The 143,870-nt window shown below is 42.9% G+C and overlaps 7 protein-coding genes across 15 annotated transcripts; 4 read left to right on the forward strand and 3 right to left on the reverse strand.

Moving 5' to 3' along the window:
- Positions 1 to 3,046: 3,046 nt before the first annotated feature.
- On the reverse strand, positions 3,047 to 24,030 carry LOC120020593 (CPD photolyase). The gene is made up of 10 exons (XM_038964295.1): positions 23,896 to 24,030; positions 23,340 to 23,704; positions 22,697 to 22,848; positions 21,004 to 21,186; positions 19,626 to 19,784; positions 18,996 to 19,194; positions 18,314 to 18,466; positions 12,630 to 12,751; positions 8,159 to 8,318; positions 3,047 to 5,054 (listed from the first exon to the last, which is right to left on the reverse strand). Exons 1-10 carry the CDS (start codon positions 23,904 to 23,906, stop codon positions 4,906 to 4,908), a joined length of 1,653 nt encoding a protein of 550 aa, XP_038820223.1. The 5' UTR covers positions 23,907 to 24,030; the 3' UTR covers positions 3,047 to 4,905.
- A 106-nt stretch (positions 24,031 to 24,136) lies between these two features.
- LOC120020594 (UAP56-interacting factor) lies at positions 24,137 to 32,178 on the forward strand. Its single transcript, XM_038964296.1, has 9 exons — positions 24,137 to 24,494; positions 24,990 to 25,127; positions 25,721 to 25,893; positions 26,119 to 26,282; positions 27,046 to 27,115; positions 27,233 to 27,297; positions 27,483 to 27,557; positions 29,227 to 29,365; positions 31,020 to 32,178. Exons 1-9 carry the CDS (start codon positions 24,422 to 24,424, stop codon positions 31,122 to 31,124), a joined length of 1,002 nt encoding a protein of 333 aa, XP_038820224.1. The 5' UTR covers positions 24,137 to 24,421; the 3' UTR covers positions 31,125 to 32,178.
- Positions 32,179 to 35,614: 3,436 nt separating this feature from the next.
- LOC120020597 (TSC22 domain family protein 2-like) lies at positions 35,615 to 61,592 on the reverse strand. Of its 4 annotated transcripts, none has more exons than XM_038964301.1 (4): positions 59,157 to 61,592; positions 38,746 to 38,797; positions 37,266 to 37,499; positions 35,615 to 37,235 (listed from the first exon to the last, which is right to left on the reverse strand). In XM_038964301.1, exons 1-4 carry the CDS (start codon positions 60,929 to 60,931, stop codon positions 36,975 to 36,977), a joined length of 2,322 nt encoding a protein of 773 aa, XP_038820229.1. In that variant the 5' UTR covers positions 60,932 to 61,592; the 3' UTR covers positions 35,615 to 36,974. The 4 variants fall into 4 exon arrangements, with proteins under 4 accessions (XP_038820229.1, XP_038820231.1, XP_038820228.1 ...); XM_038964303.1 differs by having other exon boundaries at positions 35,615 to 37,055; positions 37,116 to 37,499; positions 59,157 to 61,591; XM_038964300.1 differs by having other exon boundaries at positions 35,615 to 37,055; positions 37,086 to 37,499; positions 59,157 to 61,591.
- A 16,982-nt stretch (positions 61,593 to 78,574) lies between these two features.
- pfn2l (profilin 2 like) lies at positions 78,575 to 86,387 on the forward strand. 2 transcript variants are annotated; one of them, XM_038964306.1, is made up of 3 exons: positions 78,575 to 78,902; positions 80,851 to 81,043; positions 84,100 to 84,416. In XM_038964306.1, the coding sequence occupies exons 1-3, from the start codon at positions 78,774 to 78,776 to the stop codon at positions 84,195 to 84,197; spliced, it is 420 nt and encodes a 139-aa protein (XP_038820234.1). In that variant the 5' UTR covers positions 78,575 to 78,773; the 3' UTR covers positions 84,198 to 84,416. The 2 variants fall into 2 exon arrangements, with proteins under 2 accessions (XP_038820234.1, XP_038820233.1); XM_038964305.1 differs by lacking the exon at positions 84,100 to 84,416 and adding an exon at positions 84,425 to 86,387 and having other exon boundaries at positions 78,585 to 78,902.
- Positions 86,388 to 100,342: 13,955 nt separating this feature from the next.
- Positions 100,343 to 101,219, forward strand: LOC120019907 (extensin-like). The gene is made up of 2 exons (XM_038963317.1): positions 100,343 to 100,903; positions 101,157 to 101,219. Exons 1-2 carry the CDS (start codon positions 100,343 to 100,345, stop codon positions 101,217 to 101,219), a joined length of 624 nt encoding a protein of 207 aa, XP_038819245.1.
- Positions 101,220 to 112,910: 11,691 nt separating this feature from the next.
- Positions 112,911 to 117,401, reverse strand: ahsg2 (alpha-2-HS-glycoprotein 2). The gene is made up of 7 exons (XM_038964311.1): positions 117,102 to 117,401; positions 116,292 to 116,402; positions 116,122 to 116,203; positions 115,637 to 115,794; positions 114,991 to 115,098; positions 114,725 to 114,802; positions 112,911 to 113,646 (listed from the first exon to the last, which is right to left on the reverse strand). The coding sequence occupies exons 1-7, from the start codon at positions 117,387 to 117,389 to the stop codon at positions 113,257 to 113,259; spliced, it is 1,215 nt and encodes a 404-aa protein (XP_038820239.1). The 5' UTR covers positions 117,390 to 117,401; the 3' UTR covers positions 112,911 to 113,256.
- A 7,721-nt stretch (positions 117,402 to 125,122) lies between these two features.
- LOC120020607 lies at positions 125,123 to 135,751 on the forward strand. 5 transcript variants are annotated; one of them, XM_038964317.1, is made up of 11 exons: positions 125,124 to 125,761; positions 125,942 to 126,540; positions 126,713 to 126,935; positions 127,016 to 127,121; positions 127,940 to 128,087; positions 130,404 to 130,451; positions 130,693 to 130,770; positions 131,093 to 131,230; positions 133,723 to 133,806; positions 133,997 to 134,047; positions 134,192 to 135,751. In XM_038964317.1, exons 1-11 carry the CDS (start codon positions 125,578 to 125,580, stop codon positions 134,300 to 134,302), a joined length of 1,770 nt encoding a protein of 589 aa, XP_038820245.1. In that variant the 5' UTR covers positions 125,124 to 125,577; the 3' UTR covers positions 134,303 to 135,751. The 5 variants fall into 5 exon arrangements, with proteins under 5 accessions (XP_038820242.1, XP_038820243.1, XP_038820244.1 ...); XM_038964313.1 differs by having other exon boundaries at positions 125,124 to 126,540; XM_038964314.1 differs by lacking the exon at positions 133,997 to 134,047 and having other exon boundaries at positions 125,123 to 126,540.
- The last annotated feature ends 8,119 nt before the right edge of the window (positions 135,752 to 143,870 follow it).

Here is a 143,870-nt window from a genome sequence, read left to right on the forward strand (position 1 = left end):
AAAAAATAAACTTTTTCAAAAACATTTTTTTAAATAAATTAAAATAATTTGACAACCCTGTTTGTAAGTTAAAAAAATATATCAAACTCCACCATCTATATTTTCCAGTGATGAAGACATGGATGTCTCATGGTATGGTATGCAAAATAGCCAACTTTGAGCACCTCTATCTCCTTAATGTTTTGGCATTCAGGTCCAAAAAAAATCACTTTCTGACCACTTCTTCCATGGGTAAACATGTATGGAAAGTGTTGTTTAAAAGGGTTGTACCCTTTTCCCCCCATTTTTGCCTAAAATTACACCCAAATCTAACTGCCTGTAGCTCAGGACCTGAAGCAAGGATATGCATATTCTTGATACCATTTGAAAGGAAACACTGAAGTTTGTGGAAATGTGAAATGAATGTAGGAAAATAACACAAATCTGGTAAAAGATAATACAAACCAAAAAACATGCGTTTTTTTTCTTCCATCATCTTTGAAATGCAAGAGAAAGGCCATACTTTCAGATAGGAGTAGAGGTGTAATTTAGATGTTGCCACCCGATGGCAGCAGTGTGTGTGCAAAGTTTCAGACTGATCCAGTGAATAATTATTTGGGGATTTTGGGTAATTTCCTATGAGTCAGATGAACCTATGGATACAATTTTTGTGTGTCTGTGTGCAGTTTGAAGGAAGTTGAAGGTCATTCCAACATTTAAGAGGTTATACTTAACTTATTCCTCAAAGCCAACAGGGGTCCCTGTAAATGGACATAAATATTACCCAGAAATGACCTGATTGTACAGAAAGGGGCAGACCTAAAAAAACAACAACTCACAACTGAGTATGATAGATTCTGTCTGTGTTTAGGATTAGGGGGTACCATCACTGCCATAGTGGAAACCCCTGCAGTCCCCCATCTCACACCTGCCTACATTTTAAATAAATCATTTTGACAGTAACCCTCCTTTTAAATTTCAATGTGTAGCAAGTGAAGTGTTTGTGATATCCAATCTACTTGGGTAGTAGGTGAGGCAGACAGGCTAATTAGATGCATCGCAACTATATTGTTTATTTCCCAGCGGCAGGCTATAGGCCTACATGACAGTTGTATTTTTTTAATAATAATAAGTTACTGATTAGTATGCTGTTGCATCGAAAATCAATTTCACAATCTGCAATGTTTGAATTTCCCACTTTAATTACTGAACAAGTAAATACATTGCCAACAGCCAGCAGTCTAAATACAGTAGGGTAGATTGCCTAGCATAGGAAATTGATCCCATGTAAATACATAAAATCTTTGAACTATCCCTTAAGTGTTGATGTGTAGCCTAAATGTGGCAGTGTTTTGATTTACAATGGCCGTACCTGTACATTTCTGGGAAAATATAAAAATAACTGTCCTGATGTACAGAAAAGTAAGAGGATTGCATATTTCAAAATATTTCTCTCTGTGGGATACTTTGCAAAGTATACCTAGGCCAGTGCTAATGACTCACCACACAACACATGTCAAACTCAAGGCCTCATCTACTGTGTACAAAATATTAGGAACACCTGCTCTTTCCATGACAGACTGACCAGGTGAATCCAGGTGAAAGCTATGATCCCTTATTGATGTCACCTGTTAAATCCACTTCAAATCAGTGTAGATGAAGGGGTTAAAGGTTAAAGAAGGAATTTTAAGCCTTGAGACATGGATTGTGTGTGCGCCATTCAGATGCTGAATTGGCAAAACCCCAAAGTGTAAGTGCCTTTGAACGGGGTAAGTTAGTAGGTGCCAGGCGCACCAGTTTGAGTCAAGAACTGCAACACTGCTGGGGGGTTTCACGCACAACAGTTTCCCGTGTGTATCAAAAATGGTCCACCACCCAAAGGACATCCAGTCAACTTGGCACAACTGTGGGAAGCATTGGAGTCCACCATGGGCCAGCATCCCTGTGGAATGCTTTCGACACCTTGTACAGTCCATGCCCCAAACGAATTAAGGCTGTTCTGATAACAACCTTTATGAAACTTCTATTATCTCAAATAAGCCTCACGTATCAAAATACAAATGAATTGTTATCTTGACTAAATTCAACTCTCATTGCCCCACATACAAACACTCTTCACTTGCTTAATAATGAATTATCTGCTTAACGTGGACAGATTTAGCGTGGAGTGAACCCTCTCGCTTTGCCTCTTCATCTCTGGCACTAACCAGTGGAAGTGGGAATTTTTGTATGGAGGTCAATGGAAGTGTCAAAATTGGTCAATAGAATGAAGTTGCATATAAAATGTAAGTCTTATTTGATCGAAGTTTCTAAATGGTTAGGTTGTTACAAATGTACTAATAAAAATCAGGCACGTGGCATCCCGGAAACTTTGAGAAAACCAATGTTATCATAGTTGTGCCCGTTGTTCACATGCGAATGTTCCCGCCTGCTCCCACCTCCACCCGGTTTGCAGACATTAGTATTGTTAGAGCATTGAGTCCTGCATCTTGTCCTTATATAGATCATCTTTATTTTACTCAGCGATATGACGTTGCCACAAGCAGCACCACAGATGTTACAGATGAGTGCAATGCAAGATGATACACTCAAGGATTATCACAAAGTATCTGTGCATGTGCACGGGTTCGCTTCAATAGCTACACGATGGCTGCGGGACCGGAAACTGCGGAGAAGTTCAGTCTGGAAACGCTCTTAGTTGTTGTGGAAATCGACCCAATATTGCTGTTTACTTTGTGCATCGCTGACTGACTATCTTTAAACTTATTTTTTGTTGTCTATGCAACAGTAGGGCATGGTCAACAACGTCGAAAACTTTCAGTTAGTAAATTAAAAGTGATACGTAATGCTCTTTTTTTGTGCATCCTGAAGATCGCTGATCACCTTGGTTACAGCTGATTATACTATGTTTAGCTCTGAAATGAGACTGGCTTTGGGATATGACAATTATTGTAGAGAAAATCTTTCAGCTGTGAATTCATCAGGTTTTGAAGTTTTACAAATCTTATATAAGAGCTGATGTTGGGTTAACATTATAGAATAATAATTTATTGGACACAACACTATACTAAAAACAAATGACAACTTTATTCAAAAATACAACGCATAATGCTAATCTCTTTCTTTAGACAACTGTGACTCAAAAAAATAATGATAACACTTTACTTAACACCAAGCGCCATAACATGTTATGACACCGTCATAACACTGTCATGACCAATATATTTACACGTGTTGTGACATATATTGCGTTACTTTAAGGCTGGTTATGACACCTACATAAGTGTTACCACGTTGGGTGTCAAGGAAAGTGTTACCACGCTGGGTGTCAAGAAAAGTGTTACCAAAATAACACTAGGAAATACGTGAAATAAAACATCAGTGATGTTCTTGACATGCCAAAGAAAATCAATCACGCAAAACCATACTACATGTACATACACTAGCATAATTTGCATAGTCACTTAGATACCAGATACAAATAAAATTGAGTATTATTACCTTTGACCGCAGAAGAGTGTTTGACATCCTATTTGACATGTTTGATCTGCTTCCCAACCAACCACACATTGATATAGCTACAGTATGTTCCATTTAACAGATTATTTTAACCAAAGCGACTTACAGTTGTGTGTGTATACATTGCTTCTGCAGTCCATGTAGTTATATAAACCTGAAATAGCAGCATGCTGTGGCTGAAAACCCCCAGCTGTGCTCAGTAGGGGGAAAACGTTTTGAAACAGAGTGAAACGGGGAGGTACTACCTGGGCCCGTATCCACAAAGCGTCTCAGAGTAGAACATTGGTCGCAAGTGCTGAGAATGGAGACATTTTTCTCCTACTCTCATGGGTCAAAATAAAAGCTATGCGTGAAGCCTCTTTAGTCATAAGAGTCCCACCTAGTCGGCAGATATTTAGGAGACCTCATGAGCTGTCCTAACCAGTTACCAGAGAGTTACCAGCGGGTGTCTTGATAACAGTAAAGAGCAGTGAGTCAGTGGTTCCTGCGCCATAGACAAGCAATTCATCTGGAGTTGAAAGAATGGTTTGATATTTCTATACGATCAACCCATAAATAATCTAGACCTTCATGCAACAGTAGGTATCTCTTGCGCTTTTGACAATGATTTTACACGAGGCCTAATTCACATGATGATATGCCTAAATACTTATAACCACTAATCACATTTTTATTTTTGACTATTTCATTAACCTACATGTTATATCAAGATGTCCCTTTGGAGTGCAATATCCCTAAATTGGGCATGCCTATAAGTTTGGCAATTGACAGAGATGTGTTTGGTGATAGGCCTTTCAAAATGTTTTAGGCAACATTATCGGCAAGTGACTTGATGCCTACTGTGCTAAAAGAGATTCAGAGTCGTTGAAGGGGAGAGATGAGTGTGTTGATATAACAGTAATATTATAATCAAAATTCGGCTTTTAACAACCATCATACTGTATGATTCCGTGCAATGCCTTTCACATGAAAAATATCAGAATTTGTAAAAAAATATATATATAATAAATTATGCATGCCAACATATTAGGCAAGAATTAAGAGTAGTTTTTGTTTTTTAAAAACAAGTGAACAGGATTCCTAGGACCTTTTCTGAGATGCTTTGTGGATACGGGCCCTGAACAATAAGAACACAGATAAAAAGAAATGTGCTGTACTGAACTTGACCCCATCTTAAAGTCTGGAGCAGGCTCGAGAACAGGGTAGTATTCACTAGGCACCAAAACAAACAAAACAGAATGAAACGGAGGGACCACCTGAATGTGTAATAAGAAAGGATTATTTTCCTTATTGCATTGAACAACATTTTGATACGTTTTGCTCTTACGAATATGACCCAGGTATGGGATATTATGGCTCCCAGAGTCTATACACTCTTCCCCCAACTTGCCTCTGCTCCCATCCTCATTATAGGTCTTTGGGGCAGTACTTCCTCTCAAACTGTGCCACGTCAAACTTGCGGGTGCAGCCTTTGTAGTTCATGTACCGTATCTTTCCGAAGATGGGTCTCTCGGCCCAGCCCTGGTCATGGACCCCACATATGGACCACATACAACCTACAGAGAGATAGAGAGGGTTGGGGGGGAAAAAAACGTTGCAGTGTAAAACAGACATGGTAGCAGTCGTAAGAACAAAGATTCAGCACGAGGCAAGCAGGTAGAGGTGCAAATGGATGTTGGTTTAATTTACACAGTGCTGGTGATGACGGTGATAAACGTACAAGTTAATATATTTAAATAAAGGTAAAAAAAATATATATATTTTTTAATTAAAATAAGGTGAATGGGCAATACAAAAGATTTTAAGTGCCTTTGAACTAGGTATGGTAATAGGTTCCAGGCGCACCGGTTGTGTCGAGAACTGCAGTGCTGCTGGGTTTTTCACGCTCAATAGTTTCACGTGTGTCAAGAATGGTCCACCACACCAAGGACATCCTGCCAACTTGACACAACTGTGGGAAGCATTGGAGTCAACTTGAACCAGCATCCCTATAGAATGCTTTCGACACCTTGCCCCAACAAATTGAGGATGTTCTGTGGGCAAAGGAGGGTGAATTAGGAAGGTGTTCTTAATGTGTTGTACACTCTGTGTAGAGAACGTGGGCTTAAATGAAGAAGCAAAGTGGAAAGCTACGTCGTTCTTGTTTGGAAAAATCTGTTGACTGCATGCCGTTTGGTCAATGCATGCCGAGTAAATCTGGAACACAAGGAACTGCCTGCTTGAATGACAGGGGGCAGAGCTTGGTGTGTGTGGTATTGGGAAGCGGCCTAAAGAGGAGAGATGGAGAGGGATCTCCGGCCTAAAGAGGAGAGATGGAGAGGGATCTCCGTCAACTCAAGCAATAAATCAAAAGTAAAATAAACGGGCGTTAAAGATGGCTAACGGCTAAGTGGTGTTTCAAAAATATCGCAGATTTGCGATTATGGATATTGCGCATGTCTATCGCAATTTTGATTAATTGTGCAAATCTACCATTTGGGTATGTTCTTTTGATTTTGGTAACTTAAGTGGGGAGGCTGCATCTGAGCCTAGTAGACTCCACCTGGGCTTTCTGGTTAAGACAGGTTTTGCCTGATTTTAAGGGGTTATTATTTTTTTTGTCTTTTGAATGCTGACATTTGGAAAGCAAACCTTTTTCTAACTAGGCAAGTAAGTTAAGAACATATTCTTATTTTCAATGACGGCATATTTTTTCAATGACGGAACAGTGGGTTAACTGCCTTGTTCAGGGGCAGAACGACAGATTTTTACCGTCAGCTCTGGGATTCGATCTTGCAACCTTTCGGTTACTAGTCCAATGCTCTAACCATTAGGCTACCTGCCGCCCCCTTATGCATGGCACACATACATAATCCATTTCTCAATTGGCTCAAGGCTTAAAAATCCTTCTTTAACCGGTCTCCTCCCTTCTTCTACACTGATTGAAGTGGATTTAACAAGTGACATCAATAAGGGATCATAGCTTTCACCTGGATTCAACTGGTCAGTCTGTCATGGAAAGAGCAGGTGTTCTTAATGTTTTGTACACTTGTTTGTGTAACTTTCTCTCTGCAAAACACTAGTTGGTTTATCTTAGCATGCTGCAAAAGTGCCTACATTTTTGGGGGGTTAGCCCCCAATGCTTATCGCTAGCTAACTGGGTAGCTAAATCCACTGAGCTAGGGAAACTCTTGCTAGCAAACTCTTGCTAGCAAACTCTTGCTAGCAAACTCTTGCTAGCAAACTCTTGCTAGCAAACTCTTGCTAGCAAACTCTTGCTAGCAAACTCTTGCTAGCAAACTCTTGCTAGCAAACTCTTGCTAGCAAACTCTTGCTAGCAAACTCTTGCTAGCAAACTCTTGCTAGCAAACTCTTGCTCTAATATAGGCCGGTAACAGGGGTGGAGTAAATCAGCACTGTTTGTTGAATAGCTTCCTCTTAAAATCAGAGGAAAAGGTACAGAATATTCTAAAATCTATGTCGGAATGTATCCATCTATTTAAATCTAATTAGGGTCCCCTGGGAAACACTGACCAACACTTTGGTTCCTACCCTGACCTTTTCATTCGTTGTCATGCTAAACAAAACTGCATTCCAAGTTCCCATTGTACTCCAACCATTAAATTAGAATGATGATTCTATTCCTAGGATTCCAACAGTTTACCCCAATGTTTTGAGTTATAAATCGCAAGTAAAATCCCTATTTGGGACCAAATCGCAATGCAGGCCTACCAAACAGGCACCTAAATACAATAAACCACACCTATCCTGACGCGTCAGGCCAGATACTTCTGTGCACACGCGGTCACAAAACATTAACAAGACAGAGAAACTGGACACATGCTCTCCAAAAGAAGACAATGAAGATAGACACTAAACTGGTAAACAGAATGAAATAAACCCAAACTTCTTTCAAATGAGTGTATTGCAGTTTGTGAGCTCTACAAACATTTCCACTTCGGGAATGAGAATGGTATGAATGTATTAACATAACTTACCGTGTCCAAATATTCTAGATTACTGGCATTAACGGTCATTTTAGATACTGTATATTTAACAAGGAATTGACAAACAACTGACACAATGAATGCATATGAATGCATATGAATTGGCGGGAGACAGTGCGCATTAGTGGAGAGAACAGACCTTCCTATTTGGCACAGAACAAACGTACATTCTAAGTATACATCAGGTATTTGGAGTTGACAAAACATTACCTTGTAAGATGTATTGACATAGATGCGTCAACATTACCTTATAAGACTGTTAGACAAGTAGACGTCTCAGCATTATCAAACTTTACGATCCCCAGGGGGACATTTGGGTTTGCAGGCAGGGGTATTATTATTTATGACCTCCCAGATCCATCTATCTATATGCTACCTTGCTAGCTCCATTTCTATCCGGTCAAAAGGTCTCGTGGAGAAATGACAAATTAGACTTATTATAAGTAAAAAGCTGCACCTCCACCAGGTCAAGGCAAATTCAATGGGATGACGTGTTAGTTAGGTCTGCCCGTACACCTATCAATTAACCTTGCGTTCACCTACCCAGTTCTATCAGATCTAGGAACATTGAAGGGGTGTAGGAAGGGGCTAGGTGCAGAAATGGAACCTGGCCATACACCAAAATAATAGGTGCTTTGGGTAAGAATTGAACCAACCACCAGTGAGTCACTTACCTACGAATCCGTTAGGGTCCTGCCCGTCCAACTCATATCGGTCGTTGAGGTAGATGGCAATGGAGAGCGCTCCCTCTGGTGAGGAGGTCCACTCCAGGATCTTCTTGGCCCAGTACATCCTTAGGAAGCCATGCATCTTACCCTCAATCACCATCTGGTACTACAGGAGGAAGGATACAAGATGGAGAACTTATTTACAGTGATATAGGGCTGTCCCGGTCAAAAAAAATGATCTTTGTTGACCGAGAGTCATCTGTTCTTTCAACCAATCGATTAGTCTAAATGTAAAAACTTGTATTTTTTCATATACAGTGAATTCAGAAAGTATTCAGACCTTGACTTTCCAAATTTTGTTATGTTACAGACTTATTCTAAAATGGATTTAATTGTTTTTTCCCCCTCAATCTACATACAATAGCCCATAACGACCAAGCAAAAACAAGTTTTTCGAAATCTTAGCGAATTTATAAAAATATATAAAAAAACTGAAATATTACATTTACATAAGTACTCAGACCCTTTACTCAGTCCTTTGTTGAAGCGCCTTTAGCAGCGATTACAGCCTCAAGTCTTATTGGGTATGACGCTACAAGCTTGGCACACCTGTATTTGGAGAGTTTCTCACATTCTTCTCTGCAGATCCTCTCAAGCGCCGTCAGGTTGGATGGGGAGCGTCGCTGTGCAGCTATCTTCAGGTCTCTCCAGAGATGTTCGATCGGGTTCAAGTCCGGGCTCTGGCTGTGCTACTCAAGGACATTGAGATTTGTCCCGAAGCCACTCCTGTGTTGTCTTGGCTGATGGAGGGTGAACCGTCGCCCCAGTCTGAGTTCCTGAGCAGGTTTTTAATCAAGGATCTCTCTGTACTTTGCGCCGTTCATCTTTCCCTCAATCCTGATTAGTCTCCCAGTCCCTGCCGCTGAAACACATCCCCACAGCATGATGCTGTCATCACCATACTTCACCGTAGGGATGGTGCCAGGTTTCCTCCAGACGTGACGCTTGGCATTCAGGACAAAGACTTCAATCTTGGTTTCATCTGACCAGAGAATCTTGTTTCTCATCGTCAGAGTCCTTTAGGTGCCTTTTGGCAAACTCCAAGCGGGCTGTCATGTGCCTTTTACTGATGAGTGGCTTTTGTCTGGCCACTCTATCATAAAGGCCTGATTGGTTGAGTTCTGCAGAGATGGTTCTCCTTCTGGAAGGTTCTCCCATCTCCACAGAGGAACTCTGGAGCTCTGTCAGAGTGACCATCGGTATCTTGGTCATCTTCCTGACCAAGGCTCTTCTCCCCCGATTGCTCAGTTTGGCCGGGCGGCCAGCTCTATGAAGAGTCTTGGTGGTTCCAAATGTCTTCCATTTAAGAATGATGGAGGCCACTGTATTCTTGGGGACCTTCAATGCTGGAGACATTGTTTGGTACCCTTCCCCATATCTGTGCCTCAACACAATCCTGTCTCGGAGCTCTACGGACACTTCCTTCGACCTCATGTCTTGGTTTTTGCTCTGACATGCACTGTCAACTGTGGAACCTTATATAGACAGGTGTCTTTCCAAATCATGTCCAATCAATTGAATTTACCACAGGTGGACTCCAATCAAATTGTAGAAACATCAAGGATGATCAATGGAACCAGGATGCATCTGAGCTAAATTTTGAGTCTAATAGCAAACGGTCTGAATACTTATGTAAATAAGGTATTTCTGTTTATTTTGAACACATTTGCAAACATTTCTAAAAACTTGTTTTGTCATTATGGGGTATTGTGTGTAGATTGATGTTTTTTTCTTTTTTATCAATGTTAGAATAAGGCTGTAAAGTAACAAATCAATTATATGCACTGAGCTTGTCTGATGCTTTAACTGAACTGTTTTATGAAATAATTATGACAAACATTTGACTTGATTGCATTTAAAATCACGAATGACTCGTATGCTGTGTGATGACAATAACCAATGAATGACTGACACAGAAGCCTATATAAGTATTGAAATATAGGCCTCAGTAAGTTACGGTATTAAGACTAAACATGATGTGCTGTTAGGTCTACAGCTTGATGGTGGTTATACAAGGCTGCTATACTAACACTACTAATGATAATGACATCACTTATTATGCTGATCATAATAATAACATCAAGAAAAAGTTGGGCTATTATTATAAATATTTTTCTGAGATTTTGGAACAGTGTAAACACTAAATAAATAAGAGAGAGAGGCTGTTCTATTGAGAGAAAGAAAAGTGCAAAGCCTTTATTACAGCATAGCAAAGATTGAAAATAGCAGAATGTGAAATTGTTTATGCGACATGTGGTTGTGTGAGGCTTGGTGCTCACAGAATCAGTAGGCTATTAAACAAACATTCAAACTGGCAACAGAAGCAGGATCTGTCTTATTTCTGTAGATATAAACTATATATACAAAAGTATGTGGACACCCCTTCAAATATGTGGATTCGGCTTTTTCCGTTGATGACAGATGTATTAAAAAAAGCACACAGGGATGCACTCTCCATAGACAAACATTGGCAGTAGAATGGCCTAACTGAAGAGCTCAGTGACTTTCAACGCGGCACCGTCATAGGATGCCACATTTCCAACAAGTCAGTTCGTCAAATTTCTGCCTTGCTAGAGCTGCCCCGGTCAAGTGTAAGTGCTGTTATTGTGAAGTAGAAACATCTAGGAGCAACAACGGATCAGCCACAAGCTCACAGAATGGGACCACTGAGTGCTGAAGCACGTAAAAATAGTCTGTCCTCGGTTGCAACACTCCCTACAGAGTTCCAAACTGCCTCTGGAAGCAACGTCAGCACAAAAACTGTTTGTCGGGAGCTTCATGAAATGTGTTTCCATGGCTGAGCAGCCACACACAAGCCTAAGATCACCATTCGCAATGCCAAGCGTCAGTTGGAGTGGTGTAAAGCTCACCGTCATTAGACTCTGGAGCAGTGGAAATGCGTTCTCTGGAGTGATGACTCACGCTTCACTATCTGGAAGTCCAACGGACGAATCTGGGTTTGGCGGATGCCAGGAGAATACTACCTGCCCCAATGCATAGTGCCAACTGTATAGTTTGGTGGAGGAGGAATAATGGTCTGGGGCTGTTTTTCATGGATCGGGCTCCTTAGTTCCAGTGAAGGGAAATCTTACAGTATACAATGACATTCTAGACGATTCTACGCTTCCAACTTTGGGGAAGGCCCTTTCCTGTTTCAGCTTGACAATGCCCCCGTGCACAAAGCGAGGTCCATACAGAAGTGGCTTGTTGATCGGTGTAGAAGAACGTGACTGTCCTGCACAGAGCCCTGACCTCAGCCCCATCTAACACCCTTGGGATGAATTGAAATGCAGACTGCGAGCCAGGCCTAATCGCCCAACATCAGTGCCCGACCTCACTAATGCTCGTGGCTGAAGGGAAGCAAGTCCCTGCAGAAATGTTCCAACATCTAGTGGAAAGCCTTCCCAGAAGAGTGGAGGCTGTTAAAGCAGCAAAGTGGGGACCAACTCCATATTAATGCCCATGATATTGGAATGTCATGCTCGACAAGCAGGTGTCCACATACTTTTGGCCATGTGTATATGGATGATTTATAAAGCCAGGCACATTTAACAGTTAGGCTTTTGATTATAGACCTAATTAAAGTTGGGGTTCTCTCTCTCCTCACTTTTCTTAGACAATTAAGGCAAGGGCTGTTTTCTTCTCAACTTCACTGCTGCCTCCACCACATTGTTCTCAACACCAATATGCTGGGTAACTTTGCTACTATGCACATAGCAACATGGTCTAGGAAAACGTGCCAATTTAACAGCGCGTTTGTTTCAGAACCGTGGCCAGCGACCGCTATCCAACACGGAAGAAAGCGCATTTGTTAAAAAATACTATGTTTATTAGTGTTGCGCCATTGTTCTTATGTAATATAATCATGTACAAGTTCAGTAGTGCACGTCTTATCGTGATGGACTTTGCCATCCCCACGGCCTCCACAATGGATTAGTCCACTCAGACAGGTGTCTTGTACACTATGATTATTTTTGTTGATTTCTTCAGTCGAGCAGTAGCAATCTCAGTCGACCAAGAGCTTATCGACGAAACAATTGTAAATGGGGTCAGCCCGGCAGTGAGTTGACTTTATTGAAGACTGAGCTTCTTTTTGACTTCCCTAAGGTGTAGTTGTTTCTAGGCATTGCTAAACAGCAAACGGTTAGCAGGAAACGACACCAGAGGGAAGTCGAAAATTCCCTTTTATCCTTCGCAACTTACAGCAGTGAGTGCATTCATATGTGTCAAAGTGATTGGAGTGGTTTTCATGCACTCACGATATTATAAGTTGCTTTGGATAAAAGTGTAAACTGCAGATTTTATTACATGTTTTATGTTAAGAAATAAATACAAGTCTTGTTGTTGTTCTGAGAACTGCTGAATTGGCTGGTTTGCATGTTGATAGTCTATGGGCGGTCAGTACTGTACAGGATACCTGGGCTGCGTTCCAGAGCTTGTCGTGGGTCTGGGCTTTCTCCAGCTGCTCGCGGGTATAGACGTATGGCCTGGGGTCTTTGGCGTGATCTTTCAATGTTTTCTGGGCCCAGTCATTTGCACCTAGATCAAATACAAGGATCATTAATGTTAACTTAGCAAAACAGAACGGAAACATCACTTCCCCTTTAAAAATGTCACAATGGACTTTAAATTGTTGCAATGTCTAAGACCCTGCACATAATCTACCATGTAGATACTAATCAAATGTTATTTGAAATGCTTACGGGCCCTTCCCAACAAAACAGAGAGAAAGAAAATAGAGAAAGAAAAGTAATAACACGTAATAATAAAAACTCCATGAGTAAGGATAACTTGGCTTTATACACAGGGTACCAGTGCCGAGTCGCTGTGCAGGTTACGAGGTAATTGAGGTAGATATGAACATAGACAGTACCAGTCAAAAGTTTGGACACACCTACTCAATGCAGGGTTTTTCGTTATTTTTACTATTTTCTACACTCTGGAATAATAGTGAGGACATCAAAACTATGAAATAACACGTGGAATCATGAAGGAACCAAAAAAAAGTGTTAAACAAATCAAAATATTTTTTATATTTGAGATTCTAAAAAGTAGCAACCAAATTTTTTCCACACTATTGGCATTCTCTCAACCAGATTCACGGGGTAGTCACCTGGAATGCATTTCAATTAACAGGTGTGCCTTGTTAAAAGTAAATTAGTGGAATTTCTTAACCTTCTTAATGCGTTTGAGCCAATCAGTTGTGTTGTGACATTGTAGGCGTGGTATACAGAAGATAACCCTATTTGGTAAAAGACCAAGTCCATATCTGGCAGTCTCTATGGGGGTACCACAGGGTTCAATTCTCAGGCCGACTCTTTTCTCTGTATATATCAATGATGTCGCACTTGCTGCTGGTGATTCTCTGATCCACCTCTACGCAGACGACACCATTCTGTATACATCTGGCCCTTCTTTGGACACTGTTTTAACAAACCTCCAAACGAGCTTCAACGTCATACAACACTCCTTCAGTGGCCTCCAACTGCTTTTAAATGCTAGTAAAACTGTTCTTCAACCGATTGTTGCCCGCACCCTCCCCCCCGACTAGCATCACTACTCTGGACGGTTCTGACCTAGAATATGTGGACAACTACAAATACCTAGGTGTCTGGTTAGACTGTAAACTCTCCTTCCAGACTCACATTAAGCATCTCCAATCCAAAATTAAATCTAGAATCGGCTTCCTATTTCAAAACAAAGCCTCCTTCACTCATGCTGCCAAACATACCCTCGTAAAACTGACTATCCTACCGATCCTTGACTTCGGCGATGTCATTTACAAAATAGCCCCCAACACTCTACTCAGCAAATTGGATGCAGTCTATCACAGTGCCATCCGTTTTATCACCAAAGCCCCATATAATACCCACCACTGCAACCTGTATGCTCTCGTTGGCTGGCCTTCACTACATATTCATTGCCAAACCCACTGGCTCCAGGACATCTATAAGTCTTTGCTAGGTAAAGCCCCGCCTTAGCTCACTGGTCACCATAGCAACACCCACCCGTAGCACACGCTGCAGCAGGTATATTGCACTGGTCATCCCCAAAGCCAACACCTACTTTGGCTGCCTTTCGTTACAGTTCTCTACTGCCAATGACTAGAACGAATTACAAACATCTCTGAAGCTGGAGTCTTATATCTCCCTCTCTAACTTTAAGCATCAGCTGTCAGAGCAGCTTACCTGTACACAGCCAATCTGTAAATAGCACACCCGACTACCTCATCCCCATATTATTACTTACTCTCTTGCACCTCAGTATCTCCACTTGCACATCATCATCTGCACATCTATCACTCCAGTATTAATGCTAAATTGTAATTATTTTTGCCTATTTATTGCCTACCTCCCTACTCGTCTACATTTGCACACACTGTACATAGATTTTTCAATTTTTCTTTTCTATTGTGTTATTGAATGTATGTTTGTTTATGTGTAACTCTGTGTTATTATTTTTGTACCACTGCTTTGCTTCATCTTGGCCAGGACGCAATTGTAAATGAGAACTTGTTCTCAACTGGCCTACCTGGTTAAATAAATACAAATATATTATGGGAAGAACAGCTCAAACAAGCAGAGAGAAATGACAGTCCATCATTACTTTAAGACATGAAGGTCAGTCAATACAGAACATTTCAAGAACTTTGAAAGTTTCTTCAAGTGCAGTCGCAAAAACCATCAAGCGCTATGATGAAACTGGCTCTCATGAGGACCGCCACAGGAAAGGAAGACCCAGAATTACCTCTGCTGCAGTGGATAAGTTCATTAGAGTTGCCAGCCTCAGAAAATGCAGCCCAAATAAATGCTTCAGAGTTCAAGTAAGACATCTCAGCATCAACAGTTCAGAGGAGACTGCGTGAATCAGGCCTTCATGGTCAAATTGCTGCAAAGAAACTACTACTAAAGGACACCAAGAAGAAGAAGAAGAAGATGCTCACTTGGGCCAAGAAACACAAGCAATGGACATTAGACCGGTGGAAATCTGTCCTTTGGTTTGACAAGTCCAAATTTGAGATTTTTGTTTCCAACCGCCGTGTCGTTGTGAGACACAGAGTAGGTGAACGGATGATCTCCGCATGTGTAGTTCCCACCGTGAAGCATGGAAGAGTTGGTGTGATGGTGCTTTGCTGGTGACACTGTCTGGGATTTATTTTGGAAGTTGCACTTAACCAGCATGGCTACCACAGCATTCTGTAGCGATACGTGGGACTATGATTTGTTTTTCCAACAGGACAATGACCCAACACACCTGCAGGCTGTATAAGGGCTATTTGACCAAGAAGGAGAGTGATGGAGTGCTGCATCAGATGACCTGGCGTCCACAATCACCTGACCTCAACTCAATTGAGATGGTTTGGGATGAGTTGGACCGCAGAGTGAAGGAAAAGCAGCCAACAAGTGCTCAGCATATTCCTTCAAGGCGGCTAGAAAAGCATTCCAGGTGCAAAAAAAGGGGGAAAAAATAGCAGCAGTTCTGGCCTTTAGCTCAGCCCGAATGTTGCCTGTAATCCATGGCTTCTGGTTGGGATATGTACATACAGTCACTGTGGGGACGACGTCATCGATGCACTTGTTTACAAAGCCAGTGACTGATGTGGTAAACTCCTCAATGTCATTGGATGAACCCTAGAACATATTCCAGTCTGTGCTAGCGAAACAGTCCTGTAGTTTAGCATCTGCTTCATCTGACCACCTTCTCTGGTTGCACAGATTACATGCTGGTAGAAATTAGGTAGAACGCATCGGTTTCCCATTAAAATCACCGGTCATTAGGAGCACCGCCTCTGGATGAGCATTTTCTTGTTTGCTTATGGCCCTACACAGCTCGTTGAATGTAGTCTTAGTGCCAGCATTGATTTGTGGTGATAAATAGACAGCTATGAAAAATACATATATATATATATTTTTTTAAATCGGCAAAAAAAATAAACATCCCTTTTTCAGGACCCTGTCTTTCAAAGATAATTAGTAAAAATTAAAATAACTTCACAGATCTTCATTGTAAAGGGTTTAAACACCCATGCTTGTTCAATGAACCATAAACAATTAATGACCGTTCCAAAGGTGCATGTTCATTAAGACACTAACAGCTTACAGACGGTAGGCAATTAAGGTCACAGTTTTGAAAACTTAGGACACTACAGAGGCCTTTCTACTGACTCTAAAAAACACCAAAAGAAAGATGCCCAGGGTCCCTGCTCATCTGCGTGAACATGCCTTAGGCATGCTGCAAGGAGGCATGAGGACTGCAGATGTGGCCAGGGCAATAAATTGCAATGTTGGTACTGTGAGACGCTTAAGACAGCGCTACAGGGAGACAGGACGGACAGCTGATCGTCCTCGCAGTGGCAGGCCACGTGTAACAACACCTGCACAGGATCAGTACATCCGAACATCACACCTGCGGTACAGGTACAGGATGGCAACAACAACTGCCCGAGTTACACCAGGAACGCACAATCCTTTCATCAGTGCTCATACTGTCCGAGAGAGTCTGGACTGAGGGCTTGTAGGCCTGTTGTAAGGCAGGTCCTCACCAGACATCACTGGCAACAACGTCGCCTATGGGCACAAACCCACCGTTGCTGGAACAGAAAAGATTGGCAAAAAGTGCTCTTCGCTGACGAGTCGCGGTTTTGTCTCACCAGGGTAGATGATCGGATTCGCGTTTATCATCGAAGGAATGAGCGTTACACCGAGGCCTGTACTCTGAGCGGGATCGATTTGGAGGTGGAGGGTCCGTCATGGTCCGGAGCGGTGTGTCACAGCATCATCGGACTGAGCTTGTTGTCATTGCAGGCAAACTCAACGCTGTGCGTTACAGGGAAGACATCCTCCTCCCTCATGTGGTACCCTTCCCTCAGGCTCATCCTGACCTGACCCTCCAGCATGACAATGCCACCAGCCCTACTGCTTGTTCTGTGCGTGATTTCCTGCAAGACAGGAATGTCAGTGTTCTGCCATGGCCAGTGAAGAGCCCGGATCTCAATCCCATTGAGCACATCTGGGACCTGTTGGATCGGAGGGTGAGGGCTAGGGCATTCCCCCCAGAAATGTCCGGGAACTTGCAGGTGCCTTGGTGGAAGAGTGGGGTATCATCTCACAGCAAGAACTGGTAAATCTGGTGCAGTCCATGAGGAGATGCACTGTGGTACTTAATGCACCTGGTGGCCACACCAGATACTGACTGTTACTTTTGATTTTGACCCCCCCCTTTGTTCAGGGACACATTATTCCATTTCTGTTAGTCACATGTCTGTGGAACTTGTTCAGTTTATGTCTCAGTTGTTGAATCTTGTTATGTTCATAAAAATATTTACACATGTTAAGTTTGCTGAAAATAAACGCAGTTAACAGTGAGAGGACGTTTCTTTTTTTGCTGAGTTTAGATTAACTCTCTTCGTAAATAGTATGGTCTACAGCTTATCATGAGGTATTCTAGCTCAGGCACCAGCTGTTGTTAACAAAGAGAAACGCACCCCTCACTTCAGCTTACCTGGGGCTTCCGTTTGATCCTGCAGATGCATAGAAAACCCAGCTAGACATATATTATCCATGTCCTTGTTCAGCCACGACAGACTCTGAGAAACATAGGATATTATAGTTCTTCTGGTCCCGATGGGTTAGGATAGTCTCGAACGGAGTCATCCAGTTTGTTCTCCGGTGATTGTACGTTCGCCAAAGAACAGAGGGTAAAGGCGGACTATTTATTCGTCAGGGTGCTCGCATGTCGGCCTCCCTTATGCCGTCTCTTCCTTTTCCGAGTCACTGGGATTAGGGCCTGGTCCAGGGTGAGCAGTATGCCCTGTTCCGTAGATTCGTTGAAGTAGAAATCTTAATCCAAATCGAGGTTAGTGATTGCTGTTCTGGTGTCCAGAAGCTCTTTTCGGTAATAGTAAACTATGATCAGCCCAAAAAAACAAAACAGCAGAACTGGTCATGAGCCTGTAGAACGGCAGCTATCCATCGCAGCGCCATTCTAATCAGGTATTTGCTTGGGACTCTGGTCAAAAGTAGTGCACTACATAGAGAATAGGGTGCCATTTGGGATGCAGTTCATGTCTTAACTCAAGAGAACTCGGTCCTCCTCACTCACCCTTTACGCTGTCATAGCTGGGGTTGTAGAAACAGAAGTTATCGGTCAACTCTCTGCGCACCACCAGTTCTTCTGTGAAGGAGGAAACGGACTCGCCGGCACTCTTCCCACAGCACTTTACCTGCAGCACCACGCGCTGGGCAGACAAGTGACCTGGAGATAGGGAGGGAGAGAGGTAGGGATGGAGAGAGGGTAGAAAGGGGAGAAGGAAAGGGATGGAGGGATAGAGAGCGGGAGGAAGAGAAGGAGGGACAGTCAGTGGATTCCACCTTGAGCTTCAGAAATAAGTTTGAAAAACATTTGTATACAAATAACATTGGATACGAGCAGGCCTGCAACGCCTGTGTTTCTTTAGGTGGGAGTGGGGCTTCACACCGGGTGGGTGGGAGTGGGGCTTCACACCGGGTGGGTGGGAGTGGGGCTTCACACCGGGTGGGTGGGAGTGGGGCTTCACACCGGGTGGGCGCTAGGTGTATAAGGTCATAAGAGGTGTGTGTGTTTGTAGGCTGGTATCAGGTGAACACTGTTTTGAGTTGGCATGTTGAATTTAATTCAACATTTAGAAAGGGGAGAGCTGACACAGGTATGTATTGCATGGTCATGGTGGGTGTGTGATTATAGGCTGAAATAACACTAGAGTTTGTGTTGGCACAAACTCCAGTAAGCGACTTCCTCAACTGACCGAAGCGGATCCACGGCGAGAGTTTACTAACGGCAGAAGAATTGGGGTTGTTCCTCTGAGTGGCAAAGTTCTTGAGGCGCAGGTCGATGAAAGATTCCAACATGGCTATGCCTGCTGCAGTGCCAGACTTGGCCCAATCCACCTCCTCTACCGTCCTGTCCACCTCCAGAGAGGACAATGCCTCTGCCCAGTCTACTGGCTGGAAGGAGAGAAGAGCTTAATTTATTTAAGGTTGTGAAAAGTTAAATATCTATGGAGTGGCCTATACCAACAGAGGAGGAAAGACGATGGAAAAGATATGAGGAAGAACTTAGGTCTTCTCTAAAAACAACATCAAACTTACTTCCACTTTGGTGTTTGCAGGTCTGGAGGGACTTGATAGGTGTAAGCAATACAGCAGAAGCTCCATTGGAAGGCTTTGCAAAGTCATCACCTTATTGCTTACACCTATCCTGTGCATTCTGCTAATACAGTGGAAGGGTGACGGTGGGGGGCAATGGGTTGTTTTCTGATCAGGCAAGAATTTAACCAACCCATTAACCAACCCAGTTTAGTGGATTGTGTCTATACAAATACCATTAAGGAATTCCTCATATTTATGAGGCCCACATTCTATAAGCAACCTCTTACTTTGGCGGTTCGGAGAGCAGTGTGTGGGTGTTTGTCCACTAAAGGTATCTCTGTGAGGAACTCCTTCAGAAGCTTGGTGATCTTGTTACGGATCGTCCTGGCAGAATACTCCAGTTTGTCTGATGCCACCCAGCAGGGCACCACGTTATGGGCATCGACCTGCGGTAGTGACGGGAAGACGTGATAGTTGACAGACTGGAAATCCTTTGTTAACATAGCCTGAGAAATTGAAGGACGAAAGCTATACAGGAATTCAATAGGTGTTCAGTGTTGGTATAACAGAGTGAGTTCCATCCCTGTTTACCCAACACGGGACACAAACCTTCTAACACAAATCTTTTGCACAATGATACTCAAGAAGCACCGGCGCTCAATAACACTGAACCAGAAAAATAAATGCATCTGGGTCTGGGTGCGACTTTCATCTGACTTTTACCCCATAATTATAAATCAAGCCACAACACACCGTCTGTGCATTTTTGTTTTACATTGGACAAAAATCTTTGCAAATTGCAATGCAAAATATCAGAATTGCTGCAGCAAAATAAAGCACTTTTGCTCGCAACTATCACATAAAAAAAAACTCTAGTAATCCTGAAGGGACTGATCTGCATACTTGTATGAAGGGAATATCACACAAAAAAAAGAATACGGAACCCAAACCGGCTGCGCGCGTGCTCCATCGTGCATACATTTATTTTGTCCCCCTACACCAAACGAGATCACGACACGCAGGTTAAAATATCAAAACAAACTCTGAACCAATTACATTAATTTGGGGACAGGTCGAAAACATGCATTAAACATGTATGGCAATTTAGCTAGTTAGCTTGCACTTGCTAGCTAATTTGTCCTATTTAGCTAGCTTGCTGTTGCTAGCTAATTTGTCCTGGGATATAAACATTGAGTTGTTATTTTACCTGAAATGCACAGGTCCTCTACTCTGACAATTAATCAACACATAAAATGGCCAACCGAATCGTTTCTAGTCATCTCTCCTCCTTCCAGGCTTTTTCATCTTTGAATTTATATGGTGATCCATCTACACTTTCATAGTATTACCACGACAACCAGCAAAACTGTTCGTCTTTCAATCACCCACATGGGTATAACCAATGAGGAGATGGCACGTGGGTACCTGCTTCTATAAACCAATGAGGAGATGGGAGAGGCAGGACTTGCAGCGCGATCTGTGTCAGAAATAGGAATGACTTCCATTTTAGCCCTTGGCAACGCAAACGCTCGTTGGCGCGCGCGAGCAGTGTGGGTGCAATAATTGAATAACATGGAATTCTAAATTTATTTTGCGACGCTCGCGCAAGCCACGTGTCCGGTCTGGTCAGCATTTAAGTAATCCTGAAGGGACTGATCTGCATACTTGTATGAAGGGGATATCCGATGGAAGCCCCTTTTTGACCTCCTCCACCCACTGCAGCGGTGTCCTTAGAGGGGAGAAGTCAGTCACTACTGCCCCAAAACTCCAGTCCTCCACAAACCCTGGCAGCAATTCTCCAGCGGAGCCCTGGAGCAGGTGGAACTGAATATCCAGGGCACTGCAGTCCTGTGAAAGGTAGGACAGATACATGCATGGGACAAGAAGGAAGCAGGTATAGAGGAGAATCTCAATTGGAATATCTCAATTCCTCTCGCCCCCTAGCATCCACTCGATGAGGAGGAGGAAACGTGGAAAGAAATGCGCTTGTAAGAAATGAGGCTGTCCTCCTCTATCACTCCATCAGGCAAATTACATTTACAGAGATGGAATCTCAAAATACTTATGTTTAAAGTGGTAAAAAAAATCTAATGTTGCCAGTTGTGCTAGACATTTTATAGATAAAAAGATAAGTAGCGTATAGTTTTTAAATGTGTGAATGCTTTTCTCATCCGAGAATATAACAGCTGGTCTTCGAGGGCGCATTTCAAAACTTTTCCAGAGTAGGATACACCTGAGCATCCTACACCGGAGGCAGCAACCAAGGAGAGGAGCAAACTCCTCCCTTCACCCATTAAACTGACACTCTCCTACATATGGCAGCCACGTATAGGTTTCCGAGTCACAGAAGAGAGGAGGACAGAGTTGGAGAGGACAGACTTTTTGCCAATTGAGAATCTCCCTTGGGCGACTGATTGGGCTATAAACAAGTGTAAGAACTTGGAGGGGAGCCGGGCCGGATGTCAAGACGACGACCCAGATGTCATATCCTCACATTTATTTGTTTACAATCATAACATGAGTAACCTGCTTAATTGCTAAGTTAAAAAGGTCTGAAGTATCAAAGTCCACTTGCATTAGGATCACACAGGACACATAATTCTCAAAGGCCTCATGAACTCATGACACAGCGCATAACGATCGTAGGGGGGCGGCCACTGGGCCGGATGCCAAGACAAAAACCACACATTAGAAAAGACAAGCACTCAACCTCGACTTTGGTTCAATTCATTTTTAATTTGCTGTGAATCAACAAACAGATTCGCATACAGATTCTTCAGGTTTGTGTTCGTTGATTCACTGAAAATGTCAAATGAACAGAACTTAAGTCAAGGTTGGTGGTCTGTCTTTTCTAGTGTGTGGTTTTTACAGTTATTTTAGGATACTAGTTGTTTTGGCACTGATTGGCCCAATCAGTTCTTGCACTGGTTGGGCCATCTCCATCTCAAAGTCTCCCAGCAGCTGTTATTTTCTCAATTGGGAAAACAATTTGAGCCAGTCCCTAGATGCAGGTAGTCTTTTTATCCATCATGAATGTTGTTCTGGAGGAATCTCTGCTCCAAAATCATAAAATCTGATTTTAAACCTAACCTTAACCACACTGCTAACCCTAATGCCTAACCTTAAAATTAAGACTAAAAATAATGTTTGTTTATATGAATTTTTACAATATAGTCAATATTGACTTTGTAGCTGGTCTATCTAAGGGGGGAATTTTTTTAAATAAAAAATGTGCTCAGTTCTGCCTCCAGGGAAAGACTCATGACAATAAAAGTCAACCTGCTCCCTAGATAGAAAGAACAGGGAAGAGAACACACAAGTCATTTTCACCCCAGACAACAATGGAGGGTTTCTCTACCTTAGCAACTTCCTCCAGTCCCCTCAGCATGAAGCCAAAATGGCGGATGGTGGCCGACTCTGAGTTTTGTGGTATCACCAAACAGAAACAGATATGCAGGGGCAGCTTCTCTTCGAGGGCAAGCTGCTGTGCATAGATCAACGCCCAGTTATCTACAGTAAGAGTCAAAGAGAGAAGCAAACATTCTGTTACTGGTGAATATGGCTGCAAATACTGAAATGAATCCACAGAAAAATGTCCCACTACAATGCCAACTCAAACTATACTGGCTTGAATAGTTTATTTTCCCATTGTAATTTCGAGCATGGTGGATGCATAACCAGGCCAAAACACAGCTCAGCAGTGTGGAAAGGCTACATTCAAATCACTTTCTATCAGACATCTTGTTTTTTGTTTGTTTATTTAACTTGGCAAGTCAGTTAAGAACAAATTCTTATTTACAATGGCGGCCTATTCCGGCCAAACCCGGACGACTCTGAGCCAATTGTGCACCGCCCTATGGGACTCCCAATCACGGCCGGATCTGATACAGCCTGGAATTGAACTGTAGTGACGCCTCTTGCACCGAGATGCAGTGTCTTAGACCACTGCGCCACTTGGGAGCCCACTGTATATTGGTAGTGGATATACTGGAGATTCTCACCTTGGACCCTGTGATCCCGGTTCATCCAGTAGACTACTCCCTCTGAACCTTGCTTTATCTTCTGGGTTTGGGACAGAAAACGGAGGCGCTTCTTGTTGAATTTCAAGTCCTTGTCCTTCCGTTGCTCTGCCACCACACCCTGCGGCCAGCCCTCTTCTCTCTCCCCCTTCCCCTCTTTTACAACCTGCAGCTTCTGCTGTTTGGTGCTGTCCATTTTGGCAAATGTTGCCTTGCGTTTTTCTGCTGGCATGGTGGTTCGATTATTAATGCTGCTTAGGCCTACTAATTTGGTAAAGGAGCAGTGTCTTTGGCTCTCGAGTGTCACAAACTTCCAAATGTGCTTGGATGCTGGAATGAGCAACAAACTGGATAGAGGGAAGCATTGGAGGAGAATTACTAAAGAAATACCACTTTTTCATCTTCAATACATTTTCTAATAATGCAAGCAACCATGATAAAACAGGATGTTATCATGCAGACCAAGGCACCATTTGAAGTAAGCCAGGAAAAAATTAAATGACAATCGCACTGAAATGTTTGGCAAGAAATGCCTTACCTGCGATGCATGCAGATGATTGTAAACGTGTATCGCAGTCCTTTTCAGATGTTAAACTGAGGATTCTTGATATGTATGTATTCAAACAACAGCAGATACGTACACACCTATATGCGTGTCGTGTTCTTTTTGTTTTGTAAGAGCAGATCTTTGGGGGGGGGATACTATGACAACTACACATCCCAAAATGCCATTCGTGTCTCTAGTTTTCGTGCGTTAAGACGTTTTGTAGTCGTCACTAGTTACCACAGCCACAAAGTCATAAAGCTCCCCCATGTCTACAATTGATCTTCTTAAAATGTGATTTTAAACCTAACCTTAACCACACTGCTAACCTTATGCCTAACCCTAAATTAAGACCAAATAGCACTTTTTGTAACGAAATAGCAAATTTCGTCTTTGTGGCTGTTGTATCTAGTGACTACCGTTTAGACGGGGGGGATATTTGACGTAGCTAGATAGCGTGCTAATTTTAGGGAATTTTATCCAGAATATTTTCCTGTGTGTAGCTACAGATTTCCACAGTATGAGCAACGTTGGTTTTTCGGCTACACGGGAGATCACCTCGGGTGTACCTGATAAGGTCGACATGTCTTTAGGTAAGGCCGCTCGCGACACCGTTGATGTGGGTGGGTCACCAGCAGCTCGAGCTTGGTTGTTGTAGCTAGCTTGCTATTTTGCTAAATGTTCGCATATGAGGGATCATAATATGCATCGTTATATAGCTAATTACATGCATTTATTTTAGATACATTACACTGTCTATTTCAAACTACTTATCTACTACTCTTGGCAACTTTGTTTGCTAACCGCTAGTTAGCTGCGTTCATTCAATGCGACCAAGCCAATTTGCCACTACTAGTCAGTTAACGAACAGCCAGCTAACGTTAGTTGTTGTTATGCAGGTCTATTGGCCCATCCAAATGTCCGCGAGAATGGTTAATGTAGTTAGTTAACTAGAATGTACAAATTCAGCCAAGACTTCCAAGAGCCAGACAAACTTTAATTCATAAGCATGGCATACATAACGTTACATTGACTGAAAGAGCTCACTGACAAGTAAACTTATTGTTTTGTTCATCTGACTATCCTAGATGATATAATTCGTTTGAACAAGAAAGAGCAACAAGCAAGGAGACCGGGCCCGGGGAACCGCAGGCCACTACAGCAGGGGACGGTATTTGTCCAAGGGAAGCCAGTTGGAGCGAGGGCCAGGGGACAGACCCAAAGACGTGTGTACAGTAGTTTTGTTTGTGGTGCTCATCACTGCAGCTAGTTCTCCATTGTTGACTATAAACTAGGTGGTTCGAGCCCTGAATGCTGATTTGGCTGACAGCCATGGTATTTCAGACCATATACCACAGGTATGACAAAATATGTATTTTTACTGCTCTAATTACTAAGGGCTGTATCCAGGCACTCCGCTTTGCATCTTGCATAAGAGCCCTTAGCCATGGTACATTGACCATATACCACACCCCCTTGGGCGGCAGGTAGCCTAGTGGTTAGAGAGTTGGGCCAGTAACCGAAAGGTTGCTATATCGAATCCCCGAGCTGGCAAGGTAAAAAATCTGTCGTTATACCCCTGAACAAGGCAGTTAACCCAGTGTTCCTAGGACGTCATTGTAAATAAGAATTTGTTCTTAACTGACTTGCCTAGTTAAATAAAGGTTACTTTTTTTTTTTTTTTTATTTTTTAATATTGCTAAAATAATTTCAAATAATCATGCCTGGGATATTTGAAATGCCAGTGAACTAGTTAGACCTTCCAATACATCACATCAATTGGATTCTCCACATGAAAAAGAAGCCGTGTCATTTCCAGGAGGTGGTGTACCAAGAGGTGCGATAACCAGAGCGGGTGTTGGAAGAGGCCGAAAGATTCCCCCTCCGGTTGGTCGACGCCGGGGTCAAGGGATTATCACTGGACTGGCAGCCCGGAAGACTGCAGCACTACAGCAAGGCATCAGTCCGCTCAACCGACCTGCTATCAACCGGGTACTAAGGGCTCATACATCTGGGACATTTTCATTAGGGCACACTGTAGCAAAACAAGCATCCCTTATTGGACAAGTTAAGATAATACCTCGCTGTTTCGAACTGTTTTCTTCTGTTTCATGCCTAGTTAACATGACCCTTGTTGGGATCGAAGAGGAGATAGTTAGTTTCCAAAGAAGTCCTTGCTCCTCTGTTCACCATCTCTATTTACATTTTCTCTCCCAGAAGTTACAGTCCTTCAACAACCGATCGCGACCCTTCAACAACCAATCACGGCCTTTTACCCAACCAGCCCAATACAGACAGATGCAAGGCCAAAGGAGGCCGTACAGACAGACAGACGTACAGAGAGGCCTCAACTCAACGAGACCCTTTCAGCCGCGGAGACGGTGAGGAAATAAGATTTGTAGCATTACTCCAGGATGACACCACTCCATGGAATATCACTTCGTCACACTATCAGCCGGTCCTAGACCGCTATCTACCCCTTCTTCCCTTTGGCCCTAACCCTTCAATATTTGCAGATCTGTATGTATTAAAGGGCCAATCAGCTGTTGAAACAATAACAAAGTGTTCTCCCTGCTACTGTTATTAGTAAACAGCTGAGGGATTTGGAGTGAAGAAATGTAACCATTCTAAAATGCATACAGCTATGGATGCAAGGACTGACCATCCATTATATCAAAAGTATAGTTTTAACCATGTGTTGAAGCTATATGGTGTTTGCTTACATTTACTTTGTTTACAAACATTGGAGTAAAACAAGCTTATATTTTGGGTTCTGATGGGGTACGACTGTTGAACTAAGCTCATGAGGCCTTTAAGTTATATTCAAGAATCAATGAGTACATTTAATTAATTTACAAGTCCAAAAAGGGATGTAGCAACTGCAGATTTCCTCTTTAAGTAATGTGGGGGAAGCGCCATTTACACTGCTTTTACCTATATAGGCCTATAAGATCTGAAAATATCAAAGGGTTAACATCAAAGCAAAGGGGTAGGGAACAAATTGGCACTGGCTCTGTCTAACGCTGAGAATCACTGCAGCGTTGTTCCAAGTGCTCTCCAATGACATTGCACAAATGAAGGACATCATGGAACATTTCCATCTCCATTCCTAGACCAACCATCCATTTTGTCTTCTCCTTGTAGGCCCTTGCCCCCTGTCCAAACCCAGAGAGAAGCCCGCCAGGCCACGTTTCTCTTCCGCAGGGGCCTCAAGGTACACTCTATTGGCCCGTAGGTGTCTCTGACCGTATGTAGACTTTTATTTTTTAATTGGACACAGTGCAATGAAAGTCCTGTCTTTGTCTCGCCTGTACATTCTTCCATACTGCAGGTTCACACCCAGGTGCCGAAGCCAGCTTTAACCTCTATACCCCCTGCCCCAGTTAGAACTCGCCGGTGAGTATTTGACGTGTGTGTGTGGATGGGTGTGAGACTGCTAACACATTCTGACTGTCGCCTCTTGACAGACGGCATTCCACTCTATAATATAGTGCACCCTCATCATTCTTGAAGACTACACATCAAACCTTTGCTCGTCATTATCCACAAGTCGTCTAACCGTATGTCTGTCTGTCCACCAGGTGGCGCACGTCAACAAACAGCAGTGGGATCCTGACCGTTTCCATCGACAACCCCACTGCCATTACACAGTCTGAGTGAGTCACATTATGAAGCCACACATACCACTATATGAGCAGAGGCTGACTAAATACATAGGGCCAGTAGTTACCATACCAAAGAACCTGATCATAATTAAGGGCCAGTCCCGGTAGTTACCATACCAAAGAACCTGATCATTAACTAAGGGCCAGTAGTTTTTCCTAGTCCGTTCAAGTGGTATGAGGGCGGCAGGTAGTTAAGAGCTTTGGGCCATTAACCGAAAGGTCGCTGGTTCGAATCCCCATGCTGGCTAGGTGAAGAATCTGTCTGTGCCCTTGAGTATTGCCCTTAACCCTAATTGCTCCTGAAAGTCGCAACGGGTAAGAACATCTGCTAAATGACAAAAAAAATTAAATAGTCCTGACCCTATATATACAGTGGCGACCAAATATATTGGCACCCTTGGACTTTTCTTACATCATTTGTTACTTCTTCTAAAATAATAAGTCAGTTCGGCAAATTTCTGCCCTGCTAGTGCTGCCCCGGGCAACTGTAAGTGCTGTTGTCAAATCAAATTTTGTTCATCACATACACGTGATTGACAGCGGTAACTGTAGGTGTAGCGAAATGCTTGAGAAGTGGAGCAACAACGGCTCAGGCGCAAAGTGGTAGCTCACAGAACGGGACCGCCGAGTGCTGAAGCGCATAAAACATTTTTTTTTAAACATCTGGAAGTCCGGCGGACAAATCTGGGTTTGGCGGATGCCAGGAGAACACCTGCCCCAATGCATATATTTAAATATTATCTTTATTTAACTAGGCAAGTCAGTTAAGAACAAATTCTTATTTACAATGACTGCCTACACCGGCCAAACCCGGACGATGCTGGGCCAATTGTGTACAGACCTATGGGACTCCCAATCACGGCCGGTTGTGATAGATCCTGGAATCGAACCAGGGTGTCTGTATTAGCGCCTCAAGCACTGAGATGCAGTGCCTTAGACCGCTGCACCACTTGGGAGCCCCCTGTAAAGTTTGGTGGAGGAGGAGTAATGGTCTGGGACTGTTTTTCATGGTTTGAGCTAGGCACCCAGGTGGTTTGGTTTGCTGCCTCTGGTACTTGGGGCCTTGAATGTGTGCAAGACATCATTAAATCAGCAGATTATCAAGGTGTTTTGGAGTGCAATATTCAACCCACTGTCCAAAACTGTGTCTGTCTGAAGGTTGTGGAACCAGCAGGACAACAACCCCAAACACACATCAAAAGCACCCTGGAATGGTTCAAGAAGAAATGCTGGACTGTTCTGGAGTGGCCAGTGAAGAGTTCCAATCAGAATCACATCCATAACCTATGGCAAGAGCTGACAACTGCCGTTGGTGGAGGGCACTCCTCAAACATTGAAGAATTAGAGCAGTTTGCTACTTTAAAGTTAGCCAAATTGCCAGTAGAAGGATGTTACAAGCTCATTAATGGCTACAAGAAGTGTATGTCTGCAGTTCTTGTCCAAAGCCTGTGCCACCAAGTACTAGCTCCGGGGTGGCAATAATTGTGTCCATTCATCTTTTATTTTCACAATTCTAAACTTACATTTACAAAAATAAAATTGTTTCTGCAATGTAGTTTTAGAATAAATAGGGAATTATTTAAGAAAAGTGCATGGGTGCCATTATATTTTCAGCAACTGTCCATAACCACTCCCCATATTTTATTCTCTGTTCTCCCAGGCCTCCCTGTGCTTGGTCCCTGCACCCCCCGGCCCCCACCAGCTCTGCCCCAGTCAAGATGAAGGTGGAAGAGGAGAAGAAAACGGAACCACCTAAAGGAGTCCCCTTGCAGTTTGACATCAACAGTGTGGGGAAACCGGTGAGAATAAGATAGAATTGGGCAATCATACACAAAGGCTATATTTACAAAGGCAGCCCAATTCTGATGTTTTGGCACATTTTTGGCAAAAGAGCTAATCTGATTAGGTAAAATATCAGAATTAGGCTGCTTGTGTAAACACACCCCAAGTTGTTTCAGATCATGTCCTCGTGAGCCTCAATTTACAAAACATTAGAAATAGCTGCTCTTTCCATGACAGACTGACCAGGTGAAAGCTATGATCCCTTATTGATGTTGTTAACTCGAAATGACACAACGACAAGGTTCCAGTTTAACAAAGTTTACTATACTATATGAACACACTACAAGTAGCCATTACACTCGAGGCCAGGTCCAACAACCAACAGACTTCCTGCGCATGCGCACTCTTGACTGAGTGATAGCCCCGTAATAACAGAAATATAGGGATACTTAAAACATGAACTTAACAGATGTCACCTGTTAAATCCACTTCAATCAGTATAGATGAAGGGGAGAAAGAAGACAGGTTAAAGAAGGATTAGGCCTTGAGACGATTGAGACATGGATTGTGTATTTGTGCCATTAAGAGGGTGAATGGGTAAGACAGAAGATTGAAGTGCCTTTTGAACAGTATGGTAGTAGGTGCCAGGCACACCGGTTTGAGTGTATCAAGAATTGCAACATTGCTGGGTTTTTCCATGCTCAACAGTTTCCCGTGTGTATCAAGAATGATCCGCCAACCAAAGGACACCTAGCCAACTTGATACAACTGTGGGAAGCATTGGAGTCAATATGGGCCAGCATCCCTGTGGAATGCTTTCGACACCTTGTGGAGTCCATGCCCTGACAAATTGAGGCTGTTCTGAGGACTAAAGGGGGTGCAACTCAATATTAGGAAGGTGTTCCTAATGTTTTGTACACTCCGTTTTAAATGTTATGAATGGTTGTTTGATGTAAATAGTCTAACTCCCCTAGTCGTTCAAGATCTAAGTTTCCCCCTGAGAATTGGTGAATGGTGTCGTTCATTAGTGCACGCTGAAGCAAAAAGGTTTAAAAACGTGCAATGTTAACAAACTTATTGAAGTTCAGATAGTGTCTCCCTGATTCGGTCAGTTTGTCTCCATTTCGTTTCTAGTGAACTGGACCCAGTTATACTGTATGTACACACCATTATATGCAAATGTATTATATGTACACAAGTCAGACCTCTCTCTGCTACCACACGGCAAGTGGTACCGGAGCGCCAAATCTAGGTCCAAGAGGCTTCTAAACAGCTTCTACCCCCAAGCCATAAGACTCTTGAAAAGCTCATCAAATGGCTACCCAGACTATTTGCATTTTTTTGGTATTTTCTTAAAACGGCATTGTTGGATAAGGGCTTGGAAGTAAGCATTTCACTGGAAGGTCTACACCTGAAATTATTCGGCGCATGTGACAAATAACATTTGATATATTTATATTCTGGTCTCTGACATTGCTAGTTATATTTAAAAAATTATGTTTTTTAAAAACTATTATTTCTAGGTATTACTGCACTGCTGAAGCTAGAAACCCAAGCATTTCGCTGCACCTGCAATAACGTCCGTGTACACGACGAATACATTTTGATTTGATGTGAAGCGAATTGAATGTTTTTCTGACAAGCTTTCTCTCCCAACTGTTGTCACATCAGACTGCGATGACTTTGAATGAGCGATTCCGCATCCTGAAAGACGAGCGTGTCGCCACTGCGCAGACCAGCAAAGGCAGCCGATTCGTCACTGGGTTAAGACAATGACACGAAGGAAAAAAGAGAAGGGGGATCCCCAAAACCTTTGTGTCCCAGACAGACACACGCACGGATCCCCACCTATCTGATGATATAGAACCATTTTAAAAGGACCCTGAGCTGATCGTAAGCTGATCCTCCGGAGTGACTTTTTTTATGGAGCAGACTTGGGGTAGAAAGAGAAACAAAGTGTAAATATGAAAACTATACGGGTGCAATTATTGTGGAAGATGAACAATCTTAGTTTTTTTTACCATGATGGAACCCGATAGCATTATCTGTAACATTGTACTCAGATGTTGGTGTTCAGGAGCTTCAACATTTGTCAGGACAAAAAGGACAATACTTTTCTCAAGAGTGCTGCTGCGGGAGTTGATTTGGAAGATTTTTTTGTTGTTTTTCAAGAGGGAGGTTGCTTTGTGCCAGTAACGAAGGGTTTTGTTTAGTGTACTTTTTAAAAATTCTGTTTTGTTTTTACAATGTTTCAAAGAAATGTGGCACATTGTTTCCAACACAAGCCTTAACCACAGTTCACTACACCTATACACCAGAGGAGGCTGGTAGTAGGAGCTATAGGAGGACAGGGTCATGGTAATGGCTGGAATGGAATAAATGGAACTTATCAAACATATGGAAACCACATTAATAGCATTACAATGAGCCCATACTCCCATAGCTCGTCCCATCAGCCTCCTATAGCTCCTCCAACTTCGGCATCGAAGTGGCATGAAAAGTGTTTCCCGTTTGACAACAGCTGATGGGACTCGCTGTACCAAAATTAACGAATTGCGGGAATCAACGCAATTACGCATTCTTAGTAGGATGCTAGTATGCTGATATTTGTTGCTTACGTGCATTCATTTTTATTAAACAGTAGGCATACGTTCTAAATAGTATGCCGTTCGAGTAAAATATTAGGCAAGCCTTTTTGATGTAAAAGAAATATGGTAGAATGTTTTTTATATGTATAGATATGGGCTACTGTTCTATAGGAAATGTTATACTTTTAAATGTTTTTATACTAACTACAAAGTCATTTTGTTGAATAAATCCCTAATTAACATACGAAAAGGCTTTTTTATAATTATTTCTGCATAATCACGGTAGGCCTGCAGAGCATATCCAGTGTTAAATATAGAAAAGAGATCTACCTTGTCCGTACCTGTACAGATGCAGTTGCTCTAGGATAGTCACCTGATGTTTGCTACCCAATGTATTATTTTAGGAGCGCAGTAGCCTAAGCCTGCAAAAGTTTGGTAGGTATCAAAGAGAGAGGGGGGAATTGGTAGGCTCCCAGCCATATTATTGTTCTTCGACTTTGCTTGCAACAGAAATGACAAAAATAGTCTGTCACTGCCCCAAATGGCACCCTACCCCCTACATTGTGCACTACTTTTGACATTTGGGATGTACAGTCGTGGCCAAAAGTTTTGAGAATGACACAAATATAAATTTTCACAAAGTCTGCTGCCTCAGTTTGTATGATGGCAATTTGCATATACTCCAGACTGTTATGAAGAGTGATCAGATGAATTGCAATTAATTGCAAAGTCCCTCTTTGCCATGCAAATGAACTGAATCCCCAAAAAACATTTCCACTGCATTTCAGCCCTGCCACAAAAGGACCAGCTGGCATCATGTCAGTGATTCTCTCGTTAACACAGGTGTGAGTGTTGACGAGGACATGGCTGGAGATCACTCTGTCATGCTGATTGAGTTCAAATAACAGACTGAAAGCTTCAAAAGGAGGGTGCTTGGAATCATTGTTTTTCCTCTGTCAACCATGGTTATCTGCAAGGAAACACGTGCCGTCATCATTGCTTTGCACAAAAAGGGCTTCACAGGCAAGGATATTGCACCTAAATCAACCATTTATCGGATCTTCAACAACTTCAAGGAGAGCGGTTCAATTGTTGTGAAGGCTTCAGGGCGCCCAAGAAAGTCCAGCAAGCGTCAGGACCTTCTCCTAAAGTTGATTCAGCTGCGGGATCGGGGCACCACCAGTACAGAACTTGCTCAGGAATGGCAGCAGGCAGGTGAGAGTGCATCTGCACGCACAGTGAGGCAAAGACTTTTGGAAGATGGTCTGGTGTCAAGAAGGGCAGCAAAGAAGACACTTATCTCCAGGAAAAACATCAGGGACAGACTGATATTCTGCAAAAGGTACAGGGATTGGACTGCTGAAGACTGGGGTTAAGTCATTTTCTCTGATGAATCCCCTTTCCGATTGTTTGGGGCATCCGGAAAAAAGCTTGTCCGGAGAAGACAAGGTGAGCGCTACCATCAGTCCTGTGTCATGCCAACAGTAAAGCATCCTGAGACCATATGTGGGGTTGCTTCTCAGCCAAGGTGGTGGGCTCACTCACAATTTTGCCTAAGAACACAGCCATGAATAAAGAATGGTACCAACACATCCTCCGAGAGCAACTTCTCCCAACCATCCAGGAACAGTTGTGACGAACAATGCCTTTTCCAGCATGATGGAGCACCTTGCCATAAGGCAAAAGTGATAACTAAGTTGCTCGGGGAACAAAACATCGATATGTTGGGTCCATGGCCAGGAAACTCCCCAGACCTTAATCCCATTGAGAACTTGTGGTCAATCCTCAAGAGGCGGGTGGACAAACAAAAACCCACAAATTCTGACAAACCAAGCATTGATTATGCAAGAATGGGCTGCCATCAGTCAGGATGTGGCCCAGACGTTAATTGACAGCATGCCAGGGCGGATTGCAGAGGTCTTGAAAAAGAAGGGTCAACAATGCAAATATTGACTCTTTGCATCAACTTCATGTAATTGTCAATAAAAGCCTTTGACACTTATGAAATGCTTGTAATTACACTTCAGTATTCCATAGTAACATCTGACAATTATCTAAACACTGAAGCAGCAAACTTTGTGGAAATTAATATTTGTGTCATTCTCTCAACTTTTGGCCATGACTGTACACTGGTCAGTATGACACTGAACCGAGTGGTGCTAGAAAGGAAACTACTTTTCAGTCATAATATGAAGTCCTCTATTTAATCATCTGATTATTCCTATTGTCAGTAAACATCGGCAAAAACAGACTTGTTGCCATCAGTCACCGACGCTCTGGATAACATGAAAACAGCTTAACCAGCTCTGCTAGGGCAAGTAAAATGGTCAGTGAGGTGTTCTCTCATTTGTCTGGAAGTAGCTGGCTAGCTAACTTTAGACAGTTAGCTTGGGTGCTCTACTGCCATTGTGAGGTCAGAAAGTTTGGATCAACAATACTCCGCGCCCAGACGCAACATGCAAAGTGTTGGTTTCATGAGCTAAAATAAAAAATCCCAGATATGTTCTATACGCTCAAAAAACTGCACAAATTTGTTTAAATCCTTGTTAGTCAGCATTTCTCCTTTGCCAAGATAATTCATCCACTTGACAGGTGTGGCATATCAAGAAGCTGATTCAACAGCATGATCATTACACAGGTGCACCTTGTGCTGGGGACAAAAGGACACTAAAATGTGCAGTTTTGTTACACAACACGTCTCAAGTTGAGGGAGTGTGCAATTGACATGCTGAATGCAGGAATGTCCACGAGAGCTGTTGCCAGATAATTTAATGTTAAATTCTCCCCCATAAACTGCCTCCAATGTCTTTTGGAGAATTTGTTAGTATGTCCAACCGGCCTCACAATGGCAGACCACGTGTAACCACGTCAGCCCAGGACCTTCACATCCAGCTTCTTCACCTGCAGGATCGTCTGAGACCAGCCACCCCGACAGCTGATGAAACCAAGGAGTATTTCTGTCTAATCAAGCCCTTTTGTGAGAAAAAAAACTCATTCGGATTGGCTTGGCTCCCAAGTGTGGGCCTATGCCCCTGCCCAGTCATGTGAAATCCATAAATTAGGGCCTAATGGATTTATTAAATTGACTGATTTCCTTATATGAACTGTAACATAGTAAAATCATTGATATTGTTGCATATATATTTTTGTTCAGAATAAATGAATGGTGGACACTCAGGAGGATTCCTTCATCTTTAGGATAAAACAAACCCTTAGTAAGGAGCTCAACTTGAATCCTAGAAGAAAAGCTTAAACATTGACTGTGGCTGTAGGAAATCCATTCATAAGACCAAAGAGTCCACACAGAACTGTACAACTCCCTCTCTTCAGTGCAGATTATGCAGCAAGTTTAAAAAAATGTATATGTTCCACCTCTCACTCAGGCCACTTTCAGAGTGGCACTGTTTAATGGCAGTCTCTGACAAACAATACTATTACAATAGTTCATCAACGGCCTGGGACTATGTTTGATGGAACTAATCTCAAAAATGAAAACTACCAGGTTAACAAGCCAGTCTTGTTGGAAGGAAATTACTCCTCAATGGTCAAGTTGAGGCTTGCTAGAAGCTAACGAATAGAATACTACGTTTTGTATTTATGTAGCGAAACTAATTACACATGTAATTTAAATTGTATCTCAGTAGTTTCTAATGGGTAGTAATTTCACAGAAAAAAATGGAATCTGAATATTGCATTTATTTAAATACATTAAATTTGCAATGTAACAAAACTATTGGCATATGAAATTCAAACACCATTTAAATGAACAAAACATGGCTCACTTCATTTTCTGTAGCTAGTGTACGTAACACTTGTTTGTATCGCTCTACCCAAACCCCTAGCTCTTTGTCTCCATGTCTTTTTCCCCCATTTACATTGTTCACAGACTACTATCTTACAATAAGAGTGCTGAATAAAAATATGAGGTAAGAAAGTGGTTTGAAGATTACAGATCATGCAGAACATGCTAAACAGCAACAAAAACATTTTGTTGTGAAAGTGAGAAGAAAAAAATACATAAGTGCACATAACAAAATAAATGGAATTACAGCTTTGCATCTTTGGTTACAAAGTAGGTATGAACGATTTCACAGCTTTTTTCCCCCCACCCCAAAAACACATGTTCAAGAAGACACGAGTGTATGACAAACGTTCCATTTTGGAGACAAAGAAACTAGCAATTGGATTGGAAGTTTGTTAAATAGTCTACCGCAGATTCACTTTCAGATTTCCTGTCAGAAGACTTGGTGTTCACCTGTACAAACTTTGCTATGTTCTTAATACTTTACACTATACAAAAATGTACATTCAAACTGGATCTTGACTGGTGCGGATAAACAATTCCATTGTAAAACTGCCTGTTTAGTGTTAGACGCATGTCAGAGTTTCTTTATTATTGCCTACATATTCAACTGGTTAATGTAACACTGCCCATTGTGTGTACAGACTATTATTTTAAACACTGATGACAAAAAAAAAAGGCTCTTTCTTAAAAAGTTTTGTGACATTGTTCCTTTCATGAAAATAGCAGCCCCGTAATAAATAAACATTAACCGTAGAACTTTAGACTGATGCATGAATTGGACTCATGTCGAAGAAGAAATGGCAGCGCGGCTCCGAAACTAGATCTCTCCCCCACTTCTTACTTACAACATGAAACAGCAAGGCTAAAAATACATCTCTTACAACAAAAAAAAATCTCTGGGACGCTCTGATTCATCCTCTCATGTGAGCTGCACAGCTCCTTTGTGGCCAGGGGGGGGGGGGGGGGGGGGGATCTGGTCCACAGGCTCTGACATAGCACTCAACCAGTCCAGGCTCCAGTATGGCGCCCCATAAGAAAAGCCCCCGTCTCTCTCGCGCAATGATTGCATTAACACTGGGAAAGCCGAACAAGCACAGAAGCACTGCTCTTGGTTGTGGTGGCCAAGCTGGTGGAGAACAAGACAATATAATTGTTTTGTTGTTTCGTATGCTAATTTAGAATAATTGGAGGGTGCTTTTCTGCTTTTTTTTCTCCTGCTGGGGAGGATGCACTTCAAGCGGAGCTGCCGTTGGGCTGCGGTTGCAGCAAAGGCTGGCTGGCGTCAAGCTGGGGTTGGGGCTGGAGTTGCTGAGGCTGGAGCTGGGGCTGCGTTTGAGGCTGGGCCTGGAGCTGTGGCTGCGTTTGAGGCTGGGCCTGGAGCTGTGGCTGCGTTTGAGGCTGGGCCTGGAGCTGTGGCTGCGTTTGAGGCTGGGCCTGGAGCTGTGGCTGCGTTTGAGGCTGGGCCTGGAGCTGTGGCTGCGTTTGAGGCTGGGCCTGGAGCTGTGGCTGCGTTTGAGGCTGGGCCTGGAGCTGTGGCTGGCCTTGGCCCACCCCTTGCTGGGGAGGCGTGCTGCAGGAGGAGTTTGTGGAGGCCGGCCAGACGGAGAGCTCAGACAGCTGATCACTGTTGGCCAGGGATTTCAGCACGGCGTTCTCCTGTTCCAGCATAGAGTTCCTCTCAAACAGCTCCTTGATCTGCTCCTTCAGCACCTCCACCTCCTCACGCACTGCATACATCAGATGGCTTTTCACTAAGTCCTGAAGGGAGAGAAAACAGGGGACATGCTATTAGTATTTAGCTCACTAACATCCTCTGTGGGAGGACAGAGCAGAACAAGTTATTAGCATTTAGCTCGCTAACATCCTCGGTGGGAGGACAGAGCAGAACAAGTTATTAGCATTTAGCTCGCTAACATCCTCGGTGGGAGGACAGAGCAGAACAAGTTATTAGCATTTAGCTCACTAACATCCTCTGTGGGAGGACAGAGCAGAACAAGTTATTAGCATTTAGCTCGCTAACATCCTCTGTGGGAGGACAGAGCAGAACAAGTTATTAGCATTTAGCTCGCTAACATCCTCGGTGGGAGGACAGAGCAGAACAAGTTATTAGCATTTAGCTCGCTAACATCCTCAGTGGGAGGACAGAGCAGAACAAGTTATTAGCATTTAGCTCGCTAACATCCTCAGTGGGAGGACAGAGCAGAACAAGTTATTAGCATTTAGCTCGCTAACATCCTCAGTGGGAGGACAGAGCAGAACAAGTTATTAGCATTTAGCTCGCTAACATCCTCAGTGGGAGGACAGAGCAGAACAAGTTATTAGCATTTAGCTCGCTAACATCCTCAGTGGGAGGACAGAGCAGAACAAGTTATTAGCATTTAGCTCGCTAACATCCTCAGTGGGAGGACAGAGCAGAACAAGTTATTAGCATTTAGCTCGCTAACATCCTCAGTGGGAGGACAGAGCAGAACAAGTTATTAGCATTTAGCTCGCTAACATCCTCAGTGGGAGGACAGAGCAGAACAAGTTATTAGCATTTAGCTCGCTAACATCCTCAGTGGGAGGAAAAGGACATAAGCTATGAGGTCTTTAGCTCGCTAACAGCCAATGCGAGAAAACAGGCTAGTTGTTTTCTGCTCTATGTACATTAACTGAACAAAGCAAACCCTGTAGGCACATGATGATTTCGCAAACAAAAATGGCCCGGAAGGGCAATGAAGTCAGCGATAAGTCAGACCACAATTTATGCTTGTATTCGTCCTTGTCAGCAACTGGCTCAGACCAGGGAGTCTCTAGATGGCAAATTATTTTAATTACTTTAGTTTCAGTTAAGTACCAAGGAGGGACCTAAACCAGGAACCTAAAACATGACATGAGTTGAGATTTGTTCCTTGCAATACAGTAGTTCCATTTCAACAATGAGATTTCAACAAGAGACTGTTTAAAACAAGAATGAAAGCAAATGATACCATAAAATGAATATGATTAAATAAAAGACACTTACCATCGCCTGTTCGATTTTATTATCAATGGCAACAACACTGGCTCCAGAGGCACTGTAAAAGGAATAGAGAAGAATATTAGACAATCATAGGGTTATTGAACTAATTATTGATTACTTTTCATACACTTTAAAAAAGGTTTCTTTAACTTTGAACATTTCTGACACTAGTTTTGACACTAGTTTCTAGTGTCAGAAATGTTAAAAGTTAAAGAAACCCTTCCCCTAACCCTGAGAGATACCATGGGCCAGTTGATCATGAAAGTAAAGTGAAAAGTAGCCTAGTAGCCCAGCCTGGTCTCATAGACTAAACGTAACATAGTAAATGTAAATCCAGGACACTGAATTAATTAATACATACCATATGAAGCATAACACATGTAGTGTCTCAGATTTTTTATTTTACCTTTATTTAATAACTAGGCAAGTCAGTTAAGAACAGATTTGTACCTCGTCAGCTCGGGGATTCGAACTTGCAACCTTTCGGTTACTAGCCCAACACTAACCACTAGGCTACCCTGCAGCCCATTTAAGTACAGAATAATACGAAATGCTCTGAGACCAGGTTGATTAGTCATGAACTTTTTTCCATATTATTCCTCAAATATCCTAACTATCATACATCATAAGTGCTTCAAATGCAGTAAATTAAGTAAAGCATCAGTGACAATTATGATATTAAAAGGTAGCCTATTAAGATATGAATGCCACGCTACTAGCAGTGACCTAGACAACAGTTCAATGTAGGTCACAGCAAAGCCTATAGGAGAAAGGCCAGCCATATGGCCGCATTAACACTGCAATGTAACTTTTTGGACGACAGGACAAAATTCGCATAGAAATGCAAGTTATATATTCTCATTGAAAGCAAGTCTTAGAAGCGATAGAGCTGTCTATATGCGCTATTTCTACGCTTCCCATTTTTAAGTTTTTGCATCTTTTCCTTTTGGTTTTGTACACCAGCTTGAAACAATAATTGTCTACACTACACTTGTTTTGTCACAAACTGAAATTAGGCTAACAATTCGAATTTTAACAACCAGGAAATGGCGGAGCGATTTCTTAATAGTGCATCTTTAAAAATGGAGACATGACTCACATTCCTATACTGTGCGATCAAAATATCACGAGATGAACGTGCAACGTAAAAGTTTGACAAAACTACACAACACATCTTGTGACACCTGTCCAGCAGTTATGAGAACCAGAATGAAAATAAGTCTTGACTGTTTTTTTGTGCCTCGATAATTGTGTGTGTGTGTGTATTGTTGTACTCTCATGGCTGAGGCAAATCTATATGCATTAATTTTTTTTACATAAACTACACTAACATGCATTCATTCAACGACAGGTGTGAATTCTGCACCGTGACCTTTTTGGAAATGTAGTCTACATTTATCGAACGTGTTCACAAAACGTATTCCAAACATCAGACTGAAACCACATTTCCAACCTAATTTAGAAAATATAAAATCAAAACCATCAACGACAACTACAGACCCAGTCCGCATCAACGACACACTTAAAACCAACGCTCCACTATCGAAAACGGGCGACGGTGAAACTAAAGTATTGAGCAATAGTTCCCCGCCTCGTTCCCTGTAATGGACCAATGATCCGGAATAACTACGAGAACCGGGACAGCACGGTAGTTCGTAGGATAGTGTGTAGCGCATGGTTGAGAGAGTACGCTTTCATCGAACGTGATTGAGCGAAAGGACACTACAAAAACACTGGATGGCGTAAATATCACTAGGCTACATCGGGAAAAATGTAACAAGAACCCGCACACGACAAGAAGACATGGGTTGACAAGTATGCGGCGGGGATACATTTCACTGCTCCCGCAGTCACCTTCACCTTGGTGCACATGCAGGGAGAGAATGGTAAATGTATCCAGTTATTTATAAATCACGTCAATGAAATAGAAACAAGTTTTAAAAAACGAGAGTGTTACTACGCCACTAATCATAAATCAAATGGCGGTTTACGACTCAGGCCAACGGCATGTATCCAAGTGGGAATGACTCCACAAAACTGTGGAAGTAGTAAAATGGAATGGATCCGCAATTATCACCTTGCTTTTGAAAACCCGTAACATAAATGCCTATAGCTCGCATGCATTTTTGGAGTAGGTTAGGCACGAGAATGCAGGTTCAAATTAAGTTTAGTAGAAGGGCCACACCCCTCCCCACACCCAAAAAAGGATTTGTGCGGTTTCATGAAATAAGACATTGATACTATATCATATGAACCATACAGCCAACATTTGACAAACAGCATTACTTTCAAAGCTGTTCACATGACGCGTCATGCTTAATATATACATGAAGGCCTTTGAAAGACTAACTATAAAATCTCCTTTATTATCTTAGCCAATTAAATCATCTGAAAGACATGCAAGATATTTTCCTGATTAAATGCGCAGTATACACTCAGTGGCCAGTTTACTAGATACACCCATATCTAGTACCGGGTCGGACCCCCCTTTGCCTCCAGAACAGCCTGAATTCGTCAAGGAATGGAACCATTGCTCAATTGGTATCAAGGGACCTAAAATGTGACAGGAAAACATTCCCCACACCATTACACCACCAGCCTGTAACGTTGACACCAGGCAGGATGGGCCATGGACTCATGCTGCTTACGCTAAATCCTGACTCTGCCATCAGCATGACGCAACAGGAACCGGGATTTGTTTTTCCACTCAATTGTCCAGTGTGGGTGATTTCACTGGACCCACTTCTTGTTTCTAGCTGATAGGAGTGGCACCTGGTGTGGTAGTATGCTGCACTAGTCCATCCGTGGCAAGGACCGACGAGTTGTTCGTTTTGAAATGTCGTTCTGCACACCACTGTTGTACTGAGCCGTTATTTGCCTGTTTGTGGCCCGCCTGTTAGCTTGCACGATTCTTGCCGTTCTTCCACCTCTCATCAACGAGCTGTTTTCACCCACAGGACTGCCGCTGACTGGATGGTTTTTGTTTGTTTCACCATTCTCTGTGAACCCTAGACACCGTTGTGCGTGTTAACCCCAGGAGGCCGTTTCTAAGATACTGGAACCGGCGCGCCTGGTACCGACGATCATACCACGCTCAAAGTCGCTTAGGTCACTCGTTTTGCCCTCTAACTTTCAAACAAACAGTAACTGAATGCCTCGATGCCCGTCTGCCTGCTTTATATAGCAAGCCACGGCCACGTGACTCACTGTCTGTAGGATTTAAGCATTTTCGTGAACCGGGTGGTGTACCTAAAACTGCCCGCAGTGCGTGTGTGTGTGTGTGTGTGTGTGTGTGTCTATGCAGTATTCACCACCAGATATGTGACTGATTGAATGGGTTGATATTCGGTGCCATTCTACAACAGTCATCACATTGTTGTGATCCATACTTTAGAAGGCTAGGAACCCAGTAAGACAGCTGCTGCTTTTTTGATGTCTCAGGCTCTAATGAGCACACACACACACTTAGAGCTTCCCTCAAAATGAGTGTTGGATGGCCCTGGAGCACGACACAAGACATTCTGTTCTTTCACCATCCAATTTAGTTGTCTAAGGGCGGAAGTACAAGCAGATTAACATCAGCAGGCTTCTCCACAGAGGAATGCCCTCCTAGCTCTGCAGCCAGTCCAGTGACATCATTTGTACCACTAAATCTCCTCTTTGAGCTCGTCGACAAGAGGATGATGGGTAATGAAGACAGAATAAGACAAACATGTCACATGCGTGGAGGCAGTGGGCACACTCCCCCAAAACCTCTAAAAACACAATTTTAAAATAATAAATTTAAAACTCCATCTGTGCTTGCCTGTTGCAATGGAACTAATAGAAACGTATTGAAAGTATTTGTCCCTGCCCACCTGGTCCACCAGGCAAGCTAAAGCAAACACATGCGAAGCCAGGCAGGTCCCCACTGTCAGGGAGTTGTTACATAGGCCAAAAAAACCTTGAAGAAAGCAGGCAAAACACAAACTTTAATGTGTGTTTAAATTGTTTAGTTCCAGGTGTGCACACAGGCCTTCTATAAGTTTTCAAAAAGGTCTGACCAGACGGATCTCTTGCTCTGTAAAAGCACAGACCTCGCCGTGGGCCCCAAGTCCAAATATCTCCAGACTGGTCCCACGCCAGTGAGAGACCAAAAACTAAAATCAGTTGAAATTCTTAAATCAAATGCATGAATGCAATCATGGACTGGCCTAAACATGTGGCCTAATCATGTGACGTAGGCCTAAACCAAACACTGTTGTCGCCATGATGTCACTGGTCCTTTGGCACTTTAATAAAATCTTACACAACATCAAACATGTCAGCTTAGCAGTTAAGAGCGCTTTGGCCAGTAACCAAAAGTTCGCTGGTTCGAATCCCCGAGCTGAGTAGGTGAAAAAAACAAATTCTGTCGATGTGGCCTTGAGCAAAGCACTTAACCCTAATTGCTCCTGTAAGTCGCTCTGGATAAAAGCGTCTGCCAAATGACTAATGTAAACATTGGGCTCTCTAGCTTGCGAGTGTACAGTATGTACACTGCCTAACTGGGCGTAAACGGTTAAATACCAGCATTACGGATTTAGATGCTGGGACAGACTGAAGGGCAGTTTGTTTATTAATTTGCTCAGAAAAGACAAACATGACATAGCACAGGCCCGGGTTACAGGATAAAATAAGAGTATAGTAGTGTGGTTCTTCCAGGTTTGCTCAAGATGAGCCTGGATAAAACCAGCCACTGGTGGACACTGGCAGGGGTGGGGTGTGGTGGACACCCCCCCCCCAACATATTTAGGGGGATGGTAGAGTCTTACTATGCGACAGTGGCAGAGGTCAATGTGACCACGACGAGGACAGTCTGTTCTGACCATTAGACACAGTGAATAGAAGACACTGCTATTCAGTGTAAAGGACTGAGGGATTGCCAAAGATAGCTAGTGCTGGATTAGCGCCCATGGTGGTATTCAGCACCGATCAGAGCTGCCACAAACTAGCGGACCATAGATCAGTCTGGGCAGTGCCCATTCAAATTAAGCTACTTTAATACGGTACCTACCATGTACCGTTTTTGACATTCTGGTGGGCCTATGCATCTATATAGAAAAAACTAAACTCCTTCCATTGGCATAATTCTTGCAGTGCGACCACCTGAAACTCAGTGAAGGTCTGAAGGTGTTGAATTTGGCCCCAGCGGCAAAATGAGTTTGACACCCCTGGTATAATCTGAGAAGGTACATAGAGTATCTATTGTGACACTAACAACAATATTTTTGTGACGCTAGCAGCCGTTTATGGTTGATGTGGAACAGTCACAGCTTCCTTCAAAAGCATCTCGTCCGTCCAATGATTTGGACAATCAACTGCATTAACAAAGTCAGCTGGTTTTAATTAAGCTGGTGTTGAGTCATGAAGGGTTGGTTACACACTGCTACATAGGCCAAGAAAAATAACATAACTAGTTACCAAAGCCCATGGCAGCTTTGAGTGTCTGAAAGGAAAGAAAAAAAGAAGCAAGAAGCAAAATTACACTTGTGATATTCTTGTTGTAAGGAAAAACAAATGTGGCCAGGTGATGTTACAAGTTCGCCGAAACCTGTTCTGACATAGTTTAAGCCAATATTTTCTAGTTAAGCCACGTAGGCCTCCCTCTTCGTTCGAGACACTGACTTCGAACATGTACCGTTGGTGGCATAAAGCTACTTCTCCGGCTCTGCGTGGGTAAAGGTGTCAATTCACCTCTGTTCGTCAGAGCCCATAGGGGCAAGGGTTGGGCTGTGATCAAACAAAAAGCCGTTGGGGGGGGGATTTTTATCTCCCATCTTACGCAACTCTGTAAAGTTGACCTTGTTCAAGCACCGGACAGAGCTTAAATGGAGCTCAAATAGGGGTTTGGTGTTCCAAGCAGAACGACCGAGACGGCTCAAACCTCAAGGGTTCAAGAGAAGGTGAATCTAAGACGTATTACCCACCGAAGAGTGGACAGTGATGAAGAGCTCTGACATTGACGAAGACTGAGTGGGAACCTGGAATAGTTGTCATACCTTGCCCCTGGCCACTGTTGCCTCAGTGTCACTAGGATCAGTAACTTTGGCGCTTCAGTGAGGGAGAGAAGCCCAGTTGGGGCCTTTGGCTCAGCTTAGCTTACGATAAAACCAGCACAAAGCTCAAAAGGCAAGACCAGTCCACATGTTCAGTACCTGCAGGTTGACTTGACTACCTTGACACCTTTGAGAGTACATACCTGCTACTAGCATGAAAGGCTTTACAAAACCATGTGTGACTGGAAGCACATTCCTTTCATAACTAGGAAAAAAAAATGAACAGATACACAGGGACCAGTCTGGAGAATTGGCAATGGGGCATCCATCCATAGTAAACATTAGGAGGAAACGGTGAAGCATGATGTTGAGAGACATCGGAACAATCTCTATGGAATCATGTTGTCATGGCACAATCTGTTTCAAAATTAGGTTGAATAACTTACATTTTTTAAATAATATTTGTCACGTTTTGTAAAACAGGTGTGAAATAACAGCTAAACGCTTATGGGCCCTTCCCAACAATGCAAAGAAAAGAAGAGAGACATAATAGAAAAGTAAAGCACGTAGTAAAAGTAATAGATACACAATGAGTAACGATAACGTGGCTATATACAAGGAGTACCAGTACAGAGTAACGATAACGTGGCTATATACAAGGAGTACCAGTACAGAGTAACGATAACATGGCTATATACAAGGAGTACCAGTACAGAGTAACGATAACGTGGCTATATACAAGGAGTACCAGTACAGAGTAACGATAACGTGGCTATATACAAGGAGTACCAGTACAGAGTAACGATAACATGGCTATATACAAGGAGTACCAGTACAGAGTAACGATAACGTGGCTATATACAAGGAGTACCAGTACAGAGTAACGATAACATGGCTATATACAAGGAGTACCAGTACAGAGTAACGATAACATGGCTATATACAAGGAGTACCAGTACAGAGTAACGATAACATGGCTATATACAAGGAGTACCAGTACAGAGTAATGATAACATGGCTATATACAAGGAGTACCAGTACAGAGTTAATGTGCAGAGGTACGAGGTAGTTATGTACAGAACAGATAACTAGGAATAAAGTCACAGATAAACAGTAGCAGCAGCGTATGAAGAGTCAAAAGAGTTAGTGCAAAAAAGGGTCAATGCAGATAGTTAACCAAATATTACCCAGAGTAATCTTTTCAGCCTCCTGAGGGGGAACTTTGACATGAAATGCCGACTCAGCGCGCCAAGGGAACCATTGAGATCTACAGATGATCTGAGCCTGGCCCGTTTGCGCTTCTGCCATGGAAACCGACACTCATGGGTGTGTGTGTGTGTGTGTGTGCCTACAGAGCACCCTACATACAGCACCTCTAGAAACAGGAAGTTAAACCAGAAAGTTGGGCCGAGGGCACCGATGCCATCCCTCCTCCCTCGCCATCCTGTGGTGCTGCTGGTGGTGATGGAAACCAACTAGAGATAGACATTCCAGGTGATTGCAGTAACAGTAAAGTCTCCAAACAATCACAGCACAACTGAAATCCGCATGTACTCTTCCAGGCGGAAGAAGTACATGATATTACTGCAGCGTCCCGGTTAAAAAGCACTCAGTCAGTCAACCAATCAATGCTTTAGTACTAGCGTGGCTCAGGCACACAGCATTGTGGGTTGGTCGGGTGTTTGAAATGACTGCATATGTATGTGTGCAGTTCTCCTCAGTGGTGTCAGCTGAGCGTTGTTTTGTGCATTCATTTCCAATCTGGTGCTGCTCTCTCCTCAGATATGGTTTCATGTACAGAGCCTTCAGAAACTATTCACACCCTTTGACTTTTTCCACATTTTGTTGCGTTTCAGCCTGAATTTAAAAATTGATTAAATATATTTTGTCACTGATCTACACACACACACAATACCCCATAATATCAGAGGGATTCATGTTTTTCAACATTTTTACTAATTAATAAAACCACAAAAACCTGAAATGTCTTGAGTCAACAAGTATGCAACCCCTTTGTTATGGCAAGCCTAAATAAGATCAGGAGTAATAATTTGCTTAAAAAGTCACATAATAAGTTGCATGGACAGTGTTTTACCCCACACATACAATGATCTATAATGTCCCTCAGTCGAGCAGTGAATTTCAAACAGATTCAACCACAAAGACCAGGGAGGTTTACCAATGACTCGCAAAAGGCACCTATTGGTTGATGGGTAAAAAAAAAAAAAAAAGCAGACATTGAATATCACATTGATATCCCTTTGAGCATGATGAAGTTCTTCATTACACTTTGGATGGTGTATCAATACACCCAGTCACTACCAAGATACAGGTGTCCTTCCCAACTCAGTTGCCAGAGGAAACAGAGTTTAATGACTGTGATATGAGAAAAGTCTGTATCAACATTGTAGTTACTGCACAAAACTAACCTACTTGACAGAGTGAAAAGGGACACATGTACAGAATAAAAATACACATCCTGTTTTCAACAAGGCACTAAAGTAATACTGGAAAAATGTTGGCAAAGCAATTAACTTTTGGTCCTGAATACAAAGTGTTATATTTGGGGCAAATCCAATACATTACTGAGTACCACTCGCCATATTTTCAAGCATAGTGGTAGCTGCAGCATGTTATGGGTATGTAATCATTAAGGACTAGAGAGTTTTTTAGGATAAAAATAAACTGACGCGAGCTTGGCACAGGCAAAATCTTAGAGGAACCCCTGGTCCAGTCTGCTTTCCACCAGACACTGGGAGATGAATTCATCTTTCAGCAGGACAATAACCTAACACACAATGCCAAATCTACTGTTTACCAAGAAGTCAGTGGATGTGGCACAGTTACAGTTGACCTAAATCTGCTTGAAAATCTATGGCAAAAACCTGAAAATGGTTGTTTAGAAAGGATGTGGAAAGAATAATAAAAATATATATATAATTATTATTATTATTTTTTTATTTTTTTTTAAATGGGCAAATGTTGCACAATCCAGGTGTGGAAAGCTATTTTTATTTAACTTAGAGACTTACCCAGAAAGACTCACAGCTGTAATCGCTGCCAAAGGGGATTCTAATGTGTATTGACTCAGGGGGTTAAATACGTATCAAGATCGTTCTTTTTCATAATTGTTATATGAATGTTTGAACACTTTGACAGACAGTATTTTGTGTAGCTCATTGACCCAAAAAAAAAAAGAAGACAATTTAATCCATTTTAATCCTACTTTGTAAGACAACAAAATGTGGAAAAAGTCAAGGGGTGTGAATACTTTCTGAAGGCACGGTGTGGTTCCCTTTTCATAGACACTCCTCAAGAACGTCCTGCCCCCCCTGAATGCACCCTCCGTCTAGCTGTCTGAAAGAGGTAGGGGAGGTCATAATATACTGCCAAATCATCTGTTCTGTACGTAGGCGTGATAGGGAAAGGTATTGGATGCGTCATGTTCAATAGGAATAATCAGATGATTAAATAGAGGACTTCATATTATGACTGAAAAGTAGTTTCCTTTCTAGCACCACTCGGTTCAGTGTCATACTGACCAGTGTACAGTCGTGGCCAAAAGTTGAGAGAATGACACAAATATTAATTTCCACAAAGTTTGCTGCTTCAGTGTCTTTAGATAATTGTCAGATGTTACTATGGAATACTGAAGTGTAATTACAAGCATTTCATAAGTGTCAAAGGCTTTTATTGACAATTACATGAAGTTGATGCAAAGAGTCAATATTTGCAGTGTTGACCCTTCTTTTTCAAGACCTCTGCAATCCGCCCTGGCATGCTGTCAATTAACTTCTGGGCCACATCCTACCTTTTGCAGAATATCAGTCGGTCCCTGATGTTTTTCCTGGAGAGAAGTGGCTTCTTTGCTGCCCTTCTTGACACCAGGCCATCCTCCAAAAGTCTTCGCCTCACTGTGCGTGCAGATGCACTCACACCTGCCTGCTGCCATTCCTGAGCAAGCTCTGTACTGGTGGTGCCCCGATCCCGCAGCTGAAATCAACTTTAGGAGACGGTCCTGGCGCTTGCTGGACTTTCTTGGGTGCCCTGAAGCCTTCTTCACAACAATTGAACCGCTCTCCTTGAAGTTCTTGATGATCCGATAAATGGTTGATTTAGGTGCAATCTTACTGGCAGCAATATCCTTGCCTGTGAAGCCCTTTTTGTGCAAAGCAATGATGACGGCACGTGTTTCCTTGCAGGTAACCATGCTTGACAGAGGAAGAACAATGATTCCAAGCACCACCCTCCTTTTGAAGCTTCCAGTCTGTTATTCAAACTCAATCAGCCTTGTCCTCGTCAACACTCACACCTGTGTTAACGAGAGAATCACTGACATGATGCCAGCTGGTCCTTTTGTGGCAGGGCTGAAATGCAGTGGAAATGTTTTTTGGGGATTCAGTTCATTTGCATGGCAAAGAGAGACTTTGCAATTAATTGCAATTCATCTGATCACTCTTCATAACATTCTGGAGTATATGCAAATTGCCATCATACAAACTGAGGCAGCAGACTTTGTGAAAATTAATATGTGTCAAAACTTTTGGCCACGACTAAGTCAGTTGAGGGGAGGTTCAGGGAACAACTGTTTGTTTATGCGCTTTAGTAGGCCTTAGTGTTACCGAGGAGGCAGGTTGCCTGGCGCTTAAGAGCGTTGGGCCAGTAACTCAAAAGGTCGCTGGTTCGAATCCCTGGGCCGACTAGGTGAAATATCTATTGATTTGGCCTTGAGCAAGGCACTTTACCCTAATTGCTCCTGTAAGTCGCTCTGGATAAGAGTGTCTGCTAAATGACTAAAATGTAAATGTACTGATGCAGTCCTATTGGCTGAGTGTGAGAGGTTTGGCTGGCCAACATTCCCACTGCCATGCGGTTTCCATCCATGCACATCCACAAAGGAAAGCTCACTGTTACTGAGCTGCTATGCACTGCACCATAAACACACACAGGCAGGCCTGTCCCATCCAGTCCAGTCCAGTCCAGTACCTATCACTGTGGGCCTTAGAGTCCTGCAGCCTGCTGCCAGACTGGAAGGCCCGGTAGAACACCATGGAGGGGGTCCTGTGTCAACCAAAGTCAAAAGAAAACAGGAGAGAAAAGGAGAGAGGGGATGAATCAGAGAAGACAGGAGAAAACGAGAAACCCGTCTCGTATTATTAAAATGTCTTAAAATCAGAAGAACACCCTGTGTGCATGGTTAACTAGATAGGAGGACAGAGGCTGAGCCTGAAGGTGTTTCAGTAAATCGACCGTCACATGTTCAAAATGAGCACACAGTACGTAATTCACAAATATTCAAATAAAATTTGCTGGGGGGGGGTTTCAAGTGCCTGTTGAGAAAACAATACATGTACATCTAACCCCGCACTCTTAAAAATATGTATAATGCAGCACAGGCAACTGAGGCAAAAACTGTAAAATCGCTTAAGTGTTGAGTTCTGCAGAGAAGGAGTTATTTTGCCAACCACTGTGTTGAAAGGGGGCGAGCTCAGATGGTTACCATTCCCTCCCATGTCCTGACTATGGGGCCCTGGAGGCCACAAGCATACCATGTTCCATGAGGACAGAGAAATGCCCCCCCCACCCAAAGCCCCATGTCCATAAACTGAACTACACATGTGCACCCCCCCCGCCGTACAGCATGTGAGTGAATATCTGAACATTGAGCCAAGGCTCTTTTCCTAGAAATCTCTGGCACAAACTCCCTTTGTCACAAAACACTTTTGGAGCTCCACCTTCACGTTTTGTCTCACTTCATTCAAAACCCAACATACATACATACAAACTCATGCAGTACTAATAGTGTTGAGCAATTAGTGCTTTTTGAGGTCTGTTCGGTTCAATTTTATTTATTTTTTGGTAAAATTATTTTTTGGTAAAATAAAATGTTACACATTAAAAGGCACTACGAAGGTTCAATGCTGTAACATAATAAAACAATGATTACAAATCTCATGTTGGTAGTGTCTGTCCATTACTGCTCATCATTTAACATGACTTTAATAGAATATTTCAGTTTTATTTGATGACTTTTATTTCATTCCAAGTCATCTCATCTCTATAGAGCTGCTGCCTATGCAATCTGACAACAACAAAAAACACACTATTTTAGTAGTTCTTCAAAGTAAATAAGTCGTTATTTTATGACTGCTGAATAGCAACTATTCATAAACTTGTCTCATGTATTTTCAGGTAGAGATACCGCGAAGCAACTGCTCTCTATCCCTTTCCACAAAGCATTCTTCTGTCTCTTTTCCCCCTCCGTGTCTGCCACACATTAACCTAAAACAGCAGGCGGACAAGAAAACACCCAGACCGGACAAGTAGGTGAGCAATGGATTATGGTCATTGTCATTTATTACCACGTTTTCTGCATTAAACTATGTAGAATATTGGCCTGTTGGAAACTACAACAGTTCAGCTTGATCAGATTTATCTCTAGAGAAAACTGCGCAATGTCTCATTGAGCTCACAAAAAAAAAAATGTCATTAAAATAATTTAACCGATGCCAGTCAACTAGCTGTTTACACACACTCATGTAAAAGAGGACATTACATCACCGGTCAAGCTTAGGAGAGAGAGTTGCTGCAGGTCGTTTGTGGGCTCGGCTGGGCTTACATTAGTGTTGGGCAATATCCAGACTGGCATACCTTCATATTGTTCCTGTACACACAAAACACATTTAGGCAGCAAGGATCTTGATCCAGGAGGGGATTGATTGTCTCTGCCGTTAACCAAGAAGATTGATCTTGCATTAGCCACATAGCTAGCAAGTTTGCAAACCAAATGCATAGCTGGAGTCCTGAGCTGAAGACAATTTATTTGGCACATCTTAGATAGTTAGCAAATGCTATGCCACTGCTTAAGTTAACAGGGACGTTGCCCTGTGTAGGGTGCCGTCTTTCGGATGGGATGTTAAACGGGTGTCCTGACTCTCTGTGGTCACTAAAAATCGTATGGCACTTATCATAAGAGTAGGGGTGTTAACCCTGGTGTCCTGGCTAAATTCCCAATCTGGCCAACATACCATCAAGATCACCTAATCATCCCCAGTTTACAATTGGCTCATTCATCCCCCTCCTCTCCCCTGTAACTATTCCCCAGGTCGTTGCTGTAAATAAGAATATGTTGTCAACTTACCTGGTAAAAGCACCCAACCCTGCAAGGCTTTTTTTGTTGTTGTTGACAATATTGAAAATCATACCGTCGGTATTTCAAACTATCCCAGTATACCGCCCAAGCCTAGATCACATGATTCTAGAACACCATCGTCAATGTAACAGATGAACTGAAGTGGTTATCCTCTCCTGTTTTCAAGTTGTAAATCTCCCGACTCTGAAAGGACACCTAGCCCAATTATGACTGGTTGTAACCTTCTCCTAAACTAACAGACCTCAACCCATGAAGCAACACGTCCATCAGCCCATGACTGAGGTAGCCTAGATAGCAGCCATATCCCAAGGTAAGCTGTTCATTCCTAGGCCTGAATTGGTTGAAAAACTACTAGAAAACTTTGCTCCAACATGACTGATAGTTGAAAGGTGCCTAACCTAACTCAATACCGCCCTCAAGCAAAACTAATGACCCAGAACAACCGGTTCAACAGAAGTAACCTTTTCAGCCATTCTTTTCCATTGATGTCAACCATTTCTATCTGGGTCAAACGTTGGCTGCGTTCACCCCTGCACACACAGAACCGCCTTGAGTGAGCCTGGTGGCTGGTTGGTTTGCTTGCAGGGTGTTGGACCTCGGAGCAACCTCACTGAGCATGTGAAAAGCCATAGGGACTTTGTGAAGGGGAGGGAGGGAATCAATTCAGTTACATAAATCGGGATATTATTTTTTTGACAATATCGCAATATTTTTGCACTAGTCGGCTGTACTGCCACCAAAACTCCAGTATTTCTCCATCTATAGCTTGTTCTCTATCCAATTTTGAAAATGGTGAGCCAAGATATTTTTTGCAATTTATTTCCATGACTGATCAAAACGTAGTCAGATCTCTCTTGTTCCTCTGCAGCAGACAAGGTGAGCAATATGTTAGGAACACTGAATCTTAAAACATATAGAATTGTGACAATTGCAGTACATATCGTATCGGCACCTAAGTATGGCGAAATCGTATCGCGAGGTCCCTAGCAATTCTCAGCCCTAGAAAGAAGCAATCTCTCCTGGTGTTCATGAGGCCATCTGTCCCATCCATCAGAGCCTGGGCAGAACTAGGTCAAGACTATTTAGATTCCAGTGCTCTGTTGGAGTCCCCCTGCGGCACAGGTTTAATTCAGTGGGGTGTTGGGGAGTAAGAGAACGGGGCTCAATGCCCACTCTGTAAATTCATAAATATGGCCACACTTCTGGGAATGTTCCCCTGTACTGTTGGCCCCTAAATCAGGAAGCAGGGGTGATGGAAAACAAAACTATGGAGAGAGTCGAGGGAACTGACTTTCGTGGAACTGTGGTTTCTTGGACTCACTGTATGTCCTATAGGCCATGTCGTGTTTTCCCATACTCTTGTAAGGATGTGGATAGGCTAGGCAGAAAAGTTACGGATATGAAGTTTGTGACATTGCTTTAACCTACCTGGACAACCTATCAGCGCTTTCAGAGTTACACGGATAAGAAAGTGGAGCAAAGGAAAGGCCTCGACTATTCAAACACACATCACTTAAAACACAACTCACCTAAATACCGGGCATAAATAACACCTCTGCTTTAGCCCTTTGTGACGTACAGTAAATCTATTCAATCGGGGGCTGAGGAGCATTTCTTTCTGAAGCGCCTTTCTTTCTGAAGCCATGGCTGACGTGCCTTTCTCTGTAAACATTGGCGGGAATCTGTACCTGGAGCAGCGGTGATGACTGAGAAGGGAACCTAAATACGACAATGGAGAGACCGGCAGAGTGGGTCCGCAGAGAACAATGCACCTTTTTTTTAAGAATAGCAATTTTAAAAAAGCAGGCGGGATTTGAGAGGCTGATGAGTGCAAAGGTTAACATTGGTAGGCTAATTCTGTTCACCCATTTTAGCCAGAAAGGGCCTGCTGAATGGTATGAATGTGAAGAACATAGAGTTGGATGCAGGCTAATGTCTTTAGGTACATTGTAAATGAGTAGCAGGGGCTGCAGGCGAGTCAGGACACAGTGATCAGTGGTGGTCCAGGCCCCTCAGGATACAACCGGACACCCTGGGGTTAAAAGCCAAGTGCCACTCGTTGTCACACACACCCTGACATGAAATACATATACTTCCCCTAGCAGACTAGTGTACTCAAAACTTTTAAAGTTCATCCCAACCCCCCATCCTCTACCCACATTCCACACGCATACTCAAACCTCCTTGTCCACACACACACCCCTCCCCCCAGACTCACCTCCTTGTCCACCCCCCCTCCAGACACCCTTGTCCACCCCCAGACACACCTTGTCCACACACACACACCCCTCCACCCAGACTCACCTCCTTGTTAACCCCCCCTCCCGACACCCTCCTTGTCCACACTGGCTCATTTCAGTGTCAATCCCTCCTTGTCCACACACTGATTCATTTCACAGTGTCAATCCCTCCTTGTCTCCTAGTGGGCTGCTGAGTCAAGATGCACAGCTCAGCTAACATAGACCTATAACACATTCCATCCACTAGGTGATTTACAGAGACTGACTGACACCATAAGGTCAATTAGGCTACAATTGTTGTTAAACTTTGTTGCTGTATGCAAATAGCCCCAGTTCATTATACAAATATATCTCGTTAAACATCTTCCCCTAAAATGTCTGTTACTCCGACAACACCGCATAAAGCTGCAAAATGTTCTGCAACAAGTTTTTTCGACCATCAGGCAAACATTAAACGTCTCTAACACGGAACCCAAACAGGCTGCGCGCGTGCGCCATCGTGCATAAATGTATTTTGTCTCCCCACACTAAACGCGTTCATGACACACAGGTTAAAATATCAAAACAAACTCAACCAATTATATTAATTTGGGGACAGGTCAAAAAGCATTAAACATTTATGGCAATTTAGGTAGCTAGCTTGCACTTGCTAGCTAATTTGTCCATTTTAGTTAGCTTGCTGTTGCTAGCTAATTTGTCCTGGGATATAAACATTGAGTTGTTATTTCACCTGAAATGCACAAGGATCTATACTCCGACAATTAATCCACATATAAAACGGCCAACCGAATCGTTTCTAGTCATCTCTCCTCCTTCCAGGCTTTTTCTTCTAGACTTTATATTGCGATTGGCAACTTTCATAAATTAGGTGCATTACCGCCACTGACCTCGTTCGTCTTTGTCACCCACGTGGGTATAACCAATGAAGAGATGGCAAGTGGGTACCTGCTTCTATAAACCAATGAGGAGATGGGAGAGGCAGGACTTGCAGCGCAATCTGCATCAGAAATATAACTGAATCCTATATTAGCCCTTGGCAACGCAGACTCTCGTTGACGCGCGTGAGCAGTGTGGGTGCAATAATTGAATAAAAGATTTCTAAATTTATTTTGCAACGCGAGCGGTGTAGTCAGCCTGTCAATCTGAAATAAAAAGTAGATAATGGGGGGAGAGCAGCTTAAATCATCCATCTTCAGGCTATCTATGGCTGGGGGGGGGGGGTGAGATAAGAGTCAAGACACAGCTAAGCTCTACAGTAATCACTTGCAGGAAGAACTGGCAGGGGGGATACTGACTTAGGAATGATGCAACAGTTGACTAAAAAAAAACATTCACGAACTTGCCATTACAATAACAGTTTAATGCTGAGAGAAGGGGACCCATGTCCCATTACAAATTCTAAAACATGTGGGCAGAATGTGCAACACAGATCAGATCATGACTTAGTCTCATTACAATAACAGTAACAGTTGCAGTCACAGCAACAAATTAGAAACCCAATATCACCAACATCTTTGATGGCATTTGATTTCTATTGTGAGAATGGGGAAACAAACTTACAACTGGTTAGTTGGATCTAGATGTTATAGCCTGATGTAAACAAGGGAGATAGCCCACATGCCTACCCTACACACCAATCTGGAAACATGATTATAGAATAGGACTCCATGGAACACCAGTCACTCTGCGCCAGCGTCCTAGAGTTTTGGGAATACCTCAGTCACCTCTAAACAGAAATGTCATTCAACACTTAACTGATGCGCAACAACTGCCAGTTTGCCTTGCCTCTCTATGCCTGTCCGTCAGTCAAGGGGCCTGGCACACGACACTGCAACAGAGGATGTTCCCCGTTGGCACAAAAGACACTGGGGTGGTACATAATGCACAGAAGAGCATTTCCTCTGGAAAAATGTGAAGCACGGAAGGTCACGGGGCCTATTTTTGCAGCCTATATTCGAGTCAGGTAATTGTTTCCGTAAGGTAACTTGAATATTTATCTGGCATAGAACACACAACAAGCCGACTAGGTAAATAGGATCAACTATTCTACTACGGGGTTGTCAGATTTACTTATTTTATAACTCGTTTCGTTTGCAGAGGAAAAGTACATGTGAATTGTTACAGCATCTTCAACACGTGCCCCAGCAGAAATATTTTTTCCATGTTACATATTTTTGGGCCGTGGTGAAAATTATTTTGCCGTGGCACAGCGCCACAGCTATATGACGGCATTGGAAGCACTGAAACAGATGCAAAGTTACAGCCAGGTCTCGCCAGCCAGGGCCACAGTGTGGTTTTGGTTGAGGCATTGCAGTTTCCTACGCCACTCAGCTCCTGACAAGGGACGGTGGGTGACTGACAACAACGAGCTTCAATTAAGTTTCAGACAGAGAGAAAAAAGTATGTATGGCAGAAGAACGTGACAACTAGTAGTGATTTCTTGTCCTGCATTGCCGTTTTAAACACAGCAACTTAGGAATGGCAAAACTGGGTAACTTACATGTTCACACACACAACTAAAATCTATTTTTCAAAACGCTAAAAAGGAAAGTTAAGCTCATGAATCAACAAAGAGCAGAACCAGAACTTTCAAAATAAATAAAAACGTGCTGCAAAAACACACAAAACTATTTTTTGAAAAAGCCAGTAAGGCAAGTTGGGCTCATAAATCAACAAAAAGGGTCAAACGATTGTAGGACATGTGACCGAAAACAAAATGCCTGTGCTGCTGCATATATGCTGCCTAGTCTAGGCTATATTTCAGTCTATAAAACAGGTATATGGAAACCACCAAGAGATTTGAGGCACTTTACTGTTTCCTCCAACGCTTGCCGACCCTGACGAGCACTCAACTCAGGAACTGAAAGTTTTAGCATATGAACAGGAAGTATGAGTGACACCTCACCCCTAACAACCCTAACCCCCTCAACTCAAACCCCCTCAACTCAAACCCCCTCAACTCAAACCCCCTCAACTCAAACCCCCTCAACCCAATCTGTATGATAATTTAGGATGTGATCATCTGCTTTGAAGTCTAGTTCCTAAACTGTATACACTAAAATGACTATTTTCAGTCAAAGGTCACCATCTGTAAAGCTCCTATGTCAGACTGTAGTCAATCCTTCAATATATCTGTTTGTAGGCCTATCTTATCTAAAAAAAACTTGACTCCTGTATCAAATGTATACACATCATACAGCCTAACAACAGTCCTTGAGCAATCCACGTGGCTAGACTTACCCCCCCAAAAAACACCCAACAGCACTGCACCAACTCCTGGCCCATCCTCTCAGAACCTTTTCCTAAGTGGGGTCTACTAGCTAAGTGAATGGAAATTCTGATAGCATGAAATGTGGCAAAACACCAGCTCCAGCCTCCACCATACTTCAATGAGGAAGCCTTTTTCTAGGTCAGGAGCTAATTTTTTTTTTTTTAAAGGTCAAGCACACAGGAGGACTAAGACAAAATGAATATCTAGCCTCCAGTGTAGAAGGTGGCTGGCTATAAGCTTATTTTGCAAGTTTGTTACAGAGGCCATCAACTTAGAAATGTCCTTAAAGGCCGAGTGCAGTCAAAAACATGACTTTCCTGTGATGTGTGTGTGTGTGTGTGTGTGTGTGTGTGTGTGTGTGTGTGTGTGTGTGTGTGTGTGTGTGTGTGTGTGTGTGTGTGTGTGTGTGTGTGTGTGTGTATACTGTGAAAATTATGTTTGGGGGGGAAAAAAACACCTGAAATATCTGCCTTTCTTGGTAGAACGGGAGTTTTGGCTGGCCTGGTGACATCACCAGGCGATAGAGTGGTTCCAAACCTCTGCCAATAACAGCTACTTTTCAGTTTTCCCCACCCCACTCAGACCACTCCGACAGTCCTAGCAAACTCTTGCTTGAGAAATTGCTCTTTGCTAAGAAGCTATTTTTGGTTCTTTTGACCATGTCAATATAATAAAAATCATAGTCAGGTACTTAATTGACACCCAGAAATTATTTGATATTGACATAAAAACATCTGCATTGGACCTCTAACGTGTGATGGCAACAGAATTAGGATAGCTGGAGATTAACCTGGGTCAAGTCAGCAACATTGTATTTAGACTAACAACTGACAACAGAATACATCAAAGCAACACGGGTACATACACTTCTGTACACCAGTAAGGAGTTAATAATAATGTATGCTCATTGTTATCTAACCCAGGTGTTAAGTTGGGAGGGGGGGGGGTTTACTTGAGCTACACTCCAGCTCCCTTTCGAGAGTCTGCCTACTGAGAAACATATTTCCTGCCTGTGTGCCCCTCTGCTCCCTCCACTCCCATGTATAGCTATGCTACATCCCAAATGACACCCTAGTCCCTACATAGTGCTCTACTTTTGAACAGAGCCCTGGAAGAAAGCCCCGTTTGTCTGTCCAGCCACGCCAACCAAACCACTGATAACAAGACGTCATTGTGACAAGGGGAAAGAAATCTCCAGAACGCACCCGCTGCGCTCTCTTCTTCTCCAGTCCATCTACATGTCCAGGGAGATGGCTGACTGGATGCTATATGCAGCCATGAGTTCAAACACAGACCCTCCCCCTTGTGAACACACACATGCTTATGCCCCCCCCCCCCCCCCCCCCCACGCTTCATAAAACCACTCCACAGCTGCAATGTTTTTCCACACTGCTATAAAAATCCTGCCAATTCAAATCAATCCTTATTTGTCAAATGCTCCAAATACAACAAGTGTAGACCTTACAGTGAAATGCTTACTTATAAGCCCTTAATTGTACTGCTTAAGAAAGAGAAACAGTGCCAAAATGGTTTAAACCTCAACATATGAGATTGAGCTATTGTTTCACATAAGCTATTATTAGCTAGGCCTCAGTCATGTGTCTGAATGGCCCTGCCCTTAAGAGTCTCCAGTATGTGGCCCGACAGCATTTTGTTGACTTTCTAGCCAGGTTATTTATTCCCTTCCATATGATAAATGGTGAACTGTGACAGGGTGAAAGGTGGTGGCTTACCTGTCCTCATCCCCGTCTATGGCTATTCCAAACAGGCTGTTCACAGAGGGGTTGTTGGCCAGCTGCAGGCTCTCAGGGATCTTCATCAGGTTTTTCTCGGAGAAGGCGGGAGGCTGGCCCTCCTCCACATGGCTGAACCCAGCCGCCGGGAGGCCCTGCGCCCCCCTGCCATCGTGGGCCTGTTGCGCGGGCAACAAGGAGGCAGTCAGGTTTGGCATGGCGGTGGGGGCTAATGTGGTGGCGCTGGAGGCACTGGACACAATGATGGGCACGTTTTGGGTGCCGGGTGGCGAAGGGTGGAGGCCGACAGGTTGACGAATACCCGTGGGGCCATACTGACCTACAAGCTGTTGCAGAGTAGAGCTTCCGCCCAGTACCATGGATGATCCAACACCTCCCACACCTCCACTCATCAGGCCTGAAGCTGGCTGACTGACAGGTAAAGAACCTCCTCCCCCCACTGCTGCCATCTCCCCTACCTGCCCCAGCATCGGAACCCCGGTGGCGGGAGTCATGACCAGTGACGGGCCCTGACCCACAGTCTGTCCCACATAGAGGGTCTGGCCGGCTGAGGCCACTGCCTGCATGCCAGGCTGGTTCTGTTGGTAGTAGTCTGCCTGGTTCTGGGGCAGGCCTGGGGGCTGGTTGGGCATGTGCTGTCCCGGTGGAAGCTGCTGTAGCATGGCCTGCTGCTGGGGAGGGTAAGCCAGCGTCTGGGTCAGGGCTGCAGGGGTCATGCTTGGGGATTTCTGTATGTGAATGCCACTTTGAGGAAGACCGTTGAGCCCCACAGGAAAGAGGTTCTGGTTGGCAGCAGGTTGGATAGTACTCAGCGTTGGCTGCTGACCTGGGACAGCCATGAGGTTGTTGGTGGGGAAAGTGTTGTGTGTGGCTGTTCCAGGCTGCCCCATGTTGTAGTTTTGGTGGTGGGGCTGCTGCTGTTGCATTGTGTCCATTGGGTGAACGTGCAAGGCGTTAAGAGCAGCAGCGTCCACTATGGAGTCTAGGCCCTGGCCGGAGTGAGTCGACGGTGCAACCACCGCACCACCCGTCAACCCCAGCCCGCTGTCCCTGTCAGCGCTGGGGTCAAACGCATTGGCATGCCTAATGTTATCCGTAGTCCTGTTAACCACAGTGTTACCTTCTGAGTCTTTCTCATAGAACTCTGTGCAAGTCCATCGGCCCTTTCTGAAGGGCTCTCCAGTACCATGGTCAAGTTTGATGACCCTGAAACGTGAACTGCAACTTGCTGTCGATGACATAGCAGAAGTAGGGGTTAAACTAGTCACTACTGGCTGGGATGTGCTCACTGACACTGTTGTAGCCCCCCAACTGACCACTGGGGCAGGCTGTGGCATGAGCCCAGACTGAGCAATAGGGAGGCCGCTTGACGAACCACTTCCCAGTGTTTGCTGGCTAACATGAGGCGAGCCTGCCACTCCTGCCTTTCGAATAGCAAAACCTTCATTTGGAGGCCCCGACATTGCAGGTATCTGCCCAACTTTAGGTACACTACGCGGTGGGGCCATAACGCCAGGTGCCTCTTGCTCCCCTACATGGTTTAGCGTTTCCTCAGATGAACTTCGATCACATACCTCCGGCTCCAAGTCGGCCCGGGACACATCGAATATTTCCGACGACACGTCTTCAGTCCGTGATTCGTCTGGGTCGTCCAGGCTCTCCGTGTCGTCCGTGGCACTGCTGGCCGCCACCTGAGCCTGTGTCACACTTGTGATCTGAAAACAGCTTTTCTTTTTAGCCGGCATTTTAGACATTTTGAGAGCCTGCGTTCACAACTCCCGTCTAAATGTCTCGCGTTAAAAGCAAGTGAGTTAGCTAATATCAGCTGACAACTGGCTATCTGAAACAGCGAATTTGCATCGATGTAAGTTTTTTTTAACTATTATCAAGAGGAGTATGAGTCATCCTTGTTCCTTCCTCCTCTCGTCTCCTGTTGCATTTTACGAGTTCATAACATTGAAGACCAACCCTCCCAAGTCCAGCGTTTGCCAATAGAAGTAGTAATTCGATAACTGATCCAAAGCTTTGATCCGTCCGGACCGGCCTGTTCAGTAAAGTAATGTCCGGACCCCGTAGTTGTCAGATGGCGGCTGTCGCAGATAGAGTTCCCCAGCTGCGGCAGCTACTTTAGTCCGACTGTGAAGCGGGCCCGTACCTCCACTCAACTAGCTAGCTGGCTACAACAACACTCCTTTACGTTGGGACAAGTATGTAAGACATCTTTCGGAACAAGTCTCCTCTCTCCTCTTGACTTAGGAACTTAAAACGATTCAATACTAACACTTGTTTCAAAGGTATATGTAACACATTTCCAAGAATAAATCGTCTCTATTTCACACTTCAGGGAACTGAAAATCCGAACAGCGGCTACCTCCCTCATTCTTGTCAAGATGGCTAGCTAGCCCAGGCTAGTTATGTACAACCGCACTGCATCGTGGGTACCGTACGCAACAATATTTACGTACATGATTATTGAGAATTTCATTTCCCTCGTCTCTCTCTCTCTCTCTCTCTCTCGATATAAACTCAGCAAAAAAAAGAAACGTCCTCTCACTGTCAACTGCGTTTATTTTCAGCAAACTTAACATGTGTAAATATTTTTATGAACATAACAAGATTCAACAACTGAGACATAAACTGAACAAGTTCCACAGACATGTGACTAACAGAAATGGAATAATGTGTCCCTGAACAAAGGGGGGGTCAAAATCAAAAGTAACAGTCAGTATCTGGTGTGGCCACCAGCTGCATTAAGTACTGCAGTGCATCTCCTCCTCATGGACTGCACCAGATTTGCCAGTTCTTGCTGTGAGATGTTACCCCACTCTTCCACCAAGGCACCTGCAAGTTCCCAGACTTTTCTGATGGGAATGGCCCTAGCCCTCACCCTCCGATCCAACAGGTCCCAGACGTGCTCAATGGGATTGAGATCCGGGCTCTTCGCTGGCCATGGCAGAACACTGATATTCCTGTCTTGCAGAAAATCACGCACAGAACGAGCAGTATGGCTGGTGGCATTGTCATGCTGGAGGGTCATATCAGGATGAGCCTGCAGGAAGGGCACCACATGAGAGAGGAGGATGTCTTCCCTATAACGCACAGTGTTGAGATTGCCTGCAATGACAACAAGCGCAGTCCGATGATGCCGTGACACACCGCCACAGACCATGACAGACCCTCCACCTCCAAATCAACCCCGCTCCAGAGTACAGGCCTCGGTGTAATGCTCATTCCTTCGACAATAAACACGAATCCAACCATCACCCCTGGTGAGACAAAACCGTGACTCGTCAGTGAAGAGCACTTTTTGCCAGTCCTGTCTGGTCCAGCAACAGTGGGTTTGTGCCCATAGGCGACGTTGTTGCCAGTGATGTCTGGTGAGGACCTGCCTTACAATAGGCATACACGCCCTCAGTCCAGCCTCTTTCAGCCTATTGCGGACAGTCTGAGCACTGATGGAGGGATTGTGCGTTCCTGGTGTAACTCGGGCAGTTGTTGTTGCCATCCGGTCCCGCAGGTGTGATGTTCGGATGTACTGATCCTGTGCAGGTGTTGTTACACGTGGTCTGCCACTGCGAGGATGATCAGCTGTCCGTCCTGTCTCCCTGTAGCGCTGTCTTAGACGTCTCACAGTACGGACATTGCAATTTATTGCCCTGGCCACATCTGCAGTCCTCATGCCTCCTTGCAGCATGACTAAGGCACGTTCACGCAGATGAGCAGGGACACTGAGCATCTTTCTTTTGGTGTTTTTCAGAGTCAGTAGAAAGGCCTCTTTAGTGTCCTAAGTTTTCATAACTGTGACCTTATTTGCCTACCGTCTGTAAGCTGTTAGTGTCTTAATGACCGTTCCACAGGTGCATGTTCATTAATTGTTTATGGTTCATTGAACAAGCATGGGAAAGTTTTGAAACTCTTTACAATGAAGATCTGTGAAGTTATTTACATTTTTATGAATTATCTTTGAAAGACAGGGTCTCGAAAAAGGGATATTTCTTTTTTTGCTGAGGTTAGTAGCTTTTAAACAACTTGTCTTAATTGAAAGGCATTTACAGACTACATTTTGTATGCATCTCAAGATTTCTCAATGTATTTTAAACCTGATTGTTATTTGTTGAGGCATCATTTGAATTAGGCATTTTTATTACTCACTTGGCTGACATCCCCCTCCTCTCCCCTGTAACTATTCCCCGGGTCGTTGCTGTAAATGAGAATGTGTTCTCAGTCAACTTACCTGGTAAAACAAGGGTAAAAAAAAGCAAAGTTAGTAATAAACTCCACCGCTTACTATCTGTTCCGCAAAATGGATGGGTGATTAACACTATTGAAGGGACTAGCAACAATTCAAAGTAAAATCCCTCCATCGACCCCTGGGGGTCTTTGTTTTGAACGCTTCTGATTCTGCATACCAATGTATACAAATCTTAAAATATTCAGTAAGTTCAATAGAATTATAGATCATAGGTGTGAATCCCTAGCTAAATATTTTTCATTATGATCTGGCAAGTTCAGTGATATAAAGTATTTAATTAAAAATATTTTAAAGTAATACTTAAGTAGTTTTTTGGGGTATCTGTACTTTACTTTATTATTTATATTTTTGACAACTTTTACATTCCTAAAGAATATCATTTACTTTTTACTCCATACATTTTCCCTGACACCCAATAGTACTCAATACATTTTGAATGCTTAGCAGGACAGGAAAAGGGTCAAATTCACGGCTTATCAGGAGAACAACCCTGGTCATCCCTACTGCCTCTGATCTGGCGGACTCACTAAACACACATGCTTTGTTTGTAAATGATATCTGAGTGTTGGAGTGTGCCCCTGGCTTTCTGTAAAAAGAAAATACAAGAAAATGGCGCCATCTGGTTTGCTTAATAAGGAATTTCAAATGATTTGTCCTTTTACTTTTGATACTTTAAGTAAACAAAATACTGTTAGACTTTTACTAAAATAGTAGTACTTTTTCCACCACTGGGCAAGTTAGAACCACTGCCTAAAGATATTTAGATCTGACCTTGTTCACAGTATAACTAGAGGGACATTCCAAGCATATCATGATGATTTTTGCTTTATTCGTTTGAGATTATTGGATTGCTCATAATATTACTCAGCTTCTTCAAAATGTTGTCTCTTTTCATTTACTTCAGCTGTCATGTCCCCATGAGACCTGGTTTTCCAGGTGGGACCACGTGAGACACATCTACTGTAGCCTACAGAGAAAATGTTGGACAACAACAATGTCTGCATAGCACTGTAATATTTTATTTCTTTAGATGCTTATTTACTGAGTTAGCTCATGGTAACTTGCCTTGCTTTGGGGCACGGCAGCAATATGCAAAGCCTTATGACTGATGATTCTCTGATCACCAGACTTGGTCATATTCATATCCTTTACAAATTGATCTTAGTGTTGTATCGAAGCATTTTAAGCACTTTATGAACAGCTAACCTCCACTGAAAAACCCATGATTCATTCTCTATAGTCTAAGACGTTAGGGGGGTTATAAACTGACATATGGAATCGTTTTAAGATGATCATACCATGGATTATTTAGCTATTTGATTTAGAATTTTAGGATCCTTTAAGTGTAAAAAATATATATTAAAAAAATATTTGATAAAATATTGAATTTGGACTTTAGTACCAAATCCTATAGAAATGCATTGAATAAAAGATTCATACATGGGAAAAAATAAGACAGTCAAAAATTGTATAATAAGGAATAAGGTTTTGAAGTGTCTGTCCTATATCTAGGAAATCTAAGACAGCTCGGGAAATATATATATACAGTACCAGTCCAAATTTTTGACACACCTACTCATTCAAGGGTTTTTCTTTATTTTTACTATGTTCTACATTGTAGAATAATAGTGAAGCATCAAACTATGAAATAACACATATGGAAACATGTAGTAACCAAAAAAGTGTTAAACAAATCAAAATATATTTTATATTCTTCAAAGTAACCCACCCTTTGCTTTGATGACAGCTTTGCACACTCTTTGCATTCTGTCAACCAGCTTCATAAGGAATGCTTTTCCAACAGTCTTGAAGGAGTTCCCAAATATGCTGAGCACTTGTTGGCCGCTTTTCCTTCACTCTGCGATCCAACTCATTCAAAACCATCTCAATTGGGTTGAGGTCAGGTGATTGTGGAGGCCAGGTCATTTGACGCAGCACTCCATCACTCTCATTCTTGGTCAAATAGCCCTTAGATAGCCTGGAGGTGTGTTTTGAGTCATTGTCCTGTTGAAAAACAAATGATAGTCCCACTAAGCAGAAACCAGATGGGATGGCGATCGCTGCAGAATGCTGTGGTAGCCATGCTGGTTAAGTGTGCCTTGAATTCTAAATAAATCACAGACAGTGTCACCAGCAAATCACCCCCACACCATCACACCTCCTCCTCCATGCTTCACGGTTGGAACCACACATGCGGAGATCATCCGTTCACCTACTCTGCATCTCACAAAGACACAAAACTCTCAAATTTGGACTCATCAGACCAAGGGACAGATTTCCACCGGTCTAATGTACATTGCTTGTGTTTCTTGGCCCAAGCAAGTCTCTTCTTATTGGTGTCCTTTAGTAGTGGTTTCTTTGTAGCAATTCGACCATCAAGGCCTGATTCATGCAGTCTCCTCTGAACAGTTGATGTTGAGATGTGTCTGTTACTTGAACTCTGTTAAGCATTTATTTAGGCTGCAATCTGAGGTGCAGTTAACTCTAATGAACTTATCCTCTGCAGCAGAGGTAACTCTGGGTCTTCCTTTCCTGTGGCGGTCCTCATGAGAGCTAGTTTCATCCTAGCACTTGATGGTTTTTGTGACTGCACTTGAAAAAACTTTCAAAGTTCTTGAAATGTTCCAGATTGACTGACCTTCATGTCTTAAAGTAATGATGAACTGTCGTTTCTCTTTGCTTATTTGAGCTGTTCTTGCCATAATATGGACTTGGTATTTTAACAAATAGGGCTATCTTCTGTATACCACCCTTACCTTGTCACAACACAACTGACTGGCTCAAACACATTGAGAAGGAAAGAAATTCCACAAATGAACATTTAACAAGGCACACCTGTTAATTGAAATGCATTCCAGGTGACTACCTCATGAAGCTGGTTGAGAGAATGCCAAGAGTGTGCAAAGCTGTCATCAAGGCAAACGGTGGTTACTTTGAAGAATCTAAAATCTATTTCGATTTGTTTTACACTTTTTTGGTCACTACATGATTCGATGTGTTATTTTATAGTTTTGACGTCTTCACTATTATTCTACAATGTAGACATTTTAAAAAATAAAGATAAACCCTGGAATGAGTAGGTGTGTTCAAAATTTTGACTGGTACTGTATATATATATTTTGACACATATTTAGAACATAATCATTGCATTTCGATGGGAATATGCATTTTAGAAAATGTATATTTAAATAACTCTTAAGGATCCGCCCCTTTTTTTTCAATTTTCGCCTAAAATGACATACCCAAATCTAACTGCCTGTAGCTCAGGACCTGAATCAAGGATATGCATATTCTTGATACCATTTGAAAGGAAACACTTTGAAGTTTGTGGAAATGTGAAATTAATTTAGGAGAATATAACACATTAGATCTGGTAAAAGATAATACAAAGAAAAAAACATGCGTTTTTTTTCTTTTTTTGTACCATCATTTTGAAACGCAAGAGAAAGGCCATAATGTATTATTCTAGCCCAGGCGCAATTTAGATTTTGGCCACTAGATGGCAGCAGTGTATGTGTAAAGTTTTAGACTGATCCAATGAACCATTGCAATTCTGTTCAAAATGTTGTATCAAGACTGCCCAAATGTGCCTAATTGGTTTATTAATAACTTTTCAAGTTCATAACTGTGTGTAACCAGTGTGAAATGGCTAGCTAGTTAGCGGGGTGTATGCTAATAGCGTTTCAATCGGTGACGTCGCTCGCTCTGAGACCTTGAAGTAGTTGTTCCCCTTGCTCTGCAAGGGGCGCGGCTTTTGTGGAGCTATAGGTAACGATGCTTCGAGGGTGACTGTTGTCGATGTGTGCAGAGGTTCGAGCCCAGGTAGGGCCGAGGGGAGGGACGGAAGCAAAACTGTTACATGTGCACTCTCCTCAAACAATAGCATGGTATTATTTCACTGTGATAGCTACTGTAAATTGGACAGTGTAGTTAGATTAACAAGAATTTAAGCTTTCTGCCAATATCAGATATGTCTATGTCCTGGGAAATGTTCTTGTTACATACAACCTCATGCTAATCGCATTAGCCTACGTTAGCTCAACCGCCCCGTGGGGGACCCACCGATCCTGTAGAGCACATATGTCAGAGTCAAGGCCCGCGGGCCACATCCGGCCCGCGAGAAGGTTTTTTACGGCCCCTGGGATGATCTTGATTTATTATTAGAACCGGCCCGCAGACCGCAGCAAGCCGGCAGCCCGCAGATCTTTTACACGCACCAATACTACATTTCCCACAATGCAACGGTGACGCACCGAGCAGTAGGCTGCTTCATTTCAATATTTATTGGCACAGCAGTCGTCAGCATCACAGTAAAATTAACTTTCAGATACCCATCAAAAATGGCAAAACGGAAGGTGGACACTGAGAACCGGGGGTTTCAAACAAGGTGGGAGTCGGAGTATATGTTCACGGAGGTAGCTGGAAAACCTGTGTGTCTTCTGTGTGGAGAAAGTGTGGCGGTACTGAAAGAGTATAATCTGAGACGACATTATGAAACGAAACACGCGGACAAAAACAAGAATATGGACATGGAACAAAGGCTACAAAAGGCAGAGGAATTAAAACGAGGCCTCAAATCTCGACAGGCTCTGTTCAAAAAAGCCAAATCACAAGGCCAGGCTGCTGTCAAGGCCAGTTTTATTTTGGCAGAAGAGATCGCTAAATCAGCCCGGCCATTTACGGAGGGGGATTTCATCAAAAACTGCATGATTAAAGTTTGTGACGAAGTTTGCCCAGAAAAAAGGCAACTCTTTTTAAATGTGAGTCTGAGCAGAAACACCATTGCCGAGAGAGTAGACCAGTTGTCCATCAATCTAAAAGAGCAGCTTGTGAAAAAGGGAAAAGATTTCATTGCATATTCCTTGGCTGTGGATGAGAGCACCGACATTTCTGACATTGCCCAGTTGTCAATTTTCATCCGCGGAGTGGACTCCAGCCTAAGCGTGACAGAGGAGTTTTTGGCTTTACGTCCTATGCATGGCACAACTACGGGGCATGATTTGTATGAAGAGGTGTCAAGATGTGTAAATGAGATGGAGCTGCCTTGGGAAAAACTCGTGGGTTTGACAACCGACGGAGCACCTGCGATGTGTGGACACAGGAGCGGACTGGTGGCGAAGATACGGGAAAAGATGCAAGAGGAAAACGCGACAGGTGAGCTGACAGCTTATCATTGTATCATACACCAGGAAGCGTTGTGCGGTAAAGCCTTGAAAATGGAGCATGTAATGAGCATCATCACGCGCACAGTTAACTTTATCAGAGCCAAAGGTTTGAATCACCGCCAGTTCAAGGCATTTCTGACGGAGTTAGAAACGGAGCATGGTGATTTGCCTTATCACACAGAGGTGCGATGGCTAAGCCAGGGAAAGGTGCTTCAAAGATGTTTCGAGCTTCGTGAGGAGATTTGTCTGTTCTTGGACAGCAAAGGGAAAGACACAACACAACTCCGAGACGAAATGTTTCTGTGTGAAATGGCTTTTCTGTGTGACATTACGAGTCATCTGAATGCAATGAACTTGCAGCTGCAGGGTCGGGATCATGTCATCTCTGATATGTACAGTACAGTGAAGGCATTTAAAACCAAACTGACTCTGTGGGAGACGCAGATGCGGAAAGAAAATTTGAGCCACTTTCCCAGCTGCCAGACCATGAAAGAGAAGCTCTCTACCAGTGCGTTGTTTGGCAGCACATACCTGTGTGAACAACTGTTTTCTTTGATGAACCTGAACAAAACATCACACAGAAGTCGACTTACTGCTGAACACCTCCACTCAATTCTGAGGATTTCCTCAGCTCAGAGCCTTACCCCGAACATTGATGAACTTGTGGAAAAGATGGGACACCACCAAGTATCACCCTCAACCTCAAACAAGTGAACATTACTGTGCAATCACATATTTAGAGTTTTTACTCAGTTCAAGTTTAAAAGTTAAAGTTTAATATTTGTTTTCACTGCATGTTACTTCTCCTTAAACAAAGTGTTGTTTTTGATTAATAGATTTTTGCACTTTATTTTATTGTATTTCAATCCAATTATATTTTAAAAATATTTCAGTTGAGTGGATGATAGAAAATTGCTATTATTGTTTTTTTCTTTGAAGTAAATTTAGCCCACTTTTGCTAAAATAGAAAATATAGGCTACTGATGGTGCCTTGAATACCGGTTTCTTTCATTTAATGTTCATGTTATGGGGATTTTTATATAAAGGAAATTTGTCTTTTGTGTCTGTTGAAAATTAAAGATTACTGACAGAGCCATAAGAAAATATTGCTTTATTTATCTGATCATATTGGAATATATTTGTTAGGTTTTCAGTAGGTTCAATTAGGTTCACTAGACTATATGCGTCATTTAAAAATTTTTCAATGAACATTCGAACAGTCCGGCCCTCGGCTTGTAGCTAAATTTTTTATTTGGCCCTCCGTCCATTTGACTTTGACACCCCTGCTGTAGAGGATAACCCCTTCTGTCTGTGATATTACTGTGTGAAAATGACTGCAAACGAATATACTGGAAAACCTGTTTGTCTGTAATATGTTTAAATATATGCAAAGTTTTACCTTAAAAGGGCAAGCCCCTATGAACTGAAACCTGACAACCGAATTTCAAGGAAATGTTATAACAACATTCACTTTGTGCTGCTAACAATATTATATTTATTTTAAGTATCTTTGGTAATATCTTCAAATTGGCCTGTGTGCAACCAATGGAAATGTATAATAATATATAATATTATATGCCATTTAGCAGATGGTTTTATCCAAAATGACTTAAAGTCCTGCATGCATCCATTTTACATATGACTGGACCCAGGAATCGAACCCACAACCCTGACATTACAAGTGCCATGCTCTAGAAAACTGAGCCATAGAGAACCAAACATTTAATTTTTTGAGGGTTTTCGTCCTTCAGGGTCAATGAACTCCATGTCTTTCATTGTATGCAAAGTGAGTTTTACTTATAATGTTGAAGTAGAAGTTTTAGAAGTTACATCTGCATTAGCTTCGAAATGGTGTCTTGGTTTTTAGTCTTGCTTTTAATCAGTTGCAATTTTTTTTTAAATGAATTGTAATATTTCCTACTGCATCTCAATGCTTATGGTGTTTCTAAATGATACCCATCACATCACATTTACCCCTCAGGCCTTCACGTATCAGCTGTGATGATTCTGATGTGTGGTGACCAGAGTATGTGAGCAGAGCGGGCCCAATTTGACTGAGCGAGATTCCCAAAGGCAGCCTTTGGCGCCCGCGCCAATTTCACTCCAGTAGCGCTCACTTTACCAGCTAAGGCCATGCCTGGTCCAGCATGCATTTGTAGTCTACGGCTATAGCCCCTTGCTTTAGCTACTGACACGGAGCTCACTAAATATTTTCATAAAAAACTGATAAAACACACAGGTGCAAAATCAAGAAGGACGTACAAAGATGAAGACCAAGTGAGGGAGTGCGGTGATGTCCACAACTAATTTTACATTTACATTTTAGGCATTTAGCAGACGCTCTTATCCAGAGCGACTTACAGTAGAGTGCATACATTTTTTATTACATTTTACATACTGAGACAAGGATATCCCTACCGGCCAAACCCTCCCTAACCCGGACGACGCTATGCCAATTGTGCGTCGCCCCACGGACCTCCCGGTTGCGGCCGGCTGCGACAGAGCCTGGGCGCGAACCCAGAGACTCTGGTGGCGCAGCTAGCACTGCGATGCAGTGCCCTAGACCACTGCGCCACCCGGGAGGGTGTGGAATTGTGGATTTTTTTTATTTATTTTACCTTTATTTAATTAGGCAAGTCAGTAAATTAATTAATTAGGCAAGTAAATTCTGATTTACAATGACGGCCTACCGGGGAACAGTGGGTTAACTGCCATGCTCAGGGGCAGAATGACAGATTTTTACCTTGTCAGCTCGGCGATTCGATCCAGCTATCTTTCGGTTACTGGCCCAACGCTCGAAAACTCTCGGCTACCTGCCGCCCCGCCCAGAAGAAATACAGCATGATTGTGTGCTTACTATGTGCACACGCTAAAAGGAACGAGGTGGGTAGCTAATTAAGTGTGTCATTGTAGCAAAGTATTTATGAACAAAAAATCTGTTATCTTAAAAGTTTGCTTCATTTTTGTTATCTTATCTATTTAATAAGCCATAATTGATTTTGTGCCAATAGGCCTGGCATATTCCAACTTTCAAGGAGCTTTCTGTTTTGATTGGGTTATTTTGCCTAAAACCTTTAGGACTACCTATATAAATAACAGTCTGGCAAGAGTGGCCAAACGGGTGTTCAGCATTCCCATTGTCTCTGCCAGCACGGACAGGATATTCTCCGCTGCTGGTCTGCTCTTCAGGCGCCACCGCATGAGCCTGATTGGCCAAACTGGTGTTTCTAAAAATGAATTCAAAGGCACTGTAGACTGAGTCAAATAAGGCATGTTTTGTTCATTTGTATTTAATTCTAAGCAAGTGACAGCCTATGTGCACAATTTATAGACTATAATGATTTAATACAACGAAATGTTGTTTAAATGCCGAGCGCTTAATGTCCCTGACTCCTTACCAGCCTAGTGTGTCGCACTCGCAAATGCTTCACAATGTATTTCTTTGTAGGCTATAGCCTTGAAATAATATAAATAATATAGCCTGAATAATTCATTTTGTTCCTTCTTTGGCTCCATGTCTGGCTCCTGACCGTTTAAGAGTGTTTATATGCTGTTTAATATGACATGTAGCCTACTTGAAATGATGAGCGCTTCTTCAATTGACCTTTTCATGTTTATTATAATACTTTTCATTCAAATCATATGGTTTGGTTTCAATACTTCAAAACCAAATGGTACGTCCAGGTAGTCACAAAAATTGATGGGTGTTGATTAAATTGTGATTTTAATGAATGGAGCGAATTTGGAGCCGCAGTTTTTTTCCCTAGGAGAGTATTTTAGTGGAGCAGTTGGAAAGGACGTGGAGGCCAGAGCGGTGCACGCGATGAGCGCGATTTCCGACCGCTAAACTCTGCTCACATACTCTGGTGGCCACTGGGGAGCGTTCTGGTGCAGAATGGTTGTCGGGTGCAAATAAGTAGATGTGGTGGTGGATGACATGAAGTTTTTCCTAATAATGCATTCTAAGACCTACAGTATAGTGAAAGGCTGTACATACAATTTGTAAGTTGTATGTTTTATTAGTTATACAGTTGAAGTCGGAAGTTTACATACATTTAGGTTGGAGTCATTAAAACTCGTGTTTCAACCACTCCACAAATTTCTTGTTAACAAACTATAGTTTTGGCAAGTCGGTTAAGACATCTACCTTGTGCACAACAATTGTTTACAGACAGATTATTTTACTTATAATTCACCCTATCACAATTCCAGTGGGTCAGAAGTTTACATACACTAAGTTGACTGTGCCTTTAAACAGCTTGGAAAATTCCAGAAAATGATGTCATGCTTTAGAAGTTTCTGATAGGCTAATTGACATAATTTGAGTCAATTGGAGGTGTAGCTGTGGATGTATTTCAAGGCCTACCTTCAAACTCAGTGCCTCTTTGCTCTTTGAAAATGAAAATAATTCAGCCAAGACCTCAGAAAAAAATGTGTAGACCTCCACAAGTCTGGTTCATCCTTGGGAGCAATTACCAAATGCCTGAAGGTACCACGTTCATCTGTACAAACAATAGTACGCAAGTATAAACACTATGGGACCACGCATCCGTCATACCGCTCAAGAAGGAGACATGTTCTGTCTCCTAGAGATGAACGTACTTTGGTGTGAAAAGTGCAAATCAATCCCAGAACAACAGCAAAAGACCTTGTGGAGATCCTGGAGGAAACAGGTACAAAAGTATCTATATCCACAGTAAAACGAGTCCTATATTGACATAACCTGAAAGGCCGCTCAGCAAGGAAGAAGCCACTGCTCCAAAACCGGCATAAAAAAAGGCTGACTACGGTTTGCAACTGCACAATGGGACAAAGATCGTACTTTTTGGAGAAATGTAACAAAAATAGAACTGTTTGGCCATAATGACCATCGTTATGTTTGGAGGAAAAGGGGGAGGCTTGCAAGCCGAAGAACACCATCCCAACCGTGAAGCACGGGGGTGGCAGCATATGGTTGTGGGGGTGCTTTGCTGCAGGAGGGACTGGTGCACTTCACAAAATAGATGGTATCATGAGGTAGGAAAATTATGTGGATATATTGAAGCAACATCTCAAGACATCAGTCAGGAAGTTAAAGCTTGGTCGCAAATGGGTCTTCCAAATGGACAGTGACCCCAAGCATACTTCCAAAGTTGTGGCAAAATGGCTTAAGGACAACAAAGTCAAGGTATTGGAGTGGCCATCACAAAGCCCTGACCTCAATCCTATAAAACCTTTGTGGGCAGAACTGAAAAGGTGTGTGCAAACAAGGAGGCCTACAAACCTGACTCAGTTACACCAGCTCTGTCAGGAGGAATGGGCCAAAATTCACCCAACTTATTGTGGGAAGCTTGTGGAAGGCTACCCAAAACGTTTGACCCAAGTTATTAAACAATTTAAAGGCAATGCTACCAAATACTAATTGAGTGTATGTAAACTTTTGGCCCACTGGGAATGTGATGAAATAAATAAAAGCTGAAATAAATAATTCTCTCTACTATTATTCTGAAATTTCACATTCTTAAAATAAAGTGGTGATCCTAACTGACGTAAAACAGGGAATTTTTACTAGGATTAAATGTCAGGAATTGGGAAAAACTCAGTTTAAACTATTTGGCTAAGGTGTATGTAAACTTCTGACTTCAACTGTATATTGACTCAAGACATTTCAGCTTTCCATTTTTTATTAAAAAGCAAAAATTCGTAAAAACATTATTCCACTTTGACATTATGGGTTATTGTGTGTAGGCCAGCGACAGAAAATCTAAATTCAATCAATTTTAAACTAAGGCTGTAACAACAAGATGTGGAAAAAATCATCAAGGGTTATGAATAGTTTCTGAAGGCACTGTACACTATCCAACGAAATGCTTACTTACAGGTTCCTACTTGACATTGCAACAACAATAACACACCATCATATACATATATATTTATATTCCGGACTTTAATATTTCTTAATTCCTTTATTTGTATTTTTGGGATTTGCATGTATTGTTAGGTATTATTGCACTGTTGGAGCTAGAAACATAAGCATTTCGCAACACCGATAACATCTGCAAAATATGTGTATGCGACCAATAACATTTGATTTAATAAGAAATAATAAAATTAATAAATGGAAACAGGAAATATAAATGACTCTTTCTTGAAGAGTTCTTGAAGGATCTGGAAAATATAAAAAAACATATCTCGATAATTATAATACACAACCTAGACAAAAATACAATTGTCAGAAATGATTTAAAATGACTAAATCCTCTAATGCTCTCCAAAACAAGAGACATGATTACACTTTGCTATATGTTGACCACAAATGAGATCAACTGATCTATCCTTGCTCTATCCACTGCAATGGCATCTTATGTCCACTGAGTTGTATTAAAAATACAAGTAATAGTCTCAAAATTGGAATAGACTGGTAGAGGAATAGAGATGGAAATTGACCGGCTCAAACATTTTAGTTGAAAGTGAACATCTGGCATACTTGCTCAATTGAAGCTTCAGCCTTCATCGATTGCCCATCAGGCTTAGGCCTATGACACGGGTGGAATTAAAATAAAACCACAGTCACGGGTCTCGAATACAAGTCTCCCCAATCCATAGGCAACCCTGCTGCTAACACCACTCATGACGTGTAAACGCCTCTCCATAGGCCTTCCCACTTGTGACACCAGTGTAGCAAACAGCGACAGTGCAATGCACCATAAGGATTTCAAACTTGGGCTTTCCAACCTTTGGGCAACTTGCTACCCACTGCTCCAGTTAGGGAGATCATAATGAGCATAATGAGTTAGGGAGATCATATAGGTATTTAAGGGTCATTGAGCCCCACAGTGGAGGTGTCATAATACCCATAAAACCTAGCGGTCAAACAGGGAAATGGTTCCTAATAGTTTTTCCACCATTCCTTTTCCCAATAGGTAATTTTAGAAACAATTAAAATAAGGGCTGCGTTTCGTGGACCCTTACACTGGCGTGAAGTTTTGATAACCATGTAAATCTCTCTCGGACAAGGTGACTTTTATCAATATATTCTGTTCTATTTACTCTCAGATTCGAAAATGCTAATTAGCGTCAAACTAGACATCATGCAAAACTACAAATCCCTGCAAGCTCCTGCACGTCATCTCTAGCGAACACTTTTGCTAACAGGCATTGTGTCCATTTAAAACTTACACAAGACAGTTCACAGAATTGTAAATTTAAAGAAATGTAGCCAATTTATTCATTACTACATTTAGCTAACATTAGATAGTTAATCCAGAGATTCTTACCTTTGCCGCGACTTGGCAGTCTTGTCCAGATTATCATGGCATTTGTAGTTCTTTATGATAGCCATATTAGCTGCATTTCATTTATGGGGGGGTGATATAGGCAAATATATAGATATATAATATACCTTGTCCTAGAGAGATTTACATTGTTATCAAAACTTCAAGCCAAGGTTTTATTTTTTATTTAACCTTTATTTAGGGGGGGGGGGGGGTGACATAGGCAAATATATTAATATATAATATACCTTGTCCTAGAGAGATTTACATTGTTATCAAAACTTCAAGCCAAGGTTTTTATTTTTATTTAACCTTTATTTAACTAGGCAAGTCAGTTAAGAACCAATTCTTATTTACAATGACGGCCTACCAAAAGGCAAAAGGCCTCCTGCGGGGACGGGGGCTAGGTTTAAAAATATATATTTATAAATGTAGGACAAAACACACATCACGATAAGAGAGACAACACAACACTACATAAAGAGAGACCTAAGACAACAACATAGCAAGGCAGCAACACATGATAACACAGCCTGATAGCAACACAACATAGTAGCAGCCCAAAACATGCTACAAATGTTATTGGGCACAGACAACAGCACAAAGGCAAGAAGGTAGAGACAACAATACATCATGCAAAGCAGCCACAACTGTCAGTAAGCGTGTCCATGATTGAGTCTTTGAATGAAGAGATTGAGAAAAAACTGTCCAGTTTGAGTGTTTGCTAGCTGCAGCGAACTGAAAAGAGAAGCGACCCAGGGATGTGTGTGCTTTGGGGACCTTTAACAGAATGTGACTGGCAGAACAGGTGTTGTACTGTATGTGGAGGATGAAGGCTGCAGTAGATATCTCAGATAGGGGGGAGTGAGGCCTAAAAGGGTTTTTATAAATAAGCATCAACGAGTGGGTCTTGCGACAGGTATACAGAGATGACCAGTTTACAGAGGAGTATAGAGTGCAGTGATGTGTCCTATAAGGAGCATTGGTGACAAATCTGATGGCCGAATGGTAAAGAACATCTAGCCGCTCGAGAACACCCTTACCTGCCGGTCTATAAATTATGTCTCCGTAATCTAGCATGGGTAGGATGGTCATTTGAATCAGGGTTAGTTTGGCAGCTGGGGTGAAAGAGGAGCGATTACGATAGAGGAAACCAAGTCTAGATTTAACTTTAGACTGCAGCTTTGATATGTTGGTCCTGGTCAGTCCCTGGATGGGAGACCAGATGCCAGATGCTGCTGGAAGTGGTGTTGGAGGGCCAGTAGGAGGCACTCTTTCCTATGGTCCAAAAAAATATATACCCCAATGCTCCAGGGCAGTGATTAGGGACGTTGCCCTGTGTAGGGTGCCGTCTTTCGGATGGGACGTTAAACGGGTGTCCTGATTCTCTGACATCATTAAAGATCCCATGGCACTTATCGTAAGAGTAGGGGTGTTAACCCCGGTGTCCTGGCTAAATTCCCAATCTGGCCCTCAAACCATCACGGTCACCTAATAATCCCCAGTTTACAATTGGCTCTTTCATCCCCATCCTCTCCCCTGTAACTATTCCCCAGGTCGTTGCTGTAAATGAGAACGTGTTCTCAGTCAACTTACCTGGTAAAATAACGGATAAATCAATAAATAAAATAAAATGTGCTGAGAGAATGACAATGTACCTTCTAGCCATACTCCCAAGTACTTGTATGAGGTGACTACTAAACCCTCAGAGGTAGTAATCACACCTGTGGGGAAAGGGTCATTCTTCTTACCAAACCACATGACCTTTGTTTTGGAGATGTTCAGAGCAAGGTTAAGGGTAGAGAAAGCTTGTTGGACACTAAGAAAGCTTTGTTGTAGAGTATTTAACACAACGTCCAGGGAGGGGCCAGCTGAGTATAAGACTATCATCTGCATATAAATGGGCGAGAGAGCTTCCTACAGCCTGAGCTATGTTGTTGATGTAAATTGAGAAGAGTGTGGGGCCTAGGATCGAGCCTTGGGGTACTCCCTAGGTGACAGGCAGTGGCTGAGACAGCAGATTTTCTGACTTTAAACACTACACTCTTTGAGAGAGGTAGTTAGCAAACCAGGCCAAAGACCCCTCAGAGACACCAATACCCCTTAGCCAGCCCACAAGAATGGAATGCTCTACTGTATCAAAAGCTTTGGCCAAGTCAATAAAAATAGCAGCACAACATTGCTTAGAATCAAGGGCAATGGTGACATCATTGAGGACTTTTAAGGTTGCAGTGACCCGTCCATAACCTGAGCAGAAACCAGATTGCATACCAGAGAGAATAGTATAGACATCAAGAAAGCCAGTCAGTTGATTATTGACAAGTTTTACATGTAAGCTAAGGTTAGCCTACACAAAACACATGCTTTAAAATCCTCTATGGGAAAAATGAATGGTGGAAAATTGATTGGACCCATTTACCTGTTTGACCGCTAGGTTTTATGGGTATTATGAGTCAAAGTGTGGTACTCTATTACAATATTGTCTGAAATAATATACAGAGGTCCACAAATCAGGAAGGGTGTTGTTACATTACTACAGCAACATGCTATAGACACTCACCCTGTCTATGAATTTCTCAATTTAATTGACAACAATAAAGTTTCGAGAAAAATTTATTATGCAGTACAAAAACTTGAAGACACTCCAGAGAACTCTGAAGTGCAGGACATGTCCTTTTTTATTCTTCCGCCCCTTATGCTAAAGCGCCAGTGAGTCCATTGTGCGGAGTGATCTGACGCAGACTACACCCATGCGCTGCCTGATTACATTGGCTTTCTTTACTGCCCGAGCCAAGACGTGTGTGAACGTCGAAGTGGGGGTACAATTAGAGACACTAAATTGATCCGTAAGCAGCGCAAAATCGGCTGTCACTGTCTTATCCCATAAACTACACTTCGGAGTTCATAGGGAGCTGTATATTTCAACATGTCTTGGCAAAGCTACGTGGATAACCTGATGGCGGATGGCAGCTGTCAGGATTCCGCCATTGTTGGGTATACGGACGCCAAATACGTTTGGGCAGCACATGCCGGTGGTACTTTTAACAACATAACGGTAAGAAATGAAATGGAAACCAATAACAAATGTGAATCAGAATGAATGCTGGCAGGGATGATCACAACCTCGCCGAACCTAGTTTAGCTAACGAGTTCGCTTGCTAGCTAGCTCCACCGTCCATTCCGTTTGGCCAGCAAGCGAGTAACGTTAGCTAAAACTAGATACGTTAGCATGCTAGTTTGCTATTCCTAACGTCATATGTACAATTAGACTTGGCCAATAATATTAGGCTAAAACTGTTGTGGATTTATCCTGGCTGCTAACAATGTTAGCTAGCTGTCCAGAATTAGCCTACTTAGCTGGCATGCTTGCTAGACAACCTATTTTTATAATATCACCTTTTATTTAACTAGGCAAGTCAGTTAAGAACATTCTTATTTACAATGACGGCCTACACCGGCCAAACCCAGACGACACTGGGCCAATTGTGCGCCGCCCAATAGGACTCCCAATCACGGCCGGTTGTGATACAGCCTGGATTCGAACCAGGGTGTCTGTAGTGACGCTTGCCTTAGACCGCTGCGCCACTCGGGAGCACGGTAACGTTAGATCCAATGAATGAGTGTCGTGGTCTAAAGTTAACGTCAGATACCATAGTTAAGTTAGCCAACATGCTAATGTGGCTAGCTAGCTAGCTACCTACCTACACTTGCCAAAGCGTCAGCTAACGGCCTGCCTAATCTGTTTATTCTATACGGGTGTGCTAGCTAGTTATTACGGCGTGTTACCCAATGTCTCCATTTGGAGAACCGAGACAATAGATACATTTCGACATGTTATGTTATAGCTAGTTAACTAAGTAAATATGCAAGGTAGTAGTTAATATTAACTAGTTGCAGAAAGAGTTCTTAAGCGTTTTGCGCAACTCAGGACCTAACTTGCCTTGTTGCTTCCCAAGATGGCGGCTCTCCCATGCCATCCACAATGGGTGAGCTTACTAACTATACTGAGCAAAAATGTAAACTAAACCATTTCTAAGATTTTACTGAGTTACAGTTCATATAAGGACATCAGTCAATTGAAATAAATCCATTAGTCCCTAATCTATGAATGTCACATGACTGGGAATACATATGCTGTATGTATGTTGGTCACAGACACCTTAAAAAAAAAAAGGCAAGGGCGTGGCAAAAAAAAAAGGCAAGTCAGAATTTGGTGTGGCCACCATTTGCCTCATGCAGCGCAACACATCTCCTTTGTATAGAGTTGATTGTGGCCCGTGGAATGTTTTCCCGCTCCTCTTCAATGGCTGTACAAAGTTGCTGGATATGGCGGAAACTGGAACACGTTGTCGTACACCGCGATCAAGAGCATCCCAAACATGCTCAATGTCTGAGTATGCAGACCATGGATAAACTTGGACATTTTCAGCTTCCAGGAATTTTGTACAGATCCTCGTGACGTGGGCCCATGCATTATCATGCTGAACATGAGGTGGATGAATGGGCCTCAGGATCTGGTCACATTCAATTCTTGAGCAAAAGCTCTGGTGGACATTCCTGCAGTCAAAATGCCAATTGCACGCCCCCTCAATCTGTGGAATTCTGTTGTGAAAAAATGGCACATTTTAGTGGCCTTATTGTCCCAGCACAAGGTGCTGTACTACTTCTTCATTATTCTCAGTGTATTTAAAAAAATAAATAAAAAATGGTCAGGGTAGTCGCACCCACCAAAAAAAAAAAAAAATATCTTCGACAAAAATTGACGTTAAAACGTGTCAGCTTTCAAAAATTCATAAAATAGCACCTATGCATTACGAAGAACTTCCGTTGACGTCTTTTTGGTAGATACCATCCCTCTTGCCATACCCTCTTTACAAAATATGACTTAAATCCAGATGTGCACCCCATTCCAGATGCTTTTAGTAGTGCTGCCATTTCTAAATGTTACATGTCCACTTTTTAATCTGCATTAACTTTGTGAGTGCACTTTAACTGTGTTTCAGCCTCAAGAAATTGATGTCCTCATTGGAAAGGACAGAGCTAGCTTCTTCACCAACGGCATGACCTTGGGTTCGAAGAAGTGCTCGGTCATCAGAGACAGCCTCCATAATGAAGGGGACTGGACAATGGACATCAGGACAAAGAGTCAAGGAGGAGAGCCAACATACAACGTTACTGTAGGCAAAGCCGGAAAAGGTAACGGGTGACTACTTTTAGTGGTAAACAAACATTTCAGTGATTGCAACGTTATAGCCCCAGATCCATCCTACAAGTTTGCGTTTTGGAACAGGCAGCGGAATTCTGATCTTTTTCCCACTATTTGGTCTTTTGACCAATCACATCGGATCTTTTCAGATGAGCTGATCTAATTGGTCAAAAGACCAATTAATGAAAAAGATCAGAATTGGGCTGCCTTTCTAACGCAGCCTAAAATATTCAAGTGTTGCCTTCTAGTCAATGCAAGCGTCTTGTGGATTGGTGGTGATGATTCGTTCTAGTGCTCTGTTGTCATATTAGTACATCATGCAGCTTTTTTACTATGAAACAGAATACAGCACAACATATATCTGCAATTGACATGCTCAGAACACAAAGGGAAATATGAACATGTGCAATTTGATTTATCAATATAGTCAATGGTACAATTTAAGCTAGGACATGGCTGTGACTTTGGGATAGAAAACGAAGAGAACTTTGTCCTCCCGAGTGGTGCAGTGGTCTAAGGCGCTGCAACGCAGTACTAGCTGTGCCACTAGAGCTTCTGGTTTTGAGTCCAGGCTCTGTCACAGCCGGCCGTGACCGGGAGACCCATGGGGTGGCGCACAATTGGCCCAGCATCGTCCAGGTTAGGGGAGGGTTTGGCCGGCAGGGATATCCTTGTCCCACTAGCGACTCCTGTGGCGGGCCGGGCGCAGTGCACGCTGACAAGGTCGCCAGGTGTACGGTGTTTCCTCTGACACATTGGTGCGGGTGGCTTCCGGGTTAAGCGTGCATTGTGTAAAGAATCAGTGCGACTTCGTTGGGTTGTGTTTTGGAGGACGCACGGCTCACGACCTTCGCCTCTCCCGAGTCCGTACAAGAGTTGCAGCGATGAGACAAGACTGTAACTATCAATTTGGATACCAGGAAATTGGGGGGAAAGGTTTAAAAAAAAAAAAAAAAAAACATAGAAATCGAAGAGAACTTGTTGAATTTCATCACCGGTCGGCCAGATGTGTCCATTGAGGCAAAGTACATATATGTTACTTATGAAGATCCATGCTTTGTATGAGAAAAATTAAGCCTAATTCACAAGCAGTCTCATTCAAGTTAGTGTATTGAAATGGCAGAAGTAAAGAAACAAGAAGTCAAGGTTTGCCTACTCTTAAGTCCATCTGCCTTTGTGGTCCTTACTGACATCTGTCATTTGAGTCTAATCAACAACTTTGAGGGTCTTTAACTTTTTTCGGCTTCTTCTTGCCTCTTAACTATTGGGTGGTTGTCAACCTCACTAACATTTTAGATGCATGCTGTTAAGGTAGTCTGTTTAACATTTCTAGCCCTCTATATCGTCTCCCTGGACAGTAGCCTACAATGTCTCTCTACATTTTGGCGCAGGCAAAACGGGTCTTGTAGCCTACATTTTGATTAACTAGCAGTCCATGGACTTCCATTTTCAAGGCAATGTCAAATTTTTAATATGCTGCTTGCATTTGTTATTCTGCCTCAAATGTTTTTGGGCAAGACACCCCCAAGTATTATGAAGAGAAATGGTAGGTGGCTGTCCAGTCTCCCTGTGCCACTTTACCCCTACCATCACTAATACAGAGCTCTACGCTGACATATTTTTTTACAATGAGCACGTGTGTGCCTATTTTGAAAATGTAGGACCACACAAAGAATTTTAGGAGCACAATGAAAAAGGTGATAAAGGTAGAATTCTTCATTTGTATTGGCACACTGGTGCTCCTAAATTAAAATTCCAGGTCGCACAGCAAAGTATGTAGGTGCATATGCAAGAAAAGTGGTCGGCACTGTAGAGCCCTGTAATAACCCTGAGTGTAGAAGTGGCTTTAAAAACATACCACACACATCCCCCACCCACATTACCTTATGTTGGCCACATTCAACTCTTTTGACGTTCTAGTCATTTAACAGACGCGCTTATCCAGAGCGACTTACAGTAGTCAGTGCATACTTTTTTTGTGCTGGTCCCCCCCCCCCCATGGGAATCGAAACCAAAACCCTGGCATTGCAAGTGGCATGCGCTACCAACTGAGCCACACGGGACCCCCACACCTCAGAGGGAAGGTCCTATATGCATGTAGTGATTGAAGTGCTCTGTAGAGTGGTTATGACACTGCAAAAGGTGGACTAATAAACCAGAGATACGTGCAGGTGCCTGAGCATCATATTGCATACACTCCTAAAGGATAGATAGCTTCTTTTTTTTGCTGTACTTTTTTTAGAGGTCATTTGGCTTATTCCTGGTTTCTGTACAGTTGGAACAGCTTCTGTTCAGTTACATTATTTATCTGTTTGAAACATTTATCCAAAACATTTGTGCATTGAACTTGTTTGCAAGTAGTCAGGTGACTTGTGAAGAAAGGGCCCTACTTGGTTTAATGTAAGGCTTCAGTTTATAGAAAGAAAATAAATTCTCAAGCCGTGTTCTTGAAGTTACGGTCAGGTCTGTATACAATTCTGTACATTGTCCATATGCTTGAATCCAGGCAATGACATTGATGATTGATAGCGTAGCAATATGCAAAGTGTTATCCTCGTAAAAATATTTCAAAAGAAGATGAAGAACAAACTGATGGAAAAATAGTTTTTTTTCGTGCAGGTACAGCCAATTTGTGCAAAAATAATATTGTGAAGTTGTCAAAACGATACGATTAAAAAAATATCCCGATATGGACCTATCGATAAAAAGAGAAACTATAACACACACAAGCCATAACTTTAACTTCTGTTATGCCAACTGTACAGTGTTTCCCCTATGATTTTTTTCAGCAATGGTAGCTGTTCCCAATAACTTCCAGTCATTGAGCCAACAACTATCCATTTAAAAGTGTGTGTTGGCAGAAATGTATATATATTTTTATTTATTTATATTTTTTGCAGAGGTAGCAACAATTCAGCGGTGGGCCACCTCTGCTAAATGAATATAGGGGAAACACTTCCATAGGCTCACTAACCTTCTTTTCCTTACTTGACTGTCTTTCCCTTTGATCGCTCTAAACTTTCCCCTTTCCTTTCTTCTCTTTCAGTCTTGGTTCTTGTAATGGGCAAAGAAGGGGTCCATGGAGGTGGATTGAATAAGAAGGCATACTCAATGGCAAAATACTTGAGGGATTCAGGGTTCTAGTGTCACCAAGCTTGCTTAGTTAAAATTGAGGGACATAAAGAAGAGAAAATAAAATATTGCTGTTAAGATTTCTCCTGCAAGCAGTCAAATGTCGTGGAAACTTTAATAGCAATGGAGAGTAATGGTGGCGGTAAGGTCCTATGTCACCTTTATCCCCACTTTTAGCGGGGGAAAAATACTTTCTTGTCAATTTGTCATTTTTCCTTTTGTTTCCTTGTGTGCTCCAGCATTGGTTTTAGTCATGGGAAAAGAAGGGGTCCATGGAGGACAACTCAACAAGAAAGCATTTACTATGGCTGAGTACCTGAGGAAGTCTGGATCTTAAGGCAGCCTGTCTACCCACCTAGCAGTTCCCTCTGGCTCCCCCTCATTGTGTTGACAGTACTTCCAGGATTAGTTAACAGATGCATTTCTCTCCCAGTTCCATTTTTATGTACACCCTTATTTTATTTTTCATGTTAATTCATGTTTGTTTTTTTCTTCTCCTATCTCCCTGTTCTTTCTCAGAGTATTAACACTACAGGATGTATTCAACTCTATTTCTGACACTACAATAACAAATTGTTGAAGTTTATATTTACCAAAACACATGTGCAAAGAAATGAATAATGTAATAAAGTGTATACCAAATTTGGACTCGGCTTGTAAAAACAAATACTTAGCAATTGGAAAACGATGAGGAATCTCACTGTGAATGTCTGTGTCATTCAATGGTGCAGATAGTTTTGGATGGGACAATGCCTTATGAGCGTACTGAAGAGATAACCGGCTGGTATTGTTTTCCTTTTCTCCGGGTGGCTTCCACGTCAGGATTTGAAAGTTGCATGCATATCTTTTAGCAGGGTTGGGGTTAATTCCATTTTATTTCCAGACAATTCAGAAAGTTCACCCAATTCCAAATTTTTCCTAATTGAAGAGAATTGGAATTTCAGTGTAATTCCTGAATTGAAATGGAATTGACCCTAACCCTGTCTTTAACCATACAGAGCTGAACTCTCCTTGCTCTTCCCAAAACTTTTATATTCCCGCAAAATGTTATTTTCATTCAGCCCTCAATTTCTTGCTTTGTCATTGGATACTACATAAATCCAGAATAATCCTCGATACATACACCTTAAAACCCCTGAGTCAGACCACTTTTTGTTCTTTTGCATTGTCTTCCATCAAATGCTTTTGCTGTTGTAACTTGAATGTGGTCTTAAACGTCATTGTGGTGTTGGAATATTGTAATGGCAGATCAAATCAGTATTGCTGAGGTTTTTTGTTGATAGAAATTCCTCCCATGAACCATCACTACATCTTGAAGTCTCCATGGACATTCCATCTGCCAGCTCCTGTATTTCACGTTGCCGATGTATTGTGCAGCGTATCGTCCCGACTCCCTACATAACCACGTTTTGTCAAGTAGGCAAGTTATATTTTCCATAGGACCAATTGTTATGTCACAGTTAGGGGACTTTTCAGAATTGCTTCAAATCATTGTGAAGGATGATTGTTGTTGTCCTCTGTTTGACTGTAATCATTAGACTATACGTCAGATGACTGTAAAACACTGCTTCTTATGATGACTTTAAAACACGAATTGATTTGCTGATAATTTGTTAACAGATAATTGCAGTCTCATTTGACAACTGTGGTATTCTCACTGAATGCATTTGACTGTAAACCCAAGCTCTGCTGGGCAACAAACTCTTTGAATTTATTGCCTAGTGCTCTACTTATCATCATGTGTATCAGCAACTGTCATAGCACGGTACTTAACAGTAAATTACAAAAAAAATAAAAATATGAAAATAGTGATAGTGTACACTAAATTTATGAAAAATGGTGTTGGTTGGAATAAGAACACTAAGTTGTCTTGTGAAAACTTTCTAAGAAAAACTGTGTATCCTGTGCCATAACACAGATCTGGTCTGTTGCTACTTTGAGTTAGATTATTCTTTTTTTAAACTGCTGCCCCAGCAAGGACTAACTTCAATGGCAATTTCCTTCGGGATATTTTGGCATCAACCGATACACTCCAGGCTTTGTGGACTATGTACAGACAAAAAAATAAATTTTCCTCTTATGCATTTGGATTCAAAATTATGAAATGTGCATTTTCAAAATTTGGGGAAAATGGTATAAATTGATAAATCACCTTATGTTTACAGATGGATCAAATAAAAGCTATTCCAACCAGAACTGTAACCCTGTGTGTTCTTGATTTATTAACTGATTTCAATTCTGTAGTTGAGTTATTTGATTAAACTGATCTTTATGATAAAAATGCTGCAGCATTAGAGTAGGAGATGTGAAAAAACGTGCAAGACACCCTACAATATATGCCATATTTAGACAGCTCAATTCTGATCTTTCTCCGCTAATTGGAATTTACCAATAATTGGGCAAAAGATCAGATTTAGGCTGCCTGTGTAAATGCAGCCATAGTTAGCGGTTTCCTGCTCAGACGTTGCATGCATCAACCAATAGTTGCGTTCCTTGTCATCGACTGCGGTCGAGCACCACATTGCTAGAACATAATGTGAGCGTTCCTCTGCCCAGGCTTTGCTGACGCCTTACCGATCTTACAATGCCTGGATAGGTATTTTACGTACAACTAATCACATACACTATATACAAAAGTTTGTGGACAGCCCTTCAAGTTAGTTTATTCAGCTATTTCAGCCACACCCTTTGCTGACAGGTGTATAGAATTGATCACACAGCCATGCAATCTGCATAGACCAACATTGGCAATAGAATGGCCTTCCTGAAAAACTCAGTGATTTCACGTGGCACCGTCCTAGGGCACCACCTTTCCAACAAGTCAGTTAATTAAATTTCCGCTCTGCTAGAGCTGCCCCGCTCAACTGTAAGTGCTGTTATTATGAAGTGGAAACGTCTAGGAGCAACAGCTGCGAAGTTGTAGGCCACACAAGCTCACAGAACGGGATCATCCTCGGTTGCAACACTCACTACCGAGTTCCAAACTGCCTCTGGAAGCAACTTCAGCACAAGAGTTGTTAGTCGGGAGCTTCTTTAAATGGGTTTCCGTGGCCGAGCTGCCGCACACAAGCGTAAGACCACCATGCGCAATGCCATGCGACTGCTGGAGTGGTGTGAAGCTCACCGCCAGTGGACTCTGGCGCTGTGGAAATTAGCTCTGTTCCGGCCATTATTATGAGGCGTTCTCCCCTCAGCCTTCTGTGCACTAGACCACGGTTTCCCAAACTAGGTGCTGCGTTTACATTGGCAGTCAAATTCTGATATTTTACCACATATTGGTTGTTTTGACCAATCCGATCAGCTCTTTTGACAATAATTGGGCTGCCTGTGTAAACACTGCGTGAGAGGTTTTTATCGTATAATGCTGCGTTCATTAAAAAGTGGGTAGGTTGTATTTACCACATACGACTGGGAAGAATCCACTTGAACGCCCCTCCAACTTGTAATTACTAGTGGGAAACTCGTCTTTCATCCCTGAGCGCTGACTTCTCCCACATGCTGATCTCTAACGTCACCTACTAAGGAAATTACCTTGATAACAGCATTTTCGGCAGTTAATTGTAACAACAAAATATATACACTGCTCAAAAAAATAAAGGGAACACTAAAATAACACATCCTAGATCTGAATGAATGAAATATTCTTATTAAATACTTTTTTCTTTACATAGTTGAATGTGCTGACAACAAAATCACACAAAAATGATCAATGGAAATCAAATGTATCAACCCATGGAGGTCTGGATTTGGAGTCACTCAAAATTAAAGTGGAAAACCACACTACAGGCTGATCCAACTTTGATGTAATGTCCTTAAAACAAGTCAAAATGAGGCTCAGTAGTGTGTGTGGCCTCCACGTGCCTGTATGACCTCCCTACAATGCCTGGGCATGCTCCTGATGAGGTGGCGGATGGTCTCCTGAGGGATCTCCTCCCAGACCTGGACTAAAGGATCCGCCAACTCCTGGACAGTCTGTGGTGGCGTTGGTGGATGGAGCGAGACATGATGTCCCAGATGTGCTCAATTGGATTCAGGTCTGGGGAACGGGCGGGCCAGTCCATAGCATCAATGCCTTCCTCTTGCAGGAACTGCTGACACACTCCAGCCACATGAGGTCTAGCATTGTCTTGCATTAGGAGGAACCCAGGGCCAACCGCACCAGCATATGGTCTCACAAGGGGTCTGAGGATCTCATCTCGGTACCTAATGGCAGTCAGGCTACCTCTGGCGAGCCCATGTAGGGCTGTGCGGCCCCCCAAAGAAATGCCACCCCACACCATGACTGACCCACCGCCAAACCGGTCATGCTGGAGGATGTTGCAGGCAGCAGAACGTTCTCCACGGCGTCTCCAGACTGTCACGTCTGTCACATGTGCTCAGTGTGAACCTGCTTTCATCTGTGAAGAGCACAGGGCGCCAGTGGCAAATTTGCTAATCTTGGTGTTCTCTGGCAAATGCCAAACTTCCTGCACGGTGTTGGGCTGTAAGCACAACCCCCACCTGTGGACGTCGGGCCCTCATACCACCCTCATGGAGTCTGTTTCTGACCGTTTGAGCAGACACAAGCACATTTGTGGCCTGCTGGAGGTCATTTTGCAGGGCTCTGGCAGAGCTCCTCCTTGCACAAAGGCGGAGGTAGCGGTCCTGCTGCTGGGTTGTTGCCCTCCTACGGCCTCCTCCACGTCTCCTGATGTACTGGCCTGTCTCCTGGTAGCGCCTCCATGCTCTGGACACTACGCTGACAGACACAGCAAACCTTCTTGCCACAGCTCGCATTGATGTGCCATCCTGGATGAGCTGCACTACCTGAGCCATTTGTGTGGGTTGTAGACTCCGTCTCATGCTACCACTAGAGTGAAAGCACCGCCAGCATTCAAAAGTGACCAAAACATCAGCCAGGAAGCATAGGAACTGAGAAGTGGTCTGTGGTCACCACCTGCAGAACCACTCCTTTATTGGGGGTGTCTTGCTAATTGCCTATAATTTCCATCTGTTGTCTATTCCATTTGCACAACAGCATGTGAAATTTATTGTCAATCAGTGTTGCTTCCTAAGTGGACAGTTTGATTTCACAGAAGTGTGATTGACTTGGAGTTACATTGTGTTGTTTAAGTGTTCCCTTTATTTTTTTGAGCAGTGTATAAAAAGCAACCTATTGACTATAATGGGGGATCCTGCTTTCTGAAAACATTGCCTGCTGTACCCCGGTTTGCCTTGAACTTGAAGTCCTCAATGAGAGGGGCCAGTCGTTCTCCCCTGACCTAATGCCGCATTCAAGACAACTGGGAACTTGGAAACAAACTAACTCCGACTGGGAAAAATCCTTTTGAACGGTCATCCAACTTGGAATTCGGGAAAACTGTGGAATCACCCTAGAGAGATTTTCCCCCCCCAGAGTTCCCTGTTGTCTTGAAAGCACAATATACACCATATGGGCAATCTGGTGCCCGATGGCACAGTCGATAACGTGGCAGCAACCATTGGTTTATGCATGCAACGTTTGAGCAGGGGATCATGACCGCTGCTTACACCTGTTAATCTCAGTGCATATAGTGGGCGCGTTTCTCTGTCCAGACATTGCTGATGAATGCCAGAGGTATACTACAAGGCAGGATTATGGAGTTAGCCAGCTAACTTGTCTAAATATTCTGTTCACTTTTTATTTTGTAGAAATAAGCTTGGTCTAATTCATTTAACAAATGAAAATACATTTTCTGTTTAGCTTTTTTTTTTACAGTGCCTTCAGAAAGTATTCAGACCCATTGACTTTTCACATTTTGTTAAGTTACAGCCTTATTCTAAAATTGATTAAATAAAACACTTATCAATCTGCACACAATACCCCATAATGACAAAGCAAAAACTTTTTTTTAATTTTTTTTAATTGTGGCAAATTTGTTTAAAAAAATATTTTAAAAAAATACCTTATTTACATAAGTATTCAGACCCTTTGCTATGAGACTCGAAATTGAGCTCAGGTGCATCCTGTGTCCATTGATCATCCTTGAGCTGTTTCTACAACTTTATTGGAGTCCATCTGTGGTAAATTCAATGGATTGGACATGATTTGGAAAGGCACAAACCTGTCTATATAAGGTCCAACAGTTGACAGTGAATGTCAAAGGAATTGTCTGTAAACCTCGGAGACAGGATTGTATCGAGGCACAGATCTGGGGAAGGGTACCAAAATATTTTCTGCAGCAATTGAAGGTCCCTAAGAACACAGTGGCCTCCATCATTCTTAAATGGAAGAAGTTTGGAACAACCAAGACTCTTTCTAGAGCTGACCAACCGGCCAAACTGATCAATCGGGGGAGAAGGGTCTCGATCAGGGTGGTGGAACCCGATGGTCACTCTGACAGAGCTCCAGAGTTCCTCTGTGGAGATGGGAGAACCTTCCAGAAAGACAACCATCTCTGCAGCACTCTACCAATCAGGCCTTTATGGTAGAGTAGCCAGACAGAAGCCACTCCTCAGTAAAAGGCACATGACAGCCCGCTTGGGAGTTTGCCAAAAGGCACCTAAAGACTCTCAGACCATAAGAAACAAGATTCTCTGGTCTGATGAAACCAAGATTGAACTCTTTGGCCTGAATGCCAAGCGTCACGTCTGGATTAAGCCTGGCACCATCCCTACAGTGAAACATGGTGGTGGCAGCATCATGCTGTGGGGATGTTTTTCAGCAGCAGGGACTGGTAGACTAGTCAGGATCGAGGCAAAGGTGAACAGAGAAAGTACAGAGATCCTTGATGAAAACCTACTCCATACCGCTCAGACTGGGGCGAAGGTTCACCTTCCAACAGGACAACGACCCTAAGTAAACAGCCAAGACAACGCAGGAGTAGCTTCAGGACAATCGAACATCTCTGGAGAGACCTGAAAATAGCTGTGCAGCGACGCTCCCCATCCAACCTGACGGAGCTTGAGAGGATCTGCAGAGAAGAATGTTAGAAACTCCCCAAATACAGGTGTGCCAAGCTTGTAGCGTCATACCCAGGAAGATTTGAGGGTGAAATTGCTGCCAAAGGTGCTTCAACAAAGTACTGAGTAAAAGGTCTGAATACTTACATACATGTGAGTTTTATATTTTTCCTAAATTTGCACCAAAAAAACGACATGCTTTGTCATTATGGGGTATTGTGTGTAGATTGATGAGGGGGGAAAACTATTTAATCCATTTTAGAATAAGGCCTTAATGTATCAAAATGTGGAAAAAATCAAGGGGTCTGAATACTTTCTGAATGCACTGTAAGTTATAGCAATCTGGTGCCTGATGGAAAAGTCAATGATGTGGCCAACGTCTGAGCAGGGGAACTCGACCAGGGTCTAGGGGTCGATTTGGGGCCAATGTCTTCAAATGGTGACCATAAACAGATGGTGTGTAGAAACTTGGTGGTTTGGTGGGTAGAGTCTTGGTGGGTAGAGACTTAGTGGTAGGTGGGTAGAGACTTGGGGGGGGGGGGGTAGAAACTTAGTGGTAGGTGGGTTGCCTACTGTACTTTGCAGATCCTATGGAGTGTAGACCATTGAAGAGTCGACTAGATATGAGGGTGCAGGGTGGTTGTGTAACTTACCGGCCCTGTGAAGTGTGGACCAGTAAGGTTATGAGGGACGAGGTTGCTGGACAGATGCAGTTCAGGGCCAACATGGCATACTTGAATTCCTCCTCACACACTACATGATCTGGGGAAACGGAGAAGAACAAGATTTGATGTCGTTTAAAAAGAGTCTTACAGAGATGAGACTCCATAACCCGGTTTCCATCCAACCTTTTCATGCAAGTAAAGTACATGTCGGATAAAAAAATATCACGACAGGCCTGATGGAAACAGCAAATTTGACTGTAAACTTTTCAAATGGCGACAAAATGAAATACGTGAGACAAGGTGGGAACTTTTGGGTCGGTAAAATTAAATATGCAGGAAATGGCGGTGAAACCGCGTTAATGCGAAAATATTGATATAATAACCGTCATATTGAAGTAAACTTGGAATCACGCGATATGTTGTGGCAAAATGTGCACTATGTCATCACGCACAGCTGGAAAGGAGCATCAAGCTCATCCCCGTGCACTTTCACCACCCTGTGAAGTTCATCATGTTATTTAATCTGCAGCCTAATACACTGCATGCTTTCCAGAGTCGTAGTGGGAGGACCACACAACATATCATCACGACTCCAAATTTACTTTGATATCATGGTTATTATATAAAATGTTTTTGCTTAAAGTCTTTTCCACCACAATATCTCGCATAATTAAATGTACAGACAAAAAGATCCCACCATGTTTAGCGTATTTTTGTTTTGTCGACATTTGGAAGGTTTACCGACAAATTTGCTGTTCCCATCAGGCCGGCAACATGCACTTTAATCACATGAAAAGGTTGGATGGAAACCTGGTTATAGTGGAAAATATTCTAAGCGTACACGTCAATCAACCAAATACCACTAATTGATCACAGTTGCGTTCAACTTGGACGCAATGTTCAGATAGCAATGTAGGCTGTAATGTAGAATAGACATATGCCTCTCATGTAGAATAGGGAACCATGTCAGCTCAGAACAAGACATTTCTGTCTGCATCGTTCTGAATGTCGCACCCTCCTGAAGGTGACGTGGGTCATTTGATTAGAGACACCTGTGAGTGGGAGGTCTGAAGTCTAATTGGTCGGTAATCATATTCAGCCTCTGGCGACAGTGAGTGAAGGAAACTCTTTCAGCACACTGATGTGGTGGTCTGGTGTGTTTGTGAAACGCGATTTTATTTTGATGACATGGAACACAAAAGGGGCAGCATCTATCTTTAACATGTGTAGGGCTGGTTGTGATAGTATTGAACTCATTTGAACATGACACTGGCCATTTGATTTAACCTGGACTCGGGTAGATGTAACATAGTACATTTAAATATGGTACACTCTAATTAGTTTGATGTTTATGTATGGTATACATTAATTTGAAAAAGTCCATCATCCATTAGGTTAGGGGAAAGGTTAGTTAACATGCTAGTAGTTGCTAAAGTTGTCCGTAATGAGATTCGAACAAGCAACCTTAGGGTTGCTAGACGTTCACGTTATACTTCCACCCTGATCAATGTTTTCTTACGTTTTTGCATTAAGTAACCTTCTGTCATATGTAGACTTACCAAACATAATATGTCATACTATTTGGAGTGTCTTGGATTTACGTTTACTACTTCACGTATAGACTATGAGACCAGGCTGTTTGATTAGAGACACCTGTGAATGGAAGATCTGAAGTCTGATTGGTTGATAATCATCTTCAGCATCTGGCGACAATGAGTGAAATTAACTTTTGCAGCACACTGATGTGGTGGTCTGGTTTGTGTGTGAAAAGTTGCTGCTTACTCTATGCCCCCAAACCCCACTGCATTGTCACTACCAATATCAGTATGACCCTCAGCCAGCTAAGGCTGTAACTGGCTCGGGTTAGAAAGATCTTCAGCATCCTTGGTATCGAGATCCCTTCTACCCTTATGACCCTCAGCCAGCCACGCCTGCTATTCATCATCCTGTGACTCAGAAGCCTACTTCTGCCATCCTTTACCTTGTTATTGAAAAGCCAACAGCTCCACGGCATCCTTACTACCCATAATCTGCTACTCCGCCTCCTGGGAACCCTCAGTATTACTTTTGCTTCTACCCTCTGCCCTCCAAATATGTAATTATCCACTGAAAATGCGGTCGGAGGATTAGTATGAAAGGTGTGACATACTGCATCGCCGTGCGACTCAAATTTTGTAACAATGTGGAGTGCACGGTATAGCTCAGCGTTGACATGATTGGTTGACGGTAGGTGGGGTCAGTACGTTCTGTATAAACACAAACTCACTTCCTTGTCAACAACCTTCACAATAGCGCTGATGTCTGCGGAGGCTGCATCGCACTAAATGCTGTACGGTAACTTCAGATGTCGCATTTATCGTGCAGAGCATTTTTTATTGTCAACGTGTTAGTCTGCAATGGACACTTGAAGTGAAGGAATCTGCACTGTACATATCAATTAGATTTAAATTAACATTAACCCCTAATTCTTCATTTGGGTGGAATGTTTTCTCTGCCTCCACATTATCCACAGGTTAACAGTCAACTTGTGAGTCTGAAAATGGACACTTGATGTGAAGGAATCCGTAAATATCAATTTGATCTATAAAGACATTTTTCATTTCACATACAGGTGTTAAGTGCACAGAGGTCATTTGTACATTGTTTTGCCCTTCAGATGCGACCTTCCAGTGACTCCCCTTCCACAACTTAACAATGGACCAAGTTATTTGCAACAACAAAAAAAGAAAGATTATTGAAATCGTTCTGTTAGTTGTCAGTCGTGAGTTATTAATTTAATATTTTGATAGTATACCACAGCATGCCATTGTGATTTAGTGATGAATGTTTTAGTTTTATGCATTGAATTTCTATGTAGCCTAGCTACAGTATGTTAGGTAAAAAGCTACATTTAACATTTATGAAATATACACTGAACAAAAATATAAACGCAACATGCAACAATTTCAAAGATTTTACTGAGTTATAAGGAAATCAGTCAATTAAAATAAATAAATTGGGCACTAATCTATGGATTTCACATGACAGGAATACAAATGTATCTGTTGGTCACCGATACCTTAAAAAAAAGGTAGAGGCGTGGATCAGATAACCAGTCAGTATCTGGTGTGACCACCATTTGCCTCATGCAGCACAACACATCTCCTTCACATAGAGTTGATCGGGCTGTTGATTGTGGCCTGTGAAAATGTTGTCCCACTCTACTTCAATGGCTGTGCAAAGTTGCTGGATATTGGCGGGAACTGGAACACGCTGTCATACACGTCGATCCAGAGCATCCCAAACATCCAATACAATTTTATTGGTCACATACACATTTCTTTAGCAGATGTTATTGCGGGTGTAGTGAAATGATTGTGTTCTTAACTCAAACAGTGCATCAGTATCTAACAATTTACAACAATACACACATCTAAAAGTAAAAGAATGGAATTAAGAAATATATAAATATTAGGACGAGCAATGTTGGAGTGGCATTGACTAAAATAGAATAGAATAGAATACAGTATATACATATGAGATGAGTAAAGCAGTATGTAAATATTATTAAAGTGACTAGTGTTCCATTATTAAAGTGGCCAGTGATTCTGTGTCTATGTACATAGGGCAGCAGCCTCTAAGGTGCAGGATTGAGTAGCTGGGTGGTAGCCAGCTAGTGGTAGCTATTTAACAGTCTGATGGCCTTGAGATAGAAGTTTTTCAGTCTCCCGGTCCCAGCTTTGATGCACCTGTACTGACCTTGCCTTCTGGATGATAGCGGGGTGAACAGGCTGTGGCTCGGATAGTTGATGTCCTCGATGATCTTTTTGTTTTGGCCTTCTTGTGACATCGGGTGCTGTAGGTGTCCTGGAGGGCAGGCAGTGTGCCCCCGGTGATGCGTTGTGCAGACCGCAACACCCTCTGGAGAGCCTTGCAGTTGTGGGCAGTGCAGTTGCCGTACCAGGCGGTGATACAGCCGGACAGGATGCTCTCAATTGTGCATCTGTAGAAGTTAGTGATTTGCTTAGGGGCCAAGCCAAATTTCTTCAGCCTCCTGAGGTTGAAGAGGCGCTATCGCGCCTTCTTCACCACACTGATTGTGTTGGAGGCGTGCGTGGCCACGCAGTCATGGGTGACCAGGAAGTACAGGAGACTGCTGAGCACGCACCGTTGTGGGGCCTCTGTGTTGAGGATCAGCGAAGTGGAGGTGTTGTTTCCTACCTTCACCACCTGGGGGTGGCCCGCCAGGAAGTTTAGGACCCAGTTGGACAGGGCTTGGTTCAGACCCAGGGTCCTGAGGTTAACGATGAGCTTGGAGGGTACTATGGTGTAGAAGGCTGAACTGTAGTCAATGAACAGCATTCTTACGCAGGTATTCCTCTTGTCCAGATGGGATAGGGCAGTGTGCAATGGCGATTGCATCGTCTGTGGATCTTTTGGGGCGGTAAGCAAATTGAAGTGGGTCCAGGGTGACATGTCTGGTGAGTATGCAGGCCATGGAAGAACTGGGACATTTTCAGCTTCCAGGAATTGTGTACAGATCTTTGCGACATGGGGCCGTGCATCATCATGCTGAAACATGAGGGGATGGTGGGTGGATGAATGGAAAGACAATGGGATCTGGTCACGGTACCTTTGTGCATTCAAATTGCCATCGATAAAATGCAATTGTGTTCGTTGTCTGTAGTTTATGTCTGCCCATGCCATAACCCCACTGCCAACATGGGGCATTCTGTGACATCCGTAAACTGCTCGCCCACACAATGCCATACACGCTGTCTGCCATCTTTCTGGTACATTTGAAACCAAGATTCCTCTGAAGAACACACGTCTCCAGCATGCTAGTGGCCATTCAAGGTGAGCATTTGCCCACTGAAGTCGGTCACGACGCCGAACTGCAGTCAGGTCAAGACGCTGGTGTGGACGACGAGCACACAGATAAGCTTCCCTGAGACGGTTCTGACAGTTTGTGTAGAAACTCTTCGGCTGTGCAAACCCACAGTTTCATCAGCCGTCCGGGTGGCTGGCCTCAGATAATTCCGCAGGTGAAGAAGCCGGATGTCGAGGTCCTGGGCTGGCATAGTTACACGTGGTCTGCAGTTGTTAGGCCGGTTGGACGTACTGCCAAATTGTCTAAAACCATGTTGGAGGCAGCTTATGGTAGAGAAATGAACATTCAATTATCTGGCAACAGCTCTGGTGGACTTTCCTACAGTTAGCATGCCAATGGCACACTCCCTCATAACTTGAGACATCTGTGACATTGTGCTGTGTGACAAAACTGAACATTTTAGAGTGGCCTTTTATTATCCCCAGCACAAGGAGCACCTGTGTAAGGGGCTCCCGAGTGGCGCAGCAGTCTAAGGTACTGCATCACAGTGCTAGAGGCGTCACTACAGACCCTGTTTCGATCCCGGTCTGTATCACAACCAGCCGTGATCGGAAGTCCCATAGGGCGGCGCACAATTGGCCCAGCGTCATCCTGGTTAGGGTTTGGCCGGTGTAGGTCGTCATTGTAAATAAGAATTTGTTCTTAACTGACTTGACTAGTTAAGTAAAGGTAAAACATTTAAATATTTGTGTAATGATGTAATGATCATGCTGTTTAATGATCAAGTGTAATGATCATGCTGTTTAATCAGTTTCTTGATATGCCACCTGTCAGGTGGATGGATTATCTTGGCAAAGGAGAAATGCTCACTAAAAGGGATGTAATAAATTTGTGCACAACATTTTAGAGAAATAAGCTTTTTGTGCGTGTGGAACATGTCTGGGATCTTTTATTTCAGCTTATGAAACATGGGACCAACACTTTGGGATATATTTTACTAGCTACCATAGAATGCTATCAAAATGTATTTCCACACCATATATTTAAATATATAAACATATATGTAGAAATTATTGAAAACAGCAAATTTTGTTATATGTCCATATATTTTTGTGTACATATAATGCTTAAACATAGATTTAGCAGTGGAGGCTGGTCGGAGGACTTATAGGAGGACGGGCTCAAAGTAATGGTTGGAATGAAATGAATGGAACTGAGTCAAACGTGTGGTTTCCATATGTGTGATGTGTTTGATACCTTTCCATGAATTGCATTCCAGTCATTGCAATGCGCCCGTCCTCCTATAGCTCTCCCACCAGCCTCATCTGCTATTTAGATATCTGTAATTTACATATATGTAAACACATGTACATACAGGTTAAAATATATGTCAATATATTATTTTCCCATATGTGTGTAGTGACATTTTTTATCCGACATGTACTTTACTTGCATAAAAAGGTTGGCTGGAAACCCAGGAGGCTGCCGAGGGGAGAACCGCTCATAATAATGACCGGAACGGTGCAAATTGTATGGCATCAAACACATAGAAACCATGTGTTTGATGTATTTAATACCATTCCACTGATTCAGCTCCAGCCATTACCATGAGCCCGTTCTCCCCAATTAAGGTGCAACCAACATCCTGTGTATGGAAACCTGGTTATAGATGGAAAATATTCTAAGCGTACACGTCAATCAACCAAATACCACTAATTGATCACAGCTGCATATCATCACAGTTGCGTTCAACTTGGACGCAATGTTCAGATAGCAATGTAGGCTGTAATGTAGAATAGACATATGCCTCTCATGTAGAATAGGGAACCATGTCAGCTCAGAACAAGACATTTCTGTCTGCATCGTTCTGAATGTCGCACCCTCCTGAAGGTGACGTGGGTCATTTGATTAGAGACACCTTTGAGTGGGAGGTCTGAAGTCTAATTGGTCGGTAATCATATTCAGCCTCTGGCGACAGTGAGTGAAGGAAACTCTTTCAGCACACTGATGTGGTGGTCTGGTGTGTTTGTGAAACGCGATTTTAGTCTGATGGCATGGAAGGCAAAAGAGGAGCGTCTCTCTTTAATATGTTTAGGGCTAGTTGTGGTAGTATTGAACTCCTTTGGTCAGTGCACTGCATTAACACAAACAAGATCGTCAAAATCCTCTATTGTCCTGGGACCCCATTTGAAGGGGGATCTTAACAATGGTAAAGAGGAGCAGTCTACAGGTGCAGTGCACTTTGGAAGGCTTATACTTGGACGTAATGTCAAACCAAGAAATGAGAGTTTTTCTACTGATGAACATACTGTCTCCAAAGTCAGATCCTCCAATGGTTCACTGGATGATGCTGACTACCAGTCTGACATGGGTATGTATGATCTCTAACTTGCTTTTTATTATGTTCAATTTGTTTCTATTTTTAGGAATGTTTTTGACTTAACAACAATTAGTTGCACCTTCCAGTGTAAAAGGAAGGTTTTGGTCCAAACAATGCTGTTAGGAACTCTTAGTCCTGTGAATGGCTTTAGTAGCATTGCCCTACAACCTAGGTTTAAGAATGGACTACCAATGGTTTAGTTAAATACATAAGTTGTCTTCTACTTTAAAGGTTGGGAATCTAAGCAGCTGGGAGGGCAAGTTTATGGCACAGCTAGCCCAAGTAGTCCAGTGGTGGAAAGTCTTTTGCGGATGGAACCAAGTGTTGAATGTGTTGGGGACTCCATGAAACTAAAGGTCCATGACACAGGCTCTACACCAGGGTCTCTCTTTTTTGTGGACCGAGGCAAGTATCCAGCTGTTTATCCTGGTATTTGATTTTGAGTCATTTGAAAGCTGTACAAGTTAGATGTCATTTGTTGTGTTACTGGTTAACAAATTTAATTTCTCTTGCTGTTACAATGTCTTGCAGGAAATCAGTCTCCCCTGCCTCTGTCACAGTTGCCCACAAGCTGTGGTCATTCCATCAGAGCCACTCGCCAGGATTGGATTTTCATTGCAATCTATAATGGCTGTTATGTCACACTGGAGGTAGGAACAATTTCATTGACTTCATATTTTATTGTGAATTTTAACACTTTCCAAGATGAGTAACTTTAAATTTAATCTTGCAGGATGGTAATTATGTTCTGCCTTTGCGATGGTGGGGGTTGCCAATTAAAATGTCCTGCCCTGCCAAAAAGTCCTCTAAACCCAACCCTCCTACTGTTTCCTGCTACCCTGAGGGCATGGTGGTGAAAATGGAGGGGGGCACCTCTGCCAAGGATCTCAGGGTCAAGTGTAAGTAATTTAAGTCTCAATCCTCGTGCATTCTCAAGAGGAACACAAGCGTAAGTTAGATAAGTATATTTGTAACTGTATGCTTTAAGTTCTACTCCATTACACTCTTCTAGTCAAAGGACACTGGCAGCCATTGATGGAAGTTTCGCCCCATTGTGGCTACAGTGTGGTACCTCATCTAGAATATGTGACCATTTCTGCTCATTATGAGCCCTGTGTGGAAACTAAGGTATGGCTTTCTGAATTGTCAGTTGTGTTAATATTGCCCTTGCTGGTTTTGAAGGACATGGATGGGAATCAATGATTTGACTCAAATGTTAATCTCTTTATTGCAGGATGGGATGTTCACCCTTGAACTTGCTGGAGAGGGGGAGGTTAAAGTGTCCTGTCCTAGTTCTGTTGACCAGTCTATCCCTCGCCCCAATTACCCCCAAAACCCTTTGTTTCCTCTTCCTCCCACCATTGCGCTTCAACCAAGTCCAATGTTTCCTCCTCGGCCTACTCCACCCTCTAAACCCCAGGCCCCGCTGCATCCTTACTTCACAAAGCCTGCTACTCCACCTCCTGGGAACCCTCAGTATTACTTTTCCTTCTACCCTCAGCCAGCCAAGCCTGTAACTAGCGCTCCACCTAAAGACCCCCAGCCTCACTGGTATTCAGAGTCCTTCTACCCTCAGCCAGCCAAGCCTGTAACTAGCGCTCCACCTAAAGACCCCCAGCCTCACTGGTATTCAGAGTCCTTCTACCCTCAGCCAGCCCAGCCTGTAACGAGCGCTCCACCTAAAGACCCCCAGCCTCACTGGTATTCAGAGTCCTTCTACCCTCAGCCAGCCAAGCCTGTAACTAGCGCTCCACCTAAAGACCCCCAGCCTCACTGGTATTCAGAGTCCTTCTACCCTCAGCCAGCCCAGCCTGTAACGAGCGCTCCACCTAAAGACCCCCAGCCTCACTGGTATTCAGAGTCCTTCTACCCTCAGCCAGCTGAGCCAGTTACTCATATGCCTGCCACACCCCCCCCTGCAACAGAAGCTCCAAATGGCAAGGTGTACTATCCTTACTACCCATATCCTTATGATCATCCTCCTATGACTCAAAAGCCTGTTACTGAAAAGCCAACATCTCCACTGCATCTTTACTACACAGAACCTGCTACGCATCCTCCTGTGAACCCTCAGTATTACTTTTCATTCCACCCTCTGCCTGCAACTCCTCCCCCTGCTACCAAAGTTCCTCAGGGCCATGTACAACATCATGACTATCGACATCCCAAGCCTGTAACTGGCTCTCCCCCTAAAGACTCCCAAATTCTTTGGGATTCCTTTGACCGTCAACCAGCCAAGCCTGCTACGCATCCTGTGACTCCAAAGCCTACACCTGCCATGCTTCCCCCTGCTACTGAAAAGCCAACCGCTCCACTACATCCTTACTACCTGAAACCTGATACTCTGCCTCCTGGGAACCCTCAGTATTACTTCTCATTCTACCCTCTGCCTGCTAAGCATGTAACTCCTCCCCCTCAAGTGTCTACTCCTGCTACCAACGCTCCTCAAGGCCATGTGCAGCATCCTTACTACCCACATCCTCACTATCCTCCACATCCTAAGCCTGTAACTGGCTCTCCCCCTAAAGACCCCCAAATTCCTTGGGATTCCTTTGACCGTCAACCAGCCAAGCCTGTGACACATCCTGTGACTCTAAAGCCTAAACCTTCCATGCTTCCCCCTGCTACTGAAAAGCCAACAGCTCCACTGCATCTCTACTACCCACATCACTACCAACAGTTCTACCCTGAGCCAGCTAAGCCCATTACAATCCCACTTAGGCCTGCAACTCAAACATCAGAACAAACTCAACTTGTTCATACATGGATACCTGCTCCTCAACAACCTAGTCATCAAAGAAATACTAAAGCACCTCCAACTGTGGCTCCAAGTTCACCTCAGCCAGTTGACTCTTATCCACCACATCCTGGGTATTGTCCTGCAGTCTGCCCTACTGGTTTCTTGACCTGCTGCCCCATGCCCATATCTTTCCATCAACACCACCACAACCATTTTGGCCCTGTAACATCCAAGGATAGTGTAATCATTCCCGCTTACCCTTTCAAGCATACATCTGACCTGTTCAATTATGCTTCAGTTTCTGAACCTAGCCAAGCCACTACAACCCAACAACCTGTAACGGTTCAGACGGTTGCCCCCACTAAAACGTCCTTGACTGGTTTCCATGACTACTGGAGTCAGCATGGAATGAGATTTTCAGCCTCCTTGGCTTCGTATGCCCAAGCACCTAGTGATGCCAACAATCCCTCAGAACCCCAACGTCCAAAGGAATCACATTCTCAGCCCTACAACCCACAGCAGCCAATGCGCCCATATTTTGAAGCACCTGCCAGTGACTCCAAAAAACCTACGGCACAGCAAAAACCAATTCTGCCCCATAACCCACAACAGCTTATGCATGCATATCCTCTGCCATACAACCCACAAGGTCCAGTACAGCCACATGCCCAAGCACCTGTTTATTCTAACAAGCCCTTGGAACATGAGCGACCTGCCAGTGATCCAAGTAAACCATCTGAACCTCAATCGCTGTCTAGTGACCTCAACAAGCCCTTAAAACCCCAACCTTCAAAGTGGCCACATTATCCTTTCAGACCTCCAATGTGGTATGACCCTGACATGTTCTATGCATCCAAGCCTCTGATGCAACCAGACCACCACCACACCCAACTGTCTGAATCTGCAATGCAGATGCATAGCACACTTGAACAACAGAGTCCTCAAGAGCATCCACATGGAACGCCTCAGCCTCCAAGACCAGTCAAGGAACTGGGTGGCTCCCTTCCCAGTAATTCAGAGGGTATCTCTAGCCTTCAGCAACCAAATCCTTCAGGCCAACAAATGCTTACCCATTACGGCTCATTGCCAATATATTATGCTGGTTCTAAACCATCCTACCCCCAAAAACCTGCAGCCAAGCCTTCTGGTAAACCCTCTAGACCTGAATTCCCAGAGTCCTTCGAACACTATTGGAAGCCCATTGTGCCACTAGGGTCTAACGAGGGGTTCCATGTTTCTTACCCGGCCCAGTCCGCAGGAGGTTCTTACCCGGCCCAGTCCGCAGGAGGTTCTTACCCGGCCCAGTCCGCAGGAGGTTCTTACCCGGCCCAGTCCGCAGGAGGTTCTTACCCGGCCCAGTCCGCAGGAGGTTCTTACCCGGCCCAGTCCGCAGGAGGTTCTTACCCGGCCCAGTCCGCAGGAGGTTCTTACCCGGCCCAGTCCGCAGGAGGTTCTTACCCGGCCCAGTCCGCAGGAGGTTCTTACCCGGCCCAGTCCGCAGGAGGTTCTTACCCGGCCCAGTCCGCAGGAGGTTCTTACCCGGCCCAGTCCGCAGGAGGTTCTTACCCGGCCCAGTCCGCAGGAGGTTCTTACCATGCTGCTATCTAAATGGTAAGTCATTTTGACCTTCCTCCATAGTTGCCTAAACATTTTAAGTCTTTAATTGAACAGTGGACTCAACATGCATCTGTCTTTTTCAGGATGAGAAGGGTCATGCATCCTTCAGTTAGTGGTGCTGATGCCCACCAGAAGCAGTCATGTTTTCCCAATAAAGTAATTAACTGACAATTGCGCAACATTGTTTTAATTTTTTTCCCTTAACTGCATGTTAAGAAATTTAGGTTTTAAGAAATGTTTTAGCCAGGTGTGATTAACACTTGTACTGTAAACCAGAAGGCACAATTTCCACACACCACTGACTTTTCTGTGTACGGTACTTTTCCCAGTCAATGTCACCCACATACAAACTTAAATTAATAATTAAACATCAAACTTAAATTAATAATTTCAGACCATGGCTCCAGAAGCTATTTCAGATCATTGCTGAAACGCTGGCAGTATTCTAACACTCATATGGTGTAAGCCTCCCATCTAGTGGTCACATTGAAAAATAGTTGAGCTTTTCATGTGAATGGGTTCACGTGGTTGCATGCTATAGTTGTATTGGCCACTGATCTCAACGGAGTCTAAAATAAACTATTTGCTATTGAATGTGAACCATTACTCATAGTGCATCAATTTCTATCCTGCTGCTTTGAAGTCTACTGCATTTTGTAGAATCCCACTCAGACTGCACATGCATTTGGTGGCAGGACATTGTCACCCATTATCCTCATGCATCACTCATTTGCGCATGTCTAGAGTGAACTATAAAGCTTTTCTGCAGTCTTAAGAAATGCTGAGGATTTTTTTGTTTTAAAACTGCAACAATTGAATTAGTTTGGGAGTTCACACAACTGGTTAGGAGTTGGCTTGTTCAACATTGGGTTACAGTAAGACATCAGCCAACAAATACTGTTGGCCTGGTTGTGTCTACCACCTTTGCTTCAACAGTGCTAGAATGTACCATCCAAAGAGGCAGCATGTCTTGAGTCCATTATCCAAAGCAACTTACAATTAGTAGTGGGTCGGTTAGATGGTGTCTAATGGGCATAACTGTGGTCCCCTGTAGCTCAGCTGGTAGAGCAAGGTGTTGCCGGGACAGTGGGTTCGATTCCTGGCACCACACTTATGTAGAATGTATGCATGCATGACAGTCGTTTGCTGAACACAGGTTTCTGTGCCAATGCACCACACAACCAATTAACAAAGCATATTGACATTGAGCACTTATATAACATGGTTTGGGATTTCAAAACACAATCTCGACAAACAAAAAATACATCACACCCTACCTTGTATGCTTACCCAGAATTGAAGTCTTGGCAATCTCCAAATGTCATAACTTTTTAATGTCTTGTAACATGTCTCTGTCCATTCATCAATTGGCCGGTGCAGTTTGGATTGATAGTCGGACTTCCGTTGTGATCCCTATTTTCTTTTTACATAAATACATATACAATTACAGTGGTGTAAAGTACCTAAGTATTTTTTGGGGGTATTGGTACTTTACTATTTGTATTTTTTTTACTTCACATTCCTAAAGAAAATAATGTACTTTTTAGTCCATACGGTTTCCCTGACACAAGTACTCGTTACATTTTGAATGCTTAGCACGACAGAAATGGTCCAATTCACAAACTTATCCAGAGAACATCCCTGGTCATCCCTACTACCTGATCAGGCGGATTCACTAAACACAAATGCTTCGTTTGTAAATTATGTCTGAGTGTCACTATCTACCCGTAAATTTAAAAAGGATGGTGCTGTCTGGCTTGCATAATATAAGGAATTTGAAATGATTTAGACCTTGATACTTAGTGCCTTTGGAAAGTATGCAGACCCCTTGACTTTTTCCACATTTTGTTACGTTACCTTATTCTAAAATTGATTAAATAAAAACATTTCCTCGGCAATCTGCTCACAATACCCCATAATGACAAAATGAAAAAAAGGTTCTTAGAAATGTTTGCTAATAAAAAAAAAAAACAGTATTCAGACCCTTTGCTATGAGACACAAAATTGAGCTCAGGTGCATCCTGTTTCCATTGATCATCCTTGAGATGTTTTTACAACTTGTTTTGAGTCCATCTGTGGTAAATTCAATTGATTAGACATAATTTCGAAAGGCACACACCTGTCTGTATAAGGTCCCACAGTTGACAGTGTATGTCAGAGCAAAAACCAAGCCATGAGGTTGAAGGAATTGTCCGTAGAGCTCCAAGACAGGATTGTTTCAAGTCACAGATCTGGGGAAGGGTACCAAAACATTTCTGCAGCATTGAAGGTCCCCAAGAACACAGTGGCCTCCATCATTCTTAAATGGAAGAAGTTTGGAACCACCAAGACTCACCAAGACAAACCACCAAGACAAACTGATCAATCGGTGGAGAGGGGCCTCGATCAGGGAGGTGACCAAGGCCCAAAAGGCACCTAAAGGACTCTCAGAACATGAGAAACAAGATTCTCTGGTCTGATGAAAACAAGATTGATCTCTTTGGCCTGAATGCCAATCATCACAACTGGAGGAAACCTGGCACCATCCCTACGGTGAACTATGGTGATGGCAGCCTCATGCTGTGTGGATGTTTTTCAGGTGCAGGGAGACTAGTCAGGATTGAGGCCAAGATGAATGGAGCAAAGTACTGAGAGATTCTTGATGAAAAACTGCTCCAGAGCGCTCAAGGTTCACCTTCCAACAGGACAACGACCCTAAGCAAACTGCCAAGACAACGCAGGAGTGGCTTCGGGACAAGACTCAATGTCCTTGAGTGGCCCAGCCGGAGCCTGGACTTGAACCCAATCGAACATACAGTTGAAGTCGGACATTTATATACACCTTAGCCAAATACATTTAAACACATTTTTTCGCAATTCCTGACATTTAATCCCAGTTAAAATTCCCTGTCTTAGGTCAGTTAGGATCACTATTTTATTTTAAGAATGTGAAATGTCAGAATAATAGTAGAGAGAATGATTTATTTCAGCTTATATTGCTTTCATAACATTCCCAGAGGGTCAGAAGTTCACATACACTCAATTAGTATTTGGTAGCATTGCCTTTAAATTGTTTAACTTGGGTCAAACGTTTTGAGTAGCCTTCCACAAGCTTCCCACAATAAGTTGGGTGAATTTTGGCCCATTCCTCCTGACAGAGCTGGTGTAACTGAGTCAGGTTTGTAGGCCTTCTTGCTCGCACACGCTTTTTCAGTTTTGCCCACAAATGTTCTATAGGTTTGAGGTCAGGGCTTTGTGATGGCAACTCCAATACCTTGACTTTGTTGTCCTTAAGCCATTTTGCCACGACTTTGGAAGTATGCTTGGGGTCATTGTCCATTTGGAAGACCCATGTGCGACCAAGCTTTAACTTCCTGACTGATGTCTTGAGATGTTGCTTCAATGTATCCACATAATTTTCCTACCTCATGGTGCCATCTATTTTGTGAAGTGCACCAGTCCCTCCTGCAGCAAAGCACCCCCATGCTTCCCGGTTGGGATGGTGTTCTTCGGCTTGCAAGTCCACTGTATGGATAGGCCTGTAGGCTTATGAGTCCACTGTATGGATAGGCCTGTAGGCTTAGGAGTCCACTGTATGGATAGGCCTATAGGCTTATGAGTCCCCTGTATGATATTCATATTCTAATATATACACTGCATTCAGAAAGTATTCAGACCCCTTGACTTTTTCCACATTTTGTTACATTACACCCTTATTCTAAAATTGATTAAATTGTTTTTTTCCCCTCATCAATCTACACACAATACCCCATAATAACAAAGCAAAAACAGGTTTTTAGACATTTTTGCAACTGTATTAAATATTAACTTAAATATCACATTTACATAAGTATTCAGCCCCTTTACTCAGTACTTTGTTGAAGCGCCTTTGGCAGTGATTACAGCCTCAAGTCTTCTTGGGTATGATGCTACAAGCTTGGCACACCTGTATTTGGGAAGTTTCTCCCATTCTTCTCTGCAGATGTTGGCACCACAAACCAATGCTGGCACTAAGACCACGCTCATTGAGCTGTATACGGCCATAAGTAAACAGTAAAACGCTCACCCAGAGGCGGCGCTCCTAGTGGCCGGGGACTTTAATGCAGGAAAACCTAAATCCGTTTGACCTAATTTCTACCAGCATGTTAAATGTGCAACCAAAAACTCTAGACCACCTATACTCCACACAAAGAGATGCGTACAAAGCTCTCCCTCGCCCTCCATTTGGCAAATCTGCCCATAATTTTATCCTCCTGATTCCTGCTTACAAACAAAAACTAAAGCAGGAAGCACCAGTGACTCGGTCAATAAGAAAGTAGTCAGATGACGCAGATGCTAAGCTACAGGACTGTTTTTCTTGCACAGACTGGAATATGTTCCGGGATTCTTCTGATGGCATTGAAGAGTACACCACATCAGTCATTGGCTTCATCAATAAGTGCATCGATAACGTTGTCCCCACAGTACATACCCCAACCAGAAGCCATGGATTACAGGCAACATCCGCACTGAGCATAAAGGGTAGTGCTGCTGCTTTCAAGGAGCGGGACTCTAACCCGGAAGCTTATAAGAAATCCCACTATGCCCTCCGACGAACCATCAAACAGGCAAAGCATCAATACAGGACTAAGATTGAATCGTACTACACTGGCTCCGACGCTCGTTGGATGTGGCAGGGCTCGCAAACTATTACAGAGTACAAAGGGAAGCACAGCTGTGAGCTTCCCAGTGACACAAGGCTACCAGACGAGCTAAATTACTTCTATGCTTGCTTCGAGGCAAGTAACACTGAAGCATGCATTAGAGAATCAGCTGTTCCGGATGACTGTGATCATGCTCACAGTAACCCATGTGAGTATTTAGTAAAACAATTCTAATAATTTTACATTTATTTAACTCTGGTATAAGCACTTTAAACAGGTCAACATTCACAAGGCCACAGGGCTAGACAGACTACCAGGACATGTAATCCGAGTATGCGCTGACCAACTGGCAAGTGTCTTCACTGACATTTTCAACTTCTCCCTATCTGAGTCTGTAATAGCAACATGTTTCAGGCAGACCACCATAGTCTCTGTGCCCAAGAACACTAAGGTAATCTGCCTAAATAACTACCGACCTGTAGCACTCACGTCTGTAGCCATGAAGTGCTTTGAAAGGCTGGTCATGGCTCACATCAACACCATTATCCCAGAAACCCTAGACCCACTCAATTTGCATACCGCCCCAACAGATCCGCAGATGATGCAATCTCTATTGCACTCCACACTGCACTTTCACACTTGGACAAAAGGAAAACCTATGTGAGAAAGCTATTCATTGACTACAGCTCAGAGTTCAACACCATAGTGCCCTCAAAGCTCATCACTAAGCTAAGGACCCTGGGACTAAATACCTCCCTCTGCAACTGGATCCTGGACTTCCTGAGGGGCCACCCCCAGATGGTGAGGGTAGGTAACAACACATCCACCACGCTGATCCTCAACACAGGGGCCACTCAGGGATGCGTGCTCAGTCCCCTCCTGTACTCCCTGTTCACTCATGACTGCATGGCCAGGCACAACTCCAACACCATCATTAAGTTTGCTGATGACACGACAGTGGTAGGCTTGATCAACGAATACGACAAGACAGCCTATAGGGAGGAGGTCAGAGACCTGGCCTTAATTTTTAAATATTTTTTTCTTAAAACGGCATTGTTGGTTAAGGGCTTTTAAGTAAGAATTTCACTGTAAGGTGAAATTCTAAATAACCGTATTAATATAACCTTGAGGGGGCAGGTTCTCTAACAGGCTAACACAACAAACCAAACACTGTTCAGATTCAGACAACTACGGAAACAACTCCAGGCCAAACTGCACCAAAAGAGAAGTAGAATAGAGAGATCTAGAGCGTCTAAAAATAAATAAATACATGTCAGAAGATTTCAAATGGTTCCAATATTTAAGGCAATGCAGTGGTATTATTCCTCTTGGTGCTTCTCAAGCCTTTGCCCTCTGAACCTGTTGAATTCGGCGCGTTTGAAAAGTAAAATTTGATTTGATTTGAGATCATCTCAAGCTCTGTCAGGTTGGATAGGGAGCATCGCTGCACAGCTATTTCATGTCAAAGGGGGCTGAATACTTATGATACACACTGTATATTATTAGATAAAATATTACTGTGAAGTGTCATTCTGGTTCCACCTCTAGCCCTGATCTGAAATGACTAGATAGGTGAAATTAAAATATGTTGGAAATTCTTACATATTAAATTGTTTTCCATGCATTGAGATACACTTTGTCAATCTGGTATCTTCCCCAGCTTTAAGACTCTTATAAAGTCCTGGATTGTTCTGCTCAGTTCCTCTAGGACTGCCTGTAGGCAGCTGCCAGTTGTTGTTAGGATGATGGTGTCATCGGGTCCACAGACATGGCATGGACATCAGGTTGCCAACAGCAACAGCAAACAATGGCACATCACTATTGGAGACAGATTTTAAGATATTACAAGGGTCTTTTATACAGCTGAAACCTGTTTTAAATGCAAAGAAAACACATTTTATCATTTTTAATAGGTTCAAAAAGTTGGTTGAAAATACACTTGCACTTACGAGCTTAGATGGTTCTCGAATTAATCAGGTCTCTGCATATAAATACTTAGGGATATGGTTGGATGATAAACTGTCTTTTAAAATGCATATTGATGAACTTTGTAAACGGCAAAAAATCAAGCTAGGCTTCCTCTATAGAAACAGGACATGCTTGTCCTCTACAAATAGAAGACAAATTGTGCAAGCTACTTTTATGTCTGTTATAGACTATGGGGATATTATTTACATGCATGCTACGGCATCAACACTTAAATCGCTGGATGCTACTTATCATTGCGCACTTAGGTTTATTACGGGTGCTAGCTACAGAACTCACCACTGTGTTTTATATCATAATGTGGGTTGGACAACATGCTCTCGTGTTTGTCTATAAAGCACTTCTATCCAAATAGAAGACAAATTGTGCAAGCTACTTTTATGTCTGTTATAGACTATGGGGATATTATTTACATGCATGCTACGGCATCAACACTTAAATCGCTGGATGCTACTTATCATTGCGCACTTAGGTTTATTACGGGTGCTAGCTACAGAACTCACCACTGTGTTTTATATCATAATGTGGGTTGGACAACATGCTCTCGTGTTTGTCTATAAAGCACTTCTGAAAAAACTACCTTCTTATTTATCATCACTCATCAATATTAGAATTAGAATTCCTAAAACCAGGTCTCAACATGGATTACACTTGAGGCCCCTGTGATTTCCACAGAGTTGGGTATGGCTGCCTTTTCCTGTTACGCTCCTTGCCTATGGAATAGCCTGCAGACTAAACTTAAAATTGAGACTCTTGTCCCCCTTGCTAATTTTAAATATTTATTGGAGAATTTTTATTTTTGTATTGCTTGTAACTGTTTCGGGTAATGCAAGTTCTTGTGCTGTTAGGGGAATAACCTATGTGTAAATGAAATCTGTTGTTGTATTTAAATGTTAAAAAATTATATATTTTTTTGTATTATCTGTGATCGTTTTGTTTGTCTTGTTTAGTTTTTTTAATCATTGTACCTAAACTGTATGTGTAAACATGTAAACGCAGGGCCCAGCTGTAAAAGAGACCTTGGTCTCAGTCTGTGTTCCTTGTTGAAATAAAGGTATGATAATCTTCAACCTTGATCATTGCTCTTTGCCAGGATTGGCAAGTCTTCTGAATGGTCAAAACAAGTGATTTATGCTTTCAGTTCATTTTATATTTCCATGCTGATAATTTACCTGGAATGTCTGCATATTTATGTTGTCTTCGATCATCAAGAAGGCCTTATAGTTTTGCACAGTAAAAGCCCACCAATGCTGAGTGTGTATGTAGGTTCTGAGTGTAAAGAGGTCCTCAGTAACCCAGAATACACATTTGCCTTCTTTGACCAATCAATAGGGTAGTTCTTTGAATTGGAGTATTAGAAAAAGGGGTTTCATAAGACATTGTTTACACAAGCAAAGTACCATTGAACATTTTGAATGAAAGCGGTGTTGCTATCACAGACTTGTTAATGAAGCCCTTTCAAACCAAATTGTGTCTTCTGGATTCAAATGTGTCACATAATCCTTTTCTAAATTGTCCACAGTTATGTCCATATTTTCTAGCCACATATTTTTTATGTTTTGATGTACATGATCATTCAGGGATTTATTATGATACTATAATTTTGATTAGAAATGTATAGTACCAGTATTATTTTGTACCATAGAACAGGCATATTCAACACGCAGAACTCAGTCGGGCCTTGACTCCTGGTATCGTATAAACACACATAAGAAATGGAAAACTGTGTAGAATTGCAGGACATGAGCTTTAAAACTGCAAAACGTTCTCTCTGCCCCATGGCAAACTGTGTAAAATTGCAGGAAATTAACTTTTAAATTGCTAAATGTTCTCTCCGCTAACAAGAGGGGTGTTAACCGTTTGAACAGTTTGGGGTCACATGTGTTGTGAAGTGGGGGGTTTGTTACTATGACGATAAATACAGTAACAATATCCATCTGGACCTTTGCCACCTAGGAAATGTGTGTGACCGGACCTGCTCAAATAATACTTGAGTACCCCTGTCATAGGCCATAGTCAGTGCTATGTATCATAAGGCGGCCCAATATGGACAGCATGGATCAATGAATAGTTTAATAATAATAGATGAATGAATAGTTTAATTCTTAGAGGATGGATGATGCCAGTGCTTCTGAAAATAGTCATTGATTTTGAATACCTTATGAATTATATCACCAGAGTAGTTTATCTAGTAACGCATTTTAAGATGCTCAAAAATGACTAACAACCTTCATGCACATTAACACAGTGAGTCCTATTGTCACGCCGGTGTGATTTAGGACTTCTAACCACTTCTAACCCCTTTTATGTGTTTGAGCTACAGACTTCTGAGTTATACCATTGGATTCGTCCACTCCCTCTGCATCCTTTGGTACCAAACATTAATTTGTTGAACCGGGGCGGAGCTAAAGCGATGTTTGTGAGACAAGGGAGGATCCCGAAACGGCCCAGGGCAAGGTCTTTTATACAAAAACATCTGTAGAATCCGAATGGTTTGAGCTTTCAAGTATTAAAAGATATGACGCTCACAAGCTACACAAGAGTCGTTAGAAGGTAAGGGGTTCTTCTACACAGAAGATCATAGGAAATCCCAGGACATAGTGTCTATAATACTGTAATAAACTCACATAGTTGCGGTCATAAACTCTGAACGCCAAACAGTTGTCACTGACTAGTTGGATATTCATTTCCCACTGAGAAAACAATTCCTGTACTTACAGCATTCATTTGAATTCATTCTGATCAGGTTTTTGCTTTGGCATAATATATATATATATATTTTTACATTTGTCAAAAAATGAATCTCATGAATTCAACAGTTTATGTCAAATAGTTGTGTCTTCTACTTGTAGCCCTGGTTGTCCTGAAAAGAAAATGGTAAAACACTTAATTGTGAGGCTAAATATAAGGGCTGTACATCAAAGTCAGATAAATAAAAAGCCCTTTTCTGCTGGGGTCTCAATTAGCTGTGAAAGACACATGAGAAAGTAATTAAAATGTCATTCTTTATTACCCCTAGATACAGAGCAGTTCAGAGTACATACAGCCATTGCGCATTGAGTGTAGTAAATTAACCCTTATTACCTACATTTTAACGCTTACTTGTAACTCCCACATGTTTAGAACCATGACAAATAGCTAGTAAAGATGTAGGAAATCTCTACCGAACCAATTAATGATGAAGGTCTTGTAAAAGCAAAATGAAAACTCAGCAAGGAAAGCAGACTCAAGCCCTTATGCGGTATTCTCTGATCATGCAGTGGGCCCACTGCATGCAGTTTGATGACTGCGACATTAAAGAGTCTGTGCCTTGTAAAATCTGAACGCTTCTCAGAAAAATTGCTTCTTCCCTGGACACACTGGCACAGGTGCAAGAGGTGCAGACACAATAGCTGGGCTGTCTGGCACTGGTTCTGGGGCTTCCCTCTTCACCACCCCAGATACAACAGGTGCGTCCGTGCCTACAACTGGATCGACTACGAACACAGGGGGCGCTTCGGTACCTACAGGGACCACCACCACGGGGACCACAGGCACTATGGACTCCTCGGACTCGCCAGACTCGCCAGACTCGGCAGACAGAAGGCCGCTGCGGTCGGGGTCGTGGAGGGCGGTGAGTTTGTGGTGCCTCAGGCCGTGGACCTTGTGGAGGTTACCAGCATGGACGTGGACCACTGACGCAGGCACCGGGACTGTGCCATTGGTGTCCACGATAGGCATCTGTACATTAGAACGAGAGACAGGTCGTCAAAGTACTGTGTCAGTGCAATGGTTTGTTTTCATGTGGCATTTATTGATATACCCTGGCATTATGTGGCTGAGTGATGAGGAGACATACCACCAGATATACCCTGGCATTATGTGGCTGAGTGATGAGGAGACAGACCACCAGATATACCCTGGCATTATGTGGCTGAGTGATGAGGAGACAGACCACCAGATATACCTTGGCATTATGTGGCTGAGTGATGAGGAGACAGAGCACCAGGTATACCCTGGCATTATGTGGCTGAGTGATGAGGAGACAGACCACCAGATATACCCTGGCATTATGTGGCTGAGTGATGAGGAGACAGACCACCAGATATACCCTGGCATTATGTGGCTGAGTGATGAGGAGAAACTGATTTTGTTTTTGTCCATTGGGTATTTCTGTTTGCGGAATATTTAGATAAAGCCTTGAATAAAAGAAAAATGGCTACCTATAATTAAATTATAAAAATATTTATCTTCGATGTGGTAAATGGCACGTGTGTATTAAATATTGTGTATAGGCTTGTCTCCCATATGAATCTTCTCTTTGTGCCAGACTGGGTTCAAATGCCTTCTATTTTTTTCTGTATTTATTTATCTGTATATATGATGTATTTATGTCTATGTGTATATACAGGGTGTATGTATGTATCTAAATATGTCTATTATTTTACTGCTCTAAGGATATAATTATTGTTTGGATAACCTTATTCACTATTATGTATTGATTTTTACCTTACTTTTTTTCACTCTTTATGCGATGTGCAATGCAGAGAACACCGGAAGAAGAATGATCATTTAATTACCACAGTGAATGATTGTAATGTTTGTTTATGTGTCAGTTCATCCCATAAGGGATGTGTTGCCAATTGGAGATTTGACCAGAAAATCACATTTTCATTCATTCATTTCATTCATTCATTCATATTGTTCGGTTCAAATAAGATATATCCTTTATAGAGTATAGAAGACACATTAATAACTCAGTGATAACAAGTCACCTACTTATTCACAGGTGTGAATTAATGCATGTCTTTTCTCTTACCATTGAAGATGCAGCAAATATATTGCACTGGATTGAGTGTAAAGAACTCACACCAGCAACTTGACAAAAGCCACGTTGCTGAAAGAGAAAAGAAACGTGTTAGCTTGTCACATGGTGGTACTGATTAAATACCAAGACATTGAGTATGTTTCAATAATCACACTATCATACCACCTAGAATAGTATGCATCCTAAATAGTATGCTAGTATGGCCATTTCAATGCAGGTTTGGGCTTTCCTCCTTCCATGATATAATGTATACTTACTGCCGTAGCATTGGTCAGCGGCACACAGTTGTCATCCCTGTCATCAGCGGTGCAGTTCGTTTCTACTATAACGTATTCTGCCAAGTATCTGGCTCCACCAGACACAACCTGCAAACAGAATTGAAGTACATAACGCCTTTCCACTATAGTTGTGTCACAGTTAGTATATGGGAGGTGTATGCTCAAACAGAGGAGATGTTTTATTTTATTTAATCTTTATTTACCTAGGCAAGTCAGTTAAGAACAAATTCTTATTTACAATGACGGCCTACACCGGCCAAATCCGGACGACGCTGGGCCAATTGTGCACCGCCCAATGGGACTCCCAATCACGGTCGGTTGTGATACAGACTGGATTCGAACCAGGGTGTCTGTAGTGACACCTCTAGCACTGAGATGCAGTGCCTTAGACCACTGCACCACTCGGGAGCCCCACATCAACATCAACCTGTCTAATGGAGCCCTTATTCACTTTTTACATTTAGGGCTAGTTTCCTGGACACAGAAAAAAAGCCTAGATCTGTGTGCAGAAAACTCTCCCTTAAAATGTTTACCTCATTTGGACATAAAAAACCATTACCATACTCTTTTTAGAAGATTGCACTTGCCCACATGATGATCATATGATCAGAAAAATATGTTTTACCTGAGTTGACATGCGTCCGACTTCCATGATTTCAAACAATGACTCTTTGCCTGTCTTGTTGTTGAAGGTGACCAGCGAGGCAAAGACCATGGTCAGGCCTGCAGTGTCGTTAAGGGGAAGGAGTGAGGCACAGCCCACACAGAGGTCCTCCGTTGATTCTTGACATGGTACCAGATAGAGAGAGAAGGTGAGTGTATTAGTGTGTGTGTGAATATATTCCACTTGGCACAGACGTCAATTCAACATCTATTCCACGTGTGTTCAATGTAATTTCATTGAAATGACGTGGGAACAACGTTGATTCAACCAGTGTGTGCCCAGTGGGATCTCACCTTCCCACTTCTGTGGTACCTCTCCAGTCAGTAGCTGTCAGACTTTGTTCACAGAATGTGTTGATTATACTTTATTTGCCTGGGGAACGGGATTGTGAAATTATATAGTTCACTGGATTAGATTGAAAAAAATGTGACATAAAGATTGCATACCTTCAGTTTTACACTTGAAAGCTGTGACAGACATAACTCCTCCAACCTTTCTCAGTACCACATCACAATCTCCCTCCACTGCCTAAAAAACAACAAACAACATTACCAATGATCCATTGGAATTAACTACATTGAATATAAAATGTATTAAAGTGTAGAATTGGCCTCACTGTGGCTACTTTCGGTCTGACGGTGCAGTTGGTGACAGGTGTAGGGTCCAGAACATGACATGTGGTCTCCAGTAGGTCCACTTCCATCAGATAGATCTCTGATCCATCAGGCTATTGAACAACACTGGAGAGCATGACTGAACGGGAATATATTATATCTGCGCTCTTATTCTAATATAAAGTGTCTCTGAGTTGGAGTGCTGATCTAGGATCAGACTACACCAGTCGTCCATATAATCTCATTCATTATGATCTAAAAGGTGAAACTGATCCTAGATCAGCACTGTGAATACAGCTCCAGGGCTAACTGTAGAGGTTAACACATGAAAAAAGGGGCTTTGTATCAAAAGTATATTTCTCCTTAGAACACTAGGGTAAACAAAACCAAAATATGTCTATTTTATCTGTCTCAAACATCTGCAAAACTGTAGACTGGTAGGACCTGGGTAGTTAAGATAAACTTGAAAATGTATCTTGTCTTTACATTTACATTTTACATTATAGTAGTTTATCAGACGATCTTATCCACAGAGACTTACAGTAGTGAGTGCATACACTTTCATACTTCAATTTTTATTTTTTGTACTTAACATAACAATAATTCCGCCTCATTCTGCGAGTACAGAAGTCCAATCTACGCGAGGCCGGTATTTCCATTACAATCTGTAATAATGAATGTTGCCTGGTGTGACGTCACACTAGATTGTATCATACATACATCTATGCAAATCTAGAGATGAGGCATATAGAGATGTATCTCTATGTGACTCTGTGGATTATTCTATTATTCATGCTCCAGCTCTGGCTCACCTTGGTTATGATCTTGATGTCATCGATCTGGTTCAGGGCGTACTTGTAGCCGTGCGTGTGCTGGCCGTTGAGGTAATCCTGGGCCACCAGGGCTGCAGCTTTCACGTCGGGCGAGTCGCAGGGCGGACGGGTCACATTATGCAGAAACAACTGGGCCCATGCCCCCGTCAGCAGCCCCAAAACCAAGGCTATACCCAGGCGACTCATCATCAGGAGGGTTAGGACAGGGCGAGAGGATGGAAGTATTGTAGCAGGTAATGACGGGGGTACACTAGAAGAAGTCCACATGCCCTGGTATATAGCCTGTACTTTAAACTTCACTACAGAGCCAAGGTAAACACATGTCCACCCCGGACTTATGTGTACCGTGTGGGTTGTGCAAGAATCCTCAGCCTGAACCCCATGTGGAATATTGCCAAGATAAATGCTAGACTGACAAAGTCTGGGGTGATCAGGTGCATTGGTGTCAGCAGGTAGATGTCAACGTTTTACTCTTCAGTTCAACTGAGAAAAAGTCAAGCTTGGATAAAATATGGGATTTCATTGATGTGAATTAAGAAGATGCCATGAAAAGTAATACTGTAGCAAAACTGTAGCCCGGGTCTTCTCTAGATCTTTCGTAGACTGTGTGTTCAGAACATGCAGTAGCTTTAAAAGACAATGTAATATACATTGTGATTGATAAGGGACCAGTGTAAAATTCATATCACGATTATGAGGCATCACCCTGTATTTCCCTGAAAGGGAGCAAAAGGCCTATAGTCTGGTTCCAGATGTCTCTGTGTAGCATGGCCTTAGCTCTGTCTGTGCTGTCTTGTGTCTTGCCAATGGTAAGTAAAACAGCATAAGTCGATTTGGGATCAGGCTAGCAATGGAGGCTACTACCATTAGATGGGAGAGCCACAACAACAATGATGCAATGACACCTGGTGGATTATACAGGCTCTGCCACTAAACCAGAGACAAGCGATTTGCAAGTATGCTGCTGATAGGAGACGATTGGCCTACTACAGCATTCACGGATCCCTGCCCCACTCACAACAGGCGCAACTGGCAGGCAGACAAAGGGACAGATCTTACAACGCCTGGATAGGTACTTTAAGTATCAGCTAACCACATCATATGTTATAGCAATCTGTCAGTCGATGGCAACCATTGGTTGATGCATGCAACGTCGCACCAGGGGAACGAGAACACGTACCCGACATCGGCCGTGTTCGAGAACATCAAAACTAGTGCAGTCAGTCAGTCAAAATTTACCCATGATACATTGTGGTTTTGATCCTCTCAAACACGGCCACAGACACACAGAGAGAGAGCTGGGCCCTGACAGTACATCTCAGTAAGACAAAAATAACGGTGTTCCTAAAAAGGTCCAGTTACCAGGACCACAAATACAAATTCCATCTAGACACCTTTGCCCTAGAGCACACAAAAAAAATATACATACCTCAGCCTAAACATCAGCACCACAGGTAACTTCCACAAAGCTGTGAACGAGCTGAGAGACAAGGCAAGAAGGGCTTTCTATGCCAACAAAAGGAACATAAAATTCGACATTCCAATTAGGATCTGGCTAAAAATATTTGAATCCCATTGCCCTTTATGGTTGTGAGGTCTGGGTTCTGCTCACCAACCAAGAATTCACAAAATGGGACAAACACCAAATGGCGCCGGAAGAAATGGCATCAGTTTTACGGGCGCCCAACCAATTGTGCTACTATGGGGGGTTTTTGGCGTTATTTTTAACTTATTTTGTACATAATGTTTCTGCAACCGTATCTTACTTCAAAAAAGAGCTTCTGGATATCAGGACAGCAATCGCTCACCTCGGATTAGATAAAGATGTTTTCTACAACAAAGACGACGCACAAGACCTTCTCCAAACACCCCACAGGACCGACATCCCCGTTATTTGCAAGAGGAAGCGACGCAGGTACAGGGGACCCGGAGAAGGCGACTGGGAAAGCTGCCGTTACCGTCAATATTACTCGCCAAGAAGCAATCATTGGACAATAAATTAGACGAGGTACGATCACAAATATCCTAGCAACGGGACATCAAAAACTGTAATTATCCCATGTTTCACGGAATCGTGGCTGAATCACAACATGGATATTCAGCTAGCAGGATATCAAATCAAATCAAATGTATTTATATAGCCCTTCGTACATCAGCTGATATCTCAAAGTGCTGTACAGAAACCCAGCCTAAGACCCCAAACAGCAAGCAATGCAGGTGTAGAAGCACGGTGGCTAGGAAAAAACTTCCTAGAAAGGCCAAAACCTAGGAAGAAACCTAGAGAGGAACCAGGCTATGAGGGGTGGCCAGTCCTCTTCTGGCTGTGCTGGGTGGAGATTATAACAGAACATGGCCAAGATGTTCAAATGTTCATAAATGACCAGCATGGTCAAATAATAATAACCACAGTAGTTGTCGAGGGTGCAGCACGTCAGCACCTCAGGAGTAAATGTCAGTTGGCTTTTCATAGCCGATCATTAAGAGTATCTCTACCGCTCCTGCGGTCTCTAGAGAGTTGAAAACAGCAGGTCTGGGACAGGTAGCACGTCCGGTGAACAGGTCAGGGTTCCATAGCCGCAGGCAGAACAGTTGAAACTGGAGCAGCAGCACGGCCAGGTGGACTGGGGACAGCAAGGAGTCATCATGCCAGGTCGTCCTGAGGCATGGTCCTAGGGCTCAGGTCCTCCGAGAGAGAGAAAGAAAGAGAGAAAGAGAGAATTAGAGAGAGCATACTTAAATTCACACAGGACACCGGATAAGACAGGAGAAGTACTCCAGATATAACAAACTGACCCTAGCCCCCCGACACATGAACTACTGCAGCATAAATACTGGAGGCTGAGACAGGAGGGGTCAGGAGACACTGTGGCCCCATCCGATGATACCCCCGGACAGGGCCAAACAGGAAGGATGTAACCCCACCCACTTTGCCAAAGCACAGCCCCCACACCACTAGAGGGATATCTTCAACCACCAACTTACCATCCTGAGACAAGGCCGAGTATAGCCCACAAAGATCTCCGCCACGGCACAACCCAAAGGGGGGGCGCCAACCCAGACAGGAAGATCACGTCAGTGACTCAACCCTCTCAAGTGACGCACCCCTCCTAGGGACGGCATGAAAGAGCACCAGTAAGCCAGTGACTCAAAAAAAAAGCTGTCCTTGAAACAGTCTTGATATGTTCGTCAAAAGAGAGATCAGGGTCCAGAGTAACGCCGAGGTCCTTCACAGTTTTATTTGAGACGAATGTACAACCATGAAGATTAATTGTCAGATTCAACAGAAGATCTCTTTGTTTCTTGGGACCTAGAACAAGCATCTCTGTTTTGTCCGAGTTTAAAAGTAGAACATTTGCAGCCATCCACTTCCTTATGTCTGAAACACAGACTTCCAGCGAGGGAAATTTTGGGGCTTCACCATGTTTCATCGAAATGTACAGCTGTGTGTCATCCGCATAGCAGTGAAAGTTAACATTATGTTTCCAAATGACATCACCAAGAGGTAAAATATATAGTGAAAACAATAGTGGTCCTAAAACGGAACCTTGAGGAACACCGAAATGTACAGTTGATTTGTCAGAGGACAAACCATTCACAGAGACAAACTGATATCTTCCCGACAGATAAGATCTAATCCAGGCCAGAACTTGTCCGTGTAGACCAATTTGGGTTTCCAATCTCTCCAAAAGAATGTGGTGATCGATGGTATCAAAAGCAGCGCTAAGGTCTAGGAGCACAAGGACAGATGCAGAGCCTCGGTCTGACGCCATTAAAAGGTCATTTACCACCTTCACAAGTGCAGTCTCAGTGCTATGATGGGGTCTAAAACTAGACTGAAGCGTTTTGTATACATGGTTTGTTTTCAGGAAGGCAGTGAGTTGCTGTGCAACAGCTTTTTCATTTTTTTTTGTGAGGAATGGGAGATTCGATATAGGCCGATAGTTCTTTATATTTTCTGGGTCAAGGTTCGGCTTTTTCAAGAGAGGCTTTATTACTGCCACTTTTAGTGAGTTTGCTACACATCCGGTGGATAGAGAGCCGTTTATTATGTTCAACATAGGAGGGCCAAGCACAGGAAGCAGCTCTTTAAGTAGTTTAGTTGGAATAGGGTCCAGTATGCAGCTTGAAGGTTTAGAGGCCATGATTATTTTCATCATTGTGTCAAGAGATATAGTACTAAAACACTTGAGTGTCTCTCTTGATCCTAGGTCCTGGCAGAGTTGTGCAGACTCAGGACAACTGAGCTTTGGAGGAATACGCAGATTTAAAGAGGAGTCCGTAATTTGCTTTCTAATGATCATGATCTTTTCCTCAAAGAAGTTCATGAATTTATCACTGCTGAAGTGAAAGCCATCCTCTCTTGGGGAATGCTGCTTTTTAGTTAGCTTTGCGACAGTATCAAAAAGAAATGTTGGATTATTCTCATTTTCCTCAATTAAGTTGGAAAAATAGGATGATCGAGCAGCAGTGAGGGCTCTTCGATATTGCACGGTACTGTCTTTCCAAGCTAGTCGGAAGACTTCCAGTTTGGTGTGACGCCATTTCCGTTCCGATTTTCTGGAAGCTTGCTTCAGAGCTCGGGTATTTTCTGTATACCAGGGAGCTAGTTTCTTATGACAAATGTTTTTTGTTTTTAGGGGTGCGACTGCATCTAGGGTATTGCGCAAGGTTAAATTGAGTTCCTCAGTTATGTGGTTAACTGATTTTTGTACTTTGACGTCCTTTGGTAGGTGGAGGGAGTTTGGAAGTGCATCTAGGAATCTTAGGGTTGTCCGAGAATTTATAGCATGACTTTTGATGATCCTTGGTTTGGGTCTGAGCAGATTATTTGTTGCGATTGCAAACGTAATTAAATGGTGGTCCGATAGTCCAGGATTATGAGGAAAAACATTAAGATCCACAACATTTATTCCACAGGACAAACCTAGGTCCAGAGTATGACTGTGGCAGTGAGTAGGTCCGGAGACATGTTGGACAAAACCCACTGAGTCGATGATGGCTAGTCATTGAACATGACTAGCCATCATTGACTAGCCATCATTGAACATGATGATGGCTCAGCATTCAACACCATAGTACCCTCAAAGCTCATCACTAAGCTAAGGATCCTGGGACTAAACACCTCCCTCTGCAACTGGATCCTGGACTTCCTGACGGGCCGCCCCCCAGGTGGTGAGGGTAGGTAGCAACATATCTGCCACGCTGATCCTCAACACTGGAGCTCCACAGGGGTGCGTGCTCAGTCCCCTCCTGTACTCCCTGTTCACCCACGACTGCATGGCCAGGCATGACTCCAACACCATCATTAAGTTTGCAGATGACACAGCAGTGGTAGGCCTTATCACCGACAATGACGAGACAGCCTATAGGGAGGAGGTCAGAGACCTGGCCGGGTGGTTCCAGAATAAAAACCTATCCCTCAACGTAACCAAGACTAAGGAGATGATTGTGGACTACAGGAAAAGGAGGACCGAGCACGCCCCCATTCTCATCGACGGGGCTGTAGTGGAGCAGGTTGAGAGCTTCAAGTTCCTTGGTGTCCACATCAACAACAAACTAGAATGGTCCAAACACACCAAGACAGTCGTGAAGAGGGCCCAACAAAGCCTCAGGAAACTAAAAAGGTTTGGTATGGGTCCTGAGATCCTCAAAAGGTTCTACAGCTGCAACATCGAGAATATCCTGACTGGTTGCATCACTGCCTGGTACGGCAATTGCTCGGCCTCTGACCGCAAGGCACTACAGAGGGTAGTGCCTACGGCCCAGTACATCACTGCGGCTAAGCTGCCTGCCCTCCAGGACCTCTACACCAGGCGGTGTCAGAGGAAGGCCCTAAAAATTGTCAAAGACCCCAGCCACCCTAGTCATAGACTGTTCTCTCTGCTACCGCATGGCAAGCAGTACCGGAGTGCCAAGTTTAACAAAAAGGCTTCTCAACAGTTTTTACCCCCAAGCCATAAGACTCCTGAACAGGTAATCAAATGGCTACCCGGACTATTTGCATTGTGTGCCCCCCCCCCCAAACCCTCTTTTTATGCTGCTGCTACTCTCTGTTTATCATATATGCATAGTCACTTAAACTATACATTCATGTACATACTACCTCAATTGGGCCGACCAACCAGTGCTCCCGCACATTGGCTAACCGGGCTAACTGCATTGTGTCCCGCCACCCACCACCCGCCAACCCCTCTTTACGCTACTGCTACTCTCTGTTCATCATATATGCATAGTCACTTTAACCATATCTACATGTACATACTACCTCAATCAGCCTGACTAACCGGTGTCTGTATGTAGCCTCGCTACTTTTATAGTCTCGCTACTGTATATAGCCTGTCTTTTTACTGTTGTTTTATTTTTTTACTTACCTATTGTTCACCTAACACCTTTTTTGCACTATTGGTTAGAGCCTGTAAGTAAGCATTTCACTGTAAGGTCTACACCTTTTGTATTCGGTGCACGTGACAAATAAACTTTGATTTGATTTGAGACTCTGCATACAGAATTCTGCAAAAATGTCCTCCATGTACAACGTAAAACACCAAATAATGCATGCAGAGCAGAATTAGGCCGATACCCGCTAATTATCAAAATAGAGAAAAGAGCCGTTAAATTCTACAACCACCTAAAAGGAAGCAATTCCCAAACCTTCCATAACAAAGCCATCCCCTACAGAGAAATAAACCTGGAGAAGAGGCCCCTAAGCAAGCTGGTCCTGGGGCTCTTTTCACAAACACAAACACACCCCAAAGAGCCCCAGGACAGCAACACAATTACACCCAACTAAATCATGAGAAAACAAAAAGCTAATTACTTGACACATTGGAAAGAAATTACAAAAACTGAGCAAACTAGAATGCTATTTGGCACTAAACAGAGAGTACACAGTGGCAGAATACCTGACCACTGTGACTGACCCAAAATGAAGGAAATCTTTGACTATGTACGGGCTCAGTGAGCATAGCCTTGCTATTGAGAAAGTCTGCCGAAGGCAGACCTGGCTCTCAAGAGAAGACAGACTATGTGCACACTGCCCACAAAAAGAGTTGGAAGCTGAGCTGCTCTTCCTAACCTCGTGCCAAATATATGACCATATTAGAGGCACATATTTCCCAGAATGAATTCGAAAACAAATCCGATTTGATAAACTCCCATATCTATTGGGTGAAATACCACAGTGTGCAATCACAGCAGCAAGATTTGTGACCTGTTGCTACAAGAAAAGGGCAACCAGTGAAGAACAAACGCCATTGTAAATACAACCTATATTTATGTTTATTTATTTTCACTTTGTACTTTAACTATTTTCTATCGTTACAACACTGTATATAGACATAATATGACATTTGAAATGTCTTTATTATTTTGGAACTTTTGTGAAAGTAATGTTTACTGTTCATTTTATGTTTATTTCACTTTTGTTTATTATCTATTTCACCTGCTTTGGAGATGTAAACATATGTTTCCCATGCCATTAAATTGAAAATATTTTATTGAGAGAGAGACAAACACACACACACACACACACATATGAAAATACATTGACATGTATGGATGTAAAATTAGCAAAATGGCATAACGTGGCATCTCTCATCATTTTATTTACTTTTTTCAAAAACCCACGGGCTGTATTTGATTGACCCTCATTTATTGAAATTGAATTAATTCATGTATTTATTATTATTGAACGTATTATTCTGATCACTTTTTTCCCCTTGATAAATTCCGATTGGTACCGGTCGTATCTAGTTATCATAGCTACAAAGTAATAATTATGGTTTAATCCCGCCTATCTTTACAATGTATCTTCTTGAAACCTTACCCACTCTGCTAACCTTATACCTAACTCTACCCTTGAATGAATACCAAAAAGCAAATGTTTGTTTTCATGAATTTGTACGATAAATTCAATTTTTACTTTGTGGCTGTGGTAACTAGTGACCACGGAAGCCAGTGTCGTGACGTATTCAACGTGCGACCGCTTGCATGAAATCGACACATGACACAATCAGTCGTGATGTATTTTGCTACAGGCGTCTGGTCGTCCAGGCGAAGAGAGTATACACGAAAATTATGTGGTCCAGGTATCGGTTCATTTGGGTAAATACATGTTGCTACATATTTCTGAATTAATTGGAGTCAGGCAAGACAATACTAAACATGCTGACGTCTAATAGTGTGTGCTACATTTTGGTTAGAGATTTTTTTTTGCTGCACGCTTTGGTCCCAAATCCTTTCCGTGTGTTGTTGGAGGCTCTGACATGACACATGAGGGCTAGCTTCAAACGTGGTTTAAATTAGCTAGTTAGCATACCGGTAGTTAGGATTCACAGTAGCCAATAATCAAAACATTGTATTGACGTGCCAGTATGTACATTGCCAGAGCGTAGGTAACGCTACTGTGAACTAGCTATTTGAGTTATATATTAGTTAAATTAGGCATCTTAAGGGCATGTTTCTCTCAGCGTGTGGTGTCTATAGTACGTCTAGCCAGTCGGCTGAGGAGGCAAAGAAGGGAAAAATAGAAGGCAAGGGTCAGGTGTCTTGTTTTCCTTCCTCGGACCCAGCTGAAGGCACTCAAATGGGGAGCCATACCCTGGAGACCATGACCTATTCGAGTCATTCACTCAAAAGCGGTAAGCTCTCAGCCGTCCAATCAAACACAAGGTTAGAGCTATTAGTCCCTCTTTCACACAAGAGCAGGAAAAAGCACAAATTTAAAGTGGAGCCTTCCATTGTCTCTGCTCCAGTCCTCCCTAGTGTAGCTATTAGCAACCATGGGCTTGAACCTGACTCTGAGTGCATTGCTCCCACAGACAACACTCAAGCAAATCTGAGATCAGATCTAAAGCAGATCTCTGTGTCTCATACCTGCTCTGACCTGCCCCTGAGTCAGTCCCCCTCCATGCACTCCCCTTGCCCTCCCTCCACAGTGCACATCAATAGACAGTCCCTGCCAGTCACACACGTCTCTTACCTCTGCTGCAGCCCTGTGGCACAGGTCCACGACCCATCCCTAACCACAACCGCAGCCCCCATTAGATCCACAAACCATAGACAACGCCTGAAAAGGGGCCTAAAGCACAAAAGAAAAGGAGTCTCTCCTCTCTCCATGCGACACAAGAGGCAGTCGCGGCGCCGGTGTAACATCCAGTTCTGGTGCCAGGTGTGGCTGAAGTGGGGGCACAGAAAGTGGCGGAGAGCCAGGTGTCTCCACTGGTGCTCCATGATCAGAGCTAAAAGACTGGCGGAAACCAGGAGACTCCTGTCTATTGTCAACACACAGATGTCTTATAAATACACTGGGGAATTGGAGGAAAGTCAGAAATGGCAGAAGGTACGCAAGGGAAAAGAAGTGGTCACTACGGCCATTGCATGTGATGGTCAAGGCCTGGACAGTGCAGAGGACAGCCAGGCAAGTTCAAATTGCATTACACCAACACAGCAGTCAATACAAAGTCCACGAGCATGTACATGTCATCCATTTATATGCTCAGGCCTATCCAAACACATTTATAAATCAATACAAGAGACCCATACTGACAGCAATAAAATCCAAAATAGCTAAATAAAGTTTACTTATTTAGGCAAAGGGGAGTTTGGAACAGAAGGTGTGTCCGTCTGTGGGCACATCAGTGCTGTGTAGCAACCCTGTCAAGGAGGAGGACCAGGGCATAGTCAGAGCTAGGGATGCGGCCACCGCCACTAAACAGGACACATTGGTGACAAAGCGAGCAGTGCTGCATCCAACTCAGAGCCAGCGGGCATCCACGGACGTCAGCTGGGAAGCAACAACGACGCTCATCCATGGTACATTTGTTTTTCTTAAACTTTTAAAATGTTTCCTTAAGTGCCGCATTGAGTGTCTAATGTTCTTTCTATCTCCGTAGAGTTCCTTGACTGCTTCTATGTGAAGTACGGAAGTTTCATCCCATTGAGCAAGAGTGATGTACTGAGGCACCTTAACAAGAAGCTGAACACTGACCTTACTAAGGGGCAAGTACATAATAAATACAACAGAGAAGACATGGTTTTAGTTCCCTCACTTCATAATGCAATATGAGTGGTATGCCCTGTTTTTCCTGATCATGTGGCCTGACTTGGGTATACTAGGCCAGGGCTGCCCAAACCTCATTCTGGAAAGCTACTGTCCTGTAGGTTTTCAGTCCAACCCTCTTCCTGGAGATCTCTGTCCTGTTGGTTTCCAGTCCAACCCTCTTCCTGGAGATCTACCGTCCTGTAGGTTTTCAGTCCAACCCTCTTCCTGGAGATCTCTGTCCTGTTGGTTTCCAGTCCAACCCTCTTCCTGGAGATCTACCGTCCTGTTGGTTTCCAGTGCAACCCTCTTTCTAGAGATCTACCGTCCTGTTGGTTTCCAGTGCAACCCTCTTTCTAGAGATCTACCGTCCTGTTGGTTTCCAGTGCAACCCTCTTTCTAGAGATCTACCGTCCTGTTGGTTTCCAGTGCAACCCTCTTTCTAGAGATCTACCGTCCTGTAGGTTTTCAGCCCAACTGTAATTTACCACACTTGATTCTATTTATTAGCTGTTTATTAGCTGCACACCAAGCTGAATCAAGTATTTTAGGTTAGGTTTGGACTGAAAACTTACAGGACAGTAGAACTGGAAGAGGGTTGGGCAACCCTGCTCTATGCCCTAGCTGTATCTTATATCTCTGGCCCTGGACAACTTTAGAACCAAGGTATAGCCTATCCTGTTGAGGTCACATGGTCAAGGAAAAACTCAGGGCCCTAGGAATTATGAGGCTCTCTACTAAAGAACACAACAATGTTCTGTTCTGCCCTCTTTCATAGGAAGTATTTAATCTCTGCAGTAGTAATGAAGTACCAGGCTGTCCTAGCGCATAGAATGATGCCCGCTTTCCGGGTGGTCTACAACAAGCACACTCTGACACTGGAAGACTTGTCTACGCTGGACGATCAGAACTGGCTCAATGACCAGGTTGGTGCCTTTGACCCAAATCCACCAATTTTACCATGATATACAGTGCCTTTGGAAAGTATTCAAACCCCTTGACTTTTCCACATTTTTGATGCGTTACAGCCTTATTCATAACTGGATTAAATAAAAATCCTCAGGAATCTACACACAATACCCCATATTGACAAACCGAAAAGAGGTTATTTGACATTTTAGAAAATAAATAAAAAACATAAATACTTTATTCAGACCCTTTGCTATGAGACTTGAACATTGAGCTCAGGTGCATATCGTTTCTATTGATCATCCTACAACTTGATTGGAGTCCATCTGTGGTCAATTCAATTGATTGGACAAGATTTGGAAAGGTGCACAACTGTCTATATAAGATCCCACAGCTGACAGTGCATGTCAGAGCAAAAAACAAGCCATAAGGTCGAAGGAATTGTCTGTAGAGCTCAGAGACAGGATTGTGTCAAGGCACAGATCTGGGGAGGGGTACCAAAAAATGTCTGCAGCATTGAAGATCCCCAGTAACACAGTGGCCTCCATCATTCTTAAATGAAAAGTTTGGAACCATCAAGACTCTTCCTCGAGCTGGCCGCCCGGCCAAACTGAGCAATCGGAGGAATAAGGGCCTTGGTCGCATAGGTGACCAAGAACCCGATGGTCACTGACAGAGTTCCTCTGTGGAGATGGGAGAATCTTCCAGAAGGACAACCATCTCTGCAGCACTCCACCAATCAGGCCTTTATGGTAGTGGCCAGACGGAAGCTACTCCTCAGTAAAATGACAGCCGTTTGGAGTTTGCCAAAAGGTACCTAAAGACTCTCAGACCTTGAGAAACAAGATTCTCTGGTCTGATGAAACCAAGATTGAAGTCTTTGGCCTGAATACCAAGCGTCGCGTCTGGAGGAAACCTGGCACCATCCCTACGGTGAAGCATGGTGGTGGCAGCATCATGCTGTGGGGATGTTTTTCAGCGGCAGGGAGACTAGTCAGGATCAAGGCAAAGATGAATGGAGCAAAGTACAGCGAGATCCTTCATGAAAACCTGCTCCAGACCGCTCAGGACCTCAGACTTGGGCAAAGGTTCACCTTCCAACAGGACAACGATCATAAGCACACAGCCAAGACAACGAAGGAGTAGCTTCGGGACAAGTCTCTGACTGTCCTTGATTCGCCCAACCAGACGAGTTTCAGGAGAAAGTTCTTTGTTTCTGGCCATTTTGAGCCTGTAATCGAACCAACAAATGATGATCCTCCAGATACTCAACTAGTCTAAAGAAGGCCAGTTTTATTGCTTCTTTAAATCAGAACAACAGTTTTCAGCTGTGCTAACATAATTGCAAAAGGCTTTTCTAATGATCAGTTAACCTTTTAAAATTATAAACTTGGATTAGCTAACACAACGTGCCATTGGAACACAGGAGTGATGGTTGCTGATAATGGGCCTCTATGCCTATGTAGATAATCCATAAAAAATCAACCTCTGCCATATCGTGGATTCAGAGCTAATAGAACTCAAAGGGTTTTCTTTAATGGAAGCGTCTCTAATGTCAAACATGTAAAGTGTGGTGTACAGCAGGGCATCTCTCTAGGCCCTCTTTTCTATTTTTACCAAAGTGACTGGCATTCCAGCTACAATAGTCATTTACAACATTAACAATGTCTACACTGTATTTCTGATCAATTTGATGCTATTTTAAAGGACAAAAAATTAGCTTTTCTTTCAAAAACAAGGACATTTCTAAGTGACCCCAAACTTTTGAACGGTAGTGTATATCCATAGACTGATATATAGTGTTATATACGGTCCTGAATGAATTGTGAATAATGATGAGTGAGGAAGTTAGTCGCACAAATATCATACCCCAAGACATGCTGACCTCTCACCAATACAATATTCGTGAGTTAGCATTTTTTGAGGGGTATGATATTTCTGCATTCGATTCATTTAGGAATATCCCTAATCATGGTAGCATCCACATGAATGTAGAACTGTTTGACTCAAATGACACTACGTTATTTACCATTCATTTCTAATGGGCACAAAATGATCTGAAACACAACCGAAACACACAGCAAATGCATCCAACAAAGTTTTGTCACAAGCTTCATGTAATCATTGATTGCTAGGAATATGGGACCAAATACTAAACTTTTGACTATAATACACACAAAGGAATTTGTCCCAATACTTTCGTTCCCCTAAAATAGGGGCACTATGTACTAAATGTGCTGTAATTTCAGTTGATAATTCCCTCAAATTAAAGTTGACTGTCTGCACTTCAACCTCAGTCATTGTATAATTTCAATTTCAATTTTCATTGTAAGGTCATGAATATGTATGGAGAATTAATCATGGAGTCTGCACAACACAAGGTAGGTTTTATTTCCCATTATATTTCCTCCATTCTATCAAGAAATATTCATAATGTATTATAATGATGTGTTACATTATAATAATGAGTCTGATCACAGAGGGGTAGAAATTCAACAATAGCCTGAGTCCTGATGCAATTGCACTTATATAACAAATGGGAGCAACTTTGATTGTCGTCCCTCCATTTGATGCATGTGGTCTTGGTTCCTGAATGAACTTTTTTTTTTTTTACTTGTCTAGGTCCATTTCTTTAACAGCTTCTTCCACCGACAGCTCATGACCAAAGGATATGAAGGGGTGAAGAGGTGGACCAAGAAGGTAAAGGCTGAATTTCAGATTGTTGAACTTTGTTTTGATCTTTCAGAATGGATGTCACTCAAAAGCTTCTGATTAACATTGGGGATGGGGTCTGTTCTGTTTCAATTCAGGAGATTAATTGTGATGTACATCAACTTTAATTGGTGATAATGGAATTGACCCCAACCCGGACCAGGGTCGTTCATTTTAGCTTTCCATTACAATTTTTTATTTTATTTTTACATTCCGTATTCTAATGAGCACAACCGCTGTTTCACTTCGTGCAAACCGTTTTCTACCCTACTGAACACATCCCTGGCTTCTGTTCCCCTGTGTCCTGCAGGTGGATCTCTTCTCCAAGGCTCTGCTGCTGGTACCCATCCACCTGGAGATCCACTGGTGTCTGGTGACGGCTGACACCGCCAGCAAGAGGATCCACCTCTACGACTCCCAGGGCATCGTTTTCAAGGAGGCTGCTGAGGTAACGTTGACATAACTTTTACTGATTTAACTTTTGTTTCTACAGGTTATTCTCATTGAGATCAAATCTAAATCAGACCTCACAACTGATGTCTCCCTACACCAGCTTTATGTGTGTCTGAATGCATTGGTGGTAGGGAAGACTCAAGCATATTTTAATAGGATGAACATGAAAATGCTTTATTTTATTTGAGCTATAATATGCTACTGTGGCTAAATATCTCACTTGACTGAAAGGAATGCTTTCATTTCATCCATACCCTTGCCCTGCACATTGTGGAATGACTTAACCAGTAGTGAATGTGTCCATATTCAATAACACAATATACATTCCAGTGATGTAAACGTTTAAACAAAATCGGGATCCTTACCTTTAAGAAAAATCCTTAACTGAAAAACATGTTTTATTTTTTTTGCCCACAAAATTAAAATCACTGTGCATTTTTCACAAAACATATTATTTTCTGTGTGTAGCCTAACTGGATTATATGGCTATAAAGACCTGGGGAAAGTTGTGTAATTTAAATAAAAACCAGAGAGGAAGAGGCAAACTTTTGGCTACTTTGGTGAATTTGGGTGGCATGCAAGACAAGACATATGCACACTGTTCTGCCTGCCCCCTCCTCTCTCTCCCTCGAGTTGGCCTGCCTGCCCCCTCCTCTCTCTCCGTCGCGCTGGCCTGCCTGCCCCCTCCTCTCTCTCCCTCGCGCTGGCCTGCCTGCCCCCTCCTCTCTCTCCCTCGAGTTGGCCTGCCTGCCCCCTCCTCTCTCTCCCTCGCGCTGGCCTGCCTGCCCCCTCCTCTCTCTCCCTCGCGCTGGCCTGCCTGCCCCTTCCTCTCTCTCTCTCTCTCGAGTTGGCCTGCCTGCCCCCTCCTCTCTCTCCGTCGCGCTGGCCTGCCTGCCCCCTCCTCTCTCTCCCTCGCGCTGGCCTGCCTGCCCCCTCCTCTCTCTCCCTCGAGTTGGCCTGCCTGCCCCCTCCTCTCTCTCCCTCGCGCTGGCCTGCCTGCCCCCTCTCTCTCCCTCGCGCTGGCCTGCCTGCCCCTTCCTCTCTCTCTCTCTCTCGAGTTGGCCTGCCTGCCCCCTCCTCTCTCTCCCTCGCGCTGTTCTGCCTGCCCCCTCCTCTCTCGCATTGGCCTGCCTGCCCCCTCCTCTCTCGCATTGGCCTGCCTGCCCCCTCCTCTCTCGCATTGGCCTGCCTGCCCCTTCCTCTCTCTCCCTCGCGCTGTTCTGCCTGCCCCCTCCCCTCTCTCTCCCTCGCGCTGGCCTGCCTGCCCCCTCCTCTCTCTCCCTCGCGCTGGCCTGCCTGCCCCCTCCTCTCTCTCCCTCGCGCTGGCCTGCCTGCCCCCTCCCCTCTCTCTCTCGCGCTGGCCTGCCTGCCCCCTCCTCTCTCTCTCGCGCTGGCCTGCCTGCCCCCTCCTCTCTCTCCCTCGCGCTGGCCTGCCTGCCCCCTCCTCTCTCTCCCTCGCGCTGTTCTGCCTGCCCCCTCCTCTCTCGCATTGGCCTGCCTGCCCCCTCCTCTCTCGCATTGGCCTGCCTGCCCCTTCCTCTCTCTCCCTCGCGCTGTTCTGCCTGCCCCTTCCTCTCTCTCCCTTGCGCTGTTCTGCCTGCCCCCTCCCCTCTCTCTCTCGCGCTGGCCTGCCTGCCCCCTCCTCTCTCTCCCTCGCGCTGGCCTGCCTGCCCCCTCCTCTCTCTCCCTCGCGCTGGCCTGCCTGCCCCCTCCCCTCTCTCTCTCGCGCTGGCCTGCCTGCCCCCTCCTCTCTCTCCCTCGCGCTGGCCTGCCTGCCCCCTCCTCTCTCTCAATGGCCTGCCTGCCCCCTCCTCTCTCTCAATGGCCTGCCTGCCCCCTCCTCTCTCTCTCTCTCGCGCTGGCCTGCCTGCCCCCTCCTCTCTCTCCCTCGCGCTGGCCTGCCTGCCCCCTCCTCTCTCTCCCTTGTGCTGTCTCGCCTGCTCTTTCTCTTCGCCAATGTTGCCAGTGTGTGTTCAGTCTTCGGTCTGTTGCGTGTGGAATATGCCAGCCTATTTATTGATGATAGGCCCTGCTTTACTGAAGTTGCAAGACAAATTGCGAGATAGATAGGTCTAGTACACGGTTCTTCCTCTGTCTGCCTGGTGGCCAACCTGCCTATACTTTGCCCCTCCCCTTTGTGTTTGTGTTCTCGGCAGTACAGCAACTAATCAGTCTCCTCCGTTCCAAGTTCCAAAAATACCAATCTTAGCAGTCGATTCCTAGTGGAATCGAGTCTTAACACAAAAAATTTGATTCACGTGGAATTGTATTTTATTATAATTTAATGGAAAACAAATAAAAAATTGTTTTTTTGTCACATCCCTAATATATTCATGTTTTATCATAGCTTAATTAAATTGTTACTTGCTTAAAATTGTATTTGTTACTCGAACAAATACAATTTCCAATCATTAAAATGCTATTTCACCTGATTTAATGTAGACGAAGTCAACATTTTATTTTTTCTCCCCCCTTTCCATTCTATAGAATGTTTTAAGGTACATACATACTGAAGCGAAGGAGAGGAAGCAAACTGCATTTCAAAATGGCTGGAAGATGTATATCAACGAGGTATGATACATTGAGCTGTGTGTGGATCTTTGAAATTGAGTTTTAATGTTTGCTTGATCATTTAACACAATAGAACAAAAATACTGGTCTTTAAGGGATTGCCTGCAGAAATCCTGCCAAAAATGCCATTTGAAATGTAGCCCATGATAATCACTGTTTTGGGTGTCTAACTCCTATTGATTTTTCGCAGAGAATACCACAACAGACAAATGAAAACGACTGTGGAGTTTTTGTGTTAGAGGTACCAGTGTATTTAAAAAAATATATATCCTTGATTATTTGAATTGTCTGCACTGACACAGAGGTACATGACGATAAAAGCAATCTTAATAAAGTATTACTTTCTGTCTCACTCACCCTGTTCATCCGTGTACCTTTCTCTCAGTACTGCAGGTGCCTTGCTTTGGGGAAACCGCTGCAATTCTCCCAAGGGGACATGCCGACTGTGCGAAAGAGAATCTACAGAGAGCTCTGTGAATGCAAGCTCCAGGGCTGACAAAATGGAACTTTCACCTTTTCACCATCCTCACTCACCTCACCTGGGTCATACTAATTAGGGCACACTGTAGCAAAATGCTTTGCAATGGTAAAAAAAGTAGAGATTGTCCTGTCTTTCAAGAATCCTTGAGCCATAGAAAAGGAGGGGGGGGGGGTTGTTTGGACCCTGTCATTGTGTTAGCTGATATATCTAATTAGTGGAGAAGCATCTCCACCCCATATTCTGACAACCTGTCATTTCAAGCCGCATGGTAGCAGACTGACTAGCTGGTATTTATTTTAGCTTATGGTGTATCAGGGTGTAACAAAATATGTTGTGAACAGTCTGTAATGACAGCAGACTAGTTGGTCTCCTAGATGTTGACATTTTTATTTTATAAAGAACTGGTATGAACTTAGACTTTGTTAAGTCAGTAAGTACCGAGGCAACTCTATATACGTGTGTCCACTGTTTTTCAATGTTTATTGCATTATTCTACATGAGCTTCAACAACGTTTAGACTATTGTTGAAGGCGGCAGACCGAATAGCAACTTACCATTGAATGTATTGAACATACGGAAAGTATTCTATCTAGTTTTTGTTCACACTTTCGTTATAGTTTGTGTTTTAGACATTTCTGTATGGGTCAAATTTAAGTTTTTTTGAATTGGAAAAATTGCATTCATTTAAATGTAAACTGTTGTCCCTTTGTCAGTTAGATTTGCAATTTACCTTTAAGACTTAAGTTTTCCTATTATGTCATGTCTATCTCCCGGAGGCTCAGTTCTGTAACAGGTCAGCAGGAGGTTAATTTGGATCAGGTTTTGAGCCATTAAAAAGTAAATCAGGGCCCTTATTCATAAAGCGTGTTAAGGTAGGACTGCTCTGAGAAGCTTTGAGAATACAGTCCCAGAACATAATGTTTTTTTGTGTTTGTCACCTTATTTTCAAGAAAGACATAATCTGGAAGTTTTATTTAACCAGGCAAGTCAGTTAAGAACAAATTCTTATTTACAATGAAGGGCTACCGGGGAACAACTGCCTTGTTCAGGGGTAGAACGACAGATTTTTACCTTGTCAGTTCGGGGATTTGATCCAGCAACCTTTCGGTTACTGTCTCTAACCACTAGGCAACCTGCCGCCCCAATATTGAACAAAGTTATTGTAAAGTATATGTACATAGTAATGTTAAAATAACTAAATTAATTTGATTTAGAGCCACTCTGTGTGCATTATTTTACCTAATGTATTGTACATATTTTTCACTTAACAGATTTGATATGCATGTTGAGATTATGAATAATGGCGAGATATATATATATATATATACATACGTTTGGACATGTACTCAATACAGGATTTTTCTTTATAATTACTACGTTCTACATTGTAGAATAATAGTGAATACATAAAAACTATGAAATAACACATGGAAACATGCAGTTACCAAAAAAGTGTAAAACAAATCAAAATATTTTTTATATTTGAGATTCATCAAAGTAGCCACCCTTTGCCTTGATGACAGCTTTGCTCACACTTGACATTATCTCAACCAGCTTCATGAGGGAGTCACCTGGAATGCATTTCAATTAACAGGTGTGCCTTGTTCATTTGTGGAATTTCTTCCTTAATGCGTTTGAGCCAATCGGTTGTGTTGTGACAAGGTAGGGGTGGTATACAGAAGATCCCTATTTGGTAAAATAGTCCATATATGGCAAGAACAGCTCAAATAAGCAAAGAGAAATGATAGTCCATCATTACTTTAAGGTATGAATGTCAGTCAATCTGGAAAATTTCATGAACTTTAATAGTTTCTTCAAGTGCAGTCACAAAAACCATCAAGAGCAATGATGAAACTGTCTCATGAGGACTGCCACAGGAAATGAAGACCCAGAGTTACCTCTGCTGCAGAGGATACGCTCATTAGAGTTACCAGCCTCAGAAATTGCAGCCCAAATAAATGCTTCAGAGTACAAGTAACAGGCACATCTCATCAACTGTTCAGAGGAGACTGCGTGAATCAGGCCTTGATAGTTGAATTGCTGCAAATAAACCACTACTAAAGAACACCAATAAGAAGAGACTTGCTTGGGCCAAGGAACACGATCAATGGACATTAGACCGGTGGAAATCTGTCCTTTGGTCTGATGAGTCCAAATTTGTAATTTTTGGTTCAAACCACCGTGTCTTTGTGAGACGCAAAGTTGGTGAACAGAGGATCTCTGCATGTGTGGTTCCCACCGTGAAGCATGGAGGAGGTGGTGTGGGGGTGCTTTGCTGGTGACATTGTCTGTGATTTATTTAGATTTCAAGGCACACTTAACCAGCATGGCTACCACAGCATTCTGCAGCAATACGCCATCCCATCTGGTTTGCGCTTAGTGGGACTATCCATTTTTTGTTTCTCAACAGGACAATGACCCAAAACACCTCCAGGCTGTGTAAGGGCAATTTGACCAAGAAGGACAGTGATGGAGTGCTGCATCAGATGACCTGGCCTCCACAATCACCCAACCTAAACCCAATTGAGATGGTTTGGGATGAGTTGGACCGAAAGGCAGGAAAAGCAGCCAACAAGTGCTCAGCATATGTGGGAACTCCTTCAAGACTGTTGGAAAAGCATTCCGGGTGAAGCTGGTTGAGAGAATGCCAAGAGTGTTCAAAGCTGTCCTCAAGGCAAAGGGTGGCTACTTTGAAGAATATGAAATATACTTTGTTGGTTACTACATGATTCTATTTGTGTTATAATACAGGCCTCCCGAGTGGCGCAGTGGTCTAAGACACAAGAGGTGTTACTGCAGTACCTGGTTCGAATCCAGGCTGCATCACATCCGGCCGTGATTGGGAGTACCATAGGGCGGCGCACAATTGGACCAGCGTCGTCTGGGGTAGGCCGTCATTGTAAATAATAATTTGTTCTTAATTGACTTGCCTAGTATTTTGTGGAGATTGTTGACAAAAAATTACAATTAAATAAATGATAATCCCACTTTGTAACACAATAAAGTGTGAAGAAATCCAAGGGGTATGAATACTTTAATAAAGCACTGTAGACATTAAAGGAGAAGTTCCGTATTTTACAACTTAATGTTAGATGGTTCCTCACCTTGAAAGTAGTCTATACTGGGAGAAACTTGAGTCCATGGTTTCTCCAGGCCTGTAGAGTACCTTTTAGGGTGAGGAACCATCTAACATCAAGTTGTAAAATACTGACCGTCCCCTTTAAAATGTAATAAGGCGCAGACAGAGAGCGCACAGCGGACTGGGTGGCCCATTCACTTTCAATGAAGCCTAGGTGGGGACGAAATTCTATTCAGGTGTACAGAGGTGCTCGTGCCCGCGGAAGCTGCTTAGCCGAGGCAGCGAAAACAGGATTCTGCTCTTATTTTTCAAGAGATTCCGTCGTTGTTGACCAATCACGGTAGAAAACGTAGCCAACAGCAGGATACTATCAGTTTACAGAGTTATGTTTAACAATATATTTTTAAAAATCTACAAATATTTGTATTATTAATTTCTGTTGCATGTTTTATCCATGCTTATGGTGTTATAGCAATATTTTTTTCGCACGTTGATAATGTTTGTTTATTTCATTGCCATGTTCACCGGCAGCTGTCGCATAGACTGTGGACTTTCGTCCACGTGTGTAAAGGCACTAGCCGCTTTGACTAGAGGGACAAGTGGTGTATGTACTCTGCGATATTCTGCTGGCTGTCTGAAAAGCCCTATACGGTTTTGTAACAGGAAGAGCTGCAGGTCTTTCTGTTTAGAACAGATTCAAGTTAACGGTTCTATTACAACACCTTCCTTGGCTGACTTGTTTAACATTAACAATGTCAAAATACATAGTTCTGAAATATGTACTGTGTCCCTTCACTCTTAGTCGTCCACATTAGCTTAGTCAGCGGTGGGATGCCCGTATATACACTGATATGAGGTCAGTTTTTCCATTTACACTCTAATGGTAAAGGTAAGGATTTGGGGAGGGTAAACTGACCCTAGACGTGTGATCCTAGAACTTTAGGAGATGGGGGCAGCTTTTTCCCAGAGAATTTCATTGACCCTTTGTTCGCTCCCAATGGCCATTCGTCATCTATGTTGGCTCCCAATGGGCCCTAGTCATCCATGTTGGCTCCCAATGAGCCCTAGTCGTCCATGTTGGCTCCCAATGGGCCCTAGTCATCCATATTGGCCCCTAGTTGTTTTCCATCTGCTGGTGTTCCTGATTGATCTCCTGGCCATCATCGTGGTGCAGGAGGATGTAGGAAATTAGCTGGAACATGTATTGCCACAGCAGCAGGGCCAGGTACAAGTAGAAGTCACTACAGTCGACTGTGCATTGGTCACCTGAGAAGTTGCTCTCACAATCACAGTGGAAGCCATTGGGGAGGTTGTGGCAGTAGCCTCCGTTATCACAGGGGCCCGATGCGCACTCATCAAAGTCTACCTCACACCTGTGCAGAAGGGGGATTTAATTAAATATTATTTCATTAAGTAAATACAATTAATAATTTAATATTAATTCATTGCATTTAATAATATTTGTTATAACATGAATATACATTTTCATATACATTCATGCAATATTACAAGACAGACAGATATTGGGTCTCATTCACAAGATTAAATTGACAAATATTTTCGCTTTTGTAATTTCTTATCAGAAATGTGTTCTTCTGTACAAACACATTTTACAACTGCCTTAGAACACTCGTACACACATTTTCTTGTTGAAACAAGTAAATTAGCAATTTTATTGATGAAGAATTTCTCCGGTTAAATGTTTTGACTCCGGTGAAAGTTGCTGTCTTACTTTGAGGAAGTGAATTTTTTTTCTTCCAGTTGCTGTATCGTCATGCAAAGTATGTACATGGTAATATTAAAGTAACATAAACATGTTATCGATTTAGTTTATTGTGGATATTTTCATCTTACATATTACGTTTGTACAGTATGCATGTTGTGATTATGGCTTTCTGGTTTTGTGTTGAATATACTGTTTCCTATTATTTAGTATCTGATAGTAACAACATTTCCGAACCATAGATCCTCACTGTTTTACATGCAACACGTAATTCAAAAAAATATATATAAATTAATAAATAAACAAGTTATACATACATAGATACACTACACGACCAAAAGTATGTGGAAACCTGCTCATCGAACATCTCATTCCAAAATCATGGGCATTAATATGCAGTTGGTCCCCCTTTTGCTGCTATAACAGCTTCCAATTGACACTCTTCTGGGAAGGCCTTCCACTAGATGTTGGAACATTGCTGCAGGACCCATTCAGCCACAAGAGCATTAGTGAGGTCAGGCACTGATGTTGGGCGATTAGGCCTGGCTCGCAGTTGGCGTTCCAAATCATCTCAAAGGTGTTCGATTTATTTATATATATTGTTTTGAATTACGCGTTGCATGTAAAACAGTGAGTATCTATGGTCAGAGCTCTGTGCAGGCCAGTCAAGTTCTTCCACACAGATCTTGATAAAAAATATTTCTGTATAGGCCTTGCTTTGTGCATGGGGGCATTATCATTCTGAAACAGGAAAGGGCATTCTTCAAACTGTTGCCACAATGTTGGAAGAACAGAATTGTCTAGAATGTCATTGTATGCTGTAGGGTTAAGATTTCCCTTCACTGGAACTAAAGGGCCTAGTCCGAACCAAAAACAGCCCCAGACCATTATTCCTTCTCCACCAAACTTTACAGTTGGTACTATGCATTTTAGCAGGTAGCGTTCTCCTGGCATCCGCCAAACCCAGATTTGTCTGTCAGACTGCCAGATGGTGAAGGGTGATTTATCACTCCAGAACACGCGTTTCCACTGCTCCAGATTCCAATGGCGGCTAGCTTTACACCACTCCAGTTGAAAGTCACCGAGCTCTTCAGTAAGACCATTCTACTGACAATGTTTGTATAAAAAACATACAATACAGTTCGAGTTCCCTGAAAACCATTCAGCTTGTAAGGTACAAAAACAGCCTTCTACCATGATGGGCCATCAGCATGATAATCATGTCTAAATTAATATAGACATTAAAGGGGGAGTTCAGTATTTTACAACTTGATGTTGCATGGTTCCTCACCCTGAAAGTAGTCTCTGGGCCAGGAGAATATGTAATCCATGGTTTCTCCAGGCCTGTACACTACTTTCAATGTGAGGAACCATCTAACATTGTTGTAAAATACTGAACTTCCAAGCGTCAAAAAATATGTTTGATGTCTTCTGTGCCCATATGAATAACCCTTATGATGTAACTGGAATGATGAGATAGATGTTCTTCTTCTCTGTTTTTGTTTTATTATTTCACTGCCATACTGTGTTTGATCTTGTCTAGCCATCTTGTCTCAAGAGGACCACAATGGAAATAAGTCCCAGACTTTATTGTGTGTTATCCTCAATGATTTTATTCATGTGCATGTATGGCTTTTAAGTTTTATGTGTGCTTGTTTTTTTAAATGGTCGAATTAATAAACTAAACTAAAATACCCAAGAAGTCTTGAGGCTGTAATCACTGCCAAAGGTGCTTCAACAAAGTACTGAGTAAAGCGTCTGAATAGTTATGAAATGTGATATTTCAGTTTTTTTGTTTTATAAATTTGCAAACATTTCTAAAACCCTGTTTTTGCTTTGTCATTATAGGGTATTGTGTGTAGATTTGAAGAGGAAAGAAAACAATTGAATCCTTTTTAGAATAAGGCTGTAACGTAACAAAATGTCGAAAAAGTCTACATTTGAATACTTTCCGAATGCACTGTATATACAGTTCCAGTCAAACGTTTGGAAACACCTTCTCATTCAAGGGTTTTTCTTTATTTTTACTATTTTCTAAATTGTAGAATAATAGTGGAGACATCAAAACTATGAAATAACACATATGGGATCATGTAGTATGCAAAAAAGTGTTAAACAAATCAAAATATATTTTATATTTGAGATTCTTCAAAGTAGCCAACCGATGCCTTGATGACAGCTTTGCAGACTCTTGGCATTAGTCAATAGTTTAGTATTTGGTCCCATATTCCTAGCACGCAATGACTACATCAAGCTTATGACTCTACAAACATGTTGGATGCATTTGCGGTTAGTTTTTGTTGTATTTCAGATTATATTGTGCCCAATAGAAATTAATGGTAAATAATGTATTGTGTTGTTTTGGAGTCAATGTTTTTGTAAATAAGAATAGATATGTTTCTAAACACTTCTAAATTAATGTGGATACCACAATGATTATGGATAATCCTGAATGAATCTTGAATAAGGAATGTATGAGAAAGTTGCAGAGGGTCAAAGGTCATACCCCTAAGTCATTATGCTGTCTATCTTCTCAATAGATTTATATTCATCCAAAATATAAAAGAAACATGCAACAATTTAAATTATTTTACTGACTTACAGTTCATATAAGGAAATCAGTAAATGAATTAGGCCCTAATCTATGGATTTCACATGACTGGGCAGGGGCTTGGAAGGGCATAGGCAATGGGGCAATGAGTTTTTCCCCACAAAAGGGCTTTATTATAGACAGAAATACTCCTCAGTTTTATCAGTTGCCCGGGTGGCTGGTCTCAGATGATCCCGCAGGCGTGGTTACATGTGGTCTGCGGTTTGAGGCCGGTTGGACGTACTGCCAAAGTCTCTAAAACCACGTTGGAGGCAGCTTATGGTAGAGAAATGAACATTAAATTCTCTGGCAAGAGCTATGTTGGACATTCCTGCAGTTAGCATGCCAATTACGTTTCCAGTCAATAACCAATGCAAAGTGTGTATGTTTATCCTGTGTTCCATTTAATTAGCTAGTAAATAAATAATTTATCCAATTTGTGTAGTACTGAATCATAAGTAAGGCTGGGTTTTTTGCAGACTGCAAGGAGGTTACGACTGTTCAGAGTGATGATATGATTGGAAAGGGAAAGGGGGATACCTAGTCAGTTGTACAACTGAATGCCTTCAACTGAAATGTGTCTTCCACATTTAACCCAACCCCTCTGAATCGGAAAGGTGCGGGGGGCTGCCTTAATCGACATCCACGTCTTCGTTACGAGGTTATGATTAATAAGTTGACTGTTTATAGATGTGATAGGTAAATACCTTTTAGAGTTTCATTCGGGAGATGGTAACTCTTTAACGAACTGCTCTCGCGGTGCCCCAGATCCTATTGAGTTAATTGTTACATGATTAATTTAATCAGGTAACAATTAAACATAGTTAGGTAACTAGATAAATAACAGTCTTCAGATTAATGTTAAAGTCAAGTCACGACACGGTCTTACATATGAAATCTCTTAAGTAGCATATCGTTCGTCTTAATAATAATAAATAATAATAATGAAGTAAAACAACATAAGTAAACAATTCAGACCTTTGCAATTAAGTTAGCAGACTTGACAAGTAAGGGTGGGTAATTAAGAAAAATAAACAAAAATGAAATCAAAAAGAAAATATGCCTAAACAGTAAAAGATAAGGTAGCTGTAGGATCCATATATTGTCCATTGTTCATTAATTGGCATGGTGTAATCACTGTGTAAATGTCCTGAACCATAGGCAATATAATTATAACATGTTCAATACTCAGGAATAGTAGTATTATTGTTCCTTGTACCTGAACATGAGGGGTGTCCTCATCATTGTCTTATGCTGAGGGCAGCATCCTAGCCATAGTCTAGGCTGCATGATTGTGCATGGATAGCATACCTGAATAATGAGCTAGTCATGGAAGAAGTCTTGAACTTCCTTGGCAATGGAAAACGTGTGTGTTGTGTTCTGGAAGGTTAAGATGAGTTTTGCCGGGTGGATGAACATCTTAGGTTTAGCTTGCGTAGCTGGGTTCTCACCTCGTTGTAGGCCTCCTTCTGTTTTAGCAGTTCATCACTCAGGTCTGGGTAGATGCTGATCCTCTTCCCTGCATAGGTCAGACCCCTGAATTACGCTGCAAGGCGAACGATTCGCAGCTTGACTTCAAAACTGTGGATCCGTACAATCATACAGCGAAAGCTGTTGAGGAGTTGACAAGTGTGGTGTGCAAGGTTAATCAGTGGCATGGGACCAATCTTCTCCTGCCTGAACAAGTCATGGAAAAGATTACTCATGGAGGAAGTTGGGTTCTCCGCTTCCACACCAGTTTCAAGTCCTGTGATCTGCACATTCAATTAACGGGACTGATTTTGGAGTGATTCAGTTCATTATCTCTTCCAACTTAGTTTATGCTGTTTCCAGATCATGGAGTCGCACATCTGTCGTATTGGCTGTCTTCTCCAGACATTCCACTTTGGTTTAAAACATGCTCCCCGAGTGGTGCAGCAGTCTAAGGCACTGCATCTAAGTGCTAGAGGCGTCACTACAGACCCTGGTTTGATCCCAGGCTGTATATTACAACCGGCTGTGATCGGGAGTCCCATAGGGCGGTGCACAATTGGCTCAGCGTTGTCCGGGTTAGGGGAGGGTTTGGCCGGGGTAGGCCGTCATTCTAAATAAGAATTTGTTCTTAATTAACTGACTTGCCTAGTTAAATAAAGGTAAAATAAGTAATAGGTATCCACTCTGCCAGTGATTCATGTAATATCTCGTATAGTAG

The sequence above is a fragment of the Salvelinus namaycush genome, chromosome 25, assembly GCF_016432855.1.
Source record: "Salvelinus namaycush isolate Seneca chromosome 25, SaNama_1.0, whole genome shotgun sequence".
In the NCBI taxonomy this organism is placed as follows: domain Eukaryota; kingdom Metazoa; phylum Chordata; class Actinopteri; order Salmoniformes; family Salmonidae; genus Salvelinus; species Salvelinus namaycush.

What these genes read in the sequence shown, in the direction of transcription:
- LOC120020593 (XM_038964295.1), bottom strand. An exon ending in GACTGGAGGAAGTTGCTAAG is followed by an intron (nt 21,187 to 22,696) that starts GTAGAGAAACCC and finishes TACCTTTCACAG; the next exon opens with GACTGCAGTGCCCTGGATAT. An exon ending in AGCTCTGGAACGCAGCCCAG is followed by an intron (nt 8,319 to 12,629) that starts GTATCCTGTACA and finishes TTCCTCCTGTAG; the next exon opens with TACCAGATGGTGATTGAGGG.
- LOC120020594 (XM_038964296.1), top strand. Translation starts at nt 24,422, where the DNA reads ATGAGCAACGTTGGTTTTTCGGCTACACGGGAGATCACCTCGGGTGTA. An exon ending in TCTTCCGCAGGGGCCTCAAG is followed by an intron (nt 27,116 to 27,232) that starts GTACACTCTATT and finishes TCCATACTGCAG; the next exon opens with GTTCACACCCAGGTGCCGAA. An exon ending in TCAACAGTGTGGGGAAACCG is followed by an intron (nt 29,366 to 31,019) that starts GTGAGAATAAGA and finishes TTGTCACATCAG; the next exon opens with ACTGCGATGACTTTGAATGA.
- LOC120020597 (XM_038964299.1), bottom strand. Translation starts at nt 60,931, where the DNA reads ATGTCTAAAATGCCGGCTAAAAAGAAAAGCTGTTTTCAGATCACAAGT. An exon ending in ATAGACGGGGATGAGGACAG is followed by an intron (nt 38,798 to 59,156) that starts GTAAGCCACCAC and finishes TTCCTTTTACAG; the next exon opens with TGCCTCTGGAGCCAGTGTTG. An exon ending in ATAAAATCGAACAGGCGATG is followed by an intron (nt 37,500 to 38,745) that starts GTAAGTGTCTTT and finishes CTCTCCCTTCAG; the next exon opens with GACTTAGTGAAAAGCCATCT.
- pfn2l (XM_038964306.1), top strand. Translation starts at nt 78,774, where the DNA reads ATGTCTTGGCAAAGCTACGTGGATAACCTGATGGCGGATGGCAGCTGT. An exon ending in GTACTTTTAACAACATAACG is followed by an intron (nt 78,903 to 80,850) that starts GTAAGAAATGAA and finishes ACTGTGTTTCAG; the next exon opens with CCTCAAGAAATTGATGTCCT. An exon ending in TGTAGGCAAAGCCGGAAAAG is followed by an intron (nt 81,044 to 84,099) that starts GTAACGGGTGAC and finishes CTTCTCTTTCAG; the next exon opens with TCTTGGTTCTTGTAATGGGC.
- LOC120019907 (XM_038963317.1), top strand. Translation starts at nt 100,343, where the DNA reads ATGTTTCCTCCTCGGCCTACTCCACCCTCTAAACCCCAGGCCCCGCTG. An exon ending in CAGAAGCTCCAAATGGCAAG is followed by an intron (nt 100,904 to 101,156) that starts GTGTACTATCCT and finishes CTCCCCCTAAAG; the next exon opens with ACTCCCAAATTCTTTGGGAT.
- ahsg2 (XM_038964311.1), bottom strand. Translation starts at nt 117,389, where the DNA reads ATGTGGACTTCTTCTAGTGTACCCCCGTCATTACCTGCTACAATACTT. An exon ending in TCAGACCGAAAGTAGCCACA is followed by an intron (nt 116,204 to 116,291) that starts GTGAGGCCAATT and finishes GTTGTTTTTTAG; the next exon opens with GCAGTGGAGGGAGATTGTGA. An exon ending in TTTCAAGTGTAAAACTGAAG is followed by an intron (nt 115,795 to 116,121) that starts GTATGCAATCTT and finishes TACCATGTCAAG; the next exon opens with AATCAACGGAGGACCTCTGT.
- LOC120020607 (XM_038964313.1), top strand. Translation starts at nt 125,578, where the DNA reads ATGTTTCTCTCAGCGTGTGGTGTCTATAGTACGTCTAGCCAGTCGGCT. An exon ending in AACAACGACGCTCATCCATG is followed by an intron (nt 126,936 to 127,015) that starts GTACATTTGTTT and finishes CTATCTCCGTAG; the next exon opens with AGTTCCTTGACTGCTTCTAT. An exon ending in TGGAGTCTGCACAACACAAG is followed by an intron (nt 130,452 to 130,692) that starts GTAGGTTTTATT and finishes TTACTTGTCTAG; the next exon opens with GTCCATTTCTTTAACAGCTT.